Source organism: Hyperoodon ampullatus, assembly GCF_949752795.1.
Source record: "Hyperoodon ampullatus genome assembly, chromosome: 13".
Taxonomy (NCBI): Eukaryota; Metazoa; Chordata; class Mammalia; order Artiodactyla; family Ziphiidae; genus Hyperoodon; species Hyperoodon ampullatus.
Genome location: NC_136926.1, coordinates 23,881,380 through 24,025,558, shown reverse-complemented (window position 1 = coordinate 24,025,558; position 144,179 = coordinate 23,881,380). Strand labels below are relative to the sequence as shown.

The window sequence follows — 144,179 nt, the reverse complement described above, 5'->3', positions numbered from 1 at the left end:
GACACTTCCCGTGCCCCCTCCTGCCTGAGCAGAGCCCAGCTTGAATCTGTCCCTTTGACTTGGGGGAAGAACCGCCCTGCCCTGGCCTCACTTCAGGGGCCAAATATTTCAATTATGAGGACGCGGTCAAGTCTGCCCAGTCCAGCCTCAATGACGGCGGTGAGGAGAGGGTATCTCTGGGGGGAGCGGTGGGCGGCGTGCAGAGGGAGCCGCAGACGGGAGAGGGGATGGGAGGCTGAGTGGGGTTTAGGGAGCAGACAGGCCTTCTCCGCTGGCTGAGAACAAAACCACCGGCTGGGAGGAAAATATGTGTGAGGCATTTTTGTAATTCCAAGAGGCTCGGTCCAGCTCCTGCCCAGATGGTCAATGAATCAAAGCCGGGAAGGGCTCTACCTGTCAGCAGTCTTTCTCCTGGCCCTGCTCACCAAGGCCCCACCTCTCCGACCCCAGCAGGCCAGCTGGAACCCTCCCAGTTCCCCAGAAGGACGGTTCTTTTAAGAGTGTGTCACAGGCAAAGACCAGATGCGGGCAGCCCGTGGGCAGAAGACTTGGCATCCTCCTCTGCCTGCAATGCTCCCCCGCCTTGGAGAGGGGCATAGCCTGCATTGCCCGCTACAGTGGGTTGAATGGTGGCCCCAAGAAGGTATATCCGTGTCCTAATCCCTGGAACCTGTGTGATGGTGTCCGTATTTGGAAAAAAGAATCTTTGCAGATGTCATTAAGGATCTTGAGGTGAGATCATCTTGGACTTTTCAAGTGAGCCCTAAATGCAGGACAAGTGTCCTTATAAGAGGCCCACAGAGGAAAGAAGAGGAGATGGTCACATGAAGGCAGAGGCAGAAATTGCAAGGATGCAGCCACACGCCAAGGAATGCCTGGGGCCACTAGAAGAGGGGGGGAGAATCCTCCCCTGGAGCCTTCCGAGGGAGTTCAGGCTTGCCAACCCCTTGATTTAGGACTTCCAGTCTCTAGATCTGTGAGAGAATAAATTGCTGTTTTAAGCCACCCAGTTTGTGGGAATGTGTTACAGCCGCCCTAGGACACTAACACATCTGTCTATCACCTTGAAGGAGCCCTGCATTTTCATTTTGCAATCACATTGCTGGCCCTGCCCAACTTCACCTTCTCGGCTGGCCTCCCCAGTGCCCCCTGACCTCTGGCCCTGTGGCTTGGTGGTCTGTTAAATGTCCCATCTTTTCACCGTTCCACACGTTTGCTCTGGCTCTTGCTTTTTGTCTAGAATGCCCTTTCTCCTTTGTTACATGGGAAATTCTTTGTGGTCCTTCAAGGCCCAGCTCAAATGTCACCTCTTCCATGAAGTCTTCCTTGACTCCTTCAGTTTGACTGTCCTAAGTCCATTTTAGCTCTAATTGTATTTTTGCACAGGGCTCTAGAATTTGACAAGCTTTTCTTTATATGATCATGTTTCACAAGGATAATGATACCTACTGTTTTTTGTGCACCTACTATGCACAGAGCATGTACTAGGTAATAGAAATAATAGCTTCCATGTACTGAAGGCCCATGCCAGGCACTTAACCATGTTACACTATGTAAAATGAGTGGAGCACAGACCGCCCGTGTCCACAGCCCTGGGAGCTAAGAAGTACAGAATCTTGGCCCTACCTTGGAGAGGCCAAAATGGAATCTGCATTTCAGTGTGATTCTCAGGGGATTCTGTTCACTCGGGTCTGAGAAGGGCTGACCTACAGCACCTAGCATAGGGACAGGGCTCTGACACCCTGGGTTTGAATCCTGGCTCAGTCCTTTGCAGCTGGGGGAGCTCAGGCAAGTTTCTTCCACTCTCGGGGCCTCATTTTCCTCCTCTGTCATGTGACTCTCCTACAGCCTTTGAGAGAAGTAGATGCCATAATGCCTGGCACATGGGGTAGGTGGCTTAGGTAGCATCTGAATATCCAAGTCCTAGCTGCCTCCCCCTACCCTGCCCACAAGGGCCATCTGTTCTTGATTCATTTTGAGAACTTTTGAAAGCCCCCCACCATGATGACCCTGCTAAGGGAAACCTCAGGCCTCCTAGAGGCAGCAGAGGAGGTATTGGGGTGCAAGGGGGCCTTCTCGTCTTCCCCACTCCCACCCCAGGCCTGGGCTGGGGACCCCAATACCCCTGACTCGGTCCAGCCTGCCGCATCCTCTAGTTACCGCCCCCACCCCAGGGACCCCCGGGAGGTCCTGCTTCCCAGCAGCAGTGAACCCCCAAGGGAAGCGCTGGAGGAGGGAGAGTCGGGCGTGAGGTCAGCCCCAACATCAGCCCCTCTCACTTTCCCTGGAGGAGGCCGCTGCGCGGGTTCCAGCCCTGGGGGAGGTCTGTCCCCGCTCCAGGGCCAGACCACAGGCAGCCACCCTGGGCTGCTGCCAGCCGGAGGGGAGGTGTTCTCAGCCCCCAAGCTCCTCTCCGTCTGGCCCTCAGGACCCCTCCCTGACCCCAGATCCAAGCAACCACCAAGGGCTCTTCCAAGCAGGTGAGGTCATTCTCTCCACCAGACCAGCCTGATGCAAAGAAGTCAGCCACCCGCGTGACAGGATTCCCACACCCCAGGTCCCTGGTCCAAATCTTCTCTCCCAGCAGCAGCCCTGGGCCCCCCATTCCCTCCACTTCATTCCCTCCAAGGGGTCCCAAACACCTGTTGGGGAAACAGACCCCCTGACCACCTTCCAGAGTCCACGTGAGTCCATGAGGACAGGCCCAGAGTGGGTGGGCCTTTGAACAAGCTCGGGGCACAGACAGGTGCCAGAACCCCTGGCTCCAGGCATCATTCTCTGCCTCCAGAACTCAGGCTGCATTGACTGAATTTATTCTGTGCTCACAGCTTTTATCACAGCTTGGCCAAGACAAAGTCTTTCTTCCGCTTTTTAGGGTTTCCCAATCATACCGGTCGGGATGCCCAGAATGTTTTTGCCAAAGGCCTGGGGAGGTTCGTGGGCCTCTGGAGAGTGGGTGAGTACAGAATCCCCCAGGAGACCTTTGAGGAGGTTCAAACCTCAGTTAGTCAAAAGCAGTAGATCTCAGCTGGGGTGATTTCGTCCCAACTCACACCTCCCATGGCCCCGGGACATTTGATAACATCTGGAGACATTGCTGGCTGTCACATAGAACTAGTGGATGTGCTCCTTACTGGCATCCAGTGGGTAGAGGCCAGGGGTGCTGCTAAACATCCTAAAAACCACAGGACAGCCCCCCTTGCAAAGAATCATCGGCCCAAGTGTCTATGGTGTGGAGGCTAAGCCCAGGTCAAAACGAATCCATCAATCAACCCATCATCTCTCAGCATCTAATCTGCTCCCAGAAGATGCAGACCCCCGAAGCTGACAGGATCCGCAGCTTCAGGCCTTGTGTGTGAGCACATGCGTATACACACATGTGCACACACACAGGAAGTAATCCGAGAGGTCAACAACAACGCAAGTTCACACACAGACGTGGTGGGCAGCTCTTGGAAACCTCAGAGGATGGGGAGGCAGGAAGCCTACATCCTGATTCTGGGCAGGCGTCCCCACTACTGTGTGCCCTGGACCTCTCACTTTACCTCTCTGAGCCTCAGTTTTTGCATCATAGAGATTGGTTCAGGAGAGCACAGGCTTGCAGCCAGACTGCCCTGGGATTGGACCCTGGCTCTGGCCCTCACCAGCTATGGGAACCTGGGGTCCTTACTTCCCTCTCTGAGTCCCCATTTCCTTGTATGTAAAATGGGGACCCCATGTCCTACCTCACAGGGCTTCTGGGAAGATGAAAGGAGATAGTACACAGAAGGTGCCCAGGCCAGTGCCACCACCTGGCAGGCGTTGCATGATGGCGCTCTTCCCTGACACTTCCAAGGTTCACACCAACACAGAGGCTCCACCAGGGTTGACACACTACGACCCACCAGCTTAGGGTTGCAGATAAATCCAGGATGCTACCATTCAAATTTAACTGGATGTCTGGTATTTTTATTTGCTAAATCTGGTGCTATCTGCTTTTGTAAATAAAGCTTTATTGGGACACAGCCTTGCCTGTTCATTGACACATTGTCTCGGTCTGCTTTTTGTGCTACAATAGAGTCAGTATCCAACAGAGAGCTTAATGGTCTGCAAAGCCTAAAACAGTTAGTATCTGACCCTTTACAGAAAAAGTTTGCTGAGCCCTGGGCTAAGTTGGGAAATGATCGCCTCAGGGCGGTGGGGGTGTGTGTCTGGAGCCCATGGAGGAACTGCCCCCCTTTCTGGGCAGTGGGTGGAAAAGGTATGTGCAGAGGATGGTGGGCCCTTCTGATTACCTTGCTGGCCGCAGCCTGCAAGACATCAGAAAGAGCCTTGGCCTCAGGGGACATGGGCCTGGGTTCTAGACCTGGCCCTCCACTGACTTTTGATTGACCTTGGCAAAGTCCTTTCCCTTCTCTTGCCCCTGTTCTTACTTCCTTCATTTGTTCAACAGATGTTCATTAAACGCATGCAGTGTGGCAGATGCCGCCAGACACGTGTCCCTGCTCTCACGCGGCTTCAATTCAAGCTGAGGTGAGAGAAAATTAACAAGCCCACACGTCCCCAAGCTGGTGTCAGCAGGTGAGGAAATTACGAGGATTCTGTGGCAGAGCTGGGTGGCGGGAGGTGATGTTTGAGTGGAGACCGTGATGGAGGCGGAGCCTCGACTGCCCCGCCTGCTACCTCCTCGGGGGCTGCCCAGGCTGCATAGGGCAGGAATGGGTCAACTCTGGCCAAGAGGCAACATTTTTTTTAAACCCCTTTGTGTAAGACCCCTAAGAGAGGGGCCTTTCTTCTCACCTTCTGATTTGGAGAGGAGAGGCCGCCGGCCAGTAGGGCTGCCGCCTGGTGGGATGGCGGGGTTTGGGAGGGGGTTGGGTAGTGGAGGGAGGCCCGAATTCTGACCATGGCCAGCAGCTACCTCCCTTCCTGTTTTCCTGTGCCCATTCCCAGGAGTGTCATGTCCCAAGCCCACAGCTGGCCAAACTGGCCTGATCCCAGTGGCCAGGCCAGGGGACCAGGAGGGCTGCGCTACAAGGGCTTCCTGCAGGGCACAGCTCAGACCCCCGGGCCAACCAGCAGCCCTGGGCAAAGTGGGCCAGAGGCTCCTCCCAGCTTTGGCTTGTCCTCCTCCAAGGGCCTGGCCCGGATGTCCTGGGAGGTAAGGAACCCGGCCTAGCCCTGTCTGGACGGGAGCGGTGGTTGACAGGGACTGTGACAGCCGTCAAACCTGGCATATAGCCCCACCCGCACTCCCTGTGCCCCTAGAACCCTCTGCAGCATTGTTCATTCCCTCTTCCACCGAGGAGCCTCTCAGTTCTGGATTCTTTCCTCTGGACTGTTTTTTCTGCCGGATTAATCTGATGAACAAATTACCAATGATTATGGCTTGATGCTGTGCCAGGGATGCTGGTGGCCCAGTGGAGACACCACTAAGATCACACATTTACATTTTACTTGGGGTCTTCGGAGCCCTAAGGCAAATGAGTGACTAATGGTAGAATTTTAGACACATGGCAAGTCAGTGGGGGGATAAGACCCTTGGATTATAGTGTATATAAAAAAAGTAGTTCCTTACAGGTGAGCAGGGCTATAAAATTTACTAATGTAAAACTCATCTCATAGGCATTCATTTATTTAATTTCCTAATAACCCGATTGGAGAGGCAGGTCTCATTTGAGGCTTTCATTCACATATTATTCAGTGCCTGGCTCTGTGCCAGCTACTAGAGCCGGGGGTGTGGGTGCGTGAAAACACAAGAGCCCTTTTACAAGGAGGCCATGTGGTCACTGTAATACAGAAGACAACTGACTCAAAGGAGGCAGTGAGGAGGAAATGGAGGCTCAGAGATGTGGTGTGCATCCCTGCAAGGGATCAGCATGGCCCACTGGGGATGGGGGGGATCCACTGCTCTCCACCCTCAGGGGAAGCTCACTGGTGTTCAGAGAATGAAAGGACTTTGCATCAAAAACGTTTGGGAAACCCTGGGTTAAACAAAATCAAAAAGATGTCTTCGTTGCGGGACTTCTCAGAGCCTTTAGGACAGTCAGGTGGGAGGGGCAAGTGCAGCATGTCCATAGACCTTTCATAACTATATTCCGTGGACATGGTCTGGGAAATGCTGATCTGCCCACTTCCTTTAATGTCCTGTTAGGCATCTTTCCCAGAGGCCGCCGCCTGCCTGCCCCACACGAATTCTGTCTGCAGACCTTTTGTCTTCCACTTCCCTAGACTTCTGGCACGACCTGGGCTTCCTGAACAAAAAGGGAGACGGAGGGGAATCAACAAGGCACAGGTCTTTCTGCCCCAAATCTCAGCTTCATCTCACACCTGCTAAGCCAGGGACCAGAGCTCGACTCCAGGGCAGGGCACATGACACCCTTGTGAGGGATCCTTGCAGAGATGCCCCCAGCCACACTAGACATGGCCCCGGGGGCCCTAGTCAAGGCTGGGGCCCGAGTAATCTTTCTAAAACACAAATTGGCCGATGCAGCTTCTGCTTAAAACCCTCAGTGGCTCCCCAGTACCCTCAGGAGCAAGTCCAAAACCTTACCTTGTGCTGAGCCTCATTCCCCATCACTTCCTGCTTTATGCTCCAGCAAAACCAAACTGCTTGTGGTCCCCAGGACATGCCATGCTTATTCCTGCTTCCCTGACTCTGTACATCCAGTCTCCGTGTCTAGAGCATCCTTCGCATTCTTCTTCCTCTGTATCGTTTCATTCCTCCTGAGAAGCCTCCTAATTGGGCCTCTTCTCCTGTGAGAATTCTCCCCACACCCCCAAGCTGGTGTCTCCCCCATATTCTAAGAAGTGATCTTATATGTGTCTATCTCCCCAGCTAGACCACCCCCTGTTCTATCCCTCTGAGTCCTCAGAGCTGTACAGAGGACCATTCCACGGCCGGCACTCACAAATGTGTACCAACTCCAATGTATCAGGAGACACAGGGGGTCTCCAGTGGGGAGTGCAGGACCACAGACTGGTTGTGTGGCTTTGGGCAAGTTCCTGGACCTCTCTGTGCCTCTGTCTTCTTCTGTAGGTTGTGGTCACTCTGAGCTGATAGACGTATAACATAGAACAATGTCTGGCCTGTGCTAAGAAATATGCCTGTTATGCTATGCTGACAATGGTGGCATCAATACCAAGGTCCCTGTGCTAGCTCTGTCACTGACTGGCTGGCCGTGGGCAAGAGCCTTTACCTGGCTGAGACTCAGTGTCCCCAACCTCAAAACAAGGCCATAGGATGGTTGATCCCTGTAGTGGGTTGAATGGTGGTCCCCCAAAAAGGTACATCCACATCCCAGAACATGTCACTGTGACCTCATCTGGAAAAGGGTTCTTGCAGATGTAATAAGTCAAGGATCTCTAAATGAGATTATTCTGGATTATCCAGGTAGGTCCTAAATCCAATGACAAGTGTCCTTATAAGAGAAAGGCAGAGAGGGAATTCCCTGGTAACCTAGTGGTTAGGATTCTGGGCTTTCACTGCTGTGGCCTGGGTTCAGTCCCTGGTCGGGGAACTGAGATCCTGCAAGCAGCACGACATGGCCGAAGGAAAAAAAAAAAGAGCGAGCGAGAAAGGCAAAGGGAGATTTGAGACACGCAGGGAAGAAGGCCACGTGAAGACAGAGACAGCGATTGGAGTGATGCAGCCATAAGCTAAGGAAAGCCTAGAGCCATCTTCTAGAAGCCACCCAGAAGAGGCAAGAAAGGATTCTCCCCCTGAGCCTTCAGAGGGAGCATGGCGCTGCCCACACCTTGATTTCAGACTTCTGGGCTCCAGAACTGTGGGAGAATAAATGTCTACTGTTTTAGGTCACCCAGTTTGTGGTCATTTGTTACGGGCAGCCACAGGAAACGAACACAATTCCTAAAAGGTTCATCTAGCTCCTGTGAGAACTGACCCAGAGATTCTCATTATTATCAGATATGTTCTCCATGGGTAGTGCCAGGGTTCTTGAAGCCTGAGAAGGAGAAACCCTATTCCTTCTCTGAGATATTGATCCTGGGACACCTACACTTCCTCCTTCAACATCCCTTAATAACCCATCAATACCTGTGGTGGTTCGAGCTGGAAGAGTCTTTTGAGATCCTTCCTCATGCCTCTGCACCTTAGCATAGGCTATTCCCTCGGGTGGAAATGCTATTCCCTGCTGCTTCCATCTGCCGCTTGACTACTCAGTCTCCCAGTGGGCTCAGACATCCCCTTCTCAATGAAAACTTCTTCAAACACTCACCCACCAGCTGCCTGGCGGAGTAAACCCTTAGCCCCTTTTCCTGTTGTAGCAGGGGCCATGTTTTTATTCATTTCTCTATCATCAGCATCCAACTCAATCCCCAGCCCTGAGCAATCACTCAAGCCACTTGTGCTGATGCGAAGGCAGGCTCCCATCAAACACCCGCAGCATCCAGGTTAGGAGACCAAGCCTGGGTTTGCTCAGGGCCACTCAGAGGATGGCCTGGGAGGCCCTTGACAGTGGAGCTGAGAACTCTGGCTTCAGCCACTTCCAAGTGACTGTACCTCTCTGAGCCTCAGTTTCTTAATCAGTTAAAAAAAAAGGAAAAAGAATGTACAGCAAACCTCAAAGGGATGAGAAAGTGCTTGTGCAGCATTTCAGAGTTACAGCTGTTGTCTTGGGGCTGTGGCCGCTGCCGTCAGGCTGGGACCAGACCTGTGTGTCTCTGTCATCCAAACACAGCGGGGCCTGCCTGGGTGTGCTCATGTCCTCGGCCTGTAACCCTTTCTGGGGTAATGAGTTCCATACGTTTATCTTTGCTGGGTACTGTGAATTCCTGTTTATCCAGAGACCCACAGAAATAAACACAATACTCAAATGACCAGAATTTTCCATCTCAGCATGTTCAAGGATAACCCCAGTCACAGCTATCCCCTGGGCCTTGCGAGACCCTGAGTGTGCATCACATACACGTTCCCCCAACCCCCGTCCCTGGCATGTTTGGTTGCATTTCAACATTTGGTGGGGCCAGTTATAGAACTGCAGACCACAGGAGCTAGAAGGGCCTCAAAGAAACCCCTGTGGGTTTCAAACTGGGCCCCGAGGAGCCCTGGGGGGCGGGGAGGTGACCCAGGGCTATTTGGGGGAGCGGGGAACGAGGCATGCTGAGAAGGCAGAGCTCAGGGTTTTACATTTTGGGCTATCACATGAGATTTTCCTTTAAGGAGGGGTTTTCTTTTGCTAAAAACAAAATAAAAACACCCGTAAAATGTCAGAAACCACCAACATGGTTCAAATCTTCCTCACTTGACAAAAGAAACCTCTGGAGTCCTGAGCACCTTAGCAGAGATGGCCGATTGTGCACTGGTTGATGGATCCTGAGGTCCGGCCTGAGCCCATAAAGGGCAGTGGGCTTCCCACCATCCTATGCCTAGATTCCTACCAAATCAGAACACCCTCTGCCCTGCCCACCCCCCGGGCGGAAGTTGACTGGGCTTCCCTCGTGTATCCCAGACTGACCTCCTTCCAGCTTTGAAGAAGAGGACCTGCTCGGGGACCAGGGGTTTGGTAAACACGACTGTGGTCACTTTCCCCATCCAGGGCGTCTCCTCCTGCAGGGAGGGTCCTGCCCACATGACCCCCTGCCCCTCCTCCTTCCCGTGGAGCCAGCAGTCTGGACATCTGCTGGCATATGGGTCAGAGATTTGTGCTCGGGAGGAGCCGGGAAGGGGGGGTGCAGCCGGGCAGCAGGTGGTTTCCTGAGGAGGGGTTCAGGGGTCCTGCGAGTAGCACAGGGCGGTCACAGGCAGCCCCACTGACCAGGGTTGGCTTAGTGATGTGCTGAGCTGAATCCTCAGAGCTTGCTCCCTCGGGGGGTGTGTGTGTGTGTGTGTGTGTGCGCGCGCGCGCATGTGTGGAGTCCCTACTATGTGGGGTCCCAGAGGTGAGCAAGACCCAGTGACCCTCCTGGAGCCTGCGGTCCAGCGGGAAGACAGACGTGGAGGAACTCAGATGCTGTGCTATTTAGGGGGGTGCTGGGAGCTGGAATATAACAAAAAAGGGTGTGTGTGAATGAGATGGGGGGGTGGGGTAGGGAGGGACTCCAGGGAGAGTGACGTTGAATCTGGGAGGAATTGGAGTAAGCCAGGCAGAGGAGCAGCAAGAATGGTGTAAGAAAACAGAATGACGAGACAGATGACGACATTAGGTGAGATGATGCATGTATGACCCATAACAATCATGCAGGCCACAAGGGCTCAAAAAATGACAGTGATTCTTGTAATTCCTTGTCTAGAATGACGGAATCATGGGCTCTCAGGGGATCTAAAAGGTCATCTTAGCCAGTACTTCTCAACAAGGAAGGGTGGAAATGGGTGTGATTTTGCCCCAGGGGACACTTGGCAATGTCTGGAGACATTTTTGATTGTCACAAAGATTGGGTGGGGAAGCCTGTGCTGCATTAGAGATAAAGGCCAGAGATGTTGCTGAAAATCATAAGGGTGGGCCTCAACTCAGAGTGTCAACCACACCAAGGTTAAGAATCTCTAGGCTCTAGGCTCACTTCCCTCAGACTTCCCTCCCTCTCTGAGCCACCTCCACCAACTGCCTGTCAGGTCTGCACTTGAGCACACCCCAGGGACAGGGAGCTCATTACTGCCAGGCAGCCTGTTCCGTCCATAAGTTCAGCATATTCACAATGTTCCTTTTCACCATGATTTGAAATCCCTTCTGCATGTTCCTATAACCTGCAAGCATTTGTCCTAGTTCTGACATTGGAACTAGCCTAAATTGAGCATCTGCTTCAGATGCCTTCTAATGTCTGTGAATTTTCAAATGTTTATGAACCTTCAAATGTTTGTGAATTTTCAAATGTCTGTGAATCTTCAAATTCTTGTGAATCTTCCCTGTTCCACGCCCCTCCATGTGATCAGGAAGCTTGACCTGGGATGTGGGGTGGTCCGCTGCCTGTACGAAAAGCACAAGGATCTCAGCACCCCTACTTGGGAGCCAGCAGGGCCGGGCCCGAGGAGCCTTGTGTCCCCGGGTTCTCCTGCTGCCACTTGACACTCTTGGTCATGCAGCTTCTCGGAGCCTCAGTTTTGTCTCCTGTCAAATGGATAGGAAGACGGCCTGGCTTTTTTGCTTGGTGCCATGATGTTCAAAGGAGGTAACAGATAGGAAGATGCATTAGAAAGGTGAAGACACTGCACAGAACAGTATAAGAGGTTAACCTTATGGGCCAGGGGTTTTTTTTTGTTTTTTTAAAAAAATATTTATTTATTTATTTGACTGCACCAGGTCTTAGTTGCGGCATGAGGGATCTTCATTGCTGTGTGCGAGATCTTCATTGTGGCATGCGGGATCTAGCTCCCTGACCAGGGATTGAACTTGGGCCCCCTGCATTGGGAGCATGGAGTCTTAACCACTGGACCACCAGGGAAGTCCCTGGGCCAGGTATTTTCATGTTTGTGACTGTCTTCCTATTCGCTAATAGCAGAGGCAGAGTGGCAGTGGTGATCCCATTTTACATAGGAGCAAACTGAGGCGGCAGAGACCACAATTAAGACATGGCAGGGACCTAAGTGTCCATCAACGGATGAATGGATAAAGAAAATGTAGGATACCCATACAATGGAATACTATCAATACTTAGCCATAAAAAAACCCGAAAATTTGCCATTTGCAACATAGATGGACTTGGAGGGCATTATGCTAAGTGAAATAAGTCAGACAGAGAAAGATAAATACTGTATGATATCACTTATATGAGGAATCTAAAAACTAAAACAAACTAGTGAATATAACAAAATAAAACTGACTCACAGATATAGAGAATGAACTAGTGGTTACCAGTGGGGAGAGAAAAGAGGGGAGGGGCAAGACAGGGGTAAGGAATGAAGAGGTACAAACTATTATGTATAAAATAAGCTACAAGGATACATTGTACAATACAGGGAATATAACCAATAGTTTATACTAACTATAAGTGCAGTATAACCTTTAAAAATTATGAATCACTGTGTTGTACACCTGAAACTTGTATAATATTGTACATCAGCTATATCTCAATTAAAAAAAACATGGCAGGGCCAAAAGATGAACCCAGATCCTCTGGCTCAAATTCAGGACCACAAATGCCAGAGTCACGGCGGCCAAGGGAGGGAGAGGAACGCATTGGGGTAAGAAGACAGGAGGCTGCCTGGCACCGCCCGTGGGAAACACTGCCGTCACACATGCTTCTGTTGCCCCTTTGAAGCTTCCTGTAGCTGGGTTCACCTGAACACAGGGAGCGGGCCCACACCCAGGGCACCTGCCCCTCTTTCATACCCCCCTCCTCTTCCGCTTCCTCTCCAGGCCTGTTTCCTTCCTCACTTCAAAGCTCACAGGTCCTCTCCTTAGAAGTCACTTTCTTTTCTTTCTTGGAATCTGCCCAGGAAGAGACGCCTGCGTTTCTGTTTCGATTTCTCCTCAGGCCCCCGTGTTTCCTGGGGAGGTTGGGGCGGGGGTGGGGGGATGTGGCCCATGGGCAGCCACCCATCAGGCTGGGAAGCGTGCCTGCGGGGTCCTGGGCCCTCTGCTTCCAGGCCCTGACACCCAACCACCCCATCTCCTTCTGCCTCTCTATCTGTCATCAGTTTGCCCTCTTCAGTCTCTGGCTCAGAGACTCACAACTTCAGAGATGGGCAGGTTTTTGTTGGAATCCAGGCTCAGAGAGGGGCAGGGGCTTGCTTGCAGGAACACAGCGAGCAGGGGCAGATGGGAGTCCCCTCCCTTTCCCACTATGCCAGGCAGGAATCCTCTCTCAGCCTCTCCCCCACTGCCACCCTCAGGACATTTTCTGGGTATGCTTCTGCCTCCTCCACCTGTGACATCTTTTTCCACTCCTCACTTTGTTGCCCAACTCATTCTTTAAGACACAGCCAGTGTCACCTACTCCAGGAAGCCTCCCTGGATTGCCTCCCCCTTCGCCCCAGCTCCCTGGGCTGAGAGATGGTCCTCCTCTCTTCCCATAGCACTATAACTACATGGCCTCAGGTGGAAAACTTGTTACTTTCACACTAGGACTCATGCTCATCCTCACGCTGGCCTGTGATTTCTGGTGTCATGAATGGAATTTTTGGCTTCTCTGCCCTCCCTCACTTGTGAGCGCCTTAAAGGCTGCACCTTAAATCTTTTCTTTCTTTCTAAAAAAATTTATTTATTTATTTATTTATTTATTATTTATTTTTGGCTACACCGGGTCTCAGTTGCGGCACGTGGGATCTTTGTTGCAGCATGCGGGCTTCTTAGTTGCGACATGTGGACTCTTAGTTGTGGCATGTGGGCTTCTTAGTTGCAGCATGCGGGTTTCTTAGTTGCCACATGCCAACTCTTATTTGTGGCATGCATGAGGGATCTAGTTCCCTGACCAGGGATTGAACCTAAGCCCCCTGCATTGGGAGTGTGAAGTCTTAGCCACTGGACCACCAGGGAAGTCTCAAATCTTTTCTTTCTTAAACAGCTTTACTGAGATCAAATTCACACACCATACAATTCACCCATTTAAACGGTTTTTAGTGTATTCACAGACAATGGGCAGTCATCACGATAGTCCGTTTTAGAACATTCTAATCACCTCAAAAAGAAAGCCTGTTACTTTTGGCTATTATCATCGACCCCCCATGTTCCCCCCTCATCCCCACCCCCAACCCTGAGCAAACACTAACCTCCCTTCTATCTCTGTGGATTTCCCTATTCTAAATATTTCATATGAATGCAATCATACAATATGTGGACTTTTGTGACTAGATTCTTTCACTCAGCATAATGTTTTCAAGGTTCATCCATGTTGTAACATGTATCAGTACTTCATTCCTTTGTATGGTTGAATAATATTCCATTGTATGGACGGAACACATTGTACTTATCCCTTGGGATTGTTTCTACATTTTGGCTGTTATGAATAATGCTGCTGTGAATGTTCCTATACATGTCTTTGTGTGGACATATGTTTTTATTTCTCTTGGGTAGATACCCAGGAGTGGCATTGCTGGGTCCTATGGTAGCTCTGTGTTGAATTGTTTGAGGAACCGCCAGACTGTTTTCCAAAGTGGCTGCACCATTTTCCATTCCCACCAGCAGAGTATGATGATAGATTTCGCCACATCTTGGCTGTCACTTGTTATTATCTGACTTTTTAATTCTAGCCAACCTAGTAGTTGTGAAGTGGTGAGTCTTACAGATCTTTTATGTGCTGGGCAACAAGGCCTGGCAGGGGAGCCCTGGAGGCAGGTCCAGGGCTGGAAGCCCAGCTCTTCACTTCTGCTGGGGGACTTCACCTGGCTGAGCCTCATCCTTTTCATCTGTGGAATGGAATAATAGTAGGTGGTCTAGAGATCATGAGTGGAAAGCACTTGGCATAAGTGCTGGCATACAACACGTGCTTGATCAGTGTGAACTACAGTAACAGCTACAGTGATCACTCCAAAGCCTGGCAGTTTCTGGCGCACAGTGGGCCCCAGTAGATGTGGGTGGAGTGACCAGCGGCAAGTGCGCCCCGGGGAGGTGCCAGCTGAGGACCTGGGCTGGACGCAAGGGAGCCCAGGGAAGCGCTCACAGCCTCCCGTCCAGGGGCCCCTTGCCTGAGCCCCGCCCCATCCAGACCGCTCTGGCACGGGGAGCAGGGAGCCGTCTTCTTTCTCAGGCGTTTTGAGACTCAGCACATGTTAACCTCCTCCTGATGGTTTGAATTAGAAAGCAGCTGATGCCTTCTGGAAACCCAGGGAAAAACATTATTGTTGGAGGCCAGTCTCCTCGTTGGCAGAGCTGACTGCCCTGGCCTGGCATTTCAGAGCACAAAAGCCTTCGCTGGCAAAATTGGAGCCTTCCCTTGGGGGCTCCCCTCCCCTCTTTCTCCCCTCTTTCTTCCCTCCCCTCTTTCTCACCCAGCCCCAGCCGGGAGGGGAGTTGGGACAAGAATCCCCGGCTGCACGGGCCCATCCACTCCAGCAGCATGTTGGTGGACTGAGGTCTGACTCAACTCCCTGCCTGGCAAAGGCCCAGGGTCTGGTGCAGTGCAAAGGTGGTGCCCTCGAGCGAGCAGGGAGGGGAGGCTGCAGGGCAGGGAGCAGGGCCAGGAGGGGGTTGGCAACAGGCTGGCCGGACACGGAGCCACGAGCCGCGAAAAGGAGAAATGGTGTTGCTGATTTCACTGGACAGATGAGGAAGCTGAGGCTCAGAGAGGTGATGTCCCCTGGCAGGGTCGCAGAGCCAACAGAGGTGGCCTGAGGCCTGGACCCCAGGTGGCCTCCCAGGCCCCACCTTTCTGTTTCATGCTGAGAATGGCAGTAGAAGTGCTTTGTGAACCAAAAGTACACATAGGGGAGGTTTTAAGTATCCTTCTTACAGCAGTTTTCCTCGTCCGGATATGCCCTGTCTGGAGGGTCCCTGGGGAGGTGGTCAGAAGATGCTGGAGGGGCTTCCCTTCGAGCCGGCCATCAGCTCTGCAGCAGCTTCTGCTTGGCCACCGACGGTTAGAGCCACATGACCAGGGCTGCCTTATCTCTTCCAGGATGGCAGGCCCAGCTCCAGGAAGCCGGGCTTCAGATGGGCAGTGGTGATTGTCAAGACCTGCAGTGCCCCGATAAAGCCTCCGCAGCATGGGACCGGACAGACCCAAGTCCCATCGCTCCCCTTCCTTCACTGGCCTCGGCTGCCCTGGCTGCTAACACTCCTCCCCCTTCCCCACGAGGACAGACCGGTCCCCCCTCCCACAGTCCTTTGTGGCTCCCTGGGCTTGAGACCAAGTCAACCCTGGGTCAGGAGCACGGCCACATTTTGGCCAGAGTGTGGGTGCCTCCATTTGCTCACCCTAAAATGAGGCTTCTCTTGTCTCCGCCCCACAGGGTGTTGGGAAGATCAAATGAGGTAACACGTGATATGCATGAGAATAGAGGCTGGCACGAGAGAAGGTGCCAGTCACGTTCTTTATCCATCTCCCCAGACCTGTGCCTTAGCAGTGCTGTCCCCTTGCCTGGAATTCCTCTGGTCTTTCCAGACCCTGCCTCTCCTTGAAGGGCAAGTCTGAATCTCACCTTCTCCCCAAAGCCACTGGACCACCAGGGAAGTCCCAAATCTTTTCTTTCTTAAACAACTTTAAGAAACGTCTGTCCCCAGGTCCCGTAACCTCCCTGTGCTTCACCCTCACATCAGTTGGCATCGGCCTCTTTGAGGAATAAGCAGAGGCTGGAATGAGGTACCCTGATGGGCTAACCAGGGCTATCTGGGGTGGTGAGCTGCAAACGATTTGGACATTCCCCCCCCGCCGTCCCCCCGTTGTGTGTGTTTGCGTCCCCTCTTTTCTACATTATGCATAATTTATATGGATAATTAGAAAAGAATTCCAAACAAATGCTGTTGTCAGAAACATCTGCTCCACTTGGTGGACCACTTCACTGAACGACGCAACTTGTGTCTGTCATGGCTGTGTTGACCGTGATCGTCCAGGCAGTGGTCCTTAGACCTGATCCCCCGTGCACACCCGCTCACTGTCCCTTCTGGTGTGACCCTAACTCGCCAGCCTCAGCTCCGTCGGCTCCAGCCCCGAGGACACCTACCACTAACCGTCTGAGGTGTCCCCACAGTCCGCACCTGCTCTCCCTTCCCGAGGTCCAAGTTTTGGTCCAAGTACAGCTCAGAATCCATCTCCTTTGGGCTTCCCCTGCCACGCCCACCCAGAGCCCATCTAGCACTCCACTGGCTTCCCCAGGCCGCTAGTTAGCTGTCTCCCCATTAGGCGTTACTGTCCTTAGGCGCAGGGGACACATACCTCCCCGCCCCCCCGCACCTGGCTCGGTGCCCGGCACACAGCAGAGCAGGTGCTCAGGAAGAAGAGCACTGATGTTGGTGATGACGGCCGCCACCACTTCCAGAACACTGACCTTGAGCCTTTACATGCTCAGCTCTTTACCCGCTCAGCTCTTTACCCAGATTCTGTCACCTAACCCTGCCCTCCCTGCAACCCAGGGACTCCGGTGCTATTAAGTGCATCTTATAGAGGAGAAAAGGCCACCAAGAAAGAAAGGCCTGGACCTCAGATCGTGTCCCGGAGACGCAGCCCCTCTTCCTGCCTTGATTTCCTCTGCTGTGCGGGGGGTGCCTGACACCTGCTCGCCTTTCCTCCCTCCAGGTGGTCACGAGGGTCAAATAGCACAGTGAGCATGATGTCCAGTGCAAACAGCTGTATGAAGCCCCGGGTAATGGAGTAAATGCATACGGGAGGACCCATCCAGACCCGCCAGCTGGGGAGGAAAGGGAATTTTTCACGTTCCCTTTCCCACTTCTCTCTAAGGATAATAGAGAAAGTGAGCCGATTACAGGGGCCCTCTTTGCTATGGGAGGACTCAGGCACGGGCCCCTGCACCCATCCCCCCATCCCTTTCCTTCCCCTTCACCAGCTCCAGCCACACTGGTTTCCGTCCTAGTCAGAGCCAAGCCGCTGCCCAGGCTGTGCTCTTTGCTTGCAAAGCTCTCCCACTCCACTCACCTGATCCTGACCCACCCTTCCAATTTCAGCAGAGATGTCAGCCCCACGGGGCAGCCTTTCCCAGGCCCTGGCCCTGGCCTGTGCCTGTGAGAGGCTGGCAGTGCCCATACCCTTTCGGTGGTACTCATCTTTGCTCTAATGAGACAATTAACTGTGTAATAAGGACATTGACTTCTCCCACCAGGCCATAGGCTCTGCTAGGGTGGGGAGGTCCTCCGCCCTATTTGGGTCAGGTCCTCGGGACAGACATTCAGACGAGCACACGGGTGTGGCTCGGCAAAGACTCATTGACAGAGTGAATGAAGGTGGAATTCAGCCCCATCTCTCACCAAAGCTCAGCCTGGCTGTGCCGTGGGTCCAACTGAGGACGCTCATCGGTCCTCAGATGTTAGTAGTGTGTGGCATATGGGCTCTGGAGCCAGACGGAGTCTGAATCCCAGCTCTGCCGCTTCTGAGCTGTGTGATGTTGAGGAAGTTGCTCAACCTCTCTAGGCCTAATCGTAGCACTGAGATAATATTAGTGCCTCAGTGCTGCTATCGATATGGGTTACATGAGTTAAAGATTACAATGAGTATGACTGCAATTACTATTACTATTACTGCTGGTAACGACTCAAAGGAGTCTTGCTCCCAATTAATATCTTTGTTCTGTAGCAGCAGGGGCCCAGGTCTCAACAACAAAACTGGAAAGGCCTGGGAAGGGAGCCAGAAGCCCGGGGGCTCTACCTCAGTGGCCCAGCCCAGCCATGTGACCATCTCGCCCACTGGCCAGATGACTAACACCGGCAGCAATCATATTTCCTAATTTGCTACCTCACAAGGGTGTGGGAGACAATCAAACAGAGACATGAATGAGAACTATTCTCTCTGCAAATATTTGTTGGACACTTACTGTGTTCCAGGGCTTGAGGAGGACCAAACAGTCAATGAGACCACAGGAGCCCTCCCCCTGGGAAGCCAGAAATTAAGGGATTACTAGGAAGTGAGCAAGTATCCTATAAACGATAGTTCTGCTCGTGGCCGATCTCTGTCTGCAGTACAATCTAACGGTTCAACGGGGAAGTACCTCCCACTCTGCCTCCTTCTAGCGATGCGATCTGGGCGTGTCCCTCAACTCTCAAAGCCTCTGTCTTCCCTTATGAAATGGGCTTGGAGGTACGCATGAACTATCCCCCGCCTCACCACACTGGTGGAAGGATGAAGTGAGCTCGTGCGTGTTAGGGCTTAAGCACCACGCTGGACGTGGCTAAGCTCTCTCTGGGTGGTCGTGATTGTCAATGCCATGACCTTGCCACCTGGCCCTGAGCTGGCACCTGGGGTTAGTGAGTGAGATGCGCATGTCCTTCAAAGAGAGAGAGAGACCAGGAGCGTGGCTGGCACCCAGGGACTGTGTTTCCTTGCCATCACAAGCTGACTTTTGTTACACACACATACATCATGATTGTACAGGAACATAAGTAGGTTTGAAATATTCCAGAGAGTGGGGTGAGGACATTTACCAATTACCTTTTACTTTTATGTATTGTTCGAATAACAGATTTTTTTTTTTTGGTTTTTGTGATAAAATATACAAAATATAAACTTTACTGTTTTAATTTTTTTTTTTTTTGCCATGCTGTACGGCATGCGGGATCTTAGTTCTCTGACCAGGGATCGAACCTGCGCCCCCTGCCGTGGAAGCATGGAATCTTAACCACTGGACCGCCAGGGAAGTCCCTGTTTTAATCATTTTTAAGAGTACAGTTCAGGGGCTTCCCTGGTGGCGCAGTGGTTGAGAGTCCACCTGCCAATGCAGGGGAAAGGGGTTCGTGCCCCGGACTGGGAAGATCCCACATGCCGCGGAGCGGCTGTGCCCGTGAGCCATGGCCGCTGGGCCTGTGTGTCCAGAGCCTGTGCTCCGCAACGGGAGAGGCCACAACAGTGAGAGGCCCACATACCACACACACAAAAAAAAGAGTACAGTTCAGCAGTATTAGTACATCTGTATTGTTTTGCAACCATCACCACCATCCCTCTCCAGAACAGTTTCCACCTCCCCTGACTTAAACTCTTCACCTTTAAGTACAAACTCCCCGCACCTCCTCCCCGAGCCCCTGGCAACCTCTCTACTCTACTTTCTGTCCTGATGATTTTGACTATCTGGGAACCTCACATAAGTGGACTCATACAGGATTTGTCCTTTCGTGGCTGGCTTATTCACTCAGCATAGTGCCCTCAAGGTTCACCCATGTTGTAGCCTCGGTCAGAATTTTATTCCTTTTTAAGGCTGAATAATATTCAATAGATTACTTTTGCAATTGGAAAAAATAAAGATTGACCCAAGACAGCAACAGAAAGAATGACCGTGTGAATGACCTACGAAGGAATGGTAGTTGACTGCTGGGGCCTCGGATGGGGCAGCAGGCTGGTAACATGGCACAGGAGCCCCGTGAATCAGCCCTGGGTGTCCTCTATCCTAAGAGGAGGGCGTCGGGCCTCCTGCCAGGGCTCTGGCCCCACTGTCCCACAGCTAAGAGGACAATGAAGACACTCAGCCTGCCAGCCAGCGGCTGTGACTCACAGGCTGTGAGGCCAGGCAGGCCCCCGACGCCCAGGGCCATTCAACCTGGGCAGTGAGCAGCTCAGAGTTCCCGGTCCCCTTCTGATACCGGCCCTGCTCCCAGTCTCTGGGGACAACCCAACTGGCCTGGTGAGTAAGGAGACTCTGGACAATCCCTCCTTTCATAAACCTCCACTGCTGACTAATGCCTCCCAGTCACGCTGGGCCCTTCCACCCCAGAACCAGTCCGTGCCCTGGAGCTGGCTCTGTGGAGTTTGGAGGGAGGTTCCCCCATCCCCGCTGGTGCTGCCCTCATGCCCTGTCCTGCCAGCTTCTGGGCCCCACTACTCAGCCCTTTCTCTCCCGGGCCAATTCCCTTTCCTCCTGTCAACCCCCAGCCCTCCCAAGCCCTCGCCCCTGGGCCTCAGGTTGGTCCTGCCATGGTCAAACCTTTGTATACCCTCTTCCTGCACATCTCTGGCTTTTCCTGTTAGAACGGTTGAGGTCACCAGGAAATGACTCCAATGGGGGGATTCCAGGCACTCAGGCAGACCAGTGGGGACTATTTCTGAGCACAAGTGCAATGGTGTCTTGAGATGCCTCCAGCTCCTTTGGGGCCCACGGAGAGGCGTTGTGGAAAGAGATGGCCTTTGGAGTCAGACTTGAGTTCAAATTCTGACTCTGCCCCTCAGTAGCTGGGTGACCACGGGCAGGTAACTTAACCTCTCTGAGCCTGGATTTCTACATCTGTTAAAAAGAAAGGGGAATTCCCTGCTGGTCCAGTGGTTAGGACTCTGCGCTTTCACTGCCGACGGCCCAGGTTCGACCCCTGGTCGGAGAACTAAGATTCCACAAGCCACACGGCACGGCCAAAAGAAAAAAAAAAAAAGGACTGGGCATGGGAATAACAATTCCTCCCCTCCAGAATGGATGTAAAGCACCTTCCAGAGGGATTCTGGACTTGGCTTGGGTGGAGGTGACTGGCCGGATAGAGGACTCAGGAAATGGGGTTGGGATGCTTTGGGGAGCACCTGCCATCCAAGGGGAGGCCTCAGCCAAGGAGCACGTGGCTGGTAAGGGCTGAGCGGAGTCCCTCTGATGCCTTGGCCCTCAAGATGGATTGATTCCCAGCTGAGAAATGGCCTCTTGTTCTCAAGGTTGGCGGGAGGGTGAATTCTTTTATGATACCATGATACCATGTGAGGGCAGGGAGCTGCACCCCTGGAGGGGGGCCTGGCATGGGTAGTCCCGGGCATCAGATGACAAGCAAAACTATCCTTGCTCAGTTGTGGAAGGGAATCTCCTTCCTTTTTCGGCAGGAGGTGGGAGGGGAATGAGAAAGGGCCATGGCCAGCTTCTCTTACTAATGAGGCCTAACTGAGGCAAGCGTGGGAATGACTTGGCGGGATGCGAGAGGCAGCTTGGAGGACTGGGAAAAGCTCTTGCCTGGGAGGTGAGAACTATGGTCCCAGCTGCCCGCCCCACCTCCAAGACGAGTGGCCATGCGTGAGTCACAGTCTCTCAAGTGACACGGCTCTTATCTTCAAAATAAGGAGGTGAGATGTGAGGTCTTTCAGGCCCTTTCCAACTCTGAGAATCTCTAACTTTGCAGCCATCTCTTTAAAGATGAGAAGCAGAGAGGCTGAGCTAAAACAGATGTGGCGGATAAAGCCAAGATAATCAGCCGAGCGGTTTCTCTCTCTCCAGTGCCCTGCGTCAGCAAGGCCTTGGGTGACTTCTGGCATTTGTTCATTTCGATAGGTAATCAAGGCAGCATCTGTGGGCCCAAACTTCCGGATGAGAGGCTGATCAAACAGTTTTTACCCTCAACCCTTCCTCTTTCCTAACTGGCGTGTGTGTGATGTGGACTTTCTGAGTCCAACGAGGTTCCAGGCTGGCTCCCGGCATGGAGCGTTTCCTAAATATGGTTTCTTTGCTCAGAGCCCCTGGTCCTCCTGACCTTCCACAGTCAGCTGGAGTCTGGGGATGCTCATTCCCTAAAGAAGTATTTTTTATGTGTCTCCCCAGTGCCTGGCATCAAAATCAAAGGTTCCAGGGCACGTGTGTTAGAGGGGATCCCCAGGAGTCTCTGGTGTGTGAGATAACCATGCTTCCTGCCTCTGAAGGGCTCACCAGCCAGGCAGAGAGAGGATACCAGTGCCCGGTATCCACTGGGCAAAGTGGCAGGAGGGCGAGAAGGGCTCTGGGTGGCTGACAGGAGCTAAGGCCTCAGAGGCAGGTGACAAATTTAGGCAGCATGCAGCTCTGAGGGTTGGATTTCATTTTAAAGTAACCCCCGCCCATTTCCATCCTGCACCTGGTTTGCTTCCTTCCTCACCTGATCCCATTCTGTAATTACACGCTCACTCGTTTATTATCCGAACTCTCCTCTAGAAGGAAAGCTAGAGAAGGAAAGTCTGTTGCTGCCTTATCCACCATCTAGACGCAGTGCCCGACAGAGCCCCGCGCAGAGAAGGTGCTGGAAAGCCCGTTTCGCCTGCATAAAGGCATGTGAGCAGGTAAGCGACAAAATCCAAGTCGTGTTTCAGGGTGGCGGAGTTGCAGAGCCGAGTCAGAGTTGGGCAAAGAGGTTGAACATTCCGTCTTCTTGAGAACCCGGGACATTTTTTACTTTTCGCTTCCTAATCAGTGTTCTTGCCCTTCGCCGGAGCCCGGGGCGCTGAGCATCCGGGTTGGAACGCGGACTGCGTGGGAGGGGCGCGAAACTGTGGCGGCAGCCCCGCGAAAAGAATCGGTTTTTGTCCTCATCTTCGCGTGCACCTGTCGTCCCAAAGCCTCGACAAACACTTTGTCATTCACCTTCCAAGCCTCTCTGTGGATTCAGCCTGGGGGGTGGGGGCGGGGCAGGGTGGGGACAGGCCGGAGCCCAAGGAGCCGCATTCCGCGCATTCCTGCCTCCTGACTGCTCCTGGTATCACGGCTGTGAGCCCGGGATGTCCAAAAATTCCAGCTGACTCATCCGTGGGTGAGCAAGGCCAACACGAGGGGACGGGTGAAATCTCCTGGGGTCTGCCTCTGACGAGGCCCCCAATTCAGAGGGGAAAGTGGGGCGGGGGGGAACGGGCGATGGCCGGGATTTAGGTGGTTTCTGCTTGAGTGATGCTCAGGTGTCCCTCGAGGTGCCAGGAGGTGGTGACAGGTGCAGCTCGGTGCCGTGGATGGGAGCCTGGGCGGGGACCTCTGCTACCTGGATTTGAGTTCTGGCTCCATCCTTATCACCTTTGGAACCTTATCAAACCTCTCCGGGTCTCAGTGTCCTGGAGTGGAAACGGGGGCAGTATTGGTTCCAACTCCACAGCGTGGTCGTGAGGATGAAGCAAGAATGTGGGTAAGATGCTGAGCACAGTCCCAGCACAGAGGAATTGCTTAACAGTGGTGACTTGTGCTAGGACGTCCGTCCGCCTTTTGAGGCAATGACGTGAGACATTATTCCAGGCCACCAGGCAAGTGTCTAATGGGTCCTTGCTCGGTCCTCCAGGACAAAGGCTGCAAGACAGGTGGGGGGAATGTTCCTGCCCCGCCGTGGGATTGTGGGTAGAGCCATCTCTCTCTGACTTCCGCCTGTCCCGACGGAGCCTCCGGGGAGCGGAGGGCTGTGCGTGCACTCACGGATGAGCCCACAGTGACTGGGCAGAGGCTTTTCTGGTACTCACGTCGGCCTCCAGATGGCTTATAACCAGATCCCTGCCAAATTCCTCTTACCTCCCCCCAGGACTTATCTGACGCCAGAGCATTTCTCAAAAGGGGGAAACACAGGCATATCGTCACCACCTCATCACCGCATTATTACAGCCCTGGCTCGCCCTGCCTTCCAGCTGTCTTCCCCAGGGAAGTCTCTGAAAGTTTTTCTCCAGCTCCGTCCGGGGGCTGCCTGGGAGAGTGAAGTCCGGGAAGGAGGATGCGACACAGGACGAGACCTTGAGCCAGTCCCTGGCCTTTTTCACTTTCCCCGTTGTCTGTGAAACGAGGAGGCTGGCTGAGGTCATCCATTTCCGGCAGTTCAGTTCCAGGGGGTTCTGGCTCCCAAGGGCGGGGGAGAGCCGGCTAGATGGACACTTGTTCCTCTTTGGCAGGAGAGCACAGGGCTTAGGTGACAGATGTTTCTGGATTCAAATCCTCACCCTGTCCCCTTGCCAGCTCTGTGATCTTAGGCAAGGCTGTCACCCTCTCTGAGCAGTTGTCCTGTCTGTAAAATGGGCATGCTAATAGCCACCTCCAGAGCCACCTTAAGGATTGAGATGATGTGTGTGTAGAACTCAGCATGGTGCCTGGCACCCACAATATTATAATTTTTCCCTAGAAATATGGGCTTGGTCATTGTCACTGAACTGCTCACCTTAGACAGTAAGAAACCACGGCCAGGTGGTGGTGGTGGTTGGTGGGAAGAGAATTCAGACCATGTTTCCGTGTTTCAGCCACCACACCAGGCCGGCTTCAGAAAGAAGCTGCAGTACCTCAGAGGAGAAGTCCCGCAGTGTCGGCTGCGGCTCCCCGGGCGGCTCTCAGCGCCAGGAGCTGGCTCGGCGCCCTGCTCTGCCTCTCGTGCCCGTTAGCGTATTTCCAGATGTTTCAGGCAGCAGCCGTGGAGTTTTCAGGTTCTGATCCTTTGGATCTCCTTTTCTGCAGCTTCTCTTTCCTCTGCTTTTCTCCAACTGGGCAGACTTCACAAAGGGAGGGCCGGGACAGCCAGCTACCTCATAAAATGCCCCTTTTACCAGCAACAACATGAACCGCTTTTAGTACTACGATTTCATTGGTCCCATCCTTCATGTACCTGAGGCCTGGGAAATGGTAGCCTGGGGAGTTCTGGTGACTCAGGTCAGCCAAATGGAGTGAGCTCTCTCCTGAACACCTACTCCGCATGGCCTCTTCACCCAACCCCACGAAGTAGGTGATATTAGCCCCCTTTTCTGGATGAGAAGCTAAGACTCAGAGAGGCTGTGTAACTTGCCCAAAGTCACTCAGCTACTGAGAGGACCTTACTGGCCCAACTCCAAAGCCCTAGCTCTTTCCATGACAGACAAATGTCTTCATGGTCTGTGCATGGCCCAGGCCCTGGGCCTTTGCTACCAGCCGTCTGTCTACCAACTGGGTCCCAGGCCATGAGCTTCAAAGCAAAACCTGGCCCAGTAAGCAAGTCAAGGAGGAGAGTCAACTCGCAGGGAAGCAGCAGCAAAAAAAGGGGTGTGTGAGTGTGAGGGTGAGTGTGCCACCACGTGTGAGGGCATGTGTTTATGTAAGGATGCATGTGTGTTTGTGTCCAGGGATGCGCATATGCGTGTGAACCTTTGTGTGCTGCATGTGAGGACATGTTGCAGTTTGAAAATGTGTACCCACATGTGTGTTTGTGTGTGAAGGTGCACTTATGTGTGAGGGTGTGCATGCACATACAAGTGGGCATACATGCGTGAGGATTGAGGGTCTGTGTTCATGTGTGTGCACAGAGGATGTTTGTGGATGCGTGCATGTGTGAAAATATATTGTGTGCATGTGTGAGGATGTGTGCCTTGTGTGAAGATGTGCCTGCACACGTTTCTATACGAGGGTGCACATGCGTGTCCTCGTGTGAGGGTGGATGTGTGCACAAACGTGCGAGGGCATGTGTGTGTATGTGTGAAGATATGTGTGGGGATGTGTGTGGAAGGGTGAAACAGTGAACGCATACACGTATGAGGATGTGTGCTCCTGAGTGCGTCTGCGCACACACGTGAGGACGTGTACGTATGCGTCAGAAAGCTGGGCCAGGATGGAGGTGGGGGCGGGAACGATGTGATGGTGACCAGATGGTTTTTTTGTTTTGCGAGACCCCTTTGGTGTTGAGTACCAGGAGTTTCCCAGCACCGAGGACAGATCTTTTTTTAAATGTATTTATCTTCTCAAGTGGTAAAAGGGCAGCAAGGAAAGCTGGGGTTTCTCTTCCTGGAGGGCTGGACTTGTCCGCCCTGGGCATCACAGACGAAGGTTTACCTTGGCCGCCTGTGGACTCTGCGGGCCCTGCTTGTTTAGGCTCGTTAAGGAGGAGCAGCCGCTGAGAGCGCCGGCCTCTCCCTTCCACCCCCGGGGCCTGGTTCTGCTAAAAACACTTGATTTAGAGCTGCTCGCTTTGCTTTCCCTGGCTGGGTGTCCGGCAGGAGGGGAAGCACCTAGGGCCCGGGCTGCTTTGTCCGCTGAGATTGGGGAGAGGGATTCGGTTTCCCCACTGAGGTGGCTCCAGCCGAGCAGCCCCGGTGGGTCTGGCCTATGAGTGTCTGCTCCTCAGGGTGGGTGGGGTCAGGCTGAGATGGGAAGCGGGAGAGCGGAGCCTCAGGATTGTGAGATAAAAGTCTCCTTCTGCATAGAGCGTGTGATGGTGTGAGGGAGCTTGCGTCTCTGCGTGTGTCCCGCTGGGAAAGCCCCTCTGTGTTCATTTAAACCCTTAAAAATTTTTTTCTTAAATCATTCCGCCCTCACGCTCCCGCCCCACACCTCCAATTTCCTCTACATTTAGCCTCTTGGGAATCATAAAGACTAGAGTGCCTTGGCTCTGAGGAGACACAGTGGTCCACACCCTCTCCACAGAGAACCTTCTCTATAACATCCTAAGCGTGTGCCCACCCAGCCTGCCTGCACCCTTTCTGGGCCACTAGATGGGAAGCCTCTTGAGGGCAAGGCCTGTATCTCTCTCTGGAGCCTGTCACTGCTCCATCGTCTGGCCAGGTGCCTGCTGCCTGGCACATACTTGGCCTTGGTATGTATTTATCAGATGTGTGAAGAATGAGGTAACTCATTGCTGCTGCAGGTAGACAGCCCTTGGTAGATTCCCTTCGTCCAAAGATCATTTGGATCTTTGAGTCAAATTATATTGAGCCAAAATGTGCTTCCCTTTGGGACTTCCCTGGTGGTCCAGTGGTTAAGACTTTGCATTTCAGTGCAGGGGGTGCGGTTCGATCCGTGGTTGGGGAGCTAAGATCCCACATGCCTTGAGGCCAAAAAAGATAAAACAGAAGCAATATTGTAACAAATTCAATAAAGACTTTAAAAATGGTCCACATCAAAAAACTTAAAAAGTGCTTCCCTTTGAAGGCAAATATACACTTTTTTTTTTAATTGGGGTAGAGTTGATTTACAATGTTGTGTTAGTTTCAGGTGTACAGCAAGGTGAATCAGTTATACATATGCATAGATCCACTCTTTTTTAGATTCTTTCCCCATATAGGCCATTAGAGAGTATTGAGTAGAGTTCCATGTGCTATACTGCAGGTTCTTATCAGTTACTTATTTTATATATAGTAGTGTGTATATGTCAATGCCAATCTTCCAATTTATCCGCCCCCCTTAAACCCTGGTAACCATAAGTTTGTTTTCTACATCTGTAACTCTATATCTGTTTTGTAGTTAAGTTCACTTGTACCCTGTTTTAAAATTCCACATACAAGCGATATCATATGCTATTTGTCTTTCTCTGTCTTACTTCACTCAGTATGACAATCTCTAGGTCCATCCATGTTGCTGCAAAAGGCATTATATCATTCTTTTTTACGGCTGAGTAATATTCCATTGTGTATATATGTACCACATCTTCTTTATCCATTCCTCTGTTGATGGAAACACATTCCTCTGTTTAGGTGTCTTCCGTGTCCTGGCTATTGTAAATAATGCTGCAATGAACATTGGGGTGCATGTATCTTTTCAAATTATGGTTTTCTGAATATATACTCCTCTTAATGCCTCCTGGATCTAAGCTGAATGTAGTTCCCGTAACCAATACACATATCACACAGATATGAGCAATTTTTTCAGGGGACATCTTGAAATATGGCTCATGAGCTGGACCCCAAATTCTAGGTGTAGCCTGGTCAGAGACCAGCACACCGGATGTTGTAGGAGTGTGTCTCCCCTCCCCCCAAAGATACGTTAAAGTCCTAACCCCTGGCACCTGTGAATGTGACCTTGTTTGGAAATAGTGTCTTTACAGATGTAATCAAGTCAAGATGAGGATGTATTGGAGTAGGGTGGGCCCGAAATCCAGTGACTGACACGACATCCTTACGAAGAGAGAGATTTGGAGATAAACAGACACACTCATGGGGAGGAAGGCCTTGTGAAGACATAAGAGGCTGTTCCTTTCCTGGGCAGAGCTTGGAAGGGGGAGGGGAGGGAGAGTAAAATATATGCATATCTGCTGATCGCTGCTGCATTTCCCTGGCTAGTTCTGTCATTCACGGTGTTCTCAGAGTGGGGGCTTTGTAATTACCAGGACCTCTTTTTCGTAATCCAGTCATCTGAATTTTCAGGCCCAAATTAGGTTGGGGAAGCACCCAGAATTTGCAGACTTTGATAGTCTCAGTTTCATCAGAAGTTTGCTGAGCCTCTGTAGGCTCTGTGCCAGGTCCTGGGCAGTTCACTACAGGTGGTTATATGTGCCTTGCACAGAATGGCTTTGCACTGGCTCCTGAGGGAGCTGGGATGCAGACTAGCCAAGGAAGGGTGCAGCAAGGCAGTCAAGTGCCACTGAACACAGCTTGGTGTTTCCCACCTCATCATGTAAGAATGACCAGATGTGCTACAAACACAGTCATTTTTACTGAGTGTGAAGGAGTAATTTAGGATGTTAAATTATGCTCGAGGGCATTTTGGGGAGAACTTTTTTTGCCATCATGATGGTCACAGGGGGTGCCAGATTCCAGATGCGGAAGCGTGTGGTAAAGCCAGAGTAAGGACCACAGAGAGAAGTGCCAGTGCCTGAGTAAGAGGGAAGTTGTGCAAGGAGTGTGGCTGACTGTGGGCCAGTGCAGGGAGGCTGCGTGGGGGCTGGCCTAGGTCAGTGGATGGTGACCCTGGAAGCACATTATAATGACCTGGGGAGCTTAAAAGAAATCTGCCCCCAGATCCCAGCCCCACCTGATTAAATCAGGATCTCTGTGGGGAGACATTTAGGCACCTGTGTGTTGTGGCTAAAGATCTGCAAGTGATGCCAATGTAAAGCAGGCATGGGACAGAACTTGGCCAGCAGTGAGGTTGCTCCTTGCTTAATTGCACTTGACTTGGTACAATGAAAACACACACACACACACACAGAGGTACATATATATAGACACACACATGTAAAAATCCTGGTCAACACTGTAATTTTAAACAAAATCTAGCATATATGTTGTCAGGTATCATTATGACTCTTGGGGACATGTTGATTCAGCCGTGTGCAGAAGACAACTGCAATGGTATTGTAACCTTAGGCTAATCTCTAGGGCTTATGCACAGTGCTTGACTTTTTCCTTTTTCTCCCTCCCTTCCTTCCTCCCTCCCTCCCTCACATTACTGATTCCTTTTTGGATGTTTAGGAAAAAAAGATTCTGGAGATACAGAACCAAATAAACTAGGGCTTTGGGTCGGCGTCCCTGTCATTTACCCCGTCATCATCTTGATCTGGTTTCCTTTGACTAAAAGTAGTTATCCGTGAACCCTTTCTTTGAGGGCCTCTCTTGGCCAGTCTCTTGGCTGGGGACATCAGCAAAAGGTTGAGAGCGTTCTTCTTATGCCTTTTCAAGAGTTTGCCTACAGATTATGTCATGAAATGGGGGACCCCGAAAGCCTTTCTCTAGAAGTTTCTATCTTTCTCAGGGATTTGCTCCAGTGGAGGGTAGGTCATAGTTCTCAATGAGGCTTTTTTTTTTTTTTGCGGTACATGGGCCTCTCACTGTTGTGGCCTCTCCCGTTGTGGAGCACAGGCTCCGGACGTGCAGGCTCAGCGGCCATGGCTCACGGGCCTAGTTGCTCCGCGGCATGTGGGATCTTCCCAGGCCGGGGCACGAACCCGTGTCCCCTGCACCGGCAGGCGGACTCTCAACCACTGCGCCACCAGGGAAGCCCAGGCATCTTCTTTTTGATGCCAGAGTCCCAGCCCCATGTTCCCAATGTGAGCTGGTCACTTAAGAGAAAAAGCATGATAAGGTTTGGTGATGGGGCTTCCCTCTCTGTGTGTATAAGAAACAAACAAACGAAACTGAAAAGAGAAAAATCCAACCCCTTTCAGAAGATCCAACCCTTCCCTGTCCCTGGGTGGCCCTTAGCCCTTCACCCAGTCACTTCCAGGGAAAAGCCTAAGACTCTTGTCCTAAGAAAACCCTACTCTGAGAAGCAACTTGGGTGCAGCTGCTCGCATGGAAGGAGCTAGACTAGGGATGACAAGGCAGGCCTCTGTGAAAATCTTCCAAGGAGCTATGGAGAAAAAACCAGAAAGATTCCTCATTTGCATCAAGAGTAAACTTCCTGTCCTGTTAAACAATGAGGCATTCAAAAATCCGCCTGAGTAAAAGTCCCCTGATGCAATGAGAGGGTGAGCAATTTCATGTCAGACTGTTGTTATGGGATTTATACATGTCCTAGCCGGGCTTGAGGTGAACCTCAGAGCCAAAAACAATAGCCCTAAACCCCACATGCACAGAAAGCTCATTCCAGTGGAGTTTCCTTAAGAGAGAGCACAGCAGACTTCTCACAAACAAAATGACTTCAAAGGCAAGCTTGCATCACCTGCCCCCCGCCCCCCACCGCTTGACACTTCCCTTTAGGCCAGACCTGGCCCTTCTGTTTCTTGGTTTACTTTATGAGGTTCTCACACACACACATTGCAAAGCAATTATCTGAGCTCGCAGGCCAACAGGAAAGTAATTGTAATTGAGTACTTCCTTTGTCAATTGCAGACCAGGCCACTGCAGTGGGGATGCGAGAGCAGGCAGCTCAGCACCCAGTGACCTGGCAACTCCTCCCGTAAGGCACTCAGAGTGAATTCCCCGGGGAGCAGGATGCCAGGGGGATGGGGGAATGGGGGGAATTTTCTTACATCACTTGACTGCGCTTGCTTTCACTCCCCAAATCCTGAGTCATGACTAAAGCCGGATTGCCTCGGGTCTCTGGCTGAAACCAGAGGTTACAGATTTGGAAACCTGACTCCCTCAGCTGACTCTTGTTCAGTTCATCAGAGGAAATGTGTATTATTTTACCTGCCCCTCTTCAAGCTGAAGTGCCTTCTAATTGAGGGGATTACGTGGGGAAAGTGGCTCTGTAGTGGCTTAGTAAACCGATGCCAGGCTAGTGAACGATCTTTGACGTTGGGTGAGTTTACAAAAAGGGCAGTCTCTCTGTTTGTTTAAATGGAGATTAAGTGAAAGGAAAAGTTTTTCTTTCCCATCCCAAGACAAATGTGAAACACATGTTTTCCCTTTTGACTTTGTAGTACAAGGCTCAAACACTGCTCCCCAGCACCCCCTCAGCTGTGAGTTTTCAAGCATTGCAGAATGTTTCCTCTCTTTGGTGGCCAAAGCCAATATGAGCCTTTATATTTCCAGACAGTGGAGCTAATGGTGATGACCCAGTTGATTCCAGGTAATTGTGTGTGGGGTGTTCCTGGGCAATTTACCGGTAGGCAGAATGGTAAAATGTAGTACAGGTGATCCCGGGAACTGGGTTCAAGTCATAGCTATGCCTTTGCCCAGGTGACCTCACTAAACCTCAGTTTCCTCACCTGCAAAATGAAATTGGTTGAACTTGAAATGTCTTGGGTAATTTCCAACTCTGGAAAGACTGTTGGTTTTTCCTGTATGTGGGAGACATTCCTAGTTGAGGGCACCCTTAGCGTGGGCTCGGGGCAGCGTGGGAGACCTCAGTCAAGGAGCCTGCCCTGCCACTGTGCACGTGACTCACCGTGACCTTGAACAACTCACTGGCCCTCTTTGTGAGCCCTTCTCCTTATCTGAGAGAGGAGGTTTGATGGTCTTGCCCCTGACAGAGCAGTTCAGATATGAGACAAGCCTGAGTGAGACAAGGGTGTAGTTTGAGTTCCTTGGACTAAATGGATCATTCATCTCAGAAGATAAGTTTAAAAAAAAATGCTAGTCCTCAAATATTTTTTGGATTATCTCAAGAATAAAGCAATGAAAATCTGTATTCTTTACTCTTGGCTTTCCTTAAATGGCTACTGGTTCAGGGAGTACATGCATCAAATGACCAATAAGGGCTTTGAAAATCAGGATTTCTTCCTCCTGTGTTGGCCAAAGCCATGTTCCTTGCTTTTATCATGTTGCTAATCCGCTCAGAAACCTGTTTCTACTCTGCTCAGAAACCTTTGAGATTCCCTTTGCTTCCAGGATTCAGTCCAAACCGACATTCAATTCCCATTATGACCTGGCTTCAGCTTGCATTATCTACCACCTCTTCTACCCAAAATCCTAGAATTCACTAGAATCTCTGCAATGATACCAAGATCACCCCTGTAAATGTCTCCTCACAAGTGGGCAGCCAGTCTCTGCTTGGACACAGTGGCGGGGAGAAGCCTCTGATCCTGAAAACAATCTGGCGTTTTTCAAATCATTCCTAATCATTAGAAACTTCTCCCCTGTGTTGAATCAGAATTTGCCTCGTGGTAAATCCCAACCACCCATCGCTCCTATAGGAGCTACTCCAATTCAGCTTCATTCCTCTTTCTCAATGTTTGAAGACAGCTGTCATGCCACCCCTGAGAAATCTCTTTTCCAGACTTAACAACTGTGGTGTCCTTAACAGATTTTCATTGACTTGGTTTTTGGATTCCTAAATGTCATTGTCCTTACCTTCCCCTGGGCATGCTTCAAATGGTCAGTGTCTCTTAAAAAAAAAAAAGAATAGGTGACCCTTTGAACTAAACACAATGTCCTAAATGTGCACTGGTTGGTGGAGCTAGTATCTCCTTTGTTTCTGTAATAGTCAGGTTAGGTGAGAGATACAACAGTAGTTCAGTGGCTTAAAGAATATAGAATGTTTTTTCTCTCTCAAGTGCCTGCCTGAGGTGATTGATGCAGGTTAGCAAGTGGCCCTGCTCTCTGCAGTCATTCAGGGACCCAGGCCCCTTGAGCTGGGGCTCCGCTGTTCCATGGGGTGTTCTGGTCCAAGCTAGGTGGCTACCAAGTCCAAGATGCAACCAGGAGGAAGAAAGAACAGAGAGTGAGGAGGGGGTGTGTCCACCTCTTAAGGGCCCAGCTCCCGACACAGACCACTTGTTAGCATCTCACTGGTGAGAACTCGGTCCCGTGGCCATACTCAACTGCGAAGGAGGCTGGGAAACATGATACAGTGTGTCAGCATGTATCACCATGGAGGAAAGCGAGAATGGATCTTGGTGGCCATGAATATGGACAAGGCTCACTGGTCTTTCAATTCTGGGAACACACCAAGCTCCTTCCGTGGTCAGGGCCAGTGCACTCCCTGTCCTGCCTGGAATGTTCCATCTCCCTGTCTCCTCTTCCCCTTCATATGGCCTCGGCCTCAATGCTACTTCCCCAGAGAGGCCTGCCCTGACCACCCAGGAGAAGTAAGCGCATCCTTCACCACATTCTTTCTGACCTTCATTTGTGTGCTGCTAGGCCCCTATCACAAGTTTCAGCGATTTTTGTGTGTGTGTGTGTGTGTGTGTGTTTACTTCTTTCCCCTAGTAAACTACAGCCTGCATGAGGGAAGGGACTCCACTGGACTTGTCCTCCTGTGTTCACTGCCCATCCCAGTAGTGACACATATTGGGGGGCTAAATAAGGATTTGTTGAATCAGAGAATACATAGAGACTAGATGCTTCTTAAATACAGTCTTTTCTTCCAAGTGCATTGCACTGTTAGGTCACTAGCGGTGAACCAAAAGCCCTATGTCTCTTCTTGCATCAACTGTTGCTGAGACATATTTCTCCATCTGCTTCTTAAGAAGTTGATTTTTTGACGATGGAGGCAGCATTTTACCCTTAATATCTATTGTATTTCTGCTGCTTGTTTTTGACATCATTCTAGTCCCCAAAGACCTTTTTCTGATATATCAACGAATACATTTATTTTCCCCTTCCGGTATTATATTATCTGAAATTCTGATAGATGCAGCCTGTATGTTTCCTTATGCTGTTGGCAAACATTGATGGAGATGGAAAAAAGGGCCAAACATGGAGCCCCTGTCAGCACCACAGTCTGTCCTCCATCCGACCATCAATCCATCACCAGCTGCCTTTGGGAATGAATGTTTTCTCATACAAACCACGTTCTTGACTAGCATCTCATTGAGCCCAACTATGTCAGGCGCCTGCTGAAATGAGATACACATTAGAACTCAGGGCCTTCTTTTCCTTTCCTGCACAGGACCATAGAAACTTCCAGCCAATGGCAAGAATCCCTTTGACAACACCCTCTAGTTTACCAGTCTAGTAATCTTATAAGAAACAGGAAATGACTAGTTCTTAGTGAATCCATGCTTAGTGATTCCTAACAATTACTGTTCTCTTATAAGTGTTTACAAACCTTTAATTCTTAATTTCTTCTGAAACGTTTCCAGGATCTAACCTTTCCAGAAACCCTGCCACATCAGTCCCTTTTCTGTCCCCACATGTACCTCTATCCTCATACCTCTGTAGGAAAGGTTTTTCCTGCCTGACTCTGAGTATCCAGACCTCTACCTCCCCTCAAGAGTTATCTGGAAGGGGGCCCCCTCCATGGCGCTGTCCCTCCACATTCCAGGCCTCTCTATGCTCTGGGTCCTTGTGGAATTCGTTAACTGCATCCCTCCTCAGGGCTTGCTGCTGCCACCTGGGCAGACTTTCAGACCTTCCTCTCATGATGCTCAGCCTGGCCTTGCACCAAACCCTCTCCCAATGAGGTGTGTGGATTGAGTTGACCGCTGAAACCAGCATCCACTTATGCTCAGAGACTAGCCCATTATTGGAACTTCAGCCTGAGCTGTGATCTAGGGCCGGAAGGTCTTCCAGTGTGTTTGGAAATCTTTATTTTTTAGGTTTTTTTTTTTTTTTTTTTGGTAACAGAAAAATTTGGTAAAGTATTGATATACTGTAAAGTCCCAAGGAAGCTATAGACTTATTGGATCATTGACTAAGGGACACCAATCTGGTTGATGTAACATTCTGGGAAATCAAGATAGGTAGTGACAGATGATCAAACTACAACATTTACAACATCCTGAATGTTGCAACGGCAAAGGAGACGAATCAAAATTCAGAGCAACGTGCAAAATATTTCAGAAGTGTTTAATCACCTTTCAGAAACATATTTAGATTTACGAAAGATTTCCAGTAGGGTTTCTTTCACTACCTTTGTAGATTTATTTTTTTAATTTTTAAAAATTAATTAATTATTTATTTAAATTAATTAATTAATTTTTGGCTCTGCTGGGTCTTCGTTGGTGCGCACGGGCTTTTCTCTAGTTGCGGCGAGCGGGGGGCTACTCTTATTGCGGTGCACGGGCTTCTCATTGCGGTGGCTTCTCTTGTTGCGGAGCACAGGCTCTAGGTGAGCGGGCTTCAGTAGTTGTGGCTTGTGGGCCCTAGAGCACAGGCTCAGTAGTTGTGGCGCATGGGCTTAGCTGCTCCACGGCATGTGGGATCTTCCCGGACCAGGGCTTGAACCCATGTCCCCTGCATTGGCAGGTGGATTCTTAACCACTGTGCCACCAGGGAAGCCCTACCTTTGTAGATTTAAAACAACTTAATTTCCGTATAACTTGGGAAGAAAAAGTCAGTGTTATAAAGTGAAATCCCCCGTTAAACTTCCCCCCGAGCAGCATCAGAATCTGGCTGAGGTGCTGATGCCACATCACACAATATTTGGGGGGAAAAGTTAGCTCTTTTAGATCATTGAGTCCAATTCCTCCTAAATGCAATTGAAAATCTTGCACCCTGCAAGGGAGGGGACTCAGAAGAGAATGATTCTGCCATTCCACTCACAAAAGGAGCCCCCGCTCCCGCCTTCCTAGTCCCCCGGGGGCCTGCCACTTCCTTCAGACTAAAGAGAAACTTTCTTCTCTATCGAAATGCCTGCCGATGACTCTCATTGTAAAAACTCTCTCTGCTGCTTGCTTTCCAAGCCTTAATAAATCTCAGATTAGTGTGAGAACCACCCAGGCACTGACTGTCCACATTTCCCAATGAGCTGTCTGGAGGTGGCTTCTTCTTCATGAGTAACTTCCCCAAATGTTTGGGAAATTGCCTGACACCATGAACTTACGACCATCATGTGAACTCAGGGCAGGGAGAGAAAACTCACCCCAGTGTCAGTCCTGACCTCTCCCCTGTTTCTTTTTCCCCTCCTTCCTTGCTCTCCCTTCTTGCTCAAGGCAATTCAGGCCCCTTTTCTCCACTAAGAATGGAATTTGGGTTCCCAGCTGTCGCCAAGGACTTACGTACGACTCATGGATTTTCAGCTTTGCCCTTTCCTATAACTTCTCTGCAATTGGTTGTTCAGCTTAGGCTGAAGTTCCAGTGAAGGGCTAGTCTCTGGGCATAAGTGGATGCAGGCTTTCAGTGGTCAACTCAGTCTGCACACCTTGTTGGGAGAGGGTTTTGCGCAAGGTTAGGCTGAGCATCACAAGAGGAAGGTCCAAAAGTCTGCCCAGGCGGCAGGAAGCCTATTTTCCAGTGATCTCTACCCTGTGCTTCACGACCTTCATCCATATTCCTACGAAGCTGCGATGCTACAGCGGTTCTTGCAAAAGACCACATTTGAATTTCCCATCTTAATGCTTTCCCTGGCCTTCACTTCATGTGCGCTCAGGACCACTGTCACCGTTTCCAGAGTTACTTTCCAGCGTCCACTTTTCCCTCCCTCGTTTCCTCTGGGGCGAGCCTCCATGACCCGAGGGCCTCTGTCACCCCCTCAGCAGGTGTTAGTTAGGCTGAGGCATGAGCAGGTGCTGATGCAGAACTTCACAGCAACATGAAAAGGCAGCATCTTGGGAGTGACTGTGAGAGAGGACCATTCTGGGGGTGGCTGAAGGCACACAATTAAAGCAGTTGGGTGACCTTAACGTCCAGAACCCCCATCCAGAAGCCAGCTGATTTGTACATGTGTCTTCCCATCCACAAAATGGTAAATGAAATCTGCTGGAGGACAGAGAAAATTTTGATTCCTTTTTTTTAATTGTGGTAAAATATACATAACATAAAATTTTACTCTCTTGACCATTTTTAAGTGTACAGTTCTGTGGCAGTAAGCACATTCACAATTGTTGTGCAACCATCATCAGCATCCATCTCCAGAACTTTTTCATCTTCTCCAGCTAAAACTGTACCCATTAAACTATGACTCCCATTCCTCTCTCACAAAGCCCCTGAAAGTTACCATTTACATTCTAACTCTGTGATTTTGACTGCTCTAAGTTCCTCATATAAGTGGAATCATACAGTAAATGTCCTTTTGTGACTGGCTTAGTTCACTTAGCATAGTGTCCTCAAGGTTCATCCCTGTTGCAGTGTGTGTCAAAATTTCCTTCCTTTTTAAGGCTCAATAATATTCCATTGTATGTGTATACCACATTTTGTTTATCCATTCGTTGTTGTCTGATTCTGGTCTTTTTTAAAATAGTGAAGTTTGTATTTTAACAATTGAAGAGTTGGAGAGTCGGCGGAGTATGGTGGGAAAAGCATTGAACTGGACATCAGGAAACCTGGGTCTCAGTTCTGGCTCTGCAGCTAGTGGCCTAGGAATGACGGCTCCTGCCGAAGTGGGTTAGAGCAGCCCCCCAGTCGGAACTGTCTGGGCTACCTGGGAGGATTGCAGACTCCTTGGATCTGGTCTCTGGGAGTGGAGTCTGAGAATCTGTATTTCTGAAAAGCTCCCCAGGTGTTTTTCTGTATTCAAGTTTGACAACCACTGCTCTGGGCCTCATTCTTCCATCTGGGCTAGACCACAGATTTTTCAAACAGGGCTGCTCCCTTGCTCAGAAGAAAGCCAGGGTTTCATAGAGGGACAGTGGGGACTCCCAGGTGGATGGGTGCAAGGCGCACAGCTAAGAGGAAGTTCAGGGCAGGTTCCCACCTCTACTTGCTTAATCTCTTTTGCCTCTAAGTGTCTACAGAATTCTTAAAAGCAAATTTAAAGCCAACAGGATCAATATTAAAAACCACTTCTATTGAAGTTAAATGAATTAACTAAATGTGTTTTTGAAATTACTGTTGAGTTTTAAACATGATTGTTTTATAAACTTAATTGGTTTTGAATTCTCTTTGGGTTTGTTTTTTAATTTATTTATTTTATTATTTATTTTTGGCTGTGTTGGGTCTTCGTTGATGTGTGGGGGCTTTCTCTAGTTGCGGTGAGCCAGGGCTACTCTTTGTTGCGGTGCGAGGGCTTCTCATTGCGGTGGCTTTTCTTGTTGTGGAGCACGGGCTCTATGTGCACGGGCTTCAGTAGTTGTGGCACGTGGGCTCAGTAGTTGTGGCTTATGGGCTCTAGAGTGCAGGCTCAGTAGTTGTGGTGCATGGGCTTAGTTGCTCTGCGGCATGTGGGATCTTCCCAGACCAGGGTTAGAACCCGTGTGCCCTGCATTGGCAGGCGGATTCTTAACCACTGTGCCACCAGGGAAGCCTCTTGTTTGGGAGTTAACATAAGGTTTTTCATTTAATTTTAAGCTCTGGCAAAAGGTTTCCATAGAGCTTTGAATGTCCCTCCTGCCATGCTGCTGACAGGCCATTTCTGTAAATGGGTGTTTAGTACGTACATTTAGTGTCACACGTGCACTGGAGAATGCATATCTTGGTCCATATGTCATAATTCTGCCTATATTTCTGATTCTTGATTTTAAAACATGATTGTAGACCTTTAGGCAAAGCCAGTGTCTGACACCTGTTCTCTCATCTTGGCTCCGTCTGGGCCTCATTTGCTCTCAGACAAGTCCCTTAACCTCTTCGTAGGGGACCCCTTTCTGTGGGAATTTTCCTCTCCTCCTAGCCCCTCTCCTCACTGCCACAGGGTTGGAAGAATAGGCCTCTGTGTGGTGTGATTCCCACCCCTCCCAGTCATTGTGGTCCACACTCCCCCCTCCCCGACTCAGCTGGGCCATCAGACCCTCTCCCGGGAGGACCAGTGCCTGGATCCAAGGGGCAGCCTCTCAGCCTCCCTATGTAGCTGGGCCTATGACTGTTGACCTTGGACCATGGGCAGCCATCTTTGGCCAATGGACTGGGTATCAGAAAGAGCCATTATGAAGAGAGAGAAGAATGGGTTGTATGTGTGGAAAGAAGCAGAAACAAGACCCCAGTAACCTTGGGTTTCTAAAGGTTTTGCAGTTTCTAAGTCTAATTCCTTTGCAACCTCTGACTATAAGCCTTGGGTTCCACTCCTGCATGGGTATAGCAAACTCTCCAATTTTTTTTTTTTTTTTTACTTAAACTGACTCAGGATGGGTTTTGCCACTTGCAATTCTAGAATTATAACTAACACATCCTGTAAAATATGAGTCCAATGCATAGGAGTATTATAAGAATAGATTGAGATATTTGTATGAATATGCCATAGAAGTATTATTATTATTATTATTTTTGGCTGTGTTGGGTCTTTGTTACTGTGTGTGGGCTTTCTCAAGTTGTGGTGAGTGGGGGCTACTCTTCATTGCTGTGCGCGGGCTTCTCATTGCGGTGGCTTTTCTTGTTGCAGAGCACGGGCTCTAGGCTCGTGGGCTCAGTAGTTGTGGCTCACAAGCTCTAGAGTGCAGGCTCAGTAGTTGTGGCGCACGGACTTAGTTGTTCCGCGGCATGTGGGATCTTCCCAGACCAGGGCTCGAACCCGTGTCCCCTGCATTGGCAGACGGATTCTTAACCACTGCGCCACCAGCGAAGCCCCGCCATAGAAGTATTAACACTAATTTATCTTGTAATAGTATTATCATATGAGCCCCCCCTTTTACATTTAGATTAAAAAATACTATATTCACTGGCTAGACAATATTCCAAAGTTACTCTTTTATTTGGGATAGGGCATTGAAGGCTGAGTGGATTTTGAGATGCAAAGAAAAGGGTGGGCATTTTGAAATGCAAATATTTTCAAGTAAGAGTAACATACTTCAAATAATTGACCACCTTATGTATTTCAGGAAAGGTGCCAGGGTGAATATTCACCCCTCTCTTGCTTGCCCAGCCCCAGAGAGTTACGAGCAAGCAAGGGGTGGGCAGCCAGGCAGTTACAGTGTATTCTAGGTGCCAGGATGAGAAGAAGGAGAGGACAGGGCCACAGGGGAAGGCATCTGACCCAACTCAGGAAGATTTCCCAGAGGAAATGAAGCTTAAACTAAAGAATGAATAGAAATGAGAAAGGCCACTGGGAGAGAGTGTTGTAGGCAAACAGCCTGCTCACCGCCCTGGAGGAAGAGGAGAGTGTGGCACATGCCCGCCGGGCACTGAGCACCGGGATGCTGGTGAGGGGGTCAAGGGCTGAGCGCGCAGGGCACATGGGCTGCGCTGAGGAGTCTGGACTTGACTCTGAGGCCCTGGGGAGCCACTTGAGGTTTTAGGTAGGATAAATCTGTTCATACTGGGCTTCCCTGGTGGCGCAGTGGTTGGGAGTCCACCTGCCGATGCAGGGGACACGGGATCGTGCCCCGGTCCGGGAAGATCCCACATGCCGCGGAGCGGCTGGGCCCGTGAGCCATGGCCGCTGAGCCTGCGCGTCCCGAGCCTGTGCTCCGCAACGGGAGAGGCCACAGCGGTGAGAGGCCCGCGTACCGCAAAAAAAAAAAAAAAAAATCTGTTCATACTTATTCTCGGGAAGGATTCTTTTAGCCAGGGTGGAGGGTGTGTGGTGGGGTCATGTCTGGAGGCAGAGAGACTGGTCAAAGGGCCGCTACTGTTAACTGGGTGAGAGAGGACAGTGCCCTGAAATGTGCTTTAGGAGAGAAAGAAGGGTTGAGGGGAAGAGAAGGAATTCAGTTGACTTACATGACGTTCCGAGTGATTTCACTTGATCCTCACTTGTAAAGAACTGTTATCTGCATTTTACAGGTGACATTCGTGGGTGGGTGCTGAGTTACTTGCCCAAACACACACAGCCAGCAAGTGGTCCCCGGGCGGTTTGGGGTGTTAGAATGTTATACCATTGCCAGCGTGTAGTCTCTTAGCACAAATTGCCCCCCTTGTAGGGCTTGGAGAGATGAGATGCAGAGTAAGTGGGTTGAATTGTGGGAGAAAAGGTCTAGGTTCAAGGCCGAAGTGGTTACCCAGGAGGGCAGGCCTGCTGTGGTATTGCCTCAGGGAGTCCTGGGAGAATTGGAGGCGGCCGAGGTCATAGGAGAGGAGCCTTCAGGATGGGGAGGAGGGTCACTAAGACCAGATGTTGACCGTTTAACAGAGTCATTTAACTGATCAGTGCGCCTTAGAGAAAGACAGCCTTCGACTGCAGTGAAGGCCCTATATTGAGCTGGACGAGGTGTGGACCAAGGCGACGGAGGGTGGGGGAGAGCAAGGCCACCATGCACGCCTTGCAACCCTCAGACCCAGGTTCTACGTGAATGGTGTGATCCGGGCAGCCGACACAGCCTCTCCGGGCTGTGGGCAGTGGTCGTTACCCACCTCACGAGACAGATATGAAACTTCAAAGAAATGATATACGTTAGAGGCACTCTGTAAATCCTACATAAAGGTGCGTTCTGTGTTGTCCTGCGTTGTGGTTATTGTCTGCTCAGGTCCTCTCCAGAGACAGGCTGTTAGTCTGGTCCTCACCACTCACTTCTCCCCGGATCAACCCCTCCCTTGAAGGAGGCTCTATGGGATCTGGGAGAAGTGGTGACCCTCCATCCCTAGTAGGTTGTTGGTTAGAAGAGCTGATTAGTTTAGTCCCAATGCCTTGTCATTCCCCCGGGGTTAGAAGACTCAGACAGAAAGAAGTTTTCAAAACACTTGCAACGGAAAGAAAAACAGATTTGACCTTAGTTTTAGGGTCAAAGAAAAATTTCTTTTGATCCATCTGGCTGCCTGGTATTGAATCTTAAATTTCAGACAGCTCCTGCCTTAACAGCTCCAAGGGGACCTAGGACCAGTGACTATGGGTAAAAGGTAATTGAAAGGGAAGACGGGGCGGGGTGGGGGGTGGATTTAGGGGCTCAAGTTAGTGAGTTCCAGTTTCCAGGAAAAGCCAAGTTTGACTTAGCAGTTGAGATACTCACCTGACTTTCTGGTAGCACAACTCAAGTTAGAACAGTGGACAGGAAGCTTGGAAGAGTAACTCCGTTGTATGCAAACTACAGAAGGTACTTATTGTGGAAATTTATGTGCATATGAAAGTAATTCCCAGAGAGGGCCCTCTGAAAAGCTTGGCCCTCAGCCCTGCTCTCCACTGCCTCACCTGCAAATGGGTAAAACAGCTCAAGGAAAGAGTGAGGATTGATGCAACTGTGTTTCTAATGACTCGATGACTCGTTTTTTTCAGAAACGGGGGTCATTCTTTGACTTCCCCTTTTGTATATGGTTTTCTGTTTCTGCTGCTTTAATTAGTGCTAGAAATTCAATTAACAAGGAGGGAAAAAAAGAGAAACAGTCTTTTCAAGCCAATTTCCTTGTGCTCCCGAGAGGTTTTGAGGTTAGGTCAGCAGGCACATAGCTGTGCTGTTTACCTCCCTGGCTGTTGACGGGATGGCATGTGACTTGGCCCAAAGCTGTCACCGGTCATAGCAATGACCACTACTGTCTTGGCTTCAGAGACTGTTCTTCAGTGTCTTGGCGTATAATACCAGTTTTTAATAACAGTTTTGTTTACCAGGTAAATGGTTCTTTCGAACATTTATTATTATTTTTGCAACACCTGTCAAAGAGAAAGCAGCCCTGCCAGAGTGTGATTAGTGGCCACTGTGCTGTTTCAGGGACTTCAGGTTTCCTGTTGACTAGCCTACATTTTTCTTTGCACCCAGACTCACTCCCCCTGCCCCGCCCCTAAGGAAACTGAACAATATGAAGTGGACATAACATGAAATGCTTTGAAGGGAAAAGTCACGCTATGTTTCTAGACACAACACATTTTTTCAGGTCACTTAAAAGAAACCATTCTGCGCCCATTTTCAGGGAAGCTCTTTGAGTTTAGGGAAATAAGGCCTCTACTAAATCAGCAGCCCCCTACTCTACCCCCCCCCAATCATAAATAAGTGCTTCCAAACTTGGCTGGGCTGGTATTTACAAAGTAGACTAAGACAATTGTTTGTGCAATCAAAGTAATATGTTTCTATGGGAGAATGTTCGTAAGATATAGCTAATTGAAAGAGAGAGGGGGTAGATGAGAAATTCCACTAAATTAAATGCTTTTGTACACACACACAAACACAAATACACATACACAAAGAAAATACACACAAATGGGTGGTGGCACTATGGGTAATTTGTTTCTTCTTTATGTCTTTCTTATTTTTCTAAACTTTTTACCATAAGCAGGTATTTATACTCATTGTACAGCATGGTTATTGAAAGCACAGACTTTGGAGCTAGGCTGCCCGGTTCGAGTCCTGGCCCTACCACTTCCTGTGGGGACATTAAGCAAATGACTTGATTGATTTCTCGGTGCTTCATTTTCCTGATCTGTAAAACGGGGATAAGGGTTGTACCTATTTCATAGGGTTGTTATAAGAATGAAAGAGTTTATGTGTGTAAAGTGCTTAGAAAATGTCTAGCACATGGTAAGCACTTTTGTTAAATGAAGAAAACAATAATTTTTAATTAACTCAAATCATGGTTAATTTCCTCTGGAATGCTCTTGGCCATACTTCTATGGCATTCATATTTTATGATACTTGTTGCTGAAGAGAGGATACATACATCCCTATGCCCATGTTTTGTGCTCAACTAATGCAGTTAGGGTGGACGTATGGCATTTGTTGGGTGGCTAAAATTCTTAATTTGCCAGGTCATGACAAAGAGCAGGGATTTCTCAAGGGTATACTGTGACCTCCCTCCACCCCCCACCCCCAATTTGGTCATAGCTGAATTACATACAGCAAGCCTAATTCTCTTCTAAACCACAAGTTATACTATCACAGTTTGGTTGGTGACGTTCACAGAACTGGAAGGATCCTTGACCTTTGGTAAATTATACCCCCTTGCCCAGGTTGAAATGCCCTGGATAAACCTGTGTGCAGTGATGCATGCTTCACTTCCTCACGTAGGCCTGGGAGGAGAAGAGGGAAATGAGAGCCCGCTTTGTGGTAGATAGTCAAATAATTGTGAAATTGTTAATGAGTGATAGAAGGTGAAGGATCTAATGATGAGGCAGGATGAGCTCAGAAGGATCTTTTCCCAACACTGTTGAGAGTATCTACACAAAAGCAGGTCCGTGAACATATACTTGATGTTCTCTTGCAGACCAAAGTACTGAGTGGTGGAGCTCATTTTGCATTCCATAATTAAAAAAAAAAAAAAGTGTTTGTGAGGTGTAGCCCAATAACTGACAGAAAGAAAGAAATGGAAAAAAAATGCATAAAAGAGGGGATGCCTCCTGCTCGAGGGAGGGAGGACAGGATGGCACTGAAAACCATATAAAACCACACTGATGCTGTTTCCTTTCAGCCAAGGGAAAAATATTCTAGAAAAAGGAAACTCCAAATCTCTTGTTTACCCAGCTGTCTGTACAAAGTGAATTATTCATGATTAAATGTGAATAATAAACCTATGCAAATATTTGTTGTATTCTCAATTTTGAGGAGGTTGGGGGAGCAGCAGGAAATAAAATCACTTTAAAGAGATTTAGTTAACTATTTTCTTTAGAAATATATCAAGAATATAGACTTTGATTGTTATTTATATACAGCCTTCTCCAAAAAAAAAAAAAAATGTTTTTTTCTTTAGGAGGTCATGTCCTATTGGAAATGACAGTCTAAAACTTTTCTTTTAGTTATTATGACTTTTATATAATTTCCTTAGAAACTAATTGTGAAAGTTCTTTTTTATTTTTTCTGACTTTAGAGGGTTAAAAAGCTTACAGTAGAAGTTCTCTAATGGGAAACCTTAACTGACAAGTTTCCAAGTACCTGCTGCTTACTGTAAATTCTTACCTATAAATTTCAGTTATAAGTTTTTGTTAAAGGGAATATTACAATAATACTGATACCTGGCAGTTTTAAGCCGTTTGTCTTTTGGTTGCAGAATTGGTTTAACAGTTTCCATCAGAACTGTTAGACTTTTAGCTAGAAGTAGGTTAGATTTTATGTCACTTGCCCATTCTAAGAAACACTTAAAATCCAAACAATAGCAAGAGAGTGAAAGGTGTTTAATCATCTTGCAACCTCTGTAACTTTTCAAAGTCAGTTTACATAGTGTGTCACCACCATAATCTCCTAAACAGTTTATAGCATGTAAATGACTGTTCTATGTATACGTAATTGTAAATGAGTTTCGTTAATAGCAGTAATTTTAAAAAACCTTTCCCCTGGGCCCCAACCTTAAGGCTGAGTTCATTCCAAGTGAAGCCCATGTTATAGTTGACCGTAGACTAGGTTCAGATAAGTCTCACTTTTGCTCAACAGTAACCTTAATGTCTGGAGGAGGGGCCAGAGGACTGGTATGGTCTTCCCTGGCTCCTGGGGATCAGGCTTTCTCTAGAACCAGTGGTGAATGGGCTGGGCCCCCAAGGGAGCTCTCCTTTCCCCCTCCAAATTACCCCAGAGCCCAGGCAGAGGGATTCCAGGCACAAGGCCAGATTTAGTGTGGGCTGTCACCACCCCTTGTATCTACCTCCTGGCTGTTAAAAACCCTAGGTGGGTCACCATCTGCATTTTGCAGCTAATGAAACAGAAGAGAGGAGATAAATGACTTGTCCAGAAATAAAGGGAGAACCAAGATTAAGATTAAAACCCAGATTTTGCCAAATTGCTAGCCAGTTCTCCACATTACGCTACCCTCCTCAGTCTACCTAGAAACCAACAAACTGGTGGTTTATCAGTAACTAGCACATCCCTAGCACTACAGTTAATCTTCTGCCATTATCTTTTTCTTCTGCTATTGTCATTTCTGGAGATTTGGACAGTGTAAAAACAGGCCATACAGAGGAATAAGAGACCAGAAAGTCATCTAATCTACTCCCCAGGCTTCAGGCAGCACTGCATTGAAACCAATCTAGATTTCCAGAAAGGATAATTCTACCACCTTCCCTTGAATTTGAGTGCCACATAATCCATCCTAAGTCCACTATCTTTTATTCTATGTTGACTGGAGAGAACTATTTTATTATTTAAAAAAAACATTAAAATTGCATTTTAATGTTAATTGGTAGTATTAATAAGTGGCAAACATAGGTCTCATATAAGAGGTGGTAATAAAGAACTTGAAATTTTTGGAAAAATATGATCTATATTTAATAAAACCCCATCAGTGAGTGAAAATTGGTTTCATTGTTAACATTTTCACTATCCTGTTTCTCCTAGGGTCTGTAGTTACCTGAGCAAACTTGCCTCTCACTTTATAGGAACTTGTCTCAGGATTTAGATCGGTGGTTTCTTTCTCAGGCTATTACAGCTGGGGAGCCATTTCATTATGCTGGGAAGTTTTCTGAACCTTCGATGTAATTAATTCCTTTAATAGGCTCCTCTTTAGGGACGGCCCATTAGTAGACATCACCGTGAATTAACATCTTAGTCCAGGAGGAAAGCTCTTTGGAGGCAACAGCGAAACAGATAAATCTTTGTTGAGAGATGTGACCAGGGGACTTAACCACGTTCCTTGTGGTTTCAGAATGACATGCATATTCTGGGACCCATAGATAGGCAGAGATAGTTGTCTTCTCAGTAATACCCTGACCACACCAGTTCTTTACCATAAAGAGATAGTTCTGAATGTTGTCATTTCTTAGGAAAAAGTGGTGTGGCGGGTGTGCACATTGAAGGCCAAGGAATGAAACTCTGCCCGCTGACTGACTAACGCCCGTGAAGAAAGGCTACCAGCCATTTAAAGCACACTTGAAGACTGCTGGACAAATCCATTCTATATTAACCTGCGAAGGATTCTTACCCTCCTCCCTTGCTCTGGTTAAATAGTAATGAAGTCTTTCTGTTGGAGTTTGAGTATTTTCTTGATTAGTTTCACATTGCTTTGGGTTCAAAATTCTGGCTCTACTAGCTGTGTGACCTTGGGCAAGTGATTTCACTTCTGTGTATCTTAGATGTCTCATCAGAAATCGAGATAACAGCAGGACCTGCCTCCTTTGGTGTGGAAGGGATTAAACGGATGAGCACGAGTGGGTGCTTAGTAGAACGCCCAGCCCAGAGGAAGTGCCACTGATGTTGACTAATACTATGATTAGCTCTGCTGAGTGGAGGTGCCACCATACCACATAGGCCTGAAACACAGAAGCTGAAAAACTCTGACAAAGCAGAGGAGTGGGTATGTGGGCCCAGGGAGGGGCACAGCTACAAAGGAACATGAAGAAACTTCTGGGGGTGACAGAAACGCTCTATATCTTGATTGTGGTGGCAGTTACCCTGGTGTAAAACTTAAAAAAGAAACCCACTCAAACAATTCTTTCCCTGATTACCCCCTTCAATATACTAGCCCAGGCTCTGATCACTTTACATCTGGGTTGATGCAAGAGTTGCCTGGTTGATTTTCTGTCTCTGAGCTTTTTCTTCTCTAATTCCTCCTTAGTGTGCCCATGCTCACCCCCACTTCTGTGACCACATCAGTAAATGTACCTGGAACAGTGTATGTGGCTGTTTGTTTAAAAAGGAGGGAAAGAAACCAACGTGCGTATGCTAGTATGTTTACTTATTTATGCCTAAAATAACTCTAGAAAGACATATGAGAAAGTGGTTACCTTAGTCACCTATGGGGAGGAAAACTGGGGACAGGGAGGGAGGGATGTGTTTCACTCTATAGCCTTTAGTTCCTTTTGAATTTTAAGTCATGTGAATGAAATTACCGAATCAAAAATAAATAAATAAAATGTAGGAAATAATAAGAACCCTGCCAAGTTCATCTATTCATTCAACAAGTATTTACTAGGCATCCACCACTTGCCAGGCATGTATCAGGGTTAAGGTGTCCACGGCCGTGATTGAGTTTCATCAGCAGGATCCTTCATAAACTGTGCGTCACAGGCTGTGCCTGCTTGTTTAGCTTTAAAGCTTGCTTACAGGAGATAGACAGTGCACTGGTTAATTACAGTGGCCATGGCTGGCATATGATTTAGGAAAAAACAAGGTCAGTGTCAATTATGGTAGAAGGGACTTCCTTCCACATACTGAAAAGACGTAAAAAGCTGCGGAGTAGCAAGGGTATCAGATAATACCTTGTAACTAACGTGTATTGAGCATTAACTCTCTTTATGCCAGGCATTCTTCAGAGTGCTTTACCTATATTAACTCACTTAGTTCTCACAATAACTCTGCGATAGAGACACTATTATGGACCGCATTTTGCAGATGGGGAAACTGAAGTACAGAGAGAGCAAAAAACTTGCCCAGAGTCACACAGCTAGTAAGTAGGACGACCAGGGTTTGAACCCAGGCAATGTCTAACTCCAGAACCCTCAGCTTTAACAACTTCACTCTATTGCCTTTTGGGAAAAGGATTTATAAAATGTTCCTTTGCTCCCAAAATCTCTCTGTTGAAATTCTACCTTTAATAACAGTGTCATAGAATTTTACACCTAGAAGAGACCTCAATATTCATTTGATTCAATTCTTATCCATAGAGCAACATCCTGGACAACTCGGCTTGAACACCTCTAGTGATGGGGAACTCATTACAGTCAGAAGCAGTCACGGATAAAAAAGTCAAAGAATAGTGGTTACTTTTATGGGGAAGAGAGGAGTAGCCCTTTGCTAGAGGTACAAAGGCAATTTCTGGAATGCTGGCAATGATCTTTTTTTTGGTCGCGCTGCGCGGCTTGTAGGATCTTAGTTCCCCGACCAGGGATTGAACCCGAGCCACAGCTGAAAGCGCAAGTCCTAACCACTGGACCTCCAGGGAATTCAATGATCTATTTCTTGAATGAGTGGTAGATACTTAGGTGTTTGCTCTGTGATAAATCATCAAACTGTAAAAATAAAAATAGGGCTTCCCTGGTGGCACAGTGGTTGAGAATCTGCCTGCTGATGCAGGGGACACGGGTTTGAGCCCTGGTCTGGGAGGATCCCACATGCCGCGGAGCAACTAGGCCCGTGAGCCACAACTACTGATCCTGCGCATCTGGAGCCTGTGCTCCGCAACAAGAGAGGCCGCGATAGTGAGAGGCCCGTGCACCACGATGAGGAGTGGCCCCTGCTTGCCACAACTGGGGAAGGCCCTCGCACAGAAACGAAGACCCAACACAGCAAAAATAAATAAATTAATTAATAAACTCCTACCCCCAACATCTTCTTTAAAAAATAAATAAATAAAAATAAATAAAAATAAAAATAGAGATTAAAAAGAATTTAAAATTTTTTCCAAAAAAATCAAAATTCCATATAAAACTCATTCACTCATTCAAAACAAAAAAGAAGCAGTCATGGGCAGCTCTAATTGCTAACGAAAACATTAAAATCCATGTGCCAGGCACCTTGCATAGGGGAGAAAGTCTTCAATATGTTGAGCCTAAACCTTCCTCCCTGCCACTTCTTCCTCCTGGGTCTGTGTGTTCTGTCTTTGGAACAACACAGATTGTGTCTCTGGTTCCTGCATTTCCAGACAGCCTCACATATATTTGAAGACAGCTATGAAGTTCTCCTTAGACTTTCTTCTTCCCTGTTTATTCAGTCTCTTCTCATATCTCATTCCCTATGTGAGATTCAGTTTTCGTATAAACAAGCTTTTGTTTTAAAGTGCAAATGTGGGAGGGCAGCACATTAAGCTTAATCTGATGCTTCCCTTCCATCAAACTGTCTTGAGGGAAAGGAGTGGGGAGGGTGCTGAGAACAGAAGCAGTTGGGAGCATGGTTCAGGTGCCAGCCCAGGCTTGGAGAGGGTGTCCATGCGGGATCTCGGGGTAGGCAAAAAGTAGCACAGGAACCCTGAGCTCCTGAGACTAAGGAAGGGGATGTGCCAAGAGCTAAAAAATAGCAAAAGTGATGAACACCTGTTGAGCACCGACTATATGCATACTGGGCACTTAGCTTGAATTGCCTGGCTTAATCCTCACAACTATGTCACTAGGTAGGTACCGCTGTTATCCACATGTTATAGATTGAGTAATCCAAGGGCTAGAGCAGGGAAATAACCTGTCTAGAAAACGGCAACCAGGTTCTGCAGCCAGCACCCTAGCCTTGTCCTTAACTACCTTGCTCACAGAAAGATGAAAACCTAAATTTGCCTCCTTACCCTAGAGCCGATTAGTAATTATCTAGATGGAATCCAGATGCCCCAGACTCCTCCGGCCTTCAGGAGTCCTGCGGTACACAAGTAATGAACCCCACTGTTATACCAGGTCCCTAAGTATTTGAATCCCCAAGGAATGGTTTGTGCTCCATCAGTCTGTCTTAGATGTTTTTGGCTCTCTGAATCTGCCTGCCTCACCACTCCTGCCACGGGGAAACCCTTGTACTGCTGAACCTCATGGCACAGTTGAGACCAGACCAGACTGTTTAGTGAGACTTGCTCCCAGGGTCCCCTACTGAGCAAATCTCACGGCAACTTCCAGCCAGGTTGCAGTGATCAGCTTACCCTCCACCTTCCCCACTGTGAGCCCACCACCTCCAGAGTCAGTCTCAACAACTTCGACACTCCCAGAAGGTAGACCCTATTTGCAGAGATGTAGTCACCCAAGGAGAAGTGATGTGAGCTGATTAGCACCTCATGTCTCTCCATTTCTGGATAGGATCTTGGCTTTACCATTGCAAAACCAAAGAGCCCATTAATTAAGGCCCTCCTCCTCTACAGAAACTTGCAAACTGCATAGCAAGTCTCAGCCAGGGCCTCATTACACAAACACACAATCATATTGAAAATATTACCTTTTTAAAAATATATATATAAACTAATAATTTCTAAAGAGGATACATTTGGGACAAAGGCATTTCCTCGCTTGTTCGGAATCTAGACTCATACCATGGGAGGACCTTTCTTTAACTCTTAAAAGCACAGTGTGTTAACTCTCATTTTATCACCTGGGTCTTCCTTCTGACCGATGATGATTACAACTGAGAATTATTTTTACTATAAGAATCTGTGGAAATCTCTCAAGATCCAGTACTGTTGGGTTTGAAACCATGAATTGACAATTTTAAGACACACTGAAAACTGGCTCTAATGGTTAGTGTTATTTTTAAAAACATATACACAACTTTGAACTTGTGTGAATGTAACTGACACTGATGAACATGTCCAGTCTCTTCCTGGTAGAGGTGAACTGGAGAATGAAAGAACCCAGATACCATAGGGACCTACAAGAAGGGAAATGAAGGTGTGGTTTTGGTGCCTGGCTTCAAAGGCTAGTGGCAATCACAAACCTAACCTGTCTCTTTCCAGCTAGACCAATTTTCTGTAAAGACAGAAAAACCCCAGACAGCCAAACTTCCCCTGCAAACATGTTAATTTAATAATGTCCCAGTTTCCAAGCTATCTGCAGCTGATTTTTATAAGCACACTGATAACCCAGGCACCAGCAGCGTGAGGGAATGGCTAGTGTGCCAAAGCTTAGGCTCCCCAGCTCGGGGTCTAAGTCTTTCTTCTTTTCCCTGAAGTTCCAGCTCCTTGATGAACTTGTGTTTACTCATTGCATTATTATTAAGGACAGAAATGAATAGACTAGAAAAGAGGTTCTTTTTTTTTTTTTTTCCCCATCCCAATAAATCATCCAGTAAATAGCACTGAACAGCCTCCAATCTTGATAGCTGGTTGCACATATGAACTCTGCTGTGTAAAATCAGCTAGTTCACGTTTTCTTAGTTCTCAGATCCTCTTGATAGCAGATCTCTTTCTTTGTGTGCCCAGCCCAGGGCACAGGCCCAGCAACTTCTCTCTGCTGCCTCACACACACTGCATCAGACATACACATTCCACCTATTAGTATCCATTGTGGAGGGGGTGGGGTGTTAATAGAGACGGTAAACTCACTAAAAAAGTATCTAGACAGATTCAGATTCTAGACTTAAAGAACCTGCCACCTTAGGCTAAGTTTATGAAAATTATAAATATCGATTAAGAGCTAAATTCCCCTTTTAAACAAAATGGTTCCTTCTGAGATCCAGATTGACTAATCACTCCCCACAACTAATTTGCTCTGAGAGTCAAAGCCTCCTAGAGTATTTATGAAGCTTCTTTGTGTTCAAACGCTTGGGGGGCGGGTAGGATCACTGCCTCACAAGGCAGGCTGTTTCAAATTTTTGACAACCTGTGGAGTTACAAAGTTCCTCCTTATACTGAGTCCAAATGACCTCCTATAGCTTTCACCAATTTGGTCTTGGATCTACGCTCTGGAGAGACACAAAATAAACCTAATCCTTCTACTAGACAGCTAATCTCTTTATATGATTCTCTTAAAAGAAATTGTGGTGACTCAGGCTACAATTCTATCAAGGATATAATAAACCCAATACCTTCCCCCTCCTCCTCCTTTTAGTGGCAGAGTGAGCTTATGTGAGTGTACTTAACATGCTGGGAGAAGGGAAAATGCTCCTCTCTGGCAGGCCCCAGTGCTACAGGCCAATTCAAGACCCCAGTTTGGAGGCTGCCTATGGGCAATCAGAAATGGATGAGAGTCTCACAAAAGGTAGTGCTGGACAGGCAAGATCCCTCAGATTTTTCTCTGTTACAACCCACAGCCTTCTGCTGGCTAAAGTGCATGTCTAGCCCCAGAGATTCTCCTTTTAGCCTGGATCAGGGGTCCTGGGTTCTCAACCTTTTGTGTGCATTAGAACCCAGGGAGTTTTCCATAGGGCCCACCCCTTGAGATTTTGATTAGTAGAAATGAGGCAGGCCTAGTAATCTGTATTTTAACAAGCACTCCAGGTACTGATGTACTTTCTACACTGATCTGAATGAAGAAAAAAAAGATGAGCCAAAAAATACCTCGTATTTTGGCTTTATTTAACCAGAAAGCACACACACTTATAACATTTAACTTATTGGTCCTATCCATTTAAACAAAATTATTAAATTTCATGTTATATAAATAATAAAAATAACACTTTGTCATTTATTATTCATCTGATACTAATCATTAAGTCTATCAAAATTCTTCCAGAATAAGGAGAGGACTAGTAGCATCATCTGCAGGTTACAGACTGATAAACTGAAGTTTTGGGGGAAGCATTTAACATGGGCCTTCAGAAGGGAGCCAGGCTCCTGCACTGCAGCCTAGTCCTGTCAGGCTGGCCAACAGAACAGGGTGGAGGACCAGCTTTGAGGAACTCTACAGGGAGAGTACGTTTTGGTCCAACACTTAGCTGATCAACCTCATGATTGAAGTTAACACAAAAATCACACCTGGATAAGCACCACCACACACATGCTATGCAATTTTGTGGGAATTTTAATAAAGCTAAAGAGGGATTCTAGCACACGGGTTACAACAAGTTAAAATGTTTCACAGTAGTCTAAGTACCTGGGAAGTTTAATTATGCAAAGAAAACCCTCTTTTCTTTGAGAACAACAGATTAACAACAAATTTAGTAAAAGGTTTTGGTGATAGGAACTTACTTTCCTACTAAGACACTTCATGCATATTTGTTGCAAAATAAACTTATTTTAGAATAAAAGTAGCAAAGGCATCTAACTTTCATTTTCTGTCAGGGATGAAGACTTTCACTGGTTCGCTGACCTTCCTCTTCTTCCTGGAGCTCTCAGAACTTTGCTGACTGTACGCAAAATTCATTCTTTGAATCTGTGAGAATCACCAGAGAGAGGCACAATTCAGCAGAGATTTTGATGTCTGCACAGGCATATACAAGACAGGTAGACCAAGCATTAATCCCTCTTGCTGCATAACCAATCTAAACCTGCTTTCCTGTGGGCTGGTTTAGCCCTACACAGAGGCCCTGCTGCCAGTATCAGAGTCTGGAATTCAAAGTTTCAGGAGCTGAGGCCCCTGGAGGCAGCCAGTTTCAGGGACAGTTTCTTGGCTCTCTTTAGTGAATTCAGCACATCCAGCTCTTGAGAGAAGAGTTGTCAAGGTGTGGGGCCAACAAGGGGCAATTAAGGGTCAGGAGAGATCTAGGGCACTGGTTGGTTTAGAGGCAAATAGAATTGAAGTCCCTTTTCAGTTAGCAGAAACATACAGCCTTATTATTATTATTATTATTATTATTATTATTATTATTATTATTTTTAATCATAGGTTCAGATTAAAGAATTAGGAAGGACCATAGCCCTTCTTTCTGCTTGATGAGACTTATATGTTATTGATTAAAGACAAGTTGATTAGTGAATCATCATAGACATATATTTCTCCATTGGGCTCAGCTTTGGTAAAGATTTTAGAATTTATATTTGCTTAACTGAGTGAACAACCAGATGTCAGACGATCCCTAATGCCTGGAATTCCAAGAAACACATGGAGGGCATTTTTATATTTTCCAGCCACTAGATGGGAGGAAAGGTTTTTCCATGTTCTCTGTTCTTTCTTTGGAGGAAAATGGAATAAGATATATACTTTTTTTTTTTTTTTTTTTTTAGAGGGGAATTTTTTTTTTTAATTAATTAATTTATTTTTGGCTGTGTTGGGTCTTCGTTTCTGTGCGAGGTCTTTCTCTAGTTGCGGCAAGCGGGGGCCACTCTTCATCGCGGTGCGCGGGCCTCTCACTATTGCGGCCTCTCCTGTTGCGGAGCACAGGCTCCAGACGCGCAGGCTCAGTAGTTATGGCTTACGGGCCTAGTTGCTCCGCGGCATGTGGGATCTTCCCGGACCAGGGCTCGAACCCATGTCCCCTGCATTGGCAGGCAGATTCTCAACCACTGCGCCACCAGGGAAGCCCAAGATATATACTTTTAAGCAAGATTTAGAATATCTAGTAGAGGTTCCAACATTATTCTTTTTCTCTTTTGTTATAGATACAGGTTATTATTATTGACATGTTTTTACTACAAAATAGTGGAAATGTCATTAAAGCATTTAAGTACTATTTAGAACCAAAGATTGGGTCTACAAATGGCTAATTTAATCACTAAATTTTCATTTTAGAAAGTAGTTGAATTTCTGATTTCAGAAACCACAAATTCCCTTTGGCTTAAACCAAGACATTGACTATATAGAGCAGTAAAACTCTGAGAATATAAGTAGAGCTGCTCTTCAAGTAACTGGTTTGCTTAGATATGCAAAGTTTGAAATGGTCTGCCTAAAGGAAAGGAAATAGCAACATAAAAACCCAAAGCACAAAAACCAACTTCTGCATCTAGGAGATGAATGTGTTACAGTGTAGCTGTAAGAAAAAGTACTTGGTAAAATTCAGCTTTTTAAAAAATGTTGCTTGGGCATGCTTTCTATTCAAATGAAATTATTCTCACTTCTATCAAGTCTGGATACACTGGGAAGAAAACAAGATGGGTGTACAAGTTGCTCTGATGGTTTAATAGTGTTTTTCTCTTTTTCTTCTTTGCTCAAAAGTAAACCAGAGGGCTTCCCTGGTGGCACAGTGGTTGAGAGTCCGCCTGCCGATGCAGGGGACACGGGTTCGTGCTCCGGTCTGGGAAGATCCCACATGCCGCAGAGCGGCTAGGCCCATGAGCCATGGCCGCTGAGCCTGCGCGTCCAGAGCCTGTGCTCCGCAAGGGGAGAGACCACAACAGTGAGAGGCCCGCGTACCACAAAAAAAAAAAAAAAGTAAACCAGAGTTTTATTACAAGTTTCAGAGCTGTAATATTATTACAGTGAGTTTATCAGAACATCTTTAATAATGTATACAATCTCAAGGCAACCAGTGAGGTCTGGGAAGTCTCACTGGTTTATAGAAAACTAGTGGATTCGAAAGCAAGTGTGTGTCAGTCAGGGGATACTTCCTAACATAGATCAATAGTCCATATTCTGAACTATATAAACCAACAAATTTATCCATAGAAAGCAACATTTGAGAAACATTTTTCAGGTGTGCTCTAACTGGCTGAGTTTGCACCTTTGATGCCAAAGCCACCCAGGCAAGCATTCCCCTGGAGGTGTCCAAGTTAAAAAACTGGGAGTTGAGGGAGACCTTCAAGATGGCGGAGGAGTAAGACGTGGAGATCACCTTTCTCCTCACAAATATATCAGAAATACATCTACATGTGGAACAACTCCTACAGAACACCTACTGAACGCTGGCAGAAGACCTCAGACTTCCCAAAAGGCAAGAAACTGTCCACGTACCTGGCCATGTGGCTGACAGGGTCTTGGTACTCTGGCCGGGTGTCATGCCTGTGCCTCTGAGGTGGGAGAGCCGAGTTCAGGACGTCGGTCCACCAGAGACCTCCCAGCTCCATGTAATATCAAACAGCGAACGCTCTCCCAGAGATCTCCATCTCAACGCTAAGACCCAGCTCCACTCAACAACCAGAAAGCTACAGTGCTGGACACCCTATGCCGAACAACTAGCAAGACAGGAACACAACCCCACCCATTAGCAGAGAGGCTGCCTAAAATCATAATAAGGTCACAGACACCCCAAAACACACCACCGGACGCAGTCCTGCCCACCAGAAAGACAAGATCCAGCCTCATCCACCAGAACACAGCCACTAGTCCCCTCCACCAGGAAGCCTACACAACCCACTGAACCAACATTAGCCACTGGGGGCAGACACCAAAAACAACAGGAACTACAAACCTGCAGCCTGCGAAAAGGAGACCCCAAACACAGTAAGTTAAGCAAAATGAGAAGACAGAGAAACACACAGCAGATGAAGGAGCAAGGTAAAACTGCAGAAATACAAAGGATCATGAGAGATTACTACAAGCAACTATATGCCAATAAAATGGACAACCTGGGGCTTCCCTTGTGGCGCAGTGGTTGAGAGTCCGCCTGCCGATGCAGGGGACACAGGTTCGTGCCCCGGTCCGGGAGGATCCCACATGCCGCGGAGCGGCTGGGCCCGTGAGCTATGGCCGCTGAGCCTGCGCGTCCGGAGCCTGTGCTCCGCAACGGGAGAGGCCACAACAGTGAGAGGCCCGCGTACCGCAAAAAAAAAAAAAAAAAAAGGACAACCTGGAAGAAATGGACAAATTCTTAGAAAAGCACAACCTTCCAAGACTGAACCAGGAAGAAATAGAAAATATAAACAGACCAATCACAAGCACTGAAATTGAGACTGTGATTAAAAATCTTCCGACAAACAAAAGCCCAGGACTAGATGGCTTCACAGGCGAATTCTGTCAAACATTTAGAGAAGAGCTAACACCTATACTTCTTAAACTCTTCCAAAATATAGCAGAGGGAGGAACACTCCCAAACTCATTCTATGAGGCCACCATCACCCTGATACGAAAACCAGACAAAGATGTCACAAAGAAAGAAAACTACAGGCCAATATCACTGATGAACATAGATGCAAATATCCTCAACAAAACACTAGCAAACAGAATTCAACAGCACATTAAGGATCATACACCATGTTCAAGTGGGGTTTATCCCAGGAATGCAAGGATTCTTCAATATATGCAAATCAATCAGTGTGATAAAGCATATTAACAAATTGAAGGAGAAAAACCATATGATCATCTCAATAGATGCAGAAAAAGCTGTTGACAAAATTCAACACCCATTTATGATAAAAACCCTCCAGCAAGTAGGGATAGAGGGAACTTACCTCAACATAATGAAGGCCATATATGACAAACCCACAGCCAACATCGTTCTCAATGGTGAAAAACTGAAACCATTTCCTCTAAGATCAGGAACAAGACAAGGTTGTCCACTCTCACCACAGTTATTCAACATAGTTTTGGAAGTTTTAGCCACAGCAATCAGAGAAGAAAAAGAAATAAAAGGAATCCAAATCAGAAAAGAAGAAGTAAAACTGTCACTGTTTGCAGATGACATGATACTATACATAGACAATCCTAAAGATGCTACCAGAAAACTACTAGAGCTAATCAATGAATTTGGTAAAGTAGCAGGATACAAAATTAATGCACAGAAATTTCTTGCACTTCTATACACTAATGATGAAAATCTGAAAGAGAAATTAAGGAAACACTCCCATTTACCATTGCAACAAAAAGAATAAAATACCTAGGAATAAACCTACCTAAGGAGACAAAAGATCTGTATGCAGAAAACTATAAGACACTAATGAAAGAAATTAAAGATGAAACAAACAGATGGAGAGATATACCATGTTCTTGGATTGGAAGAATCAACATTGTGAAAATGACTTTACTACCCAAAGCAATCTACAGATTCAATGCAATCCCTATCAAACTACCAATGGCATTTTTCACAGAACTAGAACAAAAAATTTCACAATTTGTATGGAAACACAAAAGACCCCGAATAGCCAAAGCAATCTTGAGAAGGAAAAACAGAGCTGGAGGAATCAGACTCCCTGACTTTGGACTATGCTACAAAGCTACAGTAATCAAGACATTATGGTACTGGCACAAAAACAGAAATATAGATCAATGGAACAGGATAGAAAGCCCAGAGATAACCCCATGCACATATGGTCACCTTATCTTTGATAAAGGAGGCAAGAATATACAATGGAGAAAAGACAGCCTCTTCAATAAGTGGTGCTGGGAAAACTGGACAACTACATGTAAAAGAATGAAATTAGAACACTCCCTAACACCATACATAAAAATAAACTCAAAATGGGTTAAAGACCTAAATGTAAGGCCAGACACTATCACACTCTTAGAGGAAAACATAGGCAGAACACTCTATGACATAAATCACAGCAAGATCCTTTTTGACCCACCTCCTAGAGAAATGGAAATAAAAACAAAAATAAACAAATGGGACCTAATGAAACTTAAAAGCTTTTGCAGAACAAAGGAAACTATAAGCAACACAAAAAGACAACCCTCAGAATGGGAGAAAATATTTGCAAACGAAGCAATGACAAAGGATTAATCTTCAAAATATACAAGCAGCTCATGCAGCTCAGTATCAAAAAAACAAACAACCCAATCCAAAAATGGGCAGAAGACCTAAACAGACATTTCTCCAAAGAAGATATACAGATTGCCAACAAACACATGAAAGGATGCTCAACATCACTAATCATTAGAGAAATGCAAATGAGGTATCACCTCACACTGGTCAGAATAGCCATCATCAAAAAATCTACAAACAATAAATGCTGGAGAGGGTGTGGAGAAAAGGGAACCCTCTTGCACTGTTGGTGGGAATGTAAATTGATACAGCCACTATAGAGAACAGTATGCAGGTTCCTCAAAAAACGAAAAAATAGAACTACCATATGACCCAGCAATCCTACTACTGGGCATATACCCTGAGAAAACCATAATTCAAAAAGAGTCATGTACCACAGTATTCATTGCAGCTCTATTTACAACAGCCAGGACATGGAAGCAACCTAAGTGTCCATTGACAGATGAATGGATAAAGAAGATGTGGCACATATATACAATGGAATATTACTCAGCTGTAAAAAGAAACGAAATTGAGTTATTTGTAGTGAGGTGGATGGACCTAGAGACTGTCATACAGAGTGAAGTAAGTCAGAAAGAGAAAAATAAATACCATATGCTAACACATATATATGGAATCTAAAAAAAAAAAAAAATGGGGCTTCCCTGGTGGCGCAGTTGTTGAGAGTCCACCTGCCGATGCAGGGGACACGGGTTCGTGCCCCGGTCCGGGAGGATCCCACATGCCGCGGAGCGGCTGGGCCCGTGGGCCATGGCCGCTGAGCCTGTGTGTCTGGAGCCTGTGCTCCTCAAAGGGAGAGGCCACAACAGTGAGAAGCCCGCGTACCGCAAAAAAAAAAAAAAATAGTTCTGAAGAACCTAGGGGCAGGACAGGAATAAAGACGCAGACATAGAGAATGGACTTGAGGACATGGGGAGGGGGAAGGTAAGCTGGGACAAAGTGAGAGAGTGTCATGGACTTATATATACTACGAAATGTAAAATAGCTAGCTAGTGGGAAACAGCCACATAGCACAGGGAGATCAGCTCGGTGCTTTGTGTCCACCTAGAGGGGTGGGATATGGAGGGTGGGAGCGAGGGAGACGCAAGAGGGAAGAGATATGGGAACATATGTATATGTATAGCTGATTCACTTTGTTATACAGCAGAAACTAACACACCATTGTAAAGCAATTATACTCCAATAAAGATGTTAAAAAATAAAACATAAACCTGGGAGTCGTCCATGGCTACTCCATCATCCTCACCCTAATATCTAACATCTAACTAATCACTAATTCCAGTTGATCCTACCTCCTTAATATCTTTCGAATCCATCCATTTTTATCTATTGCCACTGCCTCTGGTTTAGCCCAGGCCAATATCATCTCTCCCAATTGCTGGGTCTCAGACTCCCGCTATTACTGCTTCTCCAATCCATTCTCCAGGCTGGAGCCTAATTAGTCTTTTATTAAATCTGACCACATAGCTCTACTGATTCGCCGTCCATCCATTAATGACTTCCCATTGTTCTCAGGATAAAGTCCAGACTCTTTATGGCCCTGGCCCATCTCTGCAGTTTCATCTTGTTCCAGACTTCCTTGGCCACTTTCAGTTCTCAAATGGGCCCTGCTCACTCCCCTCTGGACTTTGCCTTTGGTGCCCACTCCCATGCTCTGCTTCTCCTTCATCACTGGGCGCAGGGTCCGCCCTGGAGTTTCCTCTGTCTCTTGGCCTCCCTGACACCCTGGCTGTGCTCTGTCCTTACCCGTTTTGTAACATATACTACATGGTATTATCAGGCCTACTTACCAGTCTTCTCATCCAGAGTATAAACTCTTTGAGGTTAGTGACAATATCTTAGTCATTTTTGTATTCCCAGTTTCTGGCATCTGGTAGGTGCTCTTAAATTATTGGCTGAATGAATGAATGTGCACTGTGCTGGGCACAAATACCATGTCTCTAGTAATATAAAAATGAATAAGACACAGTTGTTTTCAAGGATTGAGTCTTATAAGGGAGAGACATTAAGCACATGATTGCAATATAATGCAATACAACATAAGAGACATTCCTTCATTCAACAATTATTAATGATTGGCCAGCTCTGTGCATGGTATTGTTCTAGGTGCTTGGGGCACATTAGTGAAAAAACGAGATAAAAATCCCTGCCCTCTTTGGCTTCCCTGGTGGCGCAGTGGTTGGGAGTCCACCTGCCGATGCAGGGGACGTGGGTTCATGCCCCGGTCCGGGAGGATCCCACATGCCGCGGAGCGGCTGGGCCCGGGAGCCATGGCCACTGAGCCTGCGCATCCGGAGCCTGTGCTCCGCAACGGGAGAGGCCACAGCAGTGAGAGGCCCGCGTACAGGGAAAAAAAAAATCCCTGCCCTGTAGATTTTACAATCTGGCCATGCTACTTTTTGGCTTAATGATTTCCAATGGCATCTCACTACTTTTAGGACAAAGTCCAAAGTTCCTGCCTTGGCTTTTCATACACCATCAGTGGTTCTTTACACTTCTAGGGAAGGAGAGGGGTCACAGATTGGCTATAAAACCCTGATGAAAGCTCTGCAGTCTTTCCTTAGAAAATTGCTCCCTCTCCCACTCCCACACTCACCCACTGTGATGGGCCGTTTGAGGGGGCTCCTACCCCCTGAATACCTCCCAATTAGAGCCACCCCCCCTCAGGGCCTGGCTGTGCCCAGCAGTACCAGCCTCATCTCTACTCTGCCTCTCACGCTCTGCCCTCTCAGTTTTCTCATACCTTGCTTCGTCTTGATTCTGGACCTTTGCACATGATATTCCTTCTGTTGAAAAAGCTCTTTCCCCTACACCAGCCCTCTTTTTGCCTAATTAATTCCTAGTCGTTCTTCAGATCTCAGCTGAAAAATTATTTCCTTAAAGAAACTTTCCCTACCCCCATTCCAATTAAATTAGGTACCCCAGTCATATGCTCTTAATAGAGTTTCAAGAGATCAGGGACATGCCTGTATTGGTCACAACTTACATTAGAAGGGGCTTAATACATTTTTTTCAATGAATGAATGAATCTGTCTTCAAAGAGCACTCTGCCTGCTGTATAGAAAGGTATTGGAGGCATCAAGTGGATGCAGGGTGATGAGTCATGCTACTGTAGTAGTCAGGTAATAACTTGGATACCAGTGCAGATGGAGAGAAGTCAACAGTGAAATATTTAGAAGGTAGAGTCAGAAGGATGATCAACTGGATACAGTGGTAAAGGAGAGCTAGGTAGGTCAATAATGACTCCTAGTTTCTGGTTTAGCTAACTTCATGGATGGAGGGACTGTTGTCTCAGGCAGAGAACAATGAGAGTTTTGAACCAGCTGTGTTTGGAGTACCTGAGAAACCCCAAGTAGACATATTGAATCGGCAGCTATATGTGGAAATCTGGAGCTCAGGACAAAAGTCTGGGTTGGACACGTAAATTTAAGAGTCATCAGCATATGGAGGCTAATTAATGCCATGGGTGTGGAAGAGATTGCTTATTGAGAGATCAGAGCGTGAGAAGGGAAAGGGGCCAGGACATAGCCGTAAGGATCTCCAACATTTAGAGATCAGGTAGAAGATGAGCCAACAAAGAAGGTTGAGAAAGAGAGAGAGAGAAAAGAAGTCTAGCAGACTGTCCTACAAAGAAAGCCAAAAGAAGAGAGTTTTAAGAAGAAGGAGTAGAGAAAATAAAAGAGGTGAGGGTGGTAGTCAGTAGTGTCTGGTGTTGCTGAGAGGTCAAGATAAGGACTGAAATATGTCTACTTGATTTAGCCACATGGAGGTTACTAGGGGCATTGGATTGTTCAGGGCAGAAGTCACCTTGAAGTCGCTGAAGAATCATAAAAAATTAAAGAAATTGAGACAGCAAGTATGCAAAGTTTTATCAAAATCAAGAGGGAGTGACCAGCTCAGCCTGGGGAATTTAGAGAAGGCTCCTTAGCAGAAGAGGGACGTTGAGCTGGGTCTTGAAGAATGAGTAGGAGTTCACCGTACTGGAGATGGGGGTGGGTAGGAGAGGTCCTTCTAGGTGGAAGGTTCATTCAGCATGTTTAAAGACACTAAGGCATAAAAAGACATGCAAGGTATATGGGACAGTGAGAAGTGTCCCTTCATTAGATTGGCTCTTAGGGTGAGGTGTTATATATCCAACACACTCCTGTTAAAAATGTAAATTCCCCTGGAATTATTACTCAATATGATGTTAGTGTAAATTAACTTATCAAATGTCTCTAAGTGGCAGCCTGCTGAAAGCAGGGCCTCACAGGCTTTGGGAAGAAGACAGATAAGTATCAATATAGAAAAAGCAGTTCAGGGCAGTGTGCTTTGCTTTAGGAGGTAGATCTGTTTGGGGGACCAAGGGGTGGGCAGCCCCAGACACCCAGGAAATATCGTGAGTACTTCTGTGCCTGGGGTGAGAGTGCAGTGAATTTTGCTTACTTCAAAATTGTCAGGTCAGGTATGGCAAAACGTTTTTCTTTAGAAAAAAGTTCCTAGATCAAGGAAATTTATGATTCAGAGAGGGTCTGTGCCCCTGTAAGTAAGTTATAGCAGTGATGTTAGTTTTGAATCCTTTCCCTTAACATTTATCTTTTTTGTACAATGAAAGGTAGATCAACAGCAATTATAAAGTAAATGCTATTAGCATAAATGGAGCTCGTGTTAACATTGTGATGAATGAGAAGTAAGAAACCAAATACCTAAAGAGAATGCTTACCTCCAACTCCAGTAGAGCTGTGAACTCTCTGATATGTTGGGAAGTGTCTCATGTTTTACTGAGATTTAGGAAGAGTTTGCCCATTAACTTACTTTCTTGATTTTCTGTAGTTTATGCCCAGGGTTCTGGACCATGTTTATCTCTATTTGGGAGGTAAATGTGTATTCTCCTTAGAGTCATAATCACATATTTCCATTAATCTCTAAAAGTTATTATGTCGGCTCTGCCTTCCTCTATATTTTCTAAGGCGTCATATGGCTTTAAAGTTCTATAATTAATTCATTTATTCAACAAATGTTTTTGAGTATCTTCTCTGTGTCAGACATTGTGCTGAGCACTAAAGACACAAAGCTGATCAAGACATACTTCAAGTCCTTAAAGAGATTATGGTGGGGAAACAAACTGGCTACAGATGAAATGATAGAGTCACGTATAGGGTACAGTAAAGGTTCCAAAAAGATCTTATCAGCTCTTCCTGGGGAGGCCTGGCAAGGCTTCAAAGGGGATGTGATACTTGAACTAAGTACTGCAAGATGAGCAGACATTCACCAGGCAAATGGCATTAGGGACTGATGTTGCAGAGAGAACATTCTAGACAAAAGCACAGAGACAGAGATATAAAGCAGAATACTCCTGGAGAATTGGGAATTGTTCAGTGGGACTAACAGGAAGGGCATAGGGTGGTGGGCTGGGTCAGACAATGTCGTTCTCCGAAGTTTGGACTTTGTACTATAGTGGAGTGCCGCTGAAGGGTTCTAAGAGCAGATTTGTTTTAGAAAAGTCCCTATGGCAGCATTATGAGGGGTGAGCTGGGGAGGAGTGTGACAAGAAGCAATGAGGCTACTTCAAGCAAGAACAAGAGCAGCAGTGAGGTTAGACAGGAGAGGGCTAAAGCGGCAGAGGGCCGAGGAGAGAGAGAATGAAGGCCTGAACCTGACCCCTAACATATCTTTGCCATTCATTGTAATGGGCACAGAGGTGGCAAAAGAAAGAAAGGAGTAAAAAATGACAAGAATTACCCAGGTAATGCCATTGACAAAGATGGGAAACAGAGGAAGCTAAGGGGGTGGGTGGTAGAAACAAGGTGGGGAGGATGGATGGAGAAATAACTGACTCTGTTTTCAAGATTCTGAATTGGAGGTGAGATATCCAAATGAAGATGTCCACCAGGGCACTGACTATGTGACCGGGAGCTCAGGATGGAGGACACTGCATCAGGAGCACGTGTAGAAAGTGTATTCACTTTGGATAAAAGACAGGCTATTACTTGAGGTCTGCAGGAGGGTGGTAAAAGTGGATATAGATACAGGTACATCTTTAAATAGGGGGGCAGGAAGTTGAATGATCTATACCTGATGGCCTTAATTATTTCTATGAAGTAGAGTTTAGGTCATCTGTTTTGAAAGGGAGTGAATTTTCATGGTGGCACTTAAGACATTTATGTGATAAAAGTATGGACAATGGGAAAGGAGCCAATAATGGACTTTCAAAACTAATAGTTATTGCTTAGAATCCAAATAACTTTAAGATATATCACCTTCAAATTAAAATATTTAAGTTTGACATATTAAAATTTTTGCTCTTCTTTTTACAAACATTTGAAGGCTTACAACAGACTGCGCTAAGAACATCACAAATGTTATGTCATTTATTCCTTGCAATAACTATGTGGACAGGGAGGGGGTTTTTATTCCTCTTCTACAGATTTAGAAACTGAAGCTCAGAGAAGTGAAATGACTTGTCCAGTTCACACATTTAGTAAGTGGAAGTCTTGAACACAGGTCTCCTGACTTCAAATTTAGTGCTCCTTATAATTTGCTTTCAACCCAAAGGGGAAAACAAAGGTAGGAAATTGCAGGAGAGGCTGTCAGAACTCTATGTAGGGTTCTTGGGCTTCTATCTGCAGTTGACCATTTTTGGGCATAGCCTACTGGGACCTCAAACTAAAGCCAAAACTGAGTTCATTGATTTTCCTTTGTAACCAGTTTTTCCTCATGACTTTTCAATTTCTGTTAATCACCATTTCCCAGTCATCAAAGGTGGAAAACACAGTCACCCTAGATTCCTCTCTCATTTCCTAATGCCTACACAGAGTTCTTGTAATGAGTAAATGAAATAGCACAGATAGAGCACCTGGTACATCTCATATGTGCGAGTCATTTAGTGACTGGTGGCTGTTATCATCTCTACTGCCACAGGTATCCCTACTCCAGCCAAACTGGATCCTTGTGGTTTGAAAGGCTGAAAAATGGGCCACCAAAAGATTGTGCATGTCATAGTCCCTGGAGCCTGTGAATGTTACCTTGTTTGGCAAAAAAGGCACGGGGTGGGGGGGGCAGTCTTTGCAGATGTGATTAAGGATCTTGAGATGAAGAGATTATCCTGGATTATCCAGGCAGACCCTACATATAAGCACATATATTCTTATAAGAGGGAAGCAGAGGGAGATTCTAACACTGACAGAAAAGAAGACAGTGTGACTGCTGAGGCAGAAACTGGAGTGATGTGGCCACAAGCCAAGGAACTCCAGCAGCCACCAGATGCTGGAAAAAGCAAAGAACCGACTCTCCCCTAGAGCTTTTAGAGGGGGTATGGCTTGATTTCAGCCCAGTGACACTGATTTTGGACTTCTGGCCTCTAGTGAGAGAGTACATTCCTGATGTTTTAAGCCACTAAATTTGTGGTAATTTGTTACAGCAGCCCTAGGAAACTAATACAGTTATTCCCCAAACACACCTCATTCTTTTCCCTCTTCTCTATTTCCTCCAGATTTCAGAATACAGAAATCTTCTATTACTTGCTCTCTTAAATTTTGAATAATTCCTTCAGGATCAATCTCTAAAAGTATTTCATCCACAGAGCCTTTCCTGTTTCTTTAATCTAATATGAGCTTTCTTTCTTGAGCGAATACCCACAGCCCATTTTTTGTAATTAAGTTTTCCTGACAGCATTAATATTTGTAAACAATTTGTCCTTTACCTGGGACAGGGTTTTCTGTTCTTTAGGAGTTCACTTGTATTCATGTTATGATCTTTAGACTCTGCAATGCTTTACGTGGTGTCTCACATCAGTAATTCTTTTGCTACCTACCTCTACTACCTACAAAAGTATTCATTTACATAGTTATTCACATAGCCTAAAGCTGCACTGTCTATTATGGTAGCCATTAGCCATACATGACCATTTAAATTTAAATTAATCAAAATTAAATAAAATTTAGAATTCAGTTCCTCAGTTGGTTTAGTCACATTTCAAGTGTTCAAAAGTCACACGTGGGTGCTCAGTTCAAGTGCTGAATAAATAACCACATATCAGAAATCACAGATATAGAACATTTTCATTGTCACAGAAGTTCTACTGGACAGAACTGCTTTACAGAGGCAATTTATATAATGCAAGCAAACAAGTTTCCTAGGGACCATGGTGATAATAGGAATACAGAAATTAGAAATAAATTTTCCTCAAAATGCAAAGACTTGTTATTGTAAAAATGTCACAATTTTCCCAAGATAATTTTATCAAACCAATGCAATCTCCATCAATATCCCAATAATATGTCTTTTGGAACTTATTAAGATGATTCTAGTAGTCATCTAGAAGTGAAAATACACAGGAAAATCTCTCAAATACTGAAATAGAGGAACTATGAGGGGAAAAAGAGTTGCCCATCCAGACAGCAAAACATAAACGTAGAGTAATTAAAACACAATAGCAGTAATATAGGAATAGACATATGGATCAATACAGTAAAATAGAATAGCAAGTGTAAAAACCTATATATCTATGGGTTTTTAATTTATGATAAAAGTGGCATTCAAATTAGTAGGGAAAGGGTAGACGATTCAAGTGGTACCAACACAATGGGAAAACTTTCTCACACCAGGAAAAAAAATATTCTAGCTAGCTTAGGGAGCCAAAAGTAAAAAGCAAAACTACTTCATTAGAAGAAAATGTAGAAAAACTTATCAGAAGAAAATATGGAAAACTTTGTTTACAGCTTTAGCACTGTAAAAACCTTTTAAAGCAAGTATGAAATGATGAAACCATGGAAAGTTACCCTGTGTTCCTAAATTGGAAGACATAATATTGTTAAGATGTCAATACTACCCGAAGCAATCTACAGATTCAATACAATCCCTGTCAAAATCCTAGTGACGTTTCTTTTTGGCAGAAATAGAAAAATCCATTCTAAAATTCATGAAATCTCATGGGACCCTGAATTGCCAAAACAACCTTGGAAGAGAAGAACAAAGTTGAAAGCCTCACACTTCCAGATTTTAAAATTTACAACAAAGCTACAGTGATCAAAATGTGGTACTGGCATAAAGACAGACGTGTAGACCAAGGAATAGCATAGAGAGCCCAGAAATAAACCCTCACCTATATGGTCAAATGAGTTTTTTCTTTTTAATGTTTCTCATAGAGTTCTTTAAAAAATTAATTTATTTTATTTATTTATTTTTGGCTGTGTTGGGTCTTCGTTGCTGCATGCGGGCTTTCTCTAGTTGTGGCGAGCGGGGGCTACTCTTCGTTGCAGTGCGTGGGCTTCTCATTGCGGTGTCTTCTCTTGTTGCAGAGCATGGGCTTTAGGCACGCGGGCTTCAGTAGTTGTGGTGCGCGGGCTCAGTAGTTGTGGCTCGCAGGCTGTAGAGCACAGGTTCAGTAGTTGTGGCACATGGGCTTAATTGCTCCGTGGCATGTGGGATCTTCCCATACCAGGGCTCGAACCTGTCTCCCCTGCACTGGCATGCGGATTCTTAACCACTGCGCCACCAGGGAAGCCCAGGCCAAATGATTTTTAACAAGGATGTCAAGAGGATTCAGTGCAGAAACTAAAGTCTTTTCAAAAAATGGTGTTGGGAAACCTGGATATCCACATGCAAAAGAATGAAGATGGACCCTTATACCACCTCAAAATGGATCAAAGACCAAAACATAAGAACTAAAAACTATAAAACTCGTAGAAGAAAATGTAGGGGGGAGCCTCATGACATTGGATTGAGCAAGACTTTCTTGGATATAACACCAGAAACACAAGCAACAAAAGAAAAAATAGATAAATTTGACTTCATCAAAATTAAAAAGTTTTGTGCATCAAAGGACACTACAAATGAGATGGAATAGACAATCCATAGAATAAGAGAAAATATTTGCAAATTATATATTTTACAAGAGATTAATATCCATAATATATAAAGTACTACAATTCAACAGCAACAAAACAAAAATCCTGATTAAAAAGTGGGCAAAAGACCTCAAGAGGCATTTCTCCAAAGAAGATACAGAAGTGGCCAAAAACCAAATGAAAAGATTCTCAACATCACTAATCATTAGGGAAATGCAAATCAAAACCACAGTGGAATAACACTTCACACCCATTAGGATGGCTATTAGTTAAAACAAACAAACAAACAAAAAACCCCAGAAAATAACAAGTATTGGAGATGATGTGGAGAAACTGGAACCCTTGTGCATTGCTGGTGGGAATGTAAAATGGTGCAGCTGCTATGGAAAACAGTATGGCAGTTCCTCATAAAATTAAAAATAGAATTACCATATGATCCAACAATTTCACTTCTAGGTATATACCCGAAAGAACTGAAAGCATAAACTTGAACAGATACTTCTACACTCATGTTAATAGCAGCATAATTCACAATAGCCAAAGAGTGGAAGCAACCTAAATGTCCATAGATAGATGATTGGGTAAACAAAATGTGGTATATACATACAATGGAATATTATCTAGTCTTAAAAAGGAGGGAAATTCTGACACATGCTACAACATGGATGAACATTGAAGACATTATGCTAACTGGAATAAGCCAGTCACAAAAGAACAACTAGTGTATGATTCCACTTACATGAAGCACCTAGAGTAGTCAAATTCATAGAGACAGAAAGTAGAATGGTGGTTGCCAGGGGCTGAGGAGAGAGATGGGGAGTTAGTGTTTAATTAGTACGGAATTTCAGTTTGGGAAGATGAAAAAAGTTCTGGAGACGGTTACACAACAGTGTGAATGCCACTGAACTGTACACTTAAAAAATAGTTAAAATGATAAATTTTCTGTTATATATATTTTACCTCAGTTAAAAATAAAAAGTGGCACGTGATTTAAAAAAAGATGAAACTGTAAGGAAAACGTCCTTTGAACAGGACAATCTGGAGGATTTACAAAAATTTCAAATGCACTTCTATTCTAGTCATCTATTCTAGAGGAAAGTCCCCATATGCACACAAAGAGTCATGTTCAAGGACATTCCCTGAAACAGTGTTCCTAAGGAAAAGTGAAAACAACATAAATGTTCCAGTAATAGCAGAAAATTGAAACAAACTAGAGCGCTTAACTACTAAGGAATACTATGCAGTATTTAAAAAGAATGGGGTTAATCTAAATATACCAACAAGGAAAAATCTCTAAGACATATGTTAAGTGAAAAAAGCAAGTTTCAGGAAAAGATATTATCCCATTTATGCTTTTAAACTACCCACAAATAGGGACTTCCCTGGTGAGGCAGTGGTTAAGAATCCGCCTGCCAATGCAGGGGACACAGGTTAAAGCCCTGGTCCGGGAAGATCCCACATGTCGCGGAGCAGCTAAGCCCATGTGCCACGACTACTGAGCCTGCGCTCTAGAGCCTGTGAGCCACAACTACTGAGCCCACGTGCCACAACTACTGAAGCCTGTGTGCCTAGAGCCCGAGCTCCGCAGCAAGAGAAGCCTCCGCAATGAGAAGCCCACACACTGCAAAGAAGAGTAGCCCCTGCTCACTGCAACTAGAGAAAGCCCGCTCACAGCAATGAAGACCCAATGCAGCCAAAAATAAATAAGTTTTTAAAAATCCACAAATATATGCATATATGTGTGTATATATATATGCATGTATATATGTATGTATGTATACTATATATACATACATACCTATACATGTATATAGCGCTGTCCAATAGAAATAGAATGCACAATTATAAAATTTAAAATTTTTTAGTAGGTACATTTTAAAAAGTAAAGGAAACAGATGAAATTAAATTTTAATAATTATTTAATCCAATATATCAAAAATATTATTTCAATATGTAATCAATATGAAAACTGAGATATTTTACATTTTTTATACTATGTCGTTACAATCCAGTATGTAGTTTACACTTACAGCACATCTCAACTCAAATTAGCCACATTTCAAGTAGTTAATAGCCACATATAGCTAGTGGCTACCATATTGGTCAGCACATCTTGTGTGTGTGTGTGTATGTATGTGTGTTTTAAATACAAAATCAGTGGTATAGAATACCCTTATTGGTAGTGTTTGAATTATCTGTGAGAATGTATTCATGTAAAACTAATATAATTAAAGTTATATTAAAAATATAAAGTTCCATATTAGTTTGCTTATTGTTAAAATTATATCTTTTATGAACTGATGTGTTTATAATCAACATGGTTTATCTCTTTGTTTTCCTTTATTTCAATGTGATGAAAGCTTTATTATGAAACTATTTTAATTTGTTAACTGGAAAGTTACTAAAAGAACATTAAAACATTTAAAGTTTATTTGGCTTATGTTTTACAGTTATAAAATATTCTAAACTATTATTAGATACTTTTCAGTAGAAAAATGTCAGCTACTTTCCTACCTTCAAATGCCTGAGTAATTAACTATTATCTCTGTGGTAGCTAAAGGTAGACATATAAAACACATATAAACACACTCAAGCACATACTTGAAGTAATTATAAAAATGAAAAAGTTGTTTTTGGTTTGTGGCATGTAGGAGGAAACTTACAGGCAATGATATGATGATGTTATTAGATGTACTAAACTTGACATAGGTTTGCTGATTCTTCAAAAAAGAGATGAACAGATAATAGTTACAGAATTGGAAATGTGATACCCTGCTTCTCATAGACTTGCTATGTAGGTCATTTGCTTGAGTCTGAGTCTCTATAAAGTGCTTCAGCAGGTGTTGAAAGGAACATAGTATAACTGTAAGTACAGAAATGACTATAGAGATAGGCCCCATAAAATAGACAGAAAAAGACCACTCTGGTATGAAGACTGTCTGAGATGGAAGATCTCTATGGGTGTGACATCCAGACCTCGGGTCATAACTGCCTACTCTTGCTGGCAGGAAGGAGAGGGCAAAGCAGATGACACTTAAGAACTCTGGCATCCCCTGAACAGTTCTTCCATACAAGGTGGAAGCAGAGTGGAAAAGATACATTCACTAAGAAGTCAGATTTTCACTTTAAACTGGCCCTAAGTTCACTTGAAGAAAAAACTAAAAAGAAGTAGTTGAGCGTTTAGAGTGAGAATAAGTTTTATATGAGGGACAGACACCTAACCTTAATTTTTATTTTACTTTTTCAGCCAACAGTGAAACATTTTCAAAGTTTTTAACAGAAAATGAAAATAATCATACCTCTCCTTCTGATCTACTTTTATTTTTTAATATATTTGAATCCTTTCCTATAATTAACAGAACTTTCCATTCAGTTCACATCTAGTTATTTAATTGCCTGGTTCCCTTTTCTTGATTTTATTTATCTATTTCAATAACTAATACAGTCACATAGTATGAAATTCAAAATGTAAAATAAAGGTATACAGTGAGGTTCTCCCTGCCATCCCAGAACCACTCAATTCCCTGCCTAGAAGGCAACCACTGTTACCAGTTTCTTGTACATCCCTCCAGAAACTTCTGTTTTCATTTTGAAATCAACTGTACCACTAAAAAACTTAAACTGCTATAAAATTCACAATATCATCCTCTTCAAATTGTTTTACTAAAGCTGGATCAGGCCTGGCCTGATGAGGAAGTGGAGGGTTGTGACCAAGTAACTGACCTATCTGCAGGGTCATTCCTGGTCTCATATCAGATGGAGGTGGGCTTTCTTCCCATTGTCTCCAGTTATCTTCCCCATCTGGAGACCACATGTTTTCCTACTGACTAAAGGAAATGAAAGAGAACCAAACTGTAGAAGGGTAAAAAGGAGGGTCAGGAAGGCAGAGATTCAAGGTACCATGCTAAGTGCTGTGGTGGTGATGGGAACAGCAGGATGACACGGCAGGGATGGGCAGCAGAGTGTCTCAAGGTAGTGAGGAACACAGATGTAGAAACAGTGAACTCTAACCAACATCTAACACAGGTAAGTTGAAGTAAAGGCTAAATAAACATACAAGCAGGATGCTGTAGGAATGTAGAGGGAGAAGGCGAATGGGGGGAGGGACTTCAAAAATTAGCCCGGGGCTGGTTGAGCTGGATGAGCTTCTTCTCAAAACAGCACATGTTTTTCCCTGACTCATGAAAACCTAGAGCTGGGAGAATGCCAGACCAGTGTGCTAAAGCTCAGTCAGTAGGGAAGTCTTTTAAAACCAATATGGAGGGACTTCCCTGGTGGCACAGTGGTTAAGAATCCGCCTGCCAATGCAGGGGACACGGGTTGAGTCCTGGTCCAGGAAGATCCCACATGCCACGGAGCAACTAAGCCCATGCGCCACAACTACTGAGCCTGAGCACCACAACTACTGAAGCCCACGTGCCTAGAGCCCATGCTCCACAACAAGAGAAGCCACCGCAATGAGAAGCCCACGCACTGCAACAAAGAGCAGCCCCCGCTCGCCGCAACTAGAGAGCCCATGTGCAGCAACGAAGACCCAACGCAGCCAAAAATAAAATAAATTAATTTAAAAAAAAAAGAAACCAATATGGAGAGGAAGAACTAAGAACTTGCACACACACAAAAACATAAGGATGAATAATAAAAGTCCTGCTGCAGCTTACAACCCGTCTTTGTTGTGAATCTGAGAAAAAACATGAACATTCTCCAAAGCTTTACTAATTAATTAAATCGGAACGGCCAGGCATTGCTCACTTCCAGGGGGTGCCATTCACATTGCTATCTATGTTTTAGGTACCCCCCTGGAATTGTGCACAATCAATACAACCATGCATGGCAACCCTGGTAGGGCAAACATCACTTTTTTTTTTTTACTACCACTTTCTAAGTTTCCCCATAACTAAATTTTTACTTGGGATACAGGATATTCCTTTTGGCTAATATTTCCTATGACAAGAAAAAAACATATTTAAAATATGAATACATTTTCTTAAAAACCCAAGGTTATTGAGTATAAACTGCAGTATAGCTATGCTACAGAATATGGCTAGATTATATACCTAAAGTATGACATACTGTACATATTTTCCAACCTATAAAGATTTTCCATGATGGGGTAGGGCTGCTCAGTCTCAAATTAAATACTATTTATTTAGAAATGTAAGGCTATTTCAAATCAAGCTGGGCCAGAGAGCAGGGTGGAATAGTATTATTGTTGCAGGGCATCTGGCACAGTTTTACTCTGAGGCTTTCAGATTTAATGATTAAAAGTTGAAAGTTTCTGAGCTATTTGTAATGAGGTGGATAGACCTAGAGTCTGTCATACAGAGTGAAGTAAGTCAGAAAGAGAAAGACAAATACCGTATGCTAACACATATATATGGAATTAAAAAAAAATGTCATAAAGAACCTAGGGGTAAAACGGGAATAAAGACACAGACCTACTTGAGAATGGACTTGAGGATATGGGGAGGGTGAAGGGTAAGCTGTGACAAAGTGAGAGAGAGGCATGGACATATATACACTACCAAACGTAAGGTGGATAGATAGTGGGAAGCAGCCGCAGAGCACAGGGAGATCAGCTCGGTGCTTTGTGACCGCCTGGAGGGGTGGGATAGGGAGGGTGGGAGGGAGGGAGACGCAATAGGGAAGGGATGTGGGAACAGATGTGTATGTATGACTGATTCACTTTGTTATAAAGCAGAAACTAATAAAAAATAAATAAATAAATTTAAAAAAAAAAAAAAAAAGTTGAAAGTTTCTCCTTGTTTTAGAAGAAGAGTTTTTCTGTTTTCCCCCAGCATCTCTCTTTTCACTGCCATTATCTAATTCAGCAGCGTAAAGACATCTACCAATTTGGAAAACAATACGATGGTGGGTCACGTGAAAGAATAAAAAAACGAGATGTGAAATTGATTTTTGTGTTTAAAATTATGCCACCATAGTTCATAATTCCTGGTTCGAATATTCCTGATTAGGAAGTGTCTAACCAAGTGAAATCAAGAAATACTTGTCATCATTAGACACTGTTGTGTTTTGTTCTCCGTGCTTTGCATTAATTGGTGAATATGCAGGAACCAATCTTTTAAGGTGTTGGGTTTTTGGGGTTTTTTTTGGTGGGTATTGAGCTAATTCCTAGTGGTTTTTAGAATTCACCCACATTTTCCCTTTTTGTGGAAATATTTACGCTGGGGATTTCCACTAAGGGAATTAGAGTTAACTGAGCTCTTTGGTTTGGGGGGTGGGAGGGGAGGTTGGAGACAGGGACATGGCAGCTGAGGCCATACTTCTATTAGTACCTTTCTTTTTCTTGCCCCACTCTGTATCCATACACATAAGACTTAATCTAACAGGTCCTCATGGGATATCATATATGTAAAATAAAATCATGTATTTGAAAATGTTTGGCACAGTATCTGGTACATGTTAATCACTCAATACAAATTGGTTGTATCTAGTTGAACATTGCCTAATTTTGGTGAATATGTGGTTGCTATAAATGAAATGTGCCCTAAACTGGCATAGGGATTTAAAAAAATCTAACTTATCCTGGGGTATGAGAAGTATACGGGATCTCTGAGTGATAAGTGAGATTATACATTCAGTAACGGTCTTCCCTTCAAATTTCAGCTACAAACTTGCACTGAAAACTGAAACGCATACAAACTGAGACATCCTCTCAAATCCCACCCAAGAAGCAATGAATAAGCTTGAAAAATTATTCATCTGGTTCCTTTCACGGTATAGTGCAAAGACTGAGAACTAGGGGGCTGGGTTCCATCACTGACTTGCAAGTTTCCATCACAGTAAAAAAAAAAAAAAAAAGGAGGGGGATAGTATTTGCCATGTACCAAACAGCAATGCTTTGAGGATTAATGACATAATGTCTGTAAAGAGGTTTGGAGCTCCTTGGAAAAAAGACACTACATAAATATAAAGTAGTATTAATATTTAGGCTTAGTCCACAATGTGAGACCTGCTTTCTTTGGCTCATGAGGTCATCAGCAGTTTTGTAAGGTGTGCTCAAACACCCACAGAGGAGCCTTGTTAGCTTCCTCGTAAGTGGACTGTAAAGTTAATCTGGACCCACCTGGTGGGAGCAGTCACAGAGGCTGTGTTCCCTTTTCATGGTCTTCAAGAGGGTACAGATGGAGAGTGTTTGACTCCCTGAAGGAATGAGACATGGCCAAGGAGCACTCAACAGCATTTAGGACTTCCCAGGAATGCAGTGGGAGTTTGGGAACGCTTTGGCTTAGAAATAAACAAAACTCCAGTCTATCATATCTTGATTTGGAAGAAAGGCTAAATTTGCCTTTCTCAGACAAAGAAAGTTGGGAGTAACAGTAGGAATGAGAAAGCTACTTCTTGGAATGGTTAGTTTATATCTTTAAAGGATTTGGAAGCAAACTTGGGTATTTTTGTCCTGGGAAAGTTGTGGTCTCCAGGGGCTGTCTGTAGTCTCTTTGATGGCCACATTCTGACTCCTCATCAGTGCTTCATCTCTGTGAAATGGTTATCAAGGGCGATCTTGCAGAGGTCTAACTGAATGATTATAATATTATTGTGAGAAATATTTGCATTCTCAGTTTTAAAAGATAAAATTAATTTTGAGCCTCAGGCATCAGAAACCACCATCTTCAAAAATGTAAGGTTCATGAATTTACCATAATCACTAGCACTTGATAGTGATTCTGAGGCTGTGTCCATAATACCAAAATATTTGAACAAAAGATTGAAAAATATGAAGAAATATTTCTTTTTTTATCTGGGTGTTTTGTTTCTGCATTGATCTAGGTTGGGTATTCTTTCAGAAATGATTTGGCTTCTTGTCCACTGATTCCTATGGTATTTCAGATTGATATTGACAACATGTGTTTTTTAGGAGAAAGGAAACAAATGTTATCACCTTCTCAACTTGTAGTCAAATCTACACTAGAAAGCTTTTTCTGAATAAAATATTGACTTTAATTCTTCTTCCTCTTCCTGTCCCTCGATGAGAAGTTCAGTCCTAACACCAGTGTCAGGTGTGGCAGAGCCAGAGAGGTGTGTGCACGGAGGGGAGTCAGAACCTGAGTAGCATGAGGAGAGCCTCCATGTGGAGGACGGGCCTAGCGTGAGAAGTCAGAGGCTGAATGGAGTGGGGAAGGCCTCACAAGTATGGGTGACTCACAGTGGGTGTCAGAGCCTGAGCAGGGTGAGATAGGTATCTATATGTGTGTGGGGAAGGTGGCAAGGATGGGAGCTTGGTTACATTCGAGGGGACAGATGACATAAGTAAATATGTTAAGTATAATGGGGGCCAGGTTTCTCACTGATGGAGAAAGAAATGACAAATACAGAAAGTGAGAAAACTAGAATGATTTCTGTAGTATTAGATTGGAATTGGTGGTATAGGTGTGAATTCATGATAGGAAAATAATAATTGTGTATTGGACAGTGGAGTTAGTGGGAATGAACACCTGATTAAAGTGGGTCAAAGAGAATAGAGAGCAGGGAAGTGGACATAGCAAGCACAGACAATTCTTTTGCAAGATGGATATGATTTAGGTCAATAGAAAGAAGAAAGGCATTCCAAGCAAGAGAAAGTTTTGATAAACTTTGTTTGTTAAACTTTGTTTAACTTTGTTAAAGAATTTGTTAAGATATGGAGGCAGAAACAAACTTGGCTTGTTCTTTTGACAGTGAGAAAACAGACTTAAGGAAGGGGGAACAGGTTGGGTAAGAGTGGGAAGTAAGACAGGTAACATGGAGCCATTTCATGAGTGGCCTGAAAGCCAGGTAGAGGTGTTTAGACTGGATGTAGTAGGAAATAGGAATCATGAGAGATTTTGATTAAGGAAGTGATACGATGAAAGTTATATTTAAAGAAGATTAGACTGGCAGTGGTATGGGATAGAGCAGGAGGCTGTGGGAGAGCCTGGAAGCTGTGGCAGCAATTCAAATGCAAGAGGATGAAGGCCTGGACTCCAGTTTTGGCAGTAAGAACAGATTGGAAAAGGAAGGCTTGGAGGAATTTTGATACTTGACTGAATAAATAAGAATGATTTCAAGATTCTGAACTTAAGACATTGAGAGGATAAAGGAGACTGCTGAGAGGCAGGGAAACTGGGTAAGGAAAGTTGTTCTGGGTGTGGAAAGGGGAGGGCAGTGGTGAATAAAAAGATGAGCATACTGGATTTGACATGATAGTGAGATATCAAAGTGGAAATGCCCAACAGAAAATTAAAGATATAGAACTGAAGCTGTTCAGTGCTAATGGTCAGGGCACAAGGTAAGACTTTTGGGAGTCAACAGCACACATGTGATGATTAAAGCCCTGAGAATGGATGAATCCTCCAAAGTATGTAGACATTGAAGATTATACAGTCAGGGCCTTGGAGAGGTTGGGCTTTGCCCACAGTTAGAGGTGGGAGAAGGAACAAAAGTAACAGAGAGAAGCGGATGACAGCACAGACAGATGGAAAGATCTTGAATGAGAACAGTATAATGTCATAGAAATAAAAAGGAACATTTAAAAGAGAGTATAGAGTCAACATCATAAAACAGGCAAGAAGATTGAAAAAAGGAGTAAAGACAGTGAGATCTCTTAATTAAAAGTCATTGTTTGGAAAAGTGAAGGAAAGTGAAGATGACTGAAGAAGCCAGCTTTCTGATTCAAAGAGCAGGTGAGAAGGGGTACAGTAAATGGAAAGCCTCTTATGAAAAATTTGGTAAGGAAACAGCACAGTAACTAGAGGGATAATCAGGATCACGTGAAGGCTTTTTCTTCCTAATGTTTAGAGCAACTTCATTCAAATTTTCCTCCTCACCTTCTACTCAGAATTTCAAAGTCTTGCTTTTGAACAAAGTCAGGATTATGACACAAAGCATCCAAAACCAAGTGGAAGAATTTGATCTCTGTGTGTTCTTCTAAGTTAATAGGACAGTATCTTTGTGGACTTTTAAACTATCTTATACTAATATTTTTTTCCTAAATTGAAACTATGGATGTTCTAGCAAGCTCTGAAAAGATAGAGTGTGCATGAAAAATTAAAAACGTGCAAATATTTTCAGATAATATCATTATTATATCCAGTGGCCTTCTACCCATCTGAGATATTTATTTCCAAGTGGAAGACTCTGAGCTAATATTCTCTTCTTGAAACCATTTAGACTTAAATTCTTTTTTTTTTTTTTTTTTTTTTTTTGCGGTACGCGGGCCTCTCCACTGTTGCGGCCTCTCCCGTTGCGGAGCACAGGCTCCGGACGCGCAGGCTCAGTGCCCATGGCTCACGTGCCTAGCCACTCTGCGGCATGTGGGATCTTCCCGGACTGGGGAATGAACCCGTGTCCACTGCATTGGCAGGCGGACTCTCAACCACTACGCCACTAGGGAAGCCCCTAGACTTAAATTCTTTAAATATGATTTTTGTAGTATCTTTATAGTATTATGAAGTGTTTTTTATGTTAAAATTGTTGAGCAATCAGAAATCCTGTCTAAAGCAAGTAATAATACCTTTATTCTTCAGACTAAAATGCTTAAAGAAAAAAATGCATTGCTGGTCCTATAAAGTAATTCTTGACATATTTATTTTTTTAGGAGTATATTTATTGACTTCTGGGTAAAGATGGTAGAGGCACACGCCATCAACATTTATTTAGTTTCCTCCCCAAACCTCTTTAGAATGACAGTAAAGAGATTTATTTAAAGAATAGAAACCCCAAAGGACAGAAAGAATAAGAGAGAAAACAACAGCAATGAAAGTTTGGAAGCTGGAAAGCAGATAGATGAGAGGTAACTAATGTAGCTACATGGTAGCTACTGGTAACTTAAACCAGCAGTGGGGTAAACCAAGAACCATCCAAATGTACAGCAGTCTAAAGAATTTCCAGCATCAGGTACTTTTGAAATAAGGGATAAAGAGGGTGGTAGAGGAGCTAAAATAAGACCAACTAAAAGACATTTATGAAGCAGTTGGAATCCTCAGACCCCTTCTTCAATTTTGCAAAACCAAACAGTTGCCCCTTGACCACCCAGGCATAAAATTGGAAGTTTATTCTCTGGGGAAGGTGATAGAGGTGTTTGGATAGTGGGATCCAAAGCATAGTTGAGGCAGGGTTATGGTACTGGAAATGGGGGAATTAAGTGAAACTATGCATACTGAATGTGGAGACCCTCAGCCCTCTATCTCTATTTGGCTCCCAAAACACTGGTGGCCAACATAGATTGAAGAAACTGACCAAGAGAAATGATTTAAAAATACAGATATTGAGCATTCCCCCCAAAGGCCTGATCATATCATTCTACAATGAAGGCCACAATCACAATCATCCACAAGCTCAGAGCTTTCTAGTCCTTCCCCTTTTAAGTATAAGCAGACAACCAAGGACTACCAGCCATCTTTGGCCTTCTGAGGAGAGAGGGGTAGGAGAGGTGGATGGGGGTAAAGGAGGAAACAGCAAACAAATAGAAGAAACAAACAAAGACATACAAAGAGAAGAAATGTATCTAGAGATATCAATATCCTCTGAGATAAGAGACAATTCTGTAAGCATTAATGAGAGCAGGATGCTGTAAAAAGGAACACTCAGAGAACAACAACAAAAGGCTCTTGGAAACAAAATACAATAGCACAAATAAAAACTCAACAGAAGAATAGGCTTACATTGAAGAGTTATCCACGAGAGCAGAACAAAAGCACAAGGATATGGAAAATTGTAGAGAAAATATTTTTAAAAATAGAGTAACTATATACAGGAGGTCTACTATCTAAATATTAGGAGATCCAGAAAGAAAGGATAGAGAGTTTTGAGGGGACATAATTTTTATCAAGGAAATAATTCAAGCAAATTTCCCAGAACTGAAGGATCACCCAAGTTACCAGATTTAAACTGGCCACTGACTGACAAGCATAAATAATTAATGAAAACAGACCTATATCAAGGCACAACATTATGAAATTTTAGAAATCTGAGGAAAAAGCTTCCAGACAGGAAAAAACAGATAATATACAAAAACTCGAAATCAGAATGGCTTGGAAATTTTTAACAGCAACACCAGAAGCTAGAACACAAGGAACAATGCCTCAAAATTCTCATGAAAAATAATTGTCCTCCTAGATTGTTATTTCCAGCCAGACTCTCAATCAAATAAAAGGGTAAAATAATAATATTTTTAGGGCTTGTATGATTTCAAAAGCTCACCTCCCATCACTCCTCTTCTCAGGAAGTTATCACAGGATATGCTCCATGGAAATGAGGGAGAAAACCAAGAATAGCAAACAAAAGGTCTAACACAGGAGAGGCAAAGAATTCCCCAGAAATTGTTGAAGGTAGATTCCAGGATGAGAGCCAGGCACCAGAGAGCAACAGATTTGGTCAAAGGTGAAAAGCTCCAGGAGAAATTTCTCAGTGAGGACAAAATTATTGCTTCTGAGTATCTTAGAGGAGACTTAAGCCAGCACTGTCATTAGATCTTTCTGTGATGATGGAAATGTTCTATATCTGCACTGTCCAATACAGCAGTCACTAGCCAGAGCACTTGAAATGTGACAAGTGTGACTGAGGAACTAAACTTATCATTTCACTTAACTACAATTAATTTAAATTTTAATAGCCACATGTGGTTAGGGGCTACCATTTTGGATAGTGCAGGTTTAGATAATCAGCAGAAAGTTTGGAATTGAATTAGGAATAAGTAGAGGAAAAACTAAGCAAATGAAGAACAATTATTAACTGCAGAGAAAGCAAAAACTTATGCAAGAAAGGAAAAGCAATCATGACTTACTACATAACTCAGCTCTTTATAGAATTATATAGTTATAAGAATATAATGCAAATTATTGACATAACCCAAATTAAATTATATATTGGGAGAGTATTAGGTGGCTTGTTTTATCTTATCTTCATTTACCAAAAAAGTACAAATATTTTCTCCAGATCAATAATTTTACTTCTCTACGGTGTTCTTTTTTTTTTTTTTTAATGCGTTATAATTTTTTTTTTATTAGTTTCTGCTTTATAACAAAGTGAATCAGTCATACATATACATCTGTTCCCACATCCCCTCCCTCATGCATCTCCCTCCCTCCCACCCTCCCCATCCCACCCCTCCAGGCGGTCACAAAGCACCGAGCTGATCTCCCTGTGCTCTGCGGCTGCTTCCCACTATCTATCTACCTTACGTTTGGTAGTGTATATATGTCCATGCCTCTCTTTCCCTTTGTCACAGCTTCCCCTTCCCCTTCCCCATATCCTCAAGTCCATTCTCAAGTAGGTCTGTGTCTTTATTCCCGTTTTACCCCTAGGTTCTTCATGACATTTTTTTTTTTTTAATTCCATATATATGTGTTAGCATACGGTATTTGTCTTTCTCTTTCTGACTTACTTCACTCTGTATGACAGACTCTAGGTCTATCCACCTCATTACAAATAGCTCAGTTTCGTTTCTTTTTATGGCTGAGTAATATTCCATTGTATATATGTGCCACATCTTCTTTATCCATTCATCCGATGATGGACACTTAGGTTGTTTCCAGCTCCGGGCTATTGTGAATAGAGCTGCAATGAACATTTTGGTACATGTCTCTTTTTGAATTATGGTTTTCTCAGGGTATATGCCTAGTAGTGGGATTGCTGGGTCATATGGTAGTTCTATTTTTAGTTTTTTAAGGAACCTCCATACTGTTCTCCATAGTGGCTGTACCAATTCACATTCCCACCAGCAGTGCAAGAGTGTTCCCTTTTCTCCACACCCTCTCCAGCATTTATTGTTTCTAGATTTCTTGATGATGGCCATTCTGACTGGTGTGAGATGATATCTCATTGTAGTTTTGATTTGCATTTCTCTAATGATTAATGATGTTGAGCATTCTTTCATGTGTTTGTTGGCAGTCTGTATATCTTCTTTGGAGAAATGCCTATTTAAGTCTTCTGCCCATTTTTGGATTGGGTTGTTTGTTTTTTTGCTATTGAGCTGCATGAGCTGTCTATAAACTTTGGAGACCAATCCCCTGTCAGTTGCTTCATTTGCAAATATTTTCTCCCATTCTGAGGGTTGTCTTTTGGTCTTGTTTATGGTTTCCTTTGCTGTGCAAAGGCTTTGAAGTTTCATTAGGTCCCATTTGTTTATCTTTGTTTTTATTTCCATTTCTCTAGGAGGTGGGTCCAAAAGGATCTTGCTGTGATTTATGTCATAGAGTGTTCTACCTATGTTTTCCTCTAAGAGTTTGATAGTTTCTGGCCTTACATTTAGGTCTTTAATCCATTTTGAGCTTATTTTTGTGTATGGTGTTAGGGAATGATCTAATCTCATACTTTTACATGTCCCTGTCCAGTTTTCCCAGCACCACTTATTGAAGAGGCTGTCCTTTCTCCACTGTACATTCCTGCCTCCTTTATCAAAGATAAGTTGGCCATATGTGCGTGGGTTTATCTCTGGGCTTTCTATCCTGATCCACTGATCTATCTTTCTGTTTTTATGCCAGTACCACACTGTCTTAATTACTGTAGCTTTGTAGTATAGTCTGAAGTCAGGCAGCCTGATTCCTCCAGCTCCGTTTTTCGTTCTCAAGATTGCTTTGGCTATTCGGGGTCTTTTGTTTTTCCAAACAAATTTTGAAATTTTTTGTTCTAGTTCTGTGAAAAATGCCAGTGGTAGTTTGATAGGGATTGCATTGAATCTGTAGATTGCTTTGGGTAGTAGAGTCATTTTCACAATATTGATTCTTCCAATCCAGGAGCATGGTATATCTCTCCATCTATTTATATCATCTTTAATTTCTTTCATCAGTGTCTTATAATTTTCTGCATACAGGTCTTTTGTCTCCTTAGGTAGGTTTATTCCTAGATATTTTATTCTTTTTGTTGCAATGGTAAATGGGAGTGTTTTCTTGATTTCATTTTCAGATTTTTCATCATTAGTGTACAGGAATGCCAGAGATTTCTGTGCATTAATTTTGTATCCTGCTACTTTACCAAATTCATTGATTAGCTCTAGTAGTTTTTTGGTAGCATCTTTAGGATTCTCTATGTATAGTATCATGTCATCTGCAAACAGTGACAGCTTTACTTCTTCTTTTCCAATTTGGATTCCTTTTATTTCCTTTTCTTCTCTGATTGCTGTGGCTAAAACTTCCAAAACTATGTTGAATAAGAGTGGTGAGAGTGGGCAGCCTTGTCTTGTTCCTGATCTTAGTGGAAATGGTTTCAGTTTTTCACCATTGAGGACAATGTTGGCTGTGGGTTTGTCATATATGGCCTTTATTATGTTGAGGAAAGTTCCCTCTATGCCTACTTTCTGCAGGGTTTTTATCATAAATGGGTGTTGAATTTTGTCGAAAGCTTTCTCTGCATCTATTGAGATGATCATATGGTTTTTCTCCTTCAACTTGTTAATATGGTGTATCACATTGATTGATTTGCGTATATTGAAGAATCCTTGCATTCCTGGAATAAACCCCACTTGATCATGGTGTATGATCCTTTTAATGTGCTGTTGGATTCTGTTTGCTAGTATTTTGTTGAGGATTTTTGCATCTATGTTCATCAGTGATATTGGCCTGTAGTTTTCTTTCTTTGTGACATCCTTGCCTGGTTTTGGTATCAAGGTGATGGTGGCCTCGTAGAATGAGTTTGGGAGTGTTCCTTCCTCTGATATTGTTTGGAAGAGTTTGAGAAGGATGGGTGTTAGCTCTTCTCTAAATGTTTGATAGAATTCGCCTGTGAAGCCATCTGGTCCTGGGCTTTTGTTTGATGGAAGATTTTTAATCACAGTTTCAATTTCAGTGCTTGTGATTGGTCTATTCATATTTTCTATTTCTTCCTGAGTCAGTCTTGGCAGGTTGTGCATTTCTAAGAATTTGTCCATTTCTTCCAGGTTGTCCATTTTATTGGCATAGAGTTGCTTATAGTAATCTCTCATGATCTTTTGTATTTCTGCAGTGTCAGTTGTTACTTCTCCTTTTTCATTTCTAATTCTACTGATTTGAGTCTTCTCCCTTCTTTTCTTGATGAGTCTGGCTAATGGTTTGTCAATTTTGTTTATCTTCTCAAAGAACCAGCTTTTAGTTTGGTTGATCTTTGCTATCGTTTCCTTCATTTCTTTTTCATTTATTTCTGATCTGATCTTTATGATTTCTTTCCTTCTGCTAACTTTGGGGGTTTTTTGTTCTTCTTTCTCTAATTGCTTTAGGTGCAGGGTCAGGTTGTTTACTCGAAATGTTTCCTGTTTCTTAAGGTGGGATTGTATTGCTATAAACTTCCCCCTTAGAACTGCTTTTGCTGCGTCCCATAGGTTTTGGGTCGTCGTGTCTCCATTGTCATTTGTTTCTAAGTATTTCTTAATTTCCTCTTTGATCTCTTCAGTGATCACTTCATTATTGAGTAGTGTATTGTTTAGCCTCCATGTGTTTGTATTTTTTACAGATCTTTTCCTGTAATTGATGTCTAGTCTCATAGCATTGTGGTCGGAAAAGATACTTGATACAATTTCAATTTTCTTAAATTTACCAAGGCTTGATTTGTGACCCAAGATATGATCTATCCTGGAGAATGTTCCATGAGCACTTGAGAAAAATGTGTATTCTGTTGTTTTTGGGTGGAATGTCCTATAAATATCAATTAAGTCCATCTTGTTTAATGTATCATTTAAAGCTTGTGTTTCCTTATTTATTTTCATTTTGGATGATCTGTCCATTGGTGAAAGTGGGGTGTTAAAGTCCCCTAGTATGATTGTGTTACTGTCAATTTCCCCTTTTATGGCTGTTAGTATTTGCCTTATGTATTGAGGTGCTCCTATGTTGGGTGCATAAATATTTACAATTGTTATATCTTCTTCTTGGATCGATCCCTTTATCGTTATGTAGTGTCCTTCTTTGTCTCTTCTAATAGTCTTTATTTTAAAGTCTATTTTGTCTGATATAAGAATTGCTACTCCAGCTTTCTTTTGATTTCCATTTGCATGGAATATCTTTTTCCATCCCCTTACGTTCAATCTGTATGTGTCTCTAGGTCTGAAGTGGGTCTCTTGTAGACAGCATATATATGGGTCTTGTTTTTGTATCCATTCAGCCACTCTGTGTCTTTTGGTGGGAGCATTTAGTCCATTTACATTTAAGGTAATTATTGATATGTATGTTCCTATTCCCATTTCCTTAATGGCTTTGGGTTCGTTATTGTAGGTATAGTCCTTCTGTTGTGTTTCTTGCCTAGAGAAGTTCCTTTAGCATTTGTTGTAAAGCTGGTTTGGTGGTGCTGAACTCTCTCAGCTTTTGCTTGTCTGTAAAGGTTTTAATTTCTCCATCAAATCTGAATGAGATCCTTGCTGGGTAGAGTAATCTTGGTTGCAGGTTTCTCTCCTTCATCACTTTAATTATGTCCTGCCACTCCCTTCTGGCTTGTAGAGTTTCTGCTGAGAGATCAGCTGTTAACCTGATGGGGATTCCCTTGTGTGTTATTTGTTGTTTTTCCCTTGCTGCTTTTAATATGATTTCTTTGTGTTTAATTTTTGACAGTTTGATTAATATGTGTCTTGGCGTATTTCTTCTTGGATTTATTCTGTATGGGACTCTCTGTGCCTCCTGGACTTGATTAACTATTTCCTTTCCCATATTAGGGAAGTTTTCAACTATAATCTCTTCAAATATTTTCTCAGTCCCTTTCTTTTTCTCTTCTTCTTCTGGAACCCCTATAATTCGAATGTTGGTGCGTTTAATGTTGTCCCAGAGGTCTCTGAGACTGTCCTCTGTTCTTTTCATTCTTTTTTCTTTATTTTTCTCTGCATCAGTTATTTCCACTATTTTATCTTCCACCTCACTTATCCGTTCTTCTGCCTCAGTTATTCTGCTATTGATCCCATCTAGAGTATTTTTCATTTCATTTATTGTGTTTTTAATCGATGCTTGATTCATCTTTAGTTCTTCTAGGTCCTTGTTAACTGTTTCTTGCATATTGTCTATTCTATTTCCAAGATTTTGGATCTGGGAAATAGAATCTTGGATCAGCTTTACTATCATTATTCTGAATTCTTTTTCAGGTAGACTGCCTATTACCTCTTCATTTGTTAGGTCTGGTAGGTTTTTATCTTGCTCCTTCACCTGCTGTGTGTTTTTCTGCTTTCTCATTTTGCTTATGTTACTGTGTTTGGGGTCTCCTTTTTGCAGGCTGCAGATTCGTAGTTCCCGTTGTTTTTGGTGTCTGTCCCCCGTGGCTAAGGTTGTTTCAGTAGGTTGTGTAGGCTTCCTGGTGGGGGTGACTAATGCCTGTGTTCTGGTGGTTGAAGCTCGATCTTGTCTTTCTGGTGGACAGGTCCACGTCTGGTGGTGTGTTTTGGGGTGCCTGTGGCCTTATTATGTTTTTAGGTATCCTCTCTGCTAATGGGTGGGGTTGTGTTCCTGCCTTGCTAGTTGCTTGGCATAGGGTGACCAGCACTGTAGCTTGCTGGTCGTTGACTGAAGCTGGGTGCTGGTGTTGAGATGGAGATCCCTGGGAGATTTTCGCTGCTTGATATTATGTGGAGCTGGGAGGTCTCTTGTGGACCCGTGTCCTGAAGTTGGCTCTCCCACTTCAGAGGCACAGCACTAACTCCTGGCTGCAGCACCAAGAGCCTTTCATCCACCCAGGTATGTGGGGAGTTTCTTGCCTTTTGGGGGGTCTGAGGTCTTCTGTCAGCGTTCAGTAGGTGTTCTGTTGGAGTTGTTCCACGTGTAGATGAATTTCTGATGTATCTGTGGGGAGGAAGGTGATCTCCGCGTCTTACTCTTCCGCCATCTTCCTCCGGCTCCTCTCCTCTACTGTGTTCTTAATGGCTACATAGTGCCTCATCTTATTGGTCTACCAAAACTTATTGAACCAAACTTTCACTGAGGGATGCTTAGGTTGTTTCCAATTTGTAACAATTACCAATAGGGCTTTAATGAATAATACCATGGATTACTGCTTTTTAAAATTTAACTGTAATGAGGCAAAGTTTACATACTATTGTACATACTATTGCATCTATTTTAATTATACATTTCTATGAGCTTTGATAAACCTATATATCCACCACCACAATCAAGATAGAGAACGTTTCATCGACTTAAAGTTTCCCTATTCCTCTTTGCACTAAATCCCCATCCAACCCCCACCCCTAGGCAAACATCAGTTTGTTTCCTATCATTTTAGATTAGTTTTGCTTCTAGAATTTCATGTAAATGAAATCATATAGTATGTACTCTTGTCTGACTTTTTTTGACTTTTAAAAATTCATTCACAGTTTTGCACAGTTTTTTATTATTATTATTGCTAATACTAATTCACTGTACAAAGATACCACAGTTTGCTGATCCCAGGACCTGTTGATGGGCATTTGGGTTGTTTCCAATAATAGGAGCTATTATGAATATAGCTGCTATGAACATTTCTGTTCAAGTATTTTTGTGATTATATGTTTTCATTTCTCTTGGATAGATAACTAGGAGTGAGATTGCTGTACCATATAGTAAGCATATGCTTAACTTTATAGGAAGTTGATAAAATCTTCTCCAAAGTGGTTGTACCATTTAACAGACCCACCAGCAATGTATGAAAATTCCAAAAGATTTACATCCTTGACAACACTTGATACTGTCGATTTTAATTTTAGTCATTCTAGTGAATGTATGCTAGTATCTCATTTTGGTTTTAATTTGTATTTTCCAGATGACTAATAACATGAAGCATCTTTTCATATGCTTACTTGGCTATGGGTACATATTTTTTGGTGAAGTGTCTGTTCAAATTCTTGGACATTTTTAAAAATGGGGTTGTTTTCTTGAGTTGAAAATAATCTGTATAAATATAATCTGTACACATAAAAATTATATATCCTGAATACAAGTTCTTTGTCAGATGTATGTATTAAGAATATATTCACCCAGTTTTTTTGTTTTGTTTTGTTTTGTTTTTTTGTTCACCCAGTTTTTAGCTTGCCTTTTTATTTTCTTAACAATGTCTTTTTGGAAGAGAAGTTTTAAATTTTGATAAAGTCCAATTTATCAATATTTTTCCTTTTATGGTTAGTATTTTTAGGGAACTGCCTGAAAACGTTTTGCTGAACATTTTGTTTCCTTATAGAAGTTTTATAGTTTTAGCTCTTACGTTTAGGTCCTTAATCTGTCTTCTTAACCTTGTGTGTGGTATGAGGTAAGGATTAAGGTTCACTTAATATGGATATATGGATATCCAATTGTTCCAGCACCATTTGTCAAAAAGACTATCTTTTACCTTGGTACCTTTGTAAAAACTCAATTGATTATACATGCGTGGGTATATTTCTGAATTCTGTATTCTGTTCCATTGATTTATATGTCTGTCTTTACTACAAGGTCACCCTATCTTGTTTACTGTACTTTTAGTACCTTTACAGTCTTGATATCTGATACACTAAGTTCTACAACTTTGTTCTTTTTCAAAAGTTCTATGTCTTTTCTAGGTCCTTTGCATTTCCTTTTAAATTTAGAATCAGCTTATCAATTTCCACAAAAAAGAGGCCTGTGGAGTTTTGACTGGGATTCCACTGAATGTATAGATCAATTTGGAGAGAACTGACATCTTAATCATGTCTTCCAATCCATGAACATGGTAGACCTCTGCATTTATTTTGGTCTTCTTTAATTTATCTCAGCAGTGTTTAACAGTTTTAATTGTGTACGTTTTGGCAAATGTCTTATTAATTTAGCTTTAAGTACTTCATGAATTTTTATGCCACTGTAAATAGTATTTAAATTTTTCATTTTCCAGTTGTTCATTGATAGTATAGAGAAATACAATAGTTTTTTTGTGTCTTGACCCTGTATCCTGTGACCTTGCTAATTTCATATATTAATCCTGGTAGTGTCAGGATTTTCTGTGTACACAGTCGTGTCATTTTCAAAGAAATTTAGTTTTACTCCTTCCTTTCCAATCTGTATGCCTTTTATTTTTTATTCTTACTTACTTTATTTATTTATTTATTTAGCGTTACGCGGGCCTCTCACTTTTGTGGCCTCTCCCGCTGCAGAGCACAGGCTCCAGACGCGCAGGCCCCGCAGCCATGGCTCACGGGCCCAGCCGCTCTGCGGCATGTGGGATCCTCCCAGACCGGGGCACAAACTCGTGTCCCCCACATCGGCAGGCGGACTCTCAACCACTGCGCCACCAGGGAAGCCCTATTCTTACTTTAATTCACTGACTAGGACCTCTAGTATAATGTTAAATAGAAGTAGTAAGAGTTGATATCCTATTTTACTCTCTATCTTAGTTAGGTACAAAGTGTTTAGTCTTTCACTGTTATGTACGATGCTACCTTTAGGTTCTTTGTAAATGTCTTTTTGTTTGTTTGTTTTGTTTTGTAGTACGCAGGCCTCTCACTATTGTGGCCTCTGCCGTTGCAGAGCACAGGCTCCAGACGTGCAGGCTCAGTGGCCATGGCTCACGGGCCCAGCCGCTCCGCGGCATGCGGGATCTTCCCGGACTGGGGCACAAACCCGTGTCCCCTGCATCAGCAGGCAGACTCCCAACCGCTGTGCCACCAGGGAAGCCCATAAATGTCTTTTTTTTAATTGAAGTATAGTTGATTTATGATACTATATTACTTTCAGGTGTATGGCATAGTGACTCAGTACTTTTACAGATTATACTCCATTAAGAGTTATTACAATGGCTATAATTCCCTGTGCATATAATATATCCTTGTTGCTTATCTATTTTATACATAGCAGTTCGTATCTCTTAATCCCAAATTTGCTCCTCCCCCTTCCCTCTCCCCTTTGGTAACCACTAGTTTGTTTTCTATATCTGTGAGTCTGTTTCTGTTTTGCCTATATATTCATATGGGTTTTTTTTTTGGATTTCACATATAAGTGATATCATACAGTATTTGTCTTTTTCTAACTTATTTCACTAAGCATAATATTCTCTAGGTACATCCATGTTGCTGCAAATGGTAGAATTTAATTATTTTCTATGGCTGAGTAATATTCCATTATATATATACACATATGTATGTATGTATCTCACATCTTCTTTATCCATTCGTCTGTTGATGGGCACTGGGGTTGCTTCCATATCTTGGCAATTGTAAATAATGCTGCTATGAACATTGGAGTGCGTGTATCTTTTTGAATGAGTGTTTTTGTCTTTTCTGAACATACACCCAGGAGAGGAATTGCTGGATCATATGATAGTTCTATTTTTAGTTTTTCAAGGAACCTCCATACAGTTTTCCACAATGGTTGCACCAATTTACATTCCCACCAACAGTGTACAAGGGTTCTCTTTTCTCCACATCCTCTCCAACATTTGCTATTTGTAGACTTTTTAATGATAATAATTCTGACAGGTGTAAGGTGATATCTCATTGTTGTTTTGATCTGCATTTTTCTAGTAATTAGCAGTGTTGAGCATCTTTTCATGTGCTTGTTGGCCATCTGCATGCCATCTTTGGGGAAATGTCTATTCAGTTCCTCTGCCCATTTTTTAGGTCAGGTTGTTTGTTTCATTGATATTGAGTAGTATGTGCTATTTATATATTTTCTATATTAACCCCTTGCCGGTCATATCATTTGCAAACATTTTCTCCCATCCTGTAGGTTGTCTTTTTGTTTTGTCAATGGTTTCCTTTGCTTTGCAAAAGCTTTTAAGTTTAATTAGGTCCCATTTGTTTATTTTTGCTTTTATCTATTTTGCCTGAGGAGATAGATCTGAAAAAAATATTGCTATAATTTATGTCAAGGAGTGTTCTGCCTATGTTCCCTTCTAGGAATTTTATGGTTTCAGGTCTTACATATAGGTCTTTAATCCATTTTGAGTTTTTTTATATTGTGTGAGGTAACATTCTCAATGTTTTACATGTAGCTGTCCAGTTTTCCCAGCACTAGCTGTTGAAGAGACTATCTTTTAAAATTATTTATTTATTTAATTATTTATTTAGTTATTTATTTGGCTGTGCCGGGTCTTAGTTGCAGCACGTGGGATCTCCCTTGTGACATGAGGAATTTTTAGTTGTGGCATGCAGAATCTGTAGTTGCAGCATGCAGCATCTAGTTCCCTGACCAGGGATGTGGGATCTAGTTCCCTGACCAGGGATCGAACCCGGGCCCCCTGCATTGGGAGTGTGGAGTCTTAACCACTGGACCACCAGGGAAGTCCCAAAGAGACTGTCTTTTCCCCATTGTATATTCTTGCTTCCTTTGTCATAGATTAATTGACCAAAGGTGCATGGTGTAAATGTCTTTTAGGTTGAGGTTGAGGAAGTTCCCTTCCATTCCTTGTCTTCTAGAAGTTTCTCTTTAAAAAATTACAAATAAATGTTGATTTCATCAAACACTTTTTCTGCATCTATAAAGATGATCATGTGGTTTTTCTCCTTTATTCTGTTAATATGGTGAGTTACATTGATTGATTTAAAAATCTTAAACCAATCTTGCATTTGTGGGATAAACCCCATATAGTCATGATGCATTTTTCTTTCTATATATTGCTGAATTTGATTTGCTAATATTTTGTTAAAGATACTTGCATCTATAGTCAGTCATGAGAGCTATTGGTATTGTTTGGTTCAGAGTTTTCTTTTCTTATAATGTATTTGTCTGGTTTTGGAATCAGATAATGCCGGCTTCATAAAATGAGTTGTGAAGTCTTCAATATTTTCTTAAAGAGTTTGTTTAAGATCAGCATTATTTCTTTCTTAATTGTTTGAAAGAATTCACCAGTGAAACCATCTAAACTGGAGTTTCCTTTATGTGAATGGTTTTAGTTACAAATTCAACTCCTTTATACAATATAAGATTATTAAGTTTATCTATTTCTATATGTGTCAATTTGGTCATCTGTGTCTTTCAAGGATTGTGACTATTTCATCTAAGTTGTCCAATTTATCAGAATACAGTTTTTACAATATTTCTTTATTTTGCTTTTGATATCTGTGAGATTTGTAGAAATATCGATCTCTTATGCCTGTTATTGGAAATTTGTGTCTTCTCTATTTTTTAATCAGTCTAGCTTATAGGTTTATCAATTTTATTGATATTTTCAATATTTTCCAAATTTTTATATATTTCCCAGATATATTGTTATTGATTTCTAATACAGGCATACCTCATTTTATTGTGCTTTGCAAATATTACGTTTTTTACAAATTGAAGGTTTGTGGCAATGCTGTGTGGAGCAAGTCTGTCAGTGCCATTTTTCTAACAGCATTTGCTCACTTCATGTCTCTGTGTCACATTTTGATAATTCTCAAAATATTTCAAATTTTTTCATTATTGTTATGTTTGTTATGGTGATCTATTATCAGTGATCTTTTGATTGTTATCATTGTAACTCTTTTGGGGGCACCATGAACTGCACTCATATAAGACAATGAACTTAATCAATAAATGTTTTGTGAGTTCTGACTGCACCACCGCCTGGCCGTTCCCCATCTCTCTCCCTCTCCTCAGGACTCTCTATTCCCTGAACACAACAATATTGAAATTACGCCAATTAATAACCCTACAATGGCCTCTAAGTGTTCAAGTGAGAGGAAGAGTTGAATGTCTTTCACTTTAAATAAAAAAGTTTGGTGTTTTTTTTTTAAGATTAAATAAAGGAAGGCATGTCAAAAGCCATACTAGGCCCAAAGCTAGGCCTCTCGTGGCAAACAGTTAGCCAAGCTGTGAGAACAAAGGAAAAATTTTTGAAGGAAATTAAAAATGCTACTCCAATGAACACATGAATGATAAGAAAGCAAAACAGTCTTGCTGATATAGAGAAAGTTTTAGTGGTCTGGATAGAAGATCAAACCAGCCACAGCATTGCCCTAAACCAAAGCCTAATCCAGAGCAAGGTCCTAATTCTCTTCAATTTTATGAAGGCTTAGAGAGGTGAAGAAGCTCTCAGAAGCTCAGAGAAGCTTTTCTCAGAAGAAAAGTTTGAGGCTAGCAGAGGTTGGTTCATGACGTTTAAGGAAAGAAGCCATCTCCATAACATGAAAGCGGATAAAGCAGCAAGTTCTGATGTAGAAGCTGCAGCAAGTTATCCAGAAGTTCTAGCTAAGATAATTAATGAAGGTAGCTACACTAAATAACAGATTTTCAGTGTAAATGAAACAGCCTTATATTGGAAGAAGATGCCATCTAGGACTTTCATAGCTACAGAGGAAACACCAATGCCTGACTTCAAAGCTTCAAAGGACAGGCTGACTCTCTTGTTAGGGGCCAATACTGCTGGTGACTTGAAGTTGAAGCCAGTGTTTATTTACCATTCTGAAAATCCTGGGGCCCTTAAGAATTATTCTAAATCTACTCTGGCTGTGCTCTATAAATGGAATAACAGAGCCTGGATGACAGTATGTCTAGTGATAATACTGTTGAGACCTGCTGCTCAGGAAAAAAAAATTCCTTTCAAAATATTATTGCTCATTGACAATGTACCTGGTCACTCAAGAGCTCTGATGGAGATGTACAATGAGATTAATGTTGTTTTCATGCCTGCTAATACAACATCCATTCTGCAGCCCACCAATCAAGGACTAATTTTGACTTTCAAGTCTTATTATTTAAGAAATAAATTTCACTACAACATAGGAAGCAAGAAAATATACAATGGAGAAAAGACAGTCTCTTCAATAAGTGGTACTGGGAAAACTGGACAGCTACCTGTAAAAGAATGAAATTAGAACATTCTCTAACACCATCTACAAAAGTAAACTCCAAATGGATTAAAGACCTAAATGTAAGACTGGATACTATAAAACTCCTAGAGGAAAACAAAGGCAGAACACTCTTTGACATAAATCACAGCAATAATTTTTTGGATCCGTCTCCTAAAAGTAAAGGAAATAAAAGCAAAAATAAACAAATGAGGGCTAATTAAACTTAAAAGCTTTTGCACAGCAAAGGAAACCATCGACAAAATGAAAAGACAACCTACAGAATGGGAGAAAATATTTGCAAATGACATGACAGATAAAGGATTAATATCCAACATATATAAACAGCTTATATAACTCAACATCATAGAAACCAAACAACCCGATTAAAAAATGGGCAGAAGAAATAGACATTTTTCCAAAGAGGAAATGCAGATGACCAACAGGCACATGAAAAGATGCTCATTAGGGAAATGCAAATCAAAACCACAATGAGATATCACCTCAGACCTGTTAGAAGAGACTCCTGGAGAAATTCAATAATGTGTATTTAATGTATTGTTCAATCTGACTACAGTGGAATAAAATTAGAAATCAAAACAGAATAAAATCGAGGAAACACACAAATACATGAAAATTAAACAACACACTCCTAAATAACCAATGTGTCGAAAAAGAAATTGAAAGAGAAGTCAGAAAATCATTTGAGATGAATAAAAAAGAAGATACAACAGAACAAAACATAACACTGCTAAAACAGCAGTGCTTAGAGGGAATTTAATAGGTGTAAATGCCTATATTAAGAAAGAAGAAAGATCTCAAAGAACCTAAACTTCCTCCTTAAGACGATGGAAAAGTGCAAACTAAATCTAAAACAAGCAGAAGAAAGGTAATAAAGACTGTTTTGGAAATTTATGAAATGGAGAATACAAAAAACAATAGAGAAAACTGATGAATCCGTAAGGTGGTTCTTTGAAAGACTGACAGAATTGACAAACCTGTAGCCAAGAAAACAAGAGAGAAGACTCAAATTACTAGAATCAGAAATAAAACAGCAGGGCTTCCCTGTTGGCACAGTGGTTAAGAATCCGCCTGCCAATGCAGGGGACACGGGTTTGAGCCCTGGTTCGGGAAGATCCCACATGCCTGGAAGCAGCTAAGCCCATGCACCACAACTACTGAGCCTGTGCTCTAGAGCCCGCGAGCCACAACTGCTGAGCCCATGTGCCACAACTACTGAAGCCCGTGTGCCTAGAGCCCATGCTCCACAACAAGAGATGCCACCGCAATGAGAAGCCCGTGCACTACAATGAAGAGTAGCCCCCCGCGTGCCACAACTAGAGAAAGCCCACATGCAGCCAAAAATAAATAAATATAAATAAATAAATAAATAAATAAAAACAAAACAGCAAACATTACTACTGACTTTACAAAAATATAAGAAAGCAGTATAAAGGAGTACTACAACCAGTTATATGTCAATAGAGATAACATAGCTGAAATAATAAATTCCTAGAAAGACACAAACCACTAAAACTGACTCAAGAAGAAATATAAATAGAAAATCTAAATAGATCTATAACAAGTGAAGAGACTGAATTAATAATAAGTTTAAAACTACCCAGAAAGAAAAACCCAGACCCAGCTAGCTTATTTTAATTCAAAGAAAAACTAATGCAAACTCCCCACAAACTATGGAAAAGGAGTGAACGCTTCCCAACTCATTTTATGAGGCCAGTGTTATCCTGATACCAAACTAGACAAAGACATCATAAGAAGAGAAAACTATAGATTAATATATATGTGGACATAAAAATCCTTAACAAAATTTTAGCAAACTGAATTCAGGAAAAAAAAAAAATATATATATATATATATATATATATATAATCTCCCATGACCAAATGGAATTTATCCCAGAAATACAAGCTTGGTTTAATATGTAAAAATCAATTAATGTAATACATCATATCAAAATCACTTGATCATCTTAATAGAAAAAAAGCATTTGACAAAATCCAACAGCCTTTCACGATTAAAAAAAAACAACACTGAAGAAACTAGGAATAGAAGGAAACTTATTCAACATGTTAGAGGGCACCTACCAAAAAAGCATAGTCAATAACATACCTAATGGTGAAACACTGGATGCTTTCCTCCTAAGATCAGGAACAAGACAAGGCTGTCCACTCTCACCGCTTCTATTCAACATTGTAATGGAAGTTCTAGCCACAGCAATTACAAAAGGAAAAGAAATAAAATGCATCCAGATTGGAAAGGAAGAAGTAAAAGTGTATCTATTTGCAGATGACATGATCTTGTATGTGGAAAATCCTAAAGAATCCACTAAAAAACTATTAGAACTAACAAGTTCAGCAAGTGTATTACCTAGGGTTCTGCAGAGAAACAGAACTAACAGGATTTGTGCAACTAACATTGCTGAAAGAAATTAAAGAAAATCTAAATAAATGGATAAATATCCCATGTTCATGGATCAAAATGCTTAATATTAAAATGTCATTAATCCCCAAACTGATCTTGAGATTCAATGCCATCTCTATGTGAATCCTAGCAGACTTCTTTATAGAAATTGACAAGCTGATTTTCAAATTCATATGAAATTGAAAAGAACTCAGAATAACCAAAACAATCCTGAGAATAAAGAAGGAAGTAGGAGGACACATACTTGATTCAAAACTTATTACAAAACAATGGTAATCAAGACAGTGTGGTACTGGCATAAGGATAGACACATAGACTAATGGAATAGAATTGAGAGTCCAGAAATAAAACCATCTGTCTATGGTCAACTGATTTTGACAAGAGCACTAGGACCATTTCAGGGAGAAAGAACAGTCTTTTGAACAAATGGTGTTGGAATATCCACATGCAAAAGCATGCTGTCAGATTCTTACCTCACACCATATACTAGAATTGACTCTCAAACTGTATCAAAGATCTAAATGTAAGAGCTAAAACTATAAAACTCCTAGAAGGAAACAAAGGAGTAAATCTTCATGACCTTGGATTTGGCAAAGGATTCTTGGATATCACATACACACATCGCACAAAGCATAAGCAACAAGAGAAAAAATGGATAATTTAGACTTGATCAAAATTAAAAACCATTTGTGCTTCAAAGGACACCATCATAAAAATGAAAAGACAGCTCATAGAATGGGAGAAAATATTTCCAAGTCATACATCTGTTAAGAGACTGTAACCAGGAAATAAAGAATTTTTACACCTCAACAATTTTTACTGTTGTTTACAAATAACCTAACTTAAAAATGGGCAAAATATCTGAATAAACATTTATCCATGAAAGATATATAAATGGACAATAACCAATGATATCACTAGTTGCTACAGATATAGAAATCATAACAACAAGATACCAGTTACTTCATACCTACTAGGATGGCTAGAATCAAAAAGTGACATAAGTCTTGTTGTGGATGTGAAGAAAATTAGAACTTGCATACACTGCAGGGGGAAATATAAAATGGTGCAGCCACTTTAGCAGACAGTTTTGGAGTTCTTCAAATGATTAAACAGAGTTAATAGGACCCAGCAATGCCACTTCTAGGTATATACCCAAGAGAATTAAAAATAGGTGTTCCAAAAAACTTGTACATGAATGTTTTTTCGTTTTGTTGTTGTTATTGTTGGCATGATGCAGGATCTTAGTTCCCCGACCAGGGATCGAACCCGTGCCCCTTGCAGTGGAAGCACGGAGTCTTAACCACTGGACCGCCAGGGAAGTCCCACATGAATGTTTATAGTAGCATTATTCATAATAGCCAAAAGGTGGAAACAACCTAATTGTCCATCACTGATGAATAGATAAACATGTGGTCTACCCATACAATGGAATATTATTCAGCCATAAAAAGGAATGAAGCACCAATACATGCTACCACATGGGTGAAACTTGAAAACATAATGCTAAGTGAAAGAAGCCAGTCACAAAACACAGTATATTGTGTGACTTCACTTATATGAAATATTCAGAATAAGAAAATCTATAGAGACAGAAAATAGATTAATGGTTGCTTAAGACTTAGGGGAGAGACGGAAAGAGGAAATAGGGAGGTGATAGTTAAAGGGTATGGGATTCCTTTCTGGGGTGATGAAAATGTTCTAAGATTGATTGTGATGATAGTTACACAACTCTTTGAACATACTAAAAACCATTGAATTGTATACTTTAAGTGGGCAATTTGTATGGTGTATGAATTATAACTCAATAAAGCTGTTCAAGAAAAAAATGTTGTATAAATAGAATCATACAGTATGTAGTCTTTTGATTGTGGCTTCTTTCACTTAGCATGATGTATTTGCAACTGATCCATGATGTTGCAGGTACCAGTAGTTTGTTCTTTTTTATTTTAAATTTATCATTCTCCCATTAAAGAACATCTTGGTTGTTTCCAGTTTTGGGAGATTACAAATAATGTCACTATAAACATTTGTATACATGTTTTTGTGTACACATAGGTTATTATTGCACTTGGTATAATAGTTGTTTTAAAGTCCTTATCTGCTAATTTTATCATTGCTGGCATTTCTGGGTCTCCTTCTATTGACTAATTTTCCTTGGTTATAGGTCAGTTTTTCTGCTGCTTTACATGTGAATGAATTGTTATCGGATTCTGGACAATAAGAATTTTACATAGTTGAGTGTTTGGACTTTGTTTTCCTCTAAAAAGTGTTGAATGTTATTTTGGCAGGCAAATAAGCTTGATCCTTTCAAGGCTTGCTTTTAAGCTGTTAAAATTGTTTGGAGGCCTTCACTAAAGGACTGGTTTAGCTTTCATGCTAAGGTGTAACCCTTCTGGAGTCTCTATTGAATGTTCCAGGTGTTCAACAAGGTCTCTCCACATAACGGATCGTTATGTGAACGTCTGTCAGTCTTGTGAGAGTTCTAAGAATCTTTTACAGTTCCCCCAATAGTTTTCTGTGTCCAACCTTGTAGAATTTCAACCCATACCTGAGAAGCTGAATATTCAACAAAAGACTCAAGGGATGCCAGGGATGACTTCTGGAGCTCTTTCTCTCTGTAGATCCCTCCCTTCTGATACTCTGTCCCCAGGTGCTTCAGCTTCCTCAAACTCCAGTCTATTTCTTCAACCCAGCAAGATGCCATGCTCTGCTTGGGTTCCCCCTTCCCACACCGGTGGTCCAGAAAGGACCCCCTGAGGGAAGGTGCAGTTTTAAGGCTCATCTTGTTTTTCTTCTCTCAGGGATCAGTTTTGCCCTTCCTGTTATCTAATGTCTGAAAACAGTTGTTTCATATATTTTACCCAGTTTCCTAATCTTTTATAACAGGAGAGCAAGTCTGTTACATTATTCCTTCATGAATAAAAGTGGAATTTAATCATTCTATAGGAATTTTGGTCTCTTGTGGGATTTTTAACATTCTCTCCTACATGAATGAATGTAAGGTTTAACGGACTGAGGATGAGCTTTGGAGCCAGAGAGACCTAGGTTCTCTGATACTGACTCTGATGCTTTCTAGTTGGGCAACCTTGGATATGCTACTTAATGTCTATGAACTTCTGTTCCTTCAGCTATAAAATGTTATGCAAAGTTGTGGGGATCAATTGAAGCCATGTGTATATAAAGCCCTTTGTAGGCACTTTATGCTGATTATTATTGTTATTTATATAACAGCTACTTGTTCCATTTCTCCTGAGCGATTCTGAATCAGGGATTTGACGTGTTTATCTTTGTGTCTACTACATTTGTACAGTGAGTCAAGCATGATAGGCTTCAATATAAATTTGCTGACTGAATAAATGTTGATAACTTATGGTTGATTAGAATATTTTAGAATATTATTTTAAACTTTCTTCACAATGAGCTAAGTGTAGACTTGTTTTAATGTCAGACCAGTGCCATTAGCTATAAGGTTTCTGTTTGTTCTGAATTTGGTTATCAAAGCAGGAGGAGCCCTCCATCATACAGGAAGAAGCAAATTTGAGGTGGTGGCTCCATAGAGGATATATATATACTTCTGTTTCTAGCTCCTCTTTATCATTGTCTGAAGGAATGATCTTCTGAAGTCTTAAATCTCAATTTTGAGATCCTAATATAAATACCAAAAGAATTACTCTCCTTACAATGCCTGGGTTTGTTACAGACCATAATCTCATCTGTTTACCAAGAGGCAATGTAACTTCAAATGGAAAACTAGCAGCACATATAACAAGTATTAGAAAAATTGGCCAACTGTATATAGTTCTATATAATTAAGTAACATTATCATTATATTTTTCCAATATGTAATTGACTAAATCTCAATAAAGTCTTTATTTTTTAAAAAAAACTCTAAATAGAGCCTAATATTACACTGGTTTTAGTATAATGATAACATTGTATTATTTCAGATTATTACAGGCATTTTTTTTAAACCAAAAAGAACATTCTCAGTCTTACTCCTTTTTTAAAAAAACAAAACTTACTTCTTTTAATGCTAGGGTTTAATAATAGTAACATCCAAAGTGTTATTACCTAAGATTACTCACTATGCTTTTCTTCTGTTGTAATATATATCTATATCAATATACTCTTTTATTCTTTATGTAAATGAAACATACACAGATCATCAGAGTGGCTCTTCCCACTCACAAAAGAAGGAGATAATTCTCTGATATGTTATAGAGTGATTCATTTAAAAAAAGAGATGACTTATATGACTGATGGAAAAGTCAACCAACTTTCATTCCTCTTTTCATGGTTAACAGAGGATAACAATTATATTCTGTAATGCAGAACAGAAAAATTAATTGAAAAAAATTTCCTATTTGACAAAAAGAAACTTTGTGAAAAGGACTATAGCCCCATGATAAAGAGAGAATGATGTGTGGTTTTTAAGTCTGAATATTTTCTGTAGATAATGTGCCTCTTCCAACGTTTTCAATAATCAACTCTATTTCCAAGAATCTAAGATATTCTTGCCAACACTACATTGTATCAAACAAGGCATATATGCTTCAAGAGATGTAATACTATGAAAATCATCAGACTATACCTCAAAAATGCAAAACTTCAGTTCAGAGTTTAGTGGGAGAAAATAGATTCTGAATGAAAAAGCTCTTGTTTTAATCCACTGACTAGAATACAAAGCAATTCTAAGGAATTGCAGAAAATACCTTTCTAGTCCACACTTAAATGGTACCATTTACTTTGGCACCAATGTACTTTACATTCTAATTTCTCAAAAACAAATCATTTACACTTTAATCAAATGTGTTAGCACAAAAGGTAAGAAATGGCCTTCACACAGGGAAAAAAATGGCCTTCACACAGGGAAAAAAATGCATATATTGTTATAATATATGTATTATTTTGTGGAATTCATCAAAAAGAAAAAGCAACCCTTTCTGAGGGTACAAAAACTCATAAAAAGCTCAGAAAATTAGAAAATTACAGCCTATGGATTCCCACTTAAAAACTGATAAAAATACGAATTCCCAAAGAGCTGTAATGTCTTAATAAACTAGGACCATCAGTCTCTACAATAGACATGTGTGCAACATTAGCTCTCCATCTTTTTATAGCTGTCTGGATGTATCAGTAATTACTAGTCCTTTAAGGAGCCTGGGTTAACTACCTCTATTAGAAAGAAGTACTTTTCCCTCAGCATTTAAACTTAGCATAAAATTTAAATAAGATTCTACAACCAATTCCAGAACATGTGGTTATTGTCACCACATAGGTGAGTTCTTTAAAGAAGCCTGTCCAAGAGTCTCTCTCTAGTGTATATGTCTATTGCTATCCGTCCAGCTGACTGAAACAGAGAAAACAGGTCCAACTTCACAGAGTACTGTGAGGTGCCACTGTGTTTGTGTGTCCTTACTGCCTAAGGCCTTAAGCTTAAACCACCCCTACAAGGAAGGAAGACCTGTCCTGAAGATGTCGCAGAGGTAGATAAAATAAGGACACATTTGGGACAGGGTTTTTCAGACAGTTCTACATAACCCTGTTTTGTCCTGGGATTCCTTGGTCTCTTTACTTGGGTTCTGTGTCCTATTTTCCAAGTGGAGTTAGGTTTTAAGAGTTATTATCATCTAAGAAATTTAAAATTTCAAGTTTATCTCCTTTAATCATTTCTGAATCCATTGCCAAACTATGATCTCAGTTTTACATTGTTCTTCAGATCTTAAGGATCACACCAGAAAATGAAGAGTACAAATACTGAATAATTTCAACTACTGGTAGAAATCTTTTATATTTGTCTTTCTGTGACTGAGATAAGAAATAACCTGGGGCTTCCCTGGTGGCGCAGTGGTTGAGAGTCCGCCTGCCGATGCAGGGGACACGGGTTCGTGCCCCGGTCTGGGAGGATCCCACATGCCGCGGAGCGGCTTGGCCCATGAGCCATGGCCATTGAGCCTGCGTGTCCGGAGCCTGTGCTCCGCAACGGGAGAGGCCACAACAGTGAGAGGCCCACATACCGCAAAAAAAAAAAAAAAAAAAAAAAAGAAATAACCTGAAAAAGAAAATTGTATTAAAATATTTTTTTCAATCTTACAATAACCTCACAAGATGATTATGTTAAATTACTTCTTTACTATGGATCACTGGTGAAAAAGCAGTATAAGCTGTTTGATCAAGATTTTTTAAACTTTATATTTTAATAGAAAAATTTTATGATTTAAAAAAGCTTTTAAAAATCTTTGAGTTAAAGTTTACGAAAAGTAGAGATTTCAGCAAAGCCAGGTAGGATACAGGAAAAGATGTGGAAGGTTCAGAATTGGAATTCCAAATCATAGAGACAGAAGCTCTGATGCTACCACACTGTACTTTCCAACTTGCCTGGAACGTCCTCTGCCTTAATCTCTGCCAATCAAACTGATGTATCCATAAAATCAACTCAGTGAAACCTTCCCACCCAGTGCCAGTTTACCTTTATTTCTGTATCCTAAGAGCACAGGCTTTGGAGTCCAACTGCCTTGATTTGAATTCTGGCCCTGCTACTTATTCACTGTATCTGTAGCCTTGGGCTAATTTCTCTAAGTTTCAGTTTTCTCCTTTGTAAAATCAGGATAATAATAGAATCTACCTCATAAAATAGCTGGGAAGATTTAAAGCGATAATACATGTGAAGCCCTGAGTATCATGCTCAGTATTGTTAGTTAATATTATTTCTATCATTCATATACTCTCCAGTATTATTTTTATCATGTAGATATTGTCTCTTCAGCTAGAGTTCTCAAAGGTAGAAACTATATTTTATATGTCTTAATTTTCCTCACAGTGCTTAGTAGGGCATTATGCTCTTAATAGGAATTCAAAATATAACCCAGGGAATCTTAGCATGGAAGGGACCTCAGAGGTCAGTCTAGTTCAACCTTCCCCCCAAATCATGATTTTCTCTTGCAACACCCTAGAGACAATCATCTATACTCTATCTTGAACATAGTATCTACCTGTACTTGAACACAGCTGTCGACAAAGCGTTCACCCTTCTCAAGATAGTCAGTTTTATCAAGTAGTTGTCATTTTTAGAAAATCCATCCTGAGGAGGTAGAGAAGCTGGAAGCTTCTGGAAAATGATAATACTCATTTGAGAGCTATACAAATTTTCAGGCTCTGTAAATTTCAGTCCTGATACTATACCCCTAGAAAATAAGGGAAAATTCTGCCATACATACAAAGGTATTTTATTACACCACCATTTATAATAGTAAAATCAGGAATTAACTTAAATGTTCAATGTAGGAAAATGGTATAATACCTAAATGGAAAAAAAAGTTCATTAAAATAAAAAATATGAAGAGTAAGGTAGGACATAGTTATAAAATTAATATTAGGTATAAAATTATCAATAAAACAAATTTATATTTATACCATGATTAAAATCATGTATAAATATGTATATCTGTGGAAAATGACTAGATGGGATGGAACATATAAAAATGAAAACAGGGACTTCCCTGGCAGTCCAGCAGTTAAGACTCTGTGCTTCCACTGCAGGGGGCACAGATTTGATCCCTGGGTAGGGAACTAAGATCCCACATGCTGTGGTGTGGCCAAAAAAAAAAAAAAAAGAAAGAAAGAAAACAGTACGGATGGGTTGGGATGGTAGGACAGCTGGAAGATTTGCACTGCTTTTTAAATTACTTTAATATCATTATGATATTGCTTTAAAATTTTTTAAGAGAAAGTTCTTCCTTCTCTTGAGCCAAAATCAACCTCTGCACACCTCACTCAGCCAATGTAATTTTCATTTTCTGGCTCTCATTCTGACCTTTGAAATTACACAAAATAAATCAACTTGAAATATTTGAAAATGATCATCATAGTTTTAGTACCCTCACTCTCTGGCACTCTGGAAGACAAATTAGAGGGGCAATGCTGACATCAGGGAGATTCAGTTAGGAGGCTCAGCTGTCCTTCAGCAAGAAAGCAATGATGACAGCCTGAATCAGTACAATGGCAATAGGGCCAGACTGGAGAAGTATTTCAGACACAAAACAGATGGAAATGGTAACCAAAAGGCTGTGAAAAGTGAGAAGAAAATAGGAGTTGAACACATTCCTGGTCAGGCTGCTTGGTAATGTTTTAATGAAATACAAAGATAAGGAACCTGGGAGGAAGAAGAGCATGTTTGGTAAGAAGTTGAAATTCCATTTGATACTGAATTCGAGGTACTCATAGAATATATATGTCTATATATTGATGGAGAGATCAGTTTGGAATAAGGGAGACAAAACCAAACCAGAGAAATAGAAGAAGGCAAAGATAAAAACAAAACATGAGCAAAATAGAAAAACAAAGCAACAGAAGAGATCAGCATAACTAAAAGATGACTTTGAAAAGAGTAATAAAAAATACTATTTGGGGCCAATCTAACCAAGAAAAACAAATGGGGACAAATAAATACCAGATATAAAAACAAGGAAATAACTACAGAAGCAGAAGCAATTTTTAAAATTATGAGACCTCCATGAATAACGTCATACCAAAATATATAAATACTTGAAGATAGGGGAGAGAAAGGTCAGTTATTTATATTTTTTGGTATGATGTTATTCATGGAGGTATCTTATAATTTTAAAAATCACTTCTGGGGCCTCCCTGGTGGCGCAGTGGTTGAGAGTCCGCCTGCCGATGCAGGGGATACGGGTTCGTGCCCCGGTCTGGGAGGATCCCATATGCCGCGGAGCGGCTGGGCCCGTGAGCCATGGCTGCTGAGCCTGCGCATCCGGAGCCTGTGCTCCGCAACGGGAGAGGCCACAACAGTGAGAGGCCCGCGTACCACAAAAAAAAAAAAAAAAAAAAAAAAAAAAAAAAATCACTTCTGTTTCTGCAGCTATTTCTCCTTGTTAGAGAAAAACATAGAGTACATCTCTGTAAATTTTAGAGTGGATAAAATTTTTAAAATAAAAACTGCCAAAGGTAGCCAAAAAGATTGATAAGTTGAACTATATTAAAATTAATATTCTGTTCATCACAATACACCGTTGAGAGTAAAAAGGCAAGTTAGAAAGTTGAAGAGATATTCACAATACATGTATCTGACAAAGGACTTATATGTGGAATATATATTCAGAACTCCTACAAATCCATAAGAATGAAAGACAAACCCAACAGAACCCAATAGAAAAATGACAAATGACTTGAAAAGACATTTCACAAAAGAGGACATCCAACATGGCCAATAAACATGTGAAAAGGTGTTCATCTTCATTAGTCATCAGGAAACTACAAATTAAAACCACAATGACCTACCACTACACACCCACCAGAATGGCTAAAATTAAAAAGATGGAAAATGCCAACAGTTGGTGAGGATGTGGGGCAACCAAAACTTGCTGATGGAAGTGTAAATTGGCACAAGCCCTTTGGAAATTGTTTTGTAGTATCTGTTAAAGCTAAATGTACTCATATCCTGTGACCCAGCAATTCTACTCCTAGTAAATCTATTCCCTCCAGAAATGTGTATGTATTTCACTAAAAAACATGTTCGGAATGTTCAAAGCAGTGAAAAATGTTTCATACTCCATGATTCCACATCTATAAAATAAAAAACAAGAGAAACTAATCTATGCTAATAGAAGCCTGGATAGAGATACTCCTGTTGAGCAGAACAGTGACTGCAAAGTAAGACTGAGTTTTCTCAAGGTGCTGGTAGTATTTTGTTTCTTGATCTTGGTGCTGATTTCACATGTGTATTCAGTAGGGCTGGAATGGGGTGAGGCAAACAAGATACCTAGGAAGTAATATTTAAGGTGGTACTCACTCTTACCTTGTTTGCCTCACTCTCATCCCAGCCCTGGTGTTCAGTTTGTGAATATTTATTGAGCTGTATCACTATGATATATGTATTTTTCTGTATGTATATTACACTTGGATTTTAAAATGTAAAAGGGGTCTGGTCTACCTTACCCCACAAATAAAAATAAACTCCAAGTGGAATATAAATGTAAAAAGAAAAACCTTAAAATTTTTGTAACAAAATAGAGGAGAATTTTAAAAATGAACTCAGATGAGGAAGAATTTCTTAATATCCAAAAGCACATATTAGAGGAAAAGAGTTGACTACATTAAAATTAAGAACTTCTCCTTAGCAAAAAACATCTTAAGGAAAGTGAAGAGACAAGCCACAAACCTGAAAAAAAAATGCAACATAAATAATGAAAAATAATTATTCTTCAGAACATATTTTTAAATAAATGAGGAAAAGATAAATAATCCAATAGAAAAATGCATGAAAGACTTGAACAGTTACTTTATACATAAGAAAACTAGAACAGCCAATATACATGAAAAGATGCTTAAACTCATTAATAATCAGGGAAATGCAAATCAAAATCAAATCATGAAGCATTACCATTTACGTCCAGGAGTTAGGCAGAAAACATAAACTTGGGTAAAATTAAGTATTGATAAGGGGACTTCCCTGGTGGCACATTGGTTAAGAATCTGCCTGACAATGCAGGGGACACGGGTTCGGGCCCCGGTCCGTGAAGATCCCACATGCCGCAGAGCAACTAATCGCATGCGCCACAACTACTAAGCCTGCGCTCTAGAGCTCGCAAGCCACAACTACTGAATCCGCATGTCTATAGCCTGTGCTCCACAACAAGAGAAGCCACCGCAGTGAGAAGCCCGCGCACCAGCAAAGAGTAGCCCCGCTCGCTGCAACTAGAGAAAGCCCGCGTGCAGCAATGAAGACCCAATGCAGCCATAAATAAATAAAATTTAAAGTATTACTTTAAAAAAAAAGTATTGACAGTAATGTAGAGCACGCCCTCCACTTTTGGTGGAGCATAAATTGGTACAACCATTTTGGAGAACAGTTTTTCATTACCTAATAAAGTTGAAAATGTGCAAGCCCTAGGACTCTGGTATATTCCCTGGAGACACTATTGCACATGTGTACAAGGAGGTGTATACATGAATGTTTATAACAATTGCAGAGGAAGAAAGAATGTCTGTCAAGAGTAGAATAATCTACAGCAGTGAAAATGAATGCACTCTGACTTAGGTTTATCCATAACACTTTTCTACCCCAGTAATCGAGAACTTACTTATACTTGCAGTGAGTATGAATAAACACATATAATATTTTTAAATATGTTTAATATGCTTTTATAAGTTATAGAAAATCCCAAATTTCCTAAATTCATGGGTACCTTTTATAAAAAGAAGTATATTAGAAAGTCTTTTTTTCTCCTAGCCATGGACCACTTCATCTAACAGAGTATATTTCCTTCTTGAAGATAGTGCTTTTTTAGAAGAAAGACTCGAGGTTAGGGGCTAGTTTTGTTTCAGTGTTTACACCCGGCACACTCCATTGGATCCTGTTACTATGATATGACCTGTGTATGAACTGAAAAATGTCAACTGGGTTTAACTGAAGCAGTGGAGGGTCGCTACAGCTTTGCCTTACGTGATTGTTGCATTCCTCTTCCTCTTCATCACAGTCTAGACCCTGATGGGCGATCTCTGTAGTGCTGCTCTCCTGAAAGAGATTGTTCTCCAAATCAGACACTCTGGTGGCCTCGGTTGTGACTTTTACTTCCATGCTATGAAAGCCCGTGGAGACCAATCCCACTTGCAGGTTTACAGGCTCCCCGTCGAACAGCAGGGAGTGTGAATTTACCCCTTCTTTAAAACCAGGGGGATGGTAATCATGTGGGGTCACTGCAAAATGAAAAGGGCAGAAAACCAAGAAAACTGTTGAGTTTCAGGAGAACAAGTCAGCATAATCTTTCATGTGTAACAACAGACATCTCTTTCAAATGCTTGCCAAAATCCTTCTATTTATCCAAAATACTTACTTCAGCACTGAAGAAGGAATTTGACTAGAGGTCCCCACCTACCTGCATTATAGTAGTGGAGTTTCATAGTAAGTAAAACATCATTAGGAAGGGGTCCAAGGTTCTGCATCAGTATATACAATTTACGCATCAGTAGAACACTGGCTTTCTTAATATCTTCACTGTTTGTCCCACTTTTGAAGGTTGTGCTCCTGCTATAACCACATAGAAAAACAGCATACTTTTCAATCACATATAATACTGAAAATCTATTTTAAAAAGAACAAAACTTTTTACTATATGATCAGATAAATATAAACTAAACTCAGGTCACTCTTGAGACTATTTTAGAATGTAAATTAGAGGAGTTATTGTACTTTTTTGCAATGTATATACAAAGGATTTCTTAAGTAGCAAGTTCCCTTAAGACATTTTCAATGTGACCTGATTTTTAAAAAATCTGATTTACAAATAACCGCATACTATAATAGTGAGAACAATGGACTTGACATTTAATATTGGCTCTGCTGCTAACTGGCTGAATGACCCCAGTCAAGTCACTTAGACACTCTATGTCAGTTAGCTCCTATGTGAGATAAGCTTACACACATTTCTATACCTCTCCAAGTTAAATCAACCATCAGCTCTGGGCCTTTGTACCATCTGGTTATCTCTCAGAGGCATCCCCTTCTCACTCTTACATGGATTATGACAATGACTGATTATTCTTCCTGCTTTTCTTCTTGCCCACACTATAAAACATTCTCCACACTACTACCAAAATAATATCCTAATAGGAAAATCCACTCATGTCATTCTCTTGCTTAAGTTTCTTCTATTATATCCATCACCTTTCAATCAAATTTGAGAACAGTGTGTGTACAATGCCTTTCACAACCAACCACACACTCACCTCCACCTTCATCTGCAACTACTACCCAGTTCCTTCTTACTCCTGTGCATTTGTATGTGCTGTTCACTTTGCTTGTACTGTGCTTTTCCCGCTTCTTTTCCTGACTCTACTGAATTTATCCTTTAATACCTATCTCATGTGTCATCTCTTCAGGGAAGTCTTCCCTGGTAATCCCTATACCTCACTCCTGTTTGTAACTGTATGTCCCCTCTAGACTATGAGTGGCTATATTTTTCATCTCCACTGTACTAAGTTTAGTGCCCAACTATATTAAGTACTCAATAAACATTTGTTGTATTAATGAATGAATGGACAAGTTGGACTAAATTACCTTCCAACTCTAAACATTTTTTATTTCTCTCCAAAATTTTTCCCCAATTAGTCTCACATTTGAGTAGTTTCCAAGGACTATGACTGCAATATATTTTTACATTGCCTTTCTTAATACTGAAAAATAATCCTTAGTAATTGAACTACTATAGATAGTGTGAATTCATAAAACAAACATTAAGGAATCACATTTGCTCCTTTTTCAGTTTTGAAAAATTTAAAGTTTTGTCTACCAGGATTTAACCAATTTGAAATGGGTAATGAGAGGGAGGGGCTATAGCCATGTAGCACATGGGATCCTTCAGTATACACCATATTCATAAAATCATACTCATGTAAAATCATTTTCAAGACTCCCTTGTACTCTTTTAAAAGGAAAATTTTCTTTACTATAGAAGAGATGATAAGGTAATTTTGTATGAACAATCACTTGAACAAATGCCCACCTTTGGTCACGTATGCATTACCTTCTCTTCCCCTTAGTAGCAGAAAGATTTGGCCATTTCTTCTTTTTTCTTTTTTAAAATATTTATTTATTTATTTGGCTGTGCCAGGCCTTAGTTGCGGCACGCGGGATCTTCTTTGCGGCGTGAGAGAACTTTTAGTTGCGGCATGTGGGATCTAGTTCCCTGACCAGGATTGAACCCGGTCCCCCTGCATTGGGAGCATGGAATCTTAACCACTGGACCACCAGGGAAGTCCCAGATCTGGCCATTTCTGTTTTACTGTTCACCTCTAGAGTTATGTGCCTTCGTAACAAAAGAAATTAATCTGCTTGTCAGTTGTACTTATGCTTGAATTTTAGAGAGTAAGAGGCAGCTGTTTTATATGAGAGAATATGTGTGAAAACTGCTGAACAATCTGTAAAGTGTTATACAGATGTTAGCTAATGATGGTTAGTACCTTAATTCTTGTTCCTAGAACTTACTTCCCCTTCACATCCTAATGCTGTCTGTAAATTTTACAAATGAGAGGATAATTAAGGGTGTGAATCTTGGAGAGAAATCATTAAACTTGTAATAATAAATGATGAGACAGAGCTAATAGTATGGAAAATTGAGAATTAGGTCACATTTCTCTTCAGTGTTATTCCTTTCAGAGAAACTCATCCCCCTGAGGTGCAGCTTTCTACCACCCAAGGCTTTTCTCCATCATCCACCCTCCCCACTTCTGTTCCATCTCATCAGCAATACTTAGCTCTATCTGAAGCCAAAAGCTACTGGGAGGGGAATAAATGTTGCTCCTCAACAAAACACCTCCATCTTCACTAAGGACCTTCTGAAGTAAATGTCCTTGTCCTTGCTATTTAACCCATTAGTATATCTAAAACTTGGAATTTCAGACTTGATAGGAAAATGCAGTGCTTTCCAGTCTTTTCCATACAGGGACACATAGATAATTATATTTGTATGACATATTAGGGTAAACAGATGAGAATATTTGTGTCTATAGGTAAATACCTCAGGGGTTTCATCTACCCCAGTCCTGATCGGGCTATATTGAGGGTAAAAAGCATTAATATCTTGGCATAGCAATTGAGAAATTTTGAATTAGTGGCTAGATAGAGCCTCATGGAGTTATTCAATCAACACCACATAGACAGCCTCATTAATATAATTTCTACTGCTATGCCAACCACCAACCACCATTGCCTCCAAAGACCACCACCATCCCCACCACTAGGTACAATTTACTGTGTGTTTATTATGTGCCAGGCATGGGTAAAGCTTTGTATATGCGTTATAATTTAATAATCACAGTAACCATATGAAGTAGATATTATTAATTCCACTCTGCAGATGAGAATACTAATATTTAGGGAGGTTGATTATTCTGTCCAAAGTTAAATGACCAGTAATAGTCAGAGCTGGGGTTCCAAGCTAGATCTTTCTGCCTTAGGAATTAGAACTCTTAACCACTAAACTGCCTTTAGACCCTACTAATATCACCTACAGGAGAAGAAGGAAAGAAGCAAAGGAAGCCTCTTCTCCTACTGGCTTCATCTATGGATTTCAGAAATTTAAACAATTTTTACAGTTCCTTTTCATAATAGTGGTTTTTGTGGGATTGTTGGGGAAGTTACAAAGGAAGTATAAGACCTATCTCTGGCCTCAAGAAGCTTATGTTTACCTCAATCCTACATATTTCTCATGTTCATTAAACAATTAGATTCTACCTGTCAAACTCCATAGTGGCTCCTTCTTTTGTGTATTTGAATTTGAACTGGTATATCTCAGTCACTTTCTAGAAATATGAAAGGGAATAGAGAAAGAAATTATTTTCAAAAAATCCAGAATCTTATCTGATAATAGGTAAGGAACACTTTCATTGTATACCTACTATACCTCCTACATACTTGTTTGTTTTATAGCATTACATTATTCAGGAGTAATATTTCCAGATATAAAGATAACACTTTTTCTCCTCCATGCTGAAAATGAGTTCGATGGCATAATCTCTTGTTACCATCTTAAAGCTGGAGAAGCTAAAGCACAGAGTCAAGTGTCTGACCCAGCTTAGGTAAGTAACAGTGGAACTAGTTAAGAAACCATTCATTCATGAAAAGGATATTTATTGAATGTCTACTTTGTGTCAGGCAGTGGAGTCACTATGGTGAACATGACAGAAAAGGTCCCTGTTTTTCTGGAAAACACAGACTGATGGGAGAAATGGTCAATAAATAAGTAAACAAAATAATTTCAGGTAGTAATAAGAGCTGTGAACAATATGAAGCAGATGCTGTGACAGAGTACAGAAGGGAGAGGTGGTGATTTGGTTTGGAGGGGCCAAGGAAGGCCTCACTAAAGAGATGATGTTTGAGCTGAGCCTCATTGATGAGAGAGGTCAGCCATGTGCAGAGCTGGGGAGAGCGGGGCACCCCAGCAGAAGAAACGGCTCTACAGTAGGAAAGGAAGCCTCTTCTAGGATCACAGGAGGCCAAATGGCTGGCGATGAGTGAGCAAGGGGGAGAGTGTAGGAGATGAGGTTGTAGAGAAAGTTGTGGGGCCTTTTTTTTTTTTTTTTTCGCGGTACGCGGGCCTTTCACTGTTGTGGCCTCTCCCGTTGTGGAGCACAGGCTCCGGAAGCGCAGGCTCAGCTGCCATGGCTCACGGGCCTAGCCGCTCCGCGGCATGTGGGATCTTCCCGGACCGGGGCACGAACCCGTGTCCCCTGAATCGGCAGGCAGACTCTCAACCACTGCGCCACCAGGGAAGCCCATGTGGGGCCTTTTTAACTAAGGGGTTTGAACTTTATTCCAAGTAAACCAGAAGTCCATTGAAGGGTTTTAAGCATGGGAGTGATCAGCATTTTTTAAGATCACCTTGGCTATTTTAAGAGTACAGAGAGGGCTTCCCTGGTGGCGCAGTGGTTGAGAGTCCGCCTGCCGATGCAGGGGACACGGGTTCATGCCCCGGTCCGGGAAGATCCCACATGCCGCGGAGCAGCTAGGCCCATTAGCCATGGCCGCTGAGCCTGCGCGTCCGAAGCCTGTGCTCCACAACGGGAGAGGCCACAACAGTAAAAGGCCCGCATACCGCAAAAAAAAAAAAGAGTGCAGAGAAGTGGGAGCCATGAGAACAATTAAGAGACTCCTGAAAAAAAAAAGAGAGAACGCAAGAGGGAAGAGATATGGGGCTATATGTATATGTATAGCTGGTTCACTTTGTTATAAAGCAGAAACTAACACACCATTGTAAAGCTATACTCCAATAAAGATGTTAAAAAAGAGAGAGAGAGAGAGAGAGAGAGAATTCTGTAGTAATTCAGGGAAGACTAGAATGGCAATAGGAAAGCTAGAAAAAATCAGAAAGGAACCAGGGTCTATGGTATCAGGTGTTTTTTTATTTCTGTTCTTTTGATCCTGCACTAAAAACTAGACACCACTGCTGTTTGCTAGCTATAAATATGGACAAATATAAACCGATATAAATAAGCTAGAAATAAAGGACAGATTTCCTCATGAGAGATATACTCCATTTAAAATAAGGTGATTGCCTAATAGTTGAAGCTAACAGTTGACCCAGATACATGTACAGTTGACTGTTGAACAACATGGGTTTGAACCATGCAGGCCCACTTACACACAGATTTTTTTTCCAATAGTAAATACTACAGTTGTACATGATTCATGGTTGTTGAATCTGAGAATAAGGAACCAAGGATACAGAGGAACCGTGTATATGGAGGACCTACCATAAATTATACATGGATTTTCCACTGCTTGGGGGTCACCACCCCTAACCCTTGTGTTGTTCAAGGGTCAACAGTAGTCTGTACACAGAGCTGGAGAAGGTGCTAAAGATAGGCAAGGGTATGAGTTTAAGTCTGAACACAAAAAATACCCTTCATTCATCTATTTCAGTGTTTGTTCCTTGACAATGTGGGAATGGAATGTTAGATTGATCAGAAAAAATCACAATGTTCTTGTTACTTTTGTCTATTCTAAGATTTGGTATCCCATGAATTATAGGTGAGCAGGTCCTAGGGAAACTGGCTCCTGGTGCTTATACTCTAAAAAGACTGACTTGTAATGGAGTTCTTTTTAAGAGAAAAAAATTTTTTCTAGCAAGACAGTCTACTTGAGAAATCAAACCAAGTCCAGAAGGCTGCTTTATGAGTACAATACGAGAGATATGTGAGAATAGAGGTGCCTACAGCAACAGGTTCACTCCAGACAGGCTAGATACACAATATCCTCTCTTCCGTGGATGCGTTGATGCATTGATGTGGTATAGGTGCCCTGTCAAGTAAACAATGCCTGTTCTTCCTGACCGCCCATGTTTCTCAACCAGCTCTAGCTTTTTGATGCTCTGAGCTATCTTTTATTTTTTTTTAATGTATCAAGAGTAGATCCTTTAGTGGCTGATAATTTAATTAACACTTTATTATTTGGTCCCTAGTGCAACTACTAATAAAAGAGTTATGTTTGTAATTGTTTTATAGAAGATGATAATCCTTAATAACTTCCATCCGAGTCTGATTGATCAAGGAAGATATATTTACAGCAGGCACTAGTCTCTTCTTAACACCTCATAAAACATTCTCCTGCTTTTCAGATTAATGTGTTGCCTAGTAAGTATGAGTCTTTAAACTGCTCACCAATGGTTTCTATTAATCATACTGAATGTATCCACATGGACCAAAGCAACAGCAACATACACAGCTTTTCATTCTCCCTCCATACTCCAATCCATTGGCAAGACTTTTCAGGTCTATCTCCAAAGCACATCCCAAGTCCGTCTGGTCCTCTTCACCTTCATTCTCTTCACCCTATCCAAGCCAACACCATCTCTTTCCATCTGATCTGCTTGCTTCTGAACTACTCCTCCTCCACCAAATTCATTCTCTGTTCTACAGCCAAAAAAAGTTTTGAAAATGCAAATCAGACCATGTCACTCCTTTGTTAATGGTTTCCCTTTGCCCTTAGAATAAAATCCAGAATTTACCTTGGCCCATGGGCCTTACTCATCTGTCCCCTGCCTACCTCTCTGACCTTATCTCCTGCCTCTTTCCCTCCCACTCACTCAGCTCCAGGCTCAGGGCATCCTCTTTGTCCATGAACACACAAGATGCCTTCCTGCCTTTGGGCCTTTACACAACTGTACTCTGGAAAATGTTGTCTCCAATTGATGATAATAATCATGATAGGGCCTCCCTGGTGGCGCAGTGGTTGAGAGTCCGCCTGCCGATGCAGGGGATACGGGTTCGTGTCCCGGTCTGGGAGGATCCCATATGCCGCGGAGCGGCTGGGCCCGTGAGCCATGGCCGCTGAGCCTGCGCGTCCGGAGCCTGTGCTCCGCAACGGGAGAGGCCACAACAGTGAGAGGCCCGCGTACCGCAAAAAAAAAAAAAAAAAAAAAAAAAAAAAAATAATCATGATATTTGGGCACTTCCCTAAATGCTCTACATCTATTCATTCTTACATAGCCACACTCAGAGTAGGTATTACATCATTATAGATGAAGCTAGTAAGTAGTAGAGATGGGATTTGACTCCAGCGCCTGCAATGTTAACTACTGTGTTGTTCTGCCAGTCACATGCTATTACCTCTCACAGGCCTGCATGGGGTGACTCTTCTAGCCATTCACTTTCAGCTCAAACAGTGGCCCCTCAGGGAGGCCTTCCAGGGACTGCCCTCCAATCTTTCTTCCTCCATTCCCACCTTAGCACTCTCCAGCATACCAACTTTTATTTTCTTCATAGCATTATGATCTATCTGAAACTGTTTTGCTAATTTTTGTTTACTTGTTTATTATTTATCCTCCCTCATAAGAACATAAGCTTCCAGACAGCAGGGACCTTGTCTACCCATTAACCCCTGTGTTTCAGGCACATAAGGGGAACCCAATTAATACTTGCTGAATGAATATATAATCAGCCAGGATAGAGTTCACATTCAATTAGGATTTCATCCTACAGGATTTTTTAAAAACAAAGTATCTAAAAGTATATTGTGGCTAGAAGCAGGGACCGTCTATAGTTCAGTTTCTGAAGCAGCCTATTAAAAGTGGCGTTGACCACCTCTAACAGGCAAAAAGAAAAACAGATGGTGAAACAGTAGGATTTGAATCATCACAATATTCAAATATAGTAATTCTTTATGGGTCTATCATGCATTAAACTGTGTAAAAATTTCCTTAACATATTTACATTTTGGCCTACACATCTTATTAATACCCTCCACCCATTCTGTAGTGTGTATCTGCAGAAAAGCCACACTAGCCCTCTTCACTACTTCAGTTACTTTCGTCAGTTCATCTCTTTCTTAAGATGGAGCAACCAGGGCTTCCCTGGTGGCGCAGTGGTTGAGAGTCCGCCTGCCGATGCAGGGGATACGGGTTCGTGCCCCGGTCTGGGAAGATCCCACATGCCGCGGAGCGGCTGGGCCCGTGAGCCATGGCCGCTGAGCCTGCGCGTCCGGAGCCTGTGCTCTGCAACGGGAGTGGCCACAACAGTGAGAGGCCCGCGTACCGCAAAAAAAAAAAAAAAAAAAAAAAAAAGATGGAGCAACCAGAACAAAGCCTCAAGTGCAGAAGCACCACAGCTTTGTGCAATGCCCAAAACTCTGTTGGTCTCTGGACTGGATAAGCACACTTATTTAAGACAAAGGTTCTCAACTGGTGTACCATGACAGACTCTTCACAAGAGTGCTGCAAATTTTAGTCCATGTGTAAAGTGCATTTTTCCTTCAAGTAAATATTAATGTTGTTACTGTTTGTGCGGTTTTGCTTAGGGGATAATATATACTTCTACCAGTATGAGTCAAGAAACATGGCACTATATCAGAAAAATGCCAAAGAAAGACTTTATGGGAGAATGCTGTTTTGTGAGTGCATAGAACTATTTACCTCTTTGATCTTTCTTCTATCAGTGATTTGGTGCTAAAGAGCAACCATAAAACAGTGTAACCCCATGTATACTTTCAGGCACTATGAACATTGCTGTGCCGTAGTTATACCATAATTATTGCTGACACATTTGGTGTCCTTTTAAGTCTTTTAATACCCTTAAACATGCCACCAAATTTTCTAGTAATCAAGAGTGTGCCATGAACACAGAGGTTAGGGATCACTGCTATAGGAAACAATATGTAAGAGTTCAAAATATTTTTTTCTGGGTCATAAATGATAGCTCAGAACTTATATAATAAGCTTTTGCTTTCTAACTTTATTATTACGTATATTGCCTGCATCAAAACTCATTTAACAGTTTTCTTCCCACTCTGTAATATTTTTCTGTAGATAGCCCGATTTCCTCAGCATTTCACTACCTCCAAACCATTAGTTTCAGATGAGTTTTACATGCATAAGAAAACATAATTATTGCACTAAGGAAATGACCAATTTATTAACAGTTTATCAGGAGATCTTACTTCGGGAAACCTCCCCTCAAACCTACTGAAAACAAAAGAAATTGAAACTAAACTAGAGACAAAGATAAAAACAGGTTTAGCTTGGGCATTGAGGAACTGTTACCCACCTCATGCACCAGTTTTCTTCTGCCTTGCTCAAACAGCTGTTTATAATCTTGCCAAAGAAGAAAGGATATTAAAGGCTAAAAAACACTTAACTTAGTTGTGAAGGTCACCAGTTAGGCTAAATCCATAGGTTTAGGGAAGGAAAATTGAAAGCAAGCAAAAGGGAAAGGGAAGAGGAAAGAAAGCTGGGAGGAAAATAGAGGGTAGAATGAGAAGAAAGAATGAAGGGTTTCTCCCTCCATTTGTGCCACTGCCACAGTTGTCATTTAAAGTAGCACAAGTTACTATTACGTATCCAGGACTATGAATTCACACTGGGAGATCGAAAAGAAGACAAGATTTGTCCTCAGGAATCACAATCTGGTTAGGGAGATAAAGTAATCTTTATGAATTAATTAAGAGTGTTAAATTGTGAGGTCCTGCTGGAGAAAGGAATTTAGAGAAGGGAGAAATTAGTGTGAACAAAACAGCCAAAGAGACTTTCCTGAAAGCTTTAAACATAAGTTGGTGTTGAGGATGAGTAGGATTCAATAAGCAGAGGGGAGAAATTTAGAGAGAGAAGTAAAGAGGTAAAGCTTAAAAATCTATGAAACGTCAGAAGGGAGAGAATTAAGTTAGCCATAAAAAAAAAGTTTAGCATTATGCCAAAAAGGTCAGAAATAGAAAGGACTCAGCATCATTTAAAATAAAAATAAAAGGCAGTTTTCATACAGATTCTTACTGTTAGCGTGTTAGGGAATATGCTCAGTTCTACTCAATGTTTTTTTCCCAATACCCCTAGGTAGTTTTTAAAATCTCATAATAAAGAATTGGTGACATTTATAATACAACACACTGAAAGAGCTCACTACGAGTTACTTTGTTCATATGGTAGTCTAGTGATATAATTTATGGCCTCAACTCGGGTAAACATATTTAAATATAATATACTGCCCACCTCTTTATGTGTTCTTACCTCAGGTTCCTTCGGATTTGTGTAAAGCTATGTAAGGAAAAATAAACAGCATTTAATTTCTGAAACCAGATTACTCCCCACAGAATACATTTTCTATGTGAAGAGTTCAATTTGTGCTGTATTAATTGAGTACTGAAATATATATATATATATATGTATCTTGAGATATATATTTCAAGCTAGAGATAGAATAAGCTCTTATTTTGTGAACATAGAGAGTCTTTAGAGCATTCTGTGAACCCTAATTATAAGGAAATTGATAACCAGATATCTATGATTACCGCAACTGCACTACAGTTGCAGTAATTTGTTACAGTTTAAACATTTTAAAATAACTCATATATCTAAGACTCTCAATAGTATCTTCTCATTTTCCTTCTATTCTTAACTACATATACCGTGTTATACCAGGAAGTATACAAAGCTTCAAAAAAGTCTGCAAAACTTCAAAAACAAAGAGCTTTGAGTCTGTAAATTAATGCAGAAAATGAAATTCTGATAGCCAATAGATGAAGCAGATAGTATAGCCTATATAGTTCCTCATGTATTATAATATGCCAAAGAAATATGTAGATTGTGATCTTTTATTAAAACTTCTGATAGAGTTTTTTTATTTCTTCCAAAATGCATAGGACAGACAATGAAATTCAGGGAGGATGGGGGAGAATACTGTTTTACTATTTCACTTAACAAAAGACAATGAAGCAGAGACAGAGGCTTGGTCTTTAAATGTGCACTTACTGTAAGTACTGCCATGTGTAGCTTCAAGAGAAAAGAAAACTATTGTTACTATACACTTGCACCTATATTATTATTATTTTCAATAAAGTCTAATTAAAATATGACTTTCAAATTGAAAGATCTGGGTAGGAAAAAAATACTATTCAGAAGGTCAGAGAAATGGATACTAATTATTCATCCATTCATGTGAGTCTCTATTACATACCCAAGGTTCTGCTGGGGAGGGGAGAGATGGAAAAAAAAAAAAGATAACTATCCTTAGTCTCTATAAGTTACATTCTAGTTTGGGAGGCAAAAGATATACAAAATAATTCATTATTACTAAAAGTTAATTATGCCATAAGCATCTCTAAAACAGTTTGCGTTTTGAAAGTAATCTAAAATAAAAAATTTTATGTCTGATATAAGTCTACAAAATCCCTGCCCTCCCTATATCTACATTACTATAAACAGATTCTGTTTGGAAGAATAATGGAATATATAGATACAGAGATAGAGATATAAGCAAGCCTATTAAAAACTAGGATACAAATGAGAAAATTTCAGGACCATAATTTTGTATCAAATTATTCACCTATTTCACCCAAAAGACTAAAACTTTAGTGACACTGTGTGGCTGTTTTGGTTACTGCATACAATTGATTTTAAGACTACACAGTAAAGCTCTAATTTATATTAATTATTTAATTAATAGTTCATTCATTCATTCAAAAATAGAAATGGCCTCTGATCTCAGGGAACATGCAGACCAGCAGGAGAGAACAAAAAAAGCACACAGATAGGTACATCATTACAATTCTGTTAATTGCTATGAAGTAGCAGCACTGAGTGCTTGTGACCATTAAACAGATGGACAGTCTAGGCTGGGACAGGGGTGGTGGTGGGGTTGTCAGGGAAGGCCTCCCCGAGGAAGTAAATATTTAGGCTGGGACCCGAAGGATAAATTGAAATTAGCCAGGTAAAGGGTGTGGGGTAGGGAAGAAAATTTTGCAGGCAAAAGTAACAATATGTACAAAGGTAAAAGGCACTTGGCATGTTCTCGAATCCTTGTGTGCTTGAACATGGTGAGCAATGGTGAGAGTGATGCCTTGGAAAGTATGGTCCCTAGACCAGCAGTCTCAGCATCACTTGGAATTTGTCTGAAATGAAAATTCTCACACCAGAAATTTTGGGGTGGAACCTGGCAATGTGTGTTTTAACAGGCCCTCCAGGTGATTCTAATGCAAGCTAATGTTTGAAAACTACTGCTTTAGATTATTAACTCATTTAATTCTCAAACAACCCTAAGAGGTTCGTTCTATTATTATTGTAAAGAAACTAAGTTATCAAGAGGCAGGTTATGTGCCAAGATCACACAGGTATTAAGTGGCAGAACTAGGATTCACTTCAGACTGACTTCTTCTAAACCTTGAGCTCTTAACTATATTTCACTGCCCCTCAAAGATGGGCACTCAAGAAATGTTGCTAAATGAACGGACAAAGGAGAATGAATGAGTGCTGTTCAGTGTACTGGTGAGGACCTTCTTCCCCTCTCAACCTGTCTAAATATTAAGGGCCTTCAAAGTCATTTTCTCCCAAAGATCTCCCTCATGTCCCTCACTGGATATAACCCCTCCTTTTCCATACTTCCTTTGCACATGATCAATATCTTGCCTTTGGTATGCATCACTTTCTAATGAATATTATGGTTATTTATACTTGTGATAAAGGTGATATTTTTTATAAAAATATCAAACTGATATGAAAAAATCAAAATTTAACAGCCCAACATGGCACAGGTACTGACCAATCAGAAAAGATGCCAACTTAGCCCTGGTGCTGAGTTCCTGGAAGCTCCCCCCTGGGCCAGGTGTCAACCCTTTAGTTGCTAGATTGTGGAACAGTCTAGGGACATCTCAGAAGAGACACTGGTGGGGTGAAGGGGAGGACATGGTGGGAGTCATTTGGGGTCTCAGAGAAGCAACCATTTACCACTGGATATAGAGTACTTCAACATTTTAACAACAGGTACGGCTATGCCAGTGTGCAATAGCTGATCATCAGCTGTGCATATGATTGTCATCTATCTTCTGCCATGGACTATAAGCTCTTTGTGTGCACAATCTCATATCTGTTTCATTTTTGTACCCCTCAACCCCCCAGTCAGTGTTGAATAAATCATAAGTAATAACTGTTCAATGAAAAAGGAAATATATCAGTGCAACTAAATAATCCAATGTAAGGCTTACTCACCTTAAGGTTTTTTAAAGGAATAGGAATTGAGAAGTAAAAAGAAGACAGAGATGGGGAAAGGAGGAGAAAGCAGTGGTGGAAAGTTCATTTATATATTATCTCTTCAACTAGGACTAGAGCCTCTAATTTTTACACTCTTCATAGCTGTCTTGGGCAGCAAGAAAAATCTAATGCACTTAAAATTCAAGCTTCATTTAAAAAAATTCAAGCTACAATACTAGCTATTTTGAGGGAACAGGTTATATACATGTGCCAAACATAGCTAACAAAATAACTAACATAGAATAAAAGCCGATTATTCAAGTGCATTTTTTCCTTTCATATCTGCAAACTGAATCGCCACTATTTTGAACATGTTCAATGTGCTAAATGCCAGATTCTTGTCTGCCCTTTCCCACATCCTGTGGATCTCTTCCAGTGACTTCAGAGGAAATTCTGTAGTCAAAAAGATATGAGTATGTAAAAGAGAAAAATGGGGGTTTCATTTCTAATTGATGTAAACGAGACATCAACAGGACAACAAAGACACAAAATAAAAAGAAACTGGTTCATGAATCCAAATGTAGGAACTGGTATACTGTTAAAACACAACAACAAAATAAAGGCTAAATTTTTCTTTTAAAGGGATAAAGGATGAGTCTTTGATCCTGGTGTAAATTTAAAAACATTCTTACGTATCTCTTTTCCAAAGCATCAAAACAACCTTGAATCCTGTCAAGAAATAAAGGTTTGGTATCAGTTTGGACCAGATGCAAAGCCAGAAAGAATCCCAAGTACAAAACTGATTTGTTTTTTGCTTTGAAATACATTAAATTGATAACCATTTCACCTTTCCCATTTAATCATTTTTTAGAAATTCCTATATCTTTTAATATGTTGATAGTACTTTATAAATAATACGTAAGCAATTTTGAGGTAGGAAATCACATCTTATTTTTCTTTTGGCCTCCCATAATGTTTAGGACACTGACATGCATATGATGAGCAATCAAATTTTGATTGATATTTTTCTTTCTTATATAAAGTCCATTTTCTTCAAAAACAAAACTAAATCAGTATCTTAAAATAATATTGAATAATTGTTACACATTTCTAGGAAATTAAAAAAAAAAAAGAAGATGAAAAGAAAGAAAGGAAGAAGGCAGTAGTTCTAAGGAAATGATCTTACCAAATAAAGTCTTATGGGTAATTTCAGCTATGATAAAAATAATGTTGTTCAACTTTGGTGGAATTTCAATTACTTACCACTTGATAATATGCAGTGACCCAGGACATTTTTTATCTTTTCGGATGATTTTTAAACTGAGGTCTACAAAAATAGAAACAGTCTGTTGTACTAAAATTGTCCATACTAAATAAGGGTATTTCCTTTCATGATTTTATTTATATAACTTACTTAGTTTATAGCTTATAAAACATTTTGAATCACTAAATATCTAATTTAAAAATAAATCCTATGTTGATAATTGACTTAGTTCCCATTTTTATTATAGATTAGCAGTCTTCCCTTCTACAATGTAGCACAACTGATTTGGTTGCAAAATCAATTTGTGTCACTTCTTTGCTTCTGCTGAATTCTAAGTTATCATAAGGTAGTACTAAGACCATCTCCATCAACCAATTTAAAACATACACCTCAGTCTCAAATCACTTCTCTGGTATTTCTCTCTCTCTCAATGAAAGAAAAAAAGGATGAAAAATGTTTCTATGGATTATTCTCAAATATTAATTTCCATCTGAAATTCAACTACCTTATTATAGGAAGGAAGAATAAGGAAATCACATTAAAAGTTTTGGTTTAGATCAGTCTAAAATCAATGACTGATTCATGTATGGCTTTGTATAAATCACTTCACCTTTTCATATTGTTTTCCTATCCTAAAATTGATGTTACCTCTATTGCTATTGAGAGATATGAAAATTATTCCATATTGGTATAACATTTAGAGATTGCCAAAAAGAGAGCAACTTAGAGGAGTACTGGGCATTTTTATGACATATGCTACTTTAAGTACAAACACTGAGAGGGAGATATATAACTTGCATTAAAACTGTCACAAAAAATAAAGCTATAAACAATGCTATTGCCCTCCATGCACAGGTTAGTGATTGGCACACAATAAGTGCTCAATTAATTACTCCAAACATGTCTTTTTCCAATTCTATATTCCAAACAAGAGGAGAAACTGCAACTATATGATACATATAAACATTTTCACTATTACAGATTTATATCCTATAGACCAAAAGAGGACACAAATGAGGCTGTCACAGTTGCAAATATAATGCTTTTGTGTTTATAGCACACATGCATTTTCATTGATGCTCATGTAGAGAATCAAATGTTTAAGAAAATTAAATTGGAATAAGGCCTAAGTATATCATTAAATACAGATGTGAGAAATTTAAAGTTAGATTTTGAAAAATAACATCTTACAAGGAAACTTGTAGCCCTCTATATTTATTTTCCAAATGATACTTTCCCACTTTCATGACAAATCAGCAAAATTTTCTGAATTGTTATCACAATCCATCTTTTTAAACAAATAAAAAGATTTTTGAAAAATTGAAGAGTCCTAGGTACATTCTTTTTAATAGAAGAGAAGGAAAGGAGACAGAAACAGCTTGTAATACAAGGAAATGAGATCATGAGTTTAAGGACATAAGAAATAAAAGGAAGAAAAGTAGAAAAGACAGAAAATTAAGAAAAGAACAGAGCTGATTAGAATAATAATTGTCTACATATCCATGTTAATCAACAAATGGGTTTGGCATGGGTATGCATATTTTCCACATATTTGTATATGTTAACAGAAAGAATTAAACTTCTCAATTAAAATTCCTCAAGGCCAAAGTCTACCTCAAAGAAAAAAATTAAGTTGAGACACAAAATAGTACAAATGTACACCCAAGTAGATTTCGATCTGGCTGCTGCTTTTGTAGGTACAGTTTAGAATTACTGGGCTTGTCCATACATATTTCTTTTCTCTTCATTCGGTGATTTGGTATCTAGCCAGGAACTAATGGTTCCTATAAGTAAAACCACTAAACATAGTGAAATTAAAATGGAAAATGAATTAGCAAATTGATCTTAAAGAACCCATGACTTGGAATTAGCACACTCTGTGAGAAAGTAAAGTTTTACTCCTGCCAAATAGAGGAAAAGGGCTCCACCAGCCAAAGTAACCATTTAGTTAAACTTTACCATCCAAATGGCGTTCTCCATAAGAGCTCTCTGGAAACAGGCCCCTTAGGTATGTTATACATGAGATAGAAGTAGCAAAAAGTTCCTTCACCATTATCAATGACTCATGCTCATTAGTTATTCGAGGTGGGAAAACTGTTTCCTGGGAGGGGGGGGAAATGAAAAAGATTAGTATTCTTTAATATATTCAGCCCATCATGCCATTACCACAAGTAAAATGGAAAGATTTTTCAAGACCTCAAATCTGATACCTTTACAGATAATCGAAAGGAAACTGGGCTTTGAATATTGCGTCAGATTAGATCTTCACTGGCAAGGCAAAAAGAAAGGCAGAGACAGTTATACAAGTAATTCAAGACTGATATAATTTATTTTACAATGACCCATGGATTTAGGCAAAATGGGGAGTTTTACTATGATTATATAATCTTCCCTTTCATACACTCCTCAGAACCCACTGTAATCTGTCTTCCACCCCCTCTGTTCTATACTATTCTCTCCAAACTCACCAAGTACATCCTATCATTGACCTCATCTCGGTCCTCGTACTATGTAAACTCCTCTGCAGTGCTTAACACTTTTGCCCACACTCTCCTCTCTCTCAGCTGCCATAACACTATTTTTCCCCCCACCTATCCACCATATCTATCTCAATCTCTTTTATTTTTTTTCCAGTTTTTCTGCCCTTTAAATGTTGCTCCCACCCCAGAATTCTGTCTTCAGTCTTTTCTCTTTTCATAGCTCTCTCTTCTTGGGTAATTTCATCTAGTCTCACTGCTTCAGCTACAGCCTATCCAGAGAAAATTTGAAGTCCTTATTTCTGTTCTGAGCCCTACTTCCATTTGTCTATTTTCTAAATATCTGTACCTAGACCACTTTGTAGACCCCTCAAACTCAGTTTATCTCTATCACCCTGACTGAAACCTGATCCCAAGTTTCATTCTCAGACAAATGGATCAGCATCCACTCCAATCATCCAAGCTAGAAGTACAGTCATCTTTGGCTTCTCTCTCTCCTCCATTCCCCATATCCAATCACAAAGTCCTATTAATCCTCTCTAGGAGAATTCTCAAATCTGTTTTCTCCTTTCTCTTCTCACTGCCACTGCCTTGGCTCAGGACATAGTCACTTCTCCCCTTTATTACTGTAGTTGCCTCTGACCTCGCTGCTAAGGGTTCCTTTCATTCAATCTGTCCTTCATACTGCCAACATTATTAACTTTAAAGAATACAAATCTTCTCATGACACTCCCAGTGTTCGTACAGGATAGAGTTCAAGTGTAGCGTTTGAGAACTGTCAAAATCTTATCTTTGCCTAGCTTTCCTGTCTCATCTCCCACCCCTCCCTTCTGCCCTTCCTCCCTTATCCCCTCCTATGCACCCTACTCTCTAGCCATGTGGAACTACTATTCATCTACTATTCTACTACCATGTATTTCCACATCTTTGTGCTTTGTTTAAGCAAAAGTTCTGCAGTATAAGTGACTCTCACAGATAAAGCTGAGTGCAAGAAGCCTGATACAATTGAGTACTAAAGTATGATTTCATTTATATAAAGTACAAAAGCAGGTGAAACTAATCTATGATATTAGAAGTCAGAATGGTAGATCTCTGATTACCTCATTCAAATTCAGAGGTGTTTTTTACTATACTGCACAGTTTCAACTGTTGAAGTTTTAATAATTCTGTTACTTAGAGGCAGGTACTACCCACAAATATGCATTTAGATGAAAGAGAACGCCCCAAAAGCTTTTCTATATCTGTATCTGGTTCTAGAATGTCTTCAGGACATTCTAGACATGATTTTGCAATGTAAGCTTGCTTCCTCTTTGGTACACTACATAGCGAAAATTAATTATCAGTTCATCATTTTATCAAACCATATTATATTCAGTTGTTAAAAAGATACATAAAATTATTCTTGCATGTATGATAGGAACTTTTGGGGCAAATTATTATGGATCTTAAAAGTCAGGCTAAGGAATTTATGCTTTATTCTGTAACCAGTGGAAAGACAGCAGGTTTGATTAGGAGAGTGAGTAGAATAATTGTTTTATGAATATTAAGCTATAGCAGAAGTAGGAAAGATTAACGTTGAAGGAGAATTAGGTATGTAATATGCATGTAATATGCATGTGTGTGTATGTGTATGTGTGTAAAATTTTACAGAAAATTGCTTTTGGTACCCATAGATCCTGAGAAATTAAGGTTCCTTGGGGGTAATTGGGTAATAGCTGGCATGGCATGCATGTATAATAACTTATTGAAAACATGCCAAAATTTAGAGGCAATACTTGAGTAATAACCACTTGTAAAATTAAATAACCTAAAAATATAAAGATGTTTACTTTAAATATAGAATATAAAAGGCCATTTGTAATAATGAAGATCAATGATTGGAAAAGGCCTCTAGAATTCTGTTACTTTTCTATACTCCAGGGATTTTTTTTCTTAGCTCAGTTGATCTAATACTTTAAGGGTTATCATTCACGTTTTTATAAATGTCTAACAAATGAAAATACTGTGGCTTGATAATAGAAAACACTATTATAAATTATTTTAATAAGAAATTGTGCTAATGATATAAGTAATGTTTGACAGCTCAGCTGTCAAGCTACATGACCTACAGCAAGTTACTTTACTTCTCTGAGCTTCAGTTTTCCCCTTATTTTAAGGTTTAAGTGAAATAATAATATAAAGCCCTTGGCACAGTGCCCAGCACATGGTAAGTGCTAATAAATGTTACCTTCTAGAGTTATTATTATTGTTGTTTTAAGTATTAAATAGCAAAATCATACAGTCACTTAAAATTTACTGGGAGAAGTAGCTCATGCAGTCCAAACTACAAAGATCTGTTTATATCAAAAGGTCAATTTGTTAATTTACAGTGAGAAAAATAACTGCCAAGCTGATTGCAATTCATATACCCAGCTCAGCATTTTCACCCCAGGAAGGGTTTCCTAAGTGGAAATACAATGAGATCAGGAGTTGGCTTGGTGAGTATATTGAATTTGAGCCAGAAAGATGACTGCTTTCTCTCTGCCTTAATTCTCTTTCAACTTCAATCTTCCCTGCCTCTGCTACAGCTTAATATTCCTAAAACATTATTTTACTCACTGTCCTGGTGAAACCACTGACTTTCCATTGATTACAGAATAAAGCATAAATTCCTTAGCCTGGCTTTTAGGATCCACATTAATTTGTCCCCAAAGTTCCTATTCAATTTTATTTCCTACTTCTGTCCAACATGATGACACTCCACTCCAGTAAGGATGGATTCTTTGTTATTCTCTGAAACGTGCCATGCTCATTTCTTACTCTGAGCCAAGGCATATACTAGTTTTTCCTCATGGAATTCTCTTCTCTCTCCTCTCACCTAATCCTTTTCATTAATTAAGGTCCACCTTAAGTCCTATCTCCTTCGTGAGAAATATACAAACCATTCCAGTCTATATAAAATCTCTAAATTCCTATAATTTGTATTGCTTTACTCTTTTCACATATATTTAATGCATATACTGCTTTGTATAGTGACTTACCTCCTGTAAGTCTTATTTCCCTAACCAGATTATAAACTTCTAGAATGTGAAGATTCTTTTTTTAAATTCTCTCAGAGAATAACACAGCATTACATATATATTATATAATATTAAGCTCTCAATGAATCAATGAATGATTCATTAATGAATGTCATGGGACAAGATAAACTTGCCCAGGTGAACCCAGCAAGGTTGCCTGGCCCTTGCTTCCCCAGGGCCCCAGGATCCTAGTTTCTCTAAGTGCTCTTTCCTACAGTTCTTATAATTACATCACAGTGTGCATTAGAAGTGTCCTAATTGTGTCAGGAAGTGAATGTCTAACAAAGAGCCATCTCTTTAAACATCTTTTTTTTTGTTTCTGATTTCTTTTCCTCTACAAAGTCTAAATATATAAACATGAAACAAGCACCCAGTAAGTTACTTTGTAGAAATCTATTCTAATTTCCTGAACATCCTCAGTCCATTAGCCAGTTAAAATGTAGACATACTCTGCCAGAATATTATGTGCCAATTAACTGATAAAGCTGCTGTTTAAAAAAACACCAAAGATTAAAGTCATGATTCTGAACTAACTCACTAAATAGTCATTGATTTTCTTTTAATTCTTAATAAATACCTTAGGTGCCTTGTGAATTCTGATAGAGTGAGAGAGCTGAGCAGTGGCCATTATAGCAATCTATCAAGGATTCTTTTAACAAGTCTAACCTGTAAAAAAAAAAAAAAAAAAAAAAATTAGAGACCTTGCCTAACGTAATCCTTATTGTGAATTTTCCGAAGAACTATATAATTATCATTTGATTGTATTCTTTTGAAAATTAGTTTAATCAACATTTTTTATCCCCACTACCAATTTTCTATTAAGTAAGATCTCTGGATTAGTTTTTCCAACCACCCGATAAAAATTTAAGTTGACTTACTTGTTCCCAAATACATTTGGAGGGGAAAAATAAATTGTAAATCCCCTAAAGATTCAACAGTATATTTTACTCATCCTTGTTATTCCCTCAGAGTGTAACAGTGCTCTCTATATAACAGGGGCTCAAAAATACTTCTTGAATTAACTTCATGTGTAACTGATTTTCAAAGTAAACTCAAAAGTTAAAGTTTACACTTCATACTCATTAGGATGGCTATTCAAAAAAGTGGAAAATAACAAGTGGAGGTGAAGATGTGAAAAATCGGAATCCTTGTACACTGCTGGTATGAATGTAAAATGGTGCAGCTGCTATGGAAAACAGTATGGCAGTTCTTCAAAAAGTTCAATAGATTTACCATATTACCCAGCAATTCCACTTCTAGGTCTAAACTCAAAAGAATTGAAAGGAGGGATTCAAACAAATTACACACCAATGTTCACAGCAATATTATTTACAATAGCCAAAAGGTGGAAACAACCCAAATGTCCAACAACAGTTGAATGGATTTTTAAAATGTGGTATATACGAGGGAATATTATTCAGCCTTAGAAAGGAATGAAATTCTGATACATGTTGCAACATGGATAAACTTGAAAACATTATGTTAAGTGAAATAAACCAGACACAAAAGGACACATACTGCACGATTCCACTTATATGAGGTAGAGATACCTAAAGTAGTCAAATTCATAGCAACAGAGAATAGAATAGAAGTCAGCAGGGGCTGGAGGGTAGAAGGAATGGGGAGTTCAATGAATACAGAGTTTCTGTTCAGGATGGTGAAAAATTTTTAGAAATGGGTAGTGGTGATGGTTGTACAACACTGTGAATGCACTTAGTGCCACTGAATTATACACTTAAGAATGGCTGAGATGATGAATTTTATGTAATGTAGTATATTTTGCCACAATAAAAAGTATTAATATTTAAAATACATACAGTTTTCAATTCTGTTGCTTCACTAACATAAAAAAGAAGTAAATTTCCCTTTTTCTTTTCAAAGGACTTAATTTATATTGTAGTTTCTTGTCAAGGTTTTATGGAGTTCTGACCAAAATATCTGTAGATAACCCACTTATAGAAATTCCATTCTGGATCACTCAGGATAGCCTGTGACTTGTTTTTGTGTACAAATTAATGCAAGATTCTGGAAGATTTTGCAAATAAAAGAGGGCAGAATTATTTAAGGACACTGCCACAAGGTGGTGATAGAGATTATAAACAGGTAATACTTAATTTCTCTCAATTTACTTCTTCAGAGCAGCACTAGGGGACACTCTTTTACAAGATATTATATGAGACTGAAACCACCTAATAGTCCTTTGGTCCTTAATGATTCCAAGGTATCTTTTGTTGACTTCAGATTATAACCTTCATTTCCGAGTGTAACCTGACCCTTTCTTAGCTTTTGGTGTTCTTCAAGGGTTCTGTCCTAGGAGCTTTTTTTTTTTCTTTTTTTAACTTCTAAACACACTCCCTGCATGAACAAATACTTTCCCGTTGTTTCAATTACTATTTCTATTCTAACGACTCTTAGATGTATACCCCCAACCTAGGTTTCGCTGGGGAGTTGCAGATCTATACCTCTGACTATGAGCCAGTTCCAATTTGATGTTCCCAGCATACCCCAATGTGAATTCTTTTGCCCGAAACCTATGTCTGTACCTTAGCTAAGTGAATGACAACATCAAATACCTAGATGCTCAAGCCTAAAAACTATGACTCAACACTGTTCCCTCCCTCATTCCCACATCCAGTCTCCTAATATTTCTCAAGTGTCCACTCCTCACTTTGTACACATTGTTGTAATCTATGCTTCAGATCAGATCAGCCTCATCTTTTGACTGGATTTCTTCAACCACCAGTCTGCCTGTCACTGGTCTTACCCTTCTCCAGTCTGTTCTTTGTATTGCAGCCAGAGTATTCTTTTCAGAGTACAAACTTGACTATGTAACTTCCTCGACTGAAATACTTCAGTGGCTCCCCACTGTCCTCAGGATGAAATCCAAACTCCTTACCATAGCCTCAAGATCTGGCTCATACCTCTTTAGCCACATGTCTAACCATTTTCCCTTACACTTTTATGCATCAGCTATTCTTATCTACTTTAATTAACCTATATTCTCTCTAGCTTTCAGGCTTTTGTAATGTTCCTTCTGGCTGAAACATCCTCTTCCCTTTCCAATTCCTACTCATCTTCTAGACATGGCTTAGTATAAGTTTCTCAAGGAATTATTCCCTGGTTAACCACCAAGTCTGGGTTATGTGCCCATTGTAATATATTCCATATCATTTTGCATTTATGTATTGACCCCACCCTGCTGTGAGATAATGTGAGGGCAAAGTTGTATCTGCCTAGTTCATTCTATATTTCTTAAGTTTTTTTTTAAGGTACAATTCAGTAGGTTTTAGTATATTCATGAAGTTTTGCAACCATCACTACCATCTAATTTCAGAAGATTTTCATTAGCCTAAAAGAAACCCCATACCCACTAGCAATCACACCTCATTTTCCCCTCGCCTGACTTTTTGCAACCATTAATCTACTTTTCATCTCTATGGATTTGCTTATTCCAGACATTTCGTATAAATGGAATCATATATAAACTTTTGTGTTTAGTTTAGCTCATTCTTGAATCCTTAGCACCATAACAGTACTGGAATAAAGTAGGTAGGTGCTCAAAAAATATCTGCTGAATCAATAGAGAAGTACTACATGAACAAGGGAAAAAGTAAGAGTCTAGAATAGAATTACAGAATTTTAGAAGTAGAAGGAACTTTAAATGTTATCTAGTCCAAACATCTAATTTTCTAGATGAGAAAATCAAGGTCCAAAGAAGTCAACTGACTTACTCAAGGTCAATCAGAACTGAGAATAAAAATCAAGAAAATTTGACTCACAATTTAGGGGTTTTTCTACAATGACTCTGCGTAATGAAATTCCCCTTACTTTCATTCCATCTAAAATACTGCATTACCAGCACCTTCTTGGGCTTGCTTGCTTATTTCTAAACATGGTAGGGTCTCTTTTTGGTGTCCTGAAATAAACTGGCTTCAGGAAGGCAAAAAAGATCTAAATAATTATTTTAAATAGCCAGGCTCCTTTCAACCTCTAACTATTCTGTTGCTACTGTTTTTTTCCCTTTGAGCAGGTGTTTTGTGGAGGTCTCCCATTCAAGTACAAACTCTTCTTAATTTTGAAAGCTCACAAGCTGACAGCCCCAGGATGTATGACTCTACAGATCATGTACTCTCAGAGAATTACTCTGATATTTTTTTTATCACCTTGTTCTGACTCATTATCTAAAACCTAAGAGATATTTCATAACTATGGGTTTTAAGAACAGAACTTTAACTTCCAAATGACTTATATATTTGCTTGTATAGTGGATCCACAAACATCTGAAACTTCACAGGGCATCAGTACATTCACTCTTATTCTTGATTTGTCTACTCTGTGACAAGGATTATGATCTTGAGAAAAACAAAAATTCTGTGTTTTCTCAGATAAGACTCACTCTGGGCTTACTTCTTGACCTACATCACAATTGCCCTATTTAAAATGGTGGCACAATTACTCTTTTACCATTTTATGTGTGAATCCAAGATTCAGATAAAAATTAACCAGCTGTTGTTTAGTTTCTGAAGGCCTAAGCCACTTTTTTTTTGGGGGGGGGGGTAGGTGGCATTCTGAGTGACACACACAAAAAAGTTTCATTACATTTGCCCAAAGACAATAATAGTTGATTTCCTAATGCTCTTCACCCATCTTTCCCAATCTTCCAAAACCATTTTTTTAAACAAGAAAATCCCTTTTCTATCAAATGTATAATATCCAACAGCTAGATTCTAAAATGCAGCTAGATGACCTTCCATACATGTGTATGGTATGAAGGATGGCTTTACTCAAAGGAAGTACATGTCAACATAAATGGGCTTAAATCAGAGTTGGAAGGGGGAGGAGACATCCTCTAAAACTAATCCAATCCTTTCATTTTAAAGAAAAGGAAAGTCAATTCAGTGGAGGAAGGATAGTCTTTTTAACAAACAGTGCTGGAACAACAGGACATCCATAGACCAAAAAACCCCGAAAACCTTCAACCTAAATCTGACACCATATACAAATATTAATTCAAAATGGATCATAGATTTAAATGTACAATATAAAACTATCAGTACAAAGAAGAGGAAAGTGAAGTCCAGTAAGGGAACATGGTTTGCCAAAGGTCACCCTGTGACTCAGAGGTTTCACAGAGTTTGCTCCCATAAATTATTATTCTCCATTTTAACAAATCCCATTTGGTCCTGTTAATTCCCCTATTCCGTGCTCACTCAGAGTAAATGGTTTCCACTATATTAACTGGGTATTTATTCATGTTCTTTTGGTTTTTTAATATCTTTTTCAGGCTACTTCAATTATTCATTCTATTCAACATTTACTGGGCGACTACCACGTGCTAGTCTTCGTGTAGGCCTACAAAGATGTAAAATACTGTTTCTACCTCAAGAGATTTATGGCCCAGTGGGGGAGAAATTAGATTATTATCCTAATCAGATTAAAACTCCTTTACGGGCAAGAACCGTACTTTTTCTTCATTTTCACCAGCCAAGTGACATGATGTACCGCACACCGAGTCCAGGGCTCTGCACAATTGAACACATTTTGGTGATTGGTTAATCTTGGGTTTCAAGACACTCTCTCCCCTGCACTGTTTGGGGAACTAAAGTCCATGAGATTAAACGGCAAATCCTGGATAAGGCGAAAGAGGAGCTGAGGTCATCCCGTGGGGACTCACACCTCTTGGTCTGCGCCAGCCGTTGATTCTCACAGAACACCTCAATGGCTGGAGAAAACCTGACCTAGAAGATAGACAGCCCTCCCCCACAAAGCTCCCGATCCGACTGGTTGCAACACGCAGGTGTCGGCCGGAATAAGAGCTTGGCTGCCGATTGCCCGCTGCTGCGTCCTCACCAGGACTGATTCCTTCTTTTCCACCATTTCAATTTAAAAGCTACCTTGATAGTGGGAATGTGAGTGTTCCCAGTACAATTCTCTCCACCCCCCCATCCCACTTCTCCCACCCCCAGTAAATGTGAAACTTTTCATCATCAAGCTTTGGGGAGGGGGGTGGGGAATGCTACCTAGGGGTTCCCCTTTGTCCTTCCCCTCAGCCCCGGCCTTCCCGCTACTCCTCAGAATACTTCGGGCCTCACAGAAATACTTTCAAATCAAACTTAAAGCCTCGAGGAAAAAGAAACGAAAAGGGAAAAAAATAACCTAAGAGAAAAAAAAAAAAAACCTAAGAGAACTAACGACGCTCAAGCGCCCTTTTTCTCCGTATGCCTCGCATCTGGACAGCCCTCACCTCAGCGGGTCGACGCCTCCCAGTGAGGGGGACTCAACGGCCTTTTCCAGCTCAAAACTCTCCCTCGGGCTTATGAATAATCAACGAGGCCTCCCTGGGCGGGGCGATACGCTTCATGAATAATTCATTACCTCTGCTCGCCTGAGCGGCCCGCCTCGCTCGGTCTCATGAATATGCAAAAAGAGGCGAGCGAAGGCTAACGCGCCCCCAGCAAGCCCCGCCCTCCACGCCTGGCGTCCTGGCGCCCGTGGGGAGGTGGTTCCCAGCCCGCCTGCCCTCAGGCCGCCGGCTCCAAGTCTCTCCTCAGGCGTTTCCCGCCCTTCCGAGGGCTCGCCGGGCGGTCCCGGGCCTGAGGGGCCCGCGCCGAGCTCGAGGCGCCGCACACGGATCCCGACGGGGCCTTCGGCTCGGGGCTGCTCCGCCTGGGCAACCCTTACATCGAGGACAGCCTACTGCCGGCCTTCCTGAGGAGACGCCTGCCCGCCGAGGTGAGGGGGGGCGGGGAGGACTTCGCGGGCCCGGAGGGGCCTGGGTTAGAGCCTGCGGGGCCGTGGGGTTAATGCGGGCCAAGGGCCCGCCGGGGGTGGGGTGTGGGGTGGGGGAGGGGAGGCTAGAGCCTGGAGGGAGCGGGTCAACGCAGAAGGGCGGTAGAGGCCCAGAGGACAGAGGTTTCGCGCGGGAGGGCAACTCTCCACTTCTTCCCTGTATGGACCCCCACTTTGCATTATTTTTAATATTCATCGGTAATTATGGAAATAAAACACGAATATGTGCTCCTCTTACACCGCCTCCTAACCTGGTCCCCTGCGCAGAGGTAACCCCAGTGAGCAGTTGGGTGTGGGCCTCCGCAGGTCCCTTTCCAACGGGTTCAGTTACACATCTAGTATCTTGTGGGGCTTCTCAGCGGTTCGTGGAGCCCCTGGAACCTCTGCAGTGGGGTTTCCTGAGAGAGTGGATGAAGCAGTGGGTCACTGGAAACCTGTTTTTACTTTGTTTCCACAGTAAAGGAAAACAAAAAAAAGATTCAAGTTTGTAAAAACATGAGTTTATAACCTAACGACTAAAACCAAACTTCGGGCAGTAAATTCCTTTAGTGCAGGTTTTCTCAATCAAAGTAGTAGTACCCTCCCCACCTCAAATCATTTGACAACCCAAAATGTCTCCAGACGTTGTCAAATGCGCCCTGGGGGACAAAATGGCCCTTAGTTGAGAACTACAGCTGACCCTTGAACAACTGGGGGGTCGGGGGTGCTGGCAGTCTGCACAGTCAAAAATCCCCCTGTAAATTTGTAGTCGGCCCTCCTTATCTGAGGTTCGGCATCCAAGATTTAAACCAGCTGTGGATTGTGTAGCAATACTGTAGTGTTTATTGAAAACAATCCACGTGTAGGTGGACCCGCGCAGTTCAAACCTGTGTTGTTCAAGGGTCATCTGTACTGCTTTAATTCTGTACTTTCCAGAAGTAACTGCTCTTTAAAACAACCATGCAGATGATCTGTCTGCTCCAGCCCTTTCCAGCCTCAGCATATTCCTGCTTCCCTCTAGCTGAACCACTAGCCCCTGTGTGCTGGCTGTGCTCACTTGAGGTCCCAGTCAGCTAACCACTACCATCTCCAAAGAGCCTTCCCTATGCTGAAGTCCACCCCCCACCACACCACGTGCGCGCACACACACACACACACACACAGTTATTCTCTCTCATTATCACTCACTCTGTTTTCTTCCTAGAACTAATCACAATCTGGATTTCATTTATTTGTTAACCTGTTTTTCTTTCTTCACCACCTAGAATGCAAGTAAGCTTCATTAGAGGCCTGATCTCTTCAGGTCACCCCAGGATCCCCAGTGCCCAGCACAGTAGTCACTTAATAAACTTGGTGGACTGAGACAGTAAATTACCCTCTCTTCCTCCCAAGAGTTTCTGTGGGGCTTCTCCTGCTCCTTTCCATCCACATTCCCTTCTGGGCTCCTCTGTGACCTTTGTTTGGAACTTAAATGGATGAATGAGCACCTAGGAACTGCGGGTGAAGCCTTCACTTTTCCCACTGACTTATGCACTCTTTGAGGGCAGAAACTGTCCTTTACTATGTTCATTGAAGGTATTTATATTGTTGAATGAACTAATTGATGACTTAAGGAAAAATATGAGACAATTAAAAACTGATCATGCTAAAAGGGGCTTTAGAAATTATCAAAGAACTTTACAGATAAGAGTTTAGGTAATTTGCTCAAGGTCCCCAGGCTTGTTGAGAGGCCAAGTCACAGGTACAACCCATGGTATCACACCTCTCATTTCAAGGCTCTTTCTTATCTCCAGCCAGTCTAGTTTCTGATTACTTTTCTGTGAACCTGACTTACAGCTCAAACACAAAAATCCCAAGCCCAAGACTTTTTTTTTTTTTTTTTTTTTGGCTGCTTTGGATCTTCGTTGCTGAGCATGGGCTTTCTCTAGTTGTGGTGAGCAGGAGCTACTCTTCGTTGCGGTGTGCAGGCTTCTCATTGTGGTGGCTTCTCTTACAGAGAAGCCTGCACACCGTAACGAAGAGGTGGCTTCATTTGCGGAGCATGGGCTCTAGGCGTGCGGGCTTCAGTAGTTGTGGCGCACAGACTGAGTTGCTCCGTGGCCTGTGGGGTCTTCCCGGACCAGGGCTCGAACCTGTGTCCCCTGCCTTGGCAGGCTGATTCTTAACTACTGTGCCACCAGGGAAGTTCCAAGACTTACTTCTTGTCAACTAAAAGCTTTTGAGCTTGTATTCTTCATCTTTTGATTAAATCCAGCCTTGGGGATAATGGCCTAATAAACTCAAAAGTGCTATATGGTATTCAAACAATTTTCCATTTTCTTTTATGTGTTTCAGTGCTAAGAGATTGGAAATTGTCCCTGTCAAAACAAAGTATCTTGTTTGTTTTGGAATGGAAAAATGTACATTGTAGGAGAAAGTGATCATTGTTTAGAAATTTCCAAATAACCAGTTGTTAAAGTTTTGCCAAATCCTGTATCCAGTAGTAAAATAACATGTGAAACAGATGAAAATGCCGGGGGTGAGGGGTGGGGGGAGGATCTTTTTTTTTTTTTTTTTTGCGTTACATGGGCCTCTCACTGTTGTGGCCTCTCCCGTTGCGGAGCACAGGCTCCGGACGCGCAGGCTCAATGGCCATGGCTCACGGGCCCAGCCGCTCCGCGGCATGTGGGATCTTCCCAGACCGGGGCATGAACCCGTGTCCCCTGCATCGGCAGGCGGACTCTCAACCACTGCGCCACCAGGGAAGCCCGGGAGGATCTTTTTTGAGATGACTTTTCATTGCCTAAAGTTGACCTTTCTCTCTTTAGACACGTGTGTTTCCTTTTTACTCTGTGTACCTGAAACAGTTGTCACTCATTAGTTTCTAGTTAGACCCTTGCTTTTTGAGAACTAAAGACCATTCACGGTTCCTTCTTTCCTCTTCTTGATCATTTTATATAGGTAGCACCTGGTTAATAGAGTCTTGTGGAGTCATGCTCTCAGCTTTTAGAATTTTGCACTTTTTTTCTGAGGTGTGTGACAGCACACTGCATCACAGGAAGTAAAGATAGCTTTTGTCTGACTCATTGAAACTTTCCCCCATCGAATTCAGTTTAACCCTGGAAATCTTTTCCAAAAGATGGTTTACTCGAGGGTTATCAAAATAGACATATCGAATATAAAATGTATTCTCAGGAAGACATCTCTAAATCTTTCTCCCTCTTCAGTGCACATAATCATGATACCAAATACAGAGAAAAGAGATTGAGGTTTGGGGAGCAACTACTCTTAACATCATCAAAACTTGTAGTCATCATAAAGCTGACACCACCGTATTTATTCACTCATCAAACATTTATTTTGCACCTACCATTTATAAAGCACTCTGCTTGGCCTTGTGGGGACCAGAGAGATAATGACTTGGTCCCTGAGCTGTGGAAGTTTACAGTTCAGTAAGAGAGGGAGACCTGTAAACACATTACTCACATAGAAAATAATTTGCAAATATTAATGGAGGTATAAATTATGATAGAGTGTAGAGAAGGAAGGTATGCATTGTGAATGGGGAATCAAGACAGCTTCACAAAGGAGGTGGCATTTTAGGAGGAGAATGTGTATATATAATTTCCTTTGCACATTTTTTGGCAGTGGTTTAGGCCACTTCAAACCAATAAAAGCAGACATTTTGCTCACCGCTTTAGAATTAGGAAAGAAAAGAAGATGTAAGATCCTTTCTTTCCACTCTTGTCAGCAACAAGCTTCTGAAAGCTAAATGTTGCCTTTGCAATCCCAGGTGCCTCACTCATGGTTAAGAGGAGAGCTCCAGCTACATTATTTTGAGCCCTCTCATTTCTGCATTAGGGTGTTATTTTCATTGGGGCATACAGTATACAGTAGCCATGTGATTTTTTTGTTTTGTTTTTTGGATCATTGGTGCTTATAGAAGTGTTTGTGAATGTGACTCTGAAATCCTAGAATTTTAAGTATTACAGGGAAGGAAAGAGAGGCAAATAATTGAAGTTTTTAATCAATCCTGTGTGTGTAAATTGGCTATGCTGCCTTACTAATTTAGGTATTTTTTAGAGAGAAAGGCAAAGATAAAGAATTGCCAACTTGGGGCTTCCCTGGTGGCGCAGTGGTTGAGAGTCCGCCTGCCGATGCAGGGGATACGGGTTCGTGCCCCGGTCTGGGAAGATCCCACATGCCGCGGAGCGGCTGGGCCCGTGAGCCATGGCCGCTGAGCCTGCGCGTCCGGAGCCTGTGCTCCGCAACGGGAAAGGCCACAGCAGTGAGAGGCCTGCATACCGCAAAAAAAAAAAAAAAAAAAAAAGAATTGCCAACTTGGCTTTAGCTTCTGAACTTGATCTATTCTTTGGCAGCCAAAGAGAAGCCAGTCAATAGGAAATAAGCGCCGACTATAAAGTCTAAACATATGCTCCCATATGCTCCTGCTGCTTCTGCCCATACACTGTCAACCTAGAAAATAATAATTCCATGTGTAGGTAGCAGTTTATTATGGCGTTCATGCCCACTCAAGAGTTGCATATCAATTTCTGCATCCTTCGAATTGATCTTTTCTGACTGGCAGAAGAATCTCCATGTGGATTGTGTGTTTCTGGGGAAAGCCTAGGGTTTAACGAACTGGAACGGGAAATGACAGAGGCTGTAAGTGACAGGCTGCTGCCTGCTTGAGTGCCCTGACTAAAAAATAATGTCAAGGAAGATATTGAATGCTCAAACATTATAGAAATGTTCTATTTGGCTACTTAGTTCTGTTTTCTGCTGACTATGATGTTTTGTTGACGTGTAAGATTATGTTATTCCTCTTAATGTTTATCATTTAATAGAAAAGATTTCAAATGAAGTAGTTTTTAAACTGCCTTTCTGTGATTGCAACTTGGTACCTCTGTACAGAGATCTGAGAAGAGGTGATGTTCAAAATTTGCCACACTACTGACAGCCCATATTTTGAGGCCCTTTACTTTCTACACATTTTGATGCTTGGAAAATGACAGTTACCAAAAATGGTTTAGAACTATGAGAACATAGTCCAACCTCAGCCCCATGAGGGGCTTTTCTTCCCCTTCCTTTAGTTTATACTAACCTAATGATAAATGTGTAAGTACTAACAACCTCTGACTGAGATGGTGCCTAATTTAAGATTCAGAATACTTACGATCTTAGCATGAACTGAATATAATGATACAAGACATCTGAGGCACGCGTTTCTAACAACTCTCCTCATTAAACAAACAAAGACCAATTCCCTCCTGCCAAGAGAAAGGTTAAACAACTGGAAAGTGAGACATTACACAGAAATTACCAACATAGCTTTAAAAATGAAAGGGAGAAAGAATTGCAAGAAGGCATCATTTAGAGGTTTGCTATAACTTACACCTAGGAAAGCTATACCAGAAAGCCAGATTTCTTTGAAAGTCATATTCTCAAATGTGCCAGGGGCTGTGTTAACCTCAGTCATGTTAGTGCATAGCACAGAAGATTTACCGTAGTTAGAGGCATTGGGAGAATTTAAAGTATGACCTCATCAATAACCTGTGGATATACCCCCCACCAACCTTTATTTGTTGAAAAGTGACTAGGCATAAGACTTACTCAATAAACACATTGAGTGAATGCACATATGTTATTGGAAGAATCCCAAATACCCAAGCAATTAACTGGGATACGTTCAAATTATGCATAATGGATTGATCTTTGAAAAGATGCATTGAAAACTTCCTATTTCTGTTGATAATATTATTTTTCCATTTATCTAATTTGAAACCATTATCTGTGTGTTAACGTTTTTTAATATTTATTTTTATTTATTTATATTTATTTTGGCTGTGCCAGGTCTTAGTTGCGGCTTGTGGGATGGGATGGATCTTCGTTGTGGCATGCGGGCTCTTAGTTGTGGCATGCATGCTGCAGGATCTAGTTCCCCGACCAGGGATCAGACCTGGGCCCCCTGCATTGGGAGCACAGAGTCTTACCCAGTGGACCACCGGGAAGTTCCTGTGTGTTAGCTTTTTATTCAAGTATAGTGTACATACAGAAAACCATCCTCTTTTTTCTTTTTATTGAGGTATAGTTGATTTACAGTATTATATTAGTTTCAGGTGTACAACATAGTGATTCAGAGTTTTAGATTATACTCAGTTTAATTATTATAAAATATTGGCTGTATTCCCAGTGCTGTACAATATGTCCTTGTAGTTTATTTTGTATATAGTAGTTTGTACCTCTTAATCTCCTACCCCTATGTTGCCCCTCCCTCCTTCTCTCTCCCCTCTGGTAACCACTAGTTCTCTATATCTGTGAGTCTTTTTCTATTTTGTTATATTCATTTGTTCTATTTTTTAGATTCCATATATGAGTGCTAACATATATTTGTCTTTCTCTGACTTATTTCACTAAGCATAATACTCTTCAGGCCCATCCATGTTGTTACAAAGGGCAAAATTTTATTCTTTTTTATGCTGATTAGTATTCCAGTAGTATTATGTGTATATGTGTGTGTATCACATCTTCTTTATCCATTCATCTGTCGATGGACACTTAGGTTGCTTCCATGTCTTGGCTATTGTAAACAATGCTGCTATGAACATTAGGGTGCATTTATCTTTTTGAATTAGTGTTTTCGTTTTCTTCAGATATATACCCAGGAATGGAATTGCTAGATCACATGATAGTTCTATTTTTAGTTTTTCAAGGGACCTCTATACTGTTCTATACTGTTTTCTATAGTGGCTGGCTGCACCAATTTACATTCCCGCCAAGAGTGAACAAGGGTTCCCTTTTCTCCATATCCTTGCCAACATCTGTTACCTGTGGTCTTTTTGATCATAGCCTTTCTGATAGGTGTGACGCAATATCTCATTGTGACTTTGATTTGCATTTCTCTGATTAGTGATGTTGAACATCTTTTCATGTGCCTGTTGTTCACCTGTCTGTCTTCTTTGGGAAAATGTCTATTCAAGTCTTTTGCCCATGTTTTAATCAGGTTTTTTTTTTAATTGAGTTGTATGAGCTGTTTATATATTTTGGATATTAACTTACTATTGGTCATGTCATTTGCAAATATTTTCTCCTATTCAGTAGGTTGTCTTTTTGTTTTGTCTTTGGTTTCCTTTGCTGAGCAAAAGCTTTTAAGTTTAATTAAGTCCCATTTGCTTATTTTTGCTTTTGTTTCCTTTGCCTTAGGAAGCAGATCCAAAAAAAATGGTGCTACAATTTATGTCAAAGAGTGTTCTGCCTGTGTTTGCTTTTAGTTTTATGGTTTCAGGTCTTACGTTTAGGTCTTTAATCCATTTTGAGTTTATTTTTCTGTATGGTATGAGAAAATGTTCTAATTTCATTCTTTTACATGTAGCTGTACAGTTTTCCCAGCACCACTTATTGAAGAGACTGTTTTTTTCTCATTGTATATTCTTGCCTCCTTTGTCATAGATTAATTGACCATAAGTATGTGAGTTTATTTCTGGGCTCTGTTCTATTCCATTGATCTATGTGTTTGTTTTTGTGCTAGTACCATACTGTTTTGATTACTGTAGCTTTGTAGTATAGTGTGAGGTCAGGGACTGTGATACCTCCAGCTCTGTTCTTTCTCAAGATTGCTTTGGCTATTCAGGGTCTTTGTGTTTCCATACAAATTTTAGAATTGTTTGTTCTAGTTCTGTGCAAAATGCCATTGGTATTTTGATAGGGATTGCACTGAATCTGTAGATTGCCTTGTGTACTATGGTCATTTTAATGATATTAATTCTTCCACTCCATGAACATGTTATATCTTTCCATCTGTTTGTGTCATCTTCAGTTTCTTTCATCAGAGTCTTATAATTTTCCAAGTACAGGTCTTTTACTTCCTTAGTTAGATTTATTCCTAGGTATTTTATTCCTAGATATTTTATTCTTTTTAATGCAATGGCAAATGGGATTCTTCTAAAAAAATTTTTTTTAATTTTTATTTATTTTTAGCTGTGCTGGGTCTTTGTTGCTGCACGCAGGCTTTCTCTAGTTGCGGCGAGCAGGGGCTACTCTCTGTTGCTGTGCAAAGGCTTCTCACTGCTATGGCTTCTCTTATTGCGGAGCATGGGCTCTAGGTGCATGGGCTTCAGTAGTTGCAGCACGTGGGCTCAGTAGTTGCGACATGTGGGCTCTAGGGTGCATGGGCTTCAGTAGTTGTGGTGCACGGGCTCAGTAGTTTTGACTCGTGGGCTCTAGAGTGCAGGCTCAGTAGTTGTGGTGCACGGGCTTAGTTGCCCTGCAGTATGCGGGATCTTCCCGGACCAGGGATCGAACCTGTGTCCCCTGCATTGGCAGGTGGATTCTTAACCCCTGCACCACCAGAGAAGTCCCAGGATTCTTAATTTCCTTTTCTGATCATTCATTGTTAGTGTATAGCAGTGCAACAGATTTCTGTATATTAATTTTGTATCCTGCAACTTTACCAAATTCATTGATGAGCTCTAGTAGTTTTTTGCTGGTGTCTTTAGGATTTTCTGTGTATAGTATCATGTCATCTGCAAACAGTGACAGTTGTTCTTCTTACTTTCCAATTTAGATTCATTTTATTTCTTTTTCTTGTCTAATCATGTGGCTAGGACTTCCAATACTATGTTGAATAAAAGTGGCAAGAGTGAGCATTCTCGTCTTGCTCCTGATCTTAGAGGAAATGCTGTCAGCTTTTCACCATTGAGTATGATGTTAACTGTGGGCTTATATATGGCCTTTATCATGTTGAGGTATGTTCCCTCTATACCTACTTTGTGGAGAGTGTTTATCATAAATGGATGTTGAATTTTGTCCAAAGCTTTTTCTGTATCTATTGGGATGATTATATGATTTTTATTCTTCAACTTGTTAATGTGGTGTATCACGTTGTTTGATTTGTGGGTATTGAACCATCCTTGCATCCCTGGGCTAAACCCCACTTGATCATGGGATATGATCCTATCAGTGTGTTGTTGAATTTGGTTTACTGATATTTTGTTGAGGATTTTTTGCATTTATGTTCATGAGTGATATTGCCTGTAATT

General features: G+C 42.2%; 1 protein-coding gene across 1 annotated transcript; it reads right to left on the bottom strand.

Moving 5' to 3' along the window:
* Positions 1-53,449: 53,449 nt before the first annotated feature.
* Positions 53,450-129,050, bottom strand: HORMAD2 (HORMA domain containing 2; the record flags this gene model as incomplete). Its single annotated transcript, XM_079717543.1, has 10 exons — positions 128,972-129,050; positions 124,818-124,959; positions 122,858-122,921; positions 122,287-122,323; positions 119,381-119,401; positions 118,640-118,666; positions 111,883-111,950; positions 108,527-108,678; positions 108,094-108,347; positions 53,450-53,554 (listed from the first exon to the last, which is right to left on the bottom strand). Exons 1-10 carry the CDS (start codon positions 129,020-129,022, stop codon positions 53,450-53,452), a joined length of 921 nt encoding a protein of 306 aa, XP_079573669.1. The 5' UTR covers positions 129,023-129,050.
* Between the last annotated feature and the right edge of the window lie 15,129 nt (positions 129,051-144,179).